Source organism: Miniopterus schreibersii, assembly GCF_964146895.1.
Source record: "Miniopterus schreibersii genome assembly, chromosome: 22".
NCBI lineage: Eukaryota > Metazoa > Chordata > Mammalia > Chiroptera > Miniopteridae > Miniopterus > Miniopterus schreibersii.
The window spans coordinates 8659470-8803648 of NC_138124.1; positions in this window are offsets into that span (position 1 = coordinate 8659470).

The following is a 144179-nucleotide window of genomic DNA, read 5'->3' on the forward strand; positions in this document are numbered from 1 at the left end:
CTGCTACAAGGTGTGTGTAGCATGGCGAATGAAGGCTTGTCATTTCAAAGAAGGAAGAGGAAACTGAAATCCAGGTAGTGAAACGAGCACACCAGTATGGGAGATGTGCATGTGTACAGTTTCAAGCAGCAGCTCTTTGTGGACACTTGGAAACAGCGCTGTGAAAAAATTTCGTACGAAGCGGGATTTGGCCAAAGTTGAAAGACCTTCCAAAACCAACCCTAAAGAACTTAGCCAAACAATGAATGTTGCAATGAGCTCCTGCAGGAAAGGTGCTTCTATGACACAACCCCCGAGCAGGTAGCTACATTCTGCACAGTACAAAACGCATATGAATTCCAGGCTGAAAACTCACTCCAGAAGGATGAAATGCATGTGTTTCTCTCTGAAAGAACACTCAGCCACCAGGCTTTTGCTTGCTCCTTCAAGGTCTTTGTAGAAACGTGTGTTTTCACTGCTGGAATACGTTTTGGGATTCATTGTTTCAATCTCTTGCAAGCTTCATGTTGTTTCTTACACAATGTGGAAATACAAGGAGTATGTTTCCCAAATCACTTGAAAATCAGGAAAACGCACACTGCATCACTCTTGCTCAAACACGCTCTTTCACCTAATGCGTTGAGAACATTCAAGAAAGTAGAAAAGAAGGGCATTTTGCAGTGAATTTCAAACTGGCATGTACAAAAAGTCATTTCTATCGGTTGCAGAGTGCAAAAGCATGATTGACTTCATGTTCTCGAAGAAACCCTTACATTTCCAAGTGACCTGAATTAGGACTTTCCCAAAAAGATGTGTTTCCGTGTCTGTGGCGAATGGAGCTCTAAGTTGTGTATTTAGTATTGTAGAGTGATTCACTCTTCACAGGATACACAGCGTTTTGAGAGCACCAACATGCTTAACACTGATACTGCTACAAGGTGTGTGTAGCATGGCGAATGAAGGCTTGTCATTTCAAAGAAAGAAGAGGAAACCAAAATCCAGGTAGTGAAACGAGCACACCAGTATGGGAGATGTGCATGTGTACAGTTTCAAGCAGCAGCTCTTTGTGGACACTTGGAAACAGCGCTGTGAAAAAATTTCGTACGAAGCGGGATTTGGCCAAAGTTGAAAGACCTTCCAAAACCAACCCTAAAGAACTTAGCCAAACAATGAATGTTGCAATGAGCTCCTGCAGGAAAGGTGCTTCTATGACACAACCCCCGAGCAGGTAGCTACATTCTGCACAGTACAAAACGCATATGAATTCCAGGCTGAAAACTCACTCCAGAAGGATGAAATGCATGTGTTTCTCTCTGAAAGAACACTCAGCCACCAGGCTTTTGCTTGCTCCTTCAAGGTCTTTGTAGAAACGTGTGTTTTCACTGCTGGAATACGTTTTGGGATTCATTGTTTCAATCTCTTGCAAGCTTCATGTTGTTTCTTACACAATGTGGAAATACAAAGAATATGTTTCCCAAATCACTTGAAAATCAGGAAAACGCACACTGCATCACTCTTGCTCAAACACGCTCTTTCACTTAATGCATTGAAAACATATAAGAAAGTAGAAAAGAAGGGCATTTTGCAGTGAATTTCAAACGGGCATGTACAAAAAGTCATTTCTATCGGTTGCAGAGTGCAAAAGCATGATTGACTTCATGTTCTCGAAGAAACCCTTACATTTCCAAGTGACCTGAATTAGGACTTTCCCAAAAAGATGTATTTCCGTGTCTGTGGCGAATGGAGCTCTAAGTTGTGTATTTAGTATTGTCGAGTGATTCACTCTTCACAGGATACACAGCGTTTTGAGAGCACCAACATGCTTAACACTGATACTGCTACAAGGTGTGTGTAGCATGGCGAATGAAGGCTTGTCATTTCAAAGAAAGAAGAGGAAACCAAAATCCAGGTAGTGAAACGAGCACACCAGTATGGGAGATGTGCATGTGTACAGTTTCAAGCAGCAGCTCTTTGTGGACACTTGGAAACAGCGCTGTGAAAAAATTTCGTACGAAGCGGGATTTGGCCAAAGTTGAAAGACCTTCCAAAACCAACCCTAAAGAACTTAGCCAAACAATGAATGTTGCAATGAGCTCCTGCAGGAAAGGTGCTTCTATGACACAACCCCCGAGCAGGTAGCTACATTCTGCACAGTACAAAACGCAGATGAATTCCAGGCTGAAAACTCACTCCAGAAGGATGAAATGCATGTGTTTCTCTCTGAAAGAACACTCAGCCACCAGGCTTTTGCTTGCTCCCTCAAGGTCTTTGTAGAAACGTGTGTTTTCACTGCTGGAATACGTTTTGGGATTCATTGTTTCAATCTCTTGCAAGCTTCATGTTGTTTCTTACACAATGTGGAAATACAAGGAGTATGTTTCCCAAATCACTTGAAAATCAGGAAAACGCACACTGCATCACTCTTGCTCAAACACGCTCTTTCACCTAATGCGTTGAGAACATTCAAGAAAGTAGAAAAGAAGGGCATTTTGCAGTGAATTTCAAACGGGCATGTACAAAAAGTCATTTCTATCGGTTGCAGAGTGCAAAAGCATGATTGACTTCATGTTCTCGAAGAAACCCTTACATTTCCAAGTGACCTGAATTAGGACTTTCCCAAAAAGATGTGTTTCCGTGTCTGTGGGGAATGGAGCTCTAAGTTGTGTATTTAGTATTGTAGAGTGATTCACTCTTCACAGGATACACAGCGTTTTGAGAGCACCAACATGCTTAACACTGATACTGCTACAAGGTGTGTGTAGCATGGCGAATGAAGGCTTGTCATTTCAAAGAAAGAAGAGGAAACCAAAATCCAGGTAGTGAAACGAGCACACCAGTATGGGAGATGTGCATGTGTACAGTTTCAAGCAGCAGCTCTTTGTGGACACTTGGAAACAGCGCTGTGAAAAAATTTCGTACGAAGCGGGATTTGGCCAAAGTTGAAAGACCTTCCAAAACCAACCCTAAAGAACTTAGCCAAACAATGAATGTTGCAATGAGCTCCTGCAGGAAAGGTGCTTCTATGACACAACCCCCGAGCAGGTAGCTACATTCTGCACAGTACAACACGCAGATGAATTCCAGGCTGAAAACTCACTCCAGAAGGATGAAATGCATGTGTTTCTCTCTGAAAGAACACTCAGCCACCAGGCTTTTGCTTGCTCCTTCAAGGTCTTTGTAGAAACGTGTGTTTTCACTGCTGGAATACGTTTTGGGATTCATTGTTTCAATCTCTTGCAAGCTTCATGTTGTTTCTTACACAATGTGGAAATACAAGGAGTATGTTTCCCAAATCACTTGAAAATCAGGAAAACGCACACTGCATCACTCTTGCTCAAACACGCTCTTTCACCTAATGCGTTGAGAACATTCAAGAAAGTAGAAAAGAATGGCATTTTGCAGTGAATTTCAAACGGGCATGTACAAAAAGTCATTTCTATCGGTTGCAGAGTGCAAAAGCATGATTGACTTCATGTTCTCGAAGAAACCCTTACATTTCCAAGTGACCTGAATTAGGACTTTCCCAAAAAGATGTGTTTGCGTGTCTGTGGCGAATGGAGCTCTAAGTTGTGTATTTAGTATTGTCGAGTGATTCACTCTTCACAGGATACACAGCGTATTGAGAGCACCAACGTGCTTAACACTGATACTGCTACAAGGTGTGTGTAGCATGGCGAATGAAGGCTTGTCATTTCAAAGAAAGAAGAGGAAACCGAAATCCAGGTAGTGAAACGAGCACACCAGTATGGGAGATGTGCATGTGTACAGTTTCAAGCAGCAGCTCTTTGTGGACACTTGGAAACAGCGCTGTGAAAAAATTTCGTACGAAGCGGGATTTGGCCAAAGTTGAAAGACCTTCCAAAACCAACCCTAAAGAACTTAGCCAAACAATGAATGTTGCAATGAGCTCCTGCAGGAAAGGTGCTTCTATGACACAACCCCCGAGCAGGTAGCTACATTCTGCACAGTACAAAACGCAGATGAATTCCAGGCTGAAAACTCACTCCAGAAGGATGAAATGCATGTGTTTCTCTCTGAAAGAACACTCAGCCACCAGGCTTTTGCTTGCTCCTTCAAGGTCTTTGTAGAAACGTGTGTTTTCACTGCTGGAATACGTTTTGGGATTCATTGTTTCAATCTCTTGCAAGCTTCATGTTGTTTCTTACACAATGTGGAAATACAAGGAGTATGTTTCCCAAATCACTTGAAAATCAGGAAAACGCACACTGCATCACTCTTGCTCAAACACGCTCTTTCACCTAATGCGTTGAGAACATTCAAGAAAGTAGAAAAGAAGGGCATTTTGCAGTGAATTTCAAACGGGCATGTACAAAAAGTCATTTCTATCGGTTGCAGAGTGCAAAAGCATGATTGACTTCATGTTCTCTAAGAAACCCTTACATTTCCAAGTGACCTGAATTAGGACTTTCCCAAAAAGATGTGTTTCCGTGTCTGTGGCGAATGGAGCTCTAAGTTGTGTATTTAGTATTGTCGAGTGATTCACTCTTCACAGGATACACAGCGTATTGAGAGCACCAACATGCTTAACACTGATACTGCTACAAGGTGTGTGTAGCATGGCGAATGAAGGCTTGTCATTTCAAAGAAAGAAGAGGAAACCAAAATCCAGGTAGTGAAACGAGCACACCAGTATGGGAGATGTGCATGTGTACAGTTTCAAGCAGCAGCTCTTTGTGGACACTTGGAAACAGCGCTGTGAAAAAATTTCGTACGAAGCGGGATTTGGCCAAAGTTGAAAGACCTTCCAAAACCAACCCTAAAGAACTTAGCCAAACAATGAATGTTGCAATGAGCTCCTGCAGGAAAGGTGCTTCTATGACACAACCCCCGAGCAGGTAGCTACATTCTGCACAGTACAACACGCAGATGAATTCCAGGCTGAAAACTCACTCCAGAAGGATGAAATGCATGTGTTTCTCTCTGAAAGAACACTCAGCCACCAGGCTTTTGCTTGCTCCTTCAAGGTCTTTGTAGAAACGTGTGTTTTCACTGCTGGAATACGTTTTGGGATTCATTGTTTCAATCTCTTGCAAGCTTCATGTTGTTTCTTACACAATGTGGAAATACAAGGAATATGTTTCCCAAAATCACTTGAAAATCAGGAAAACGCACACTGCATCACTCTTGCTCAAACACGCTCTTTCACTTAATGCGTTGAGAACATATAAGAAAGTAAAAAAGAAGGGCATTTTGCAGTGAATTTCAAACTGGCATGTACAAAAAGTCATTTCTATCGGTTGCAGAGTGCAAAAGCATGATTGACTTCATGTTCTCGAAGAAACCCTTACATTTCCAAGTGACCTGAATTAGGACTTTCCCAAAAAGATGTGTTTGCGTGTCTGTGGCGAATGGAGCTCTAAGTTGTGTATTCAGTGCTGGAGAGTGATACACTCTACACAGAATACACAGCGATTTGAGAGCACCAACATGCTTAACACTGATACTGCTACAAGGTGTGTGTAGCATGGCGAATGAAGGCTTGTCATTTCAAAGAAAGAAGAGGAAACCAAAATCCAGGTAGTGAAACGAGCACACCAGTATGGGAGATGTGCATGTGTACAGTTTCAAGCAGCAGCTCTTTGTGGACACTTGGAAACAGCGCTGTGAAAAAATTTCGTACGAAGCGGGATTAGCCAAAGTTGAAAGACCTTCCAAAACCAACCCTAAAGAACTTAGCCAAACAATGAATGTTGCAATGAGCTCCTGCAGGAAAGGTGCTTCTATGACACAACCCCCGAGCAGGTAGCTACATTCTGCACAGTACAAAACGCAGATGAATTCCAGGCTGAAAACTCACTCCAGAAGGATGAAATGCATGTGTTTCTCTCTGAAAGAACACTCAGCCACCAGGCTTTTGCTTGCTCCTTCAAGGTCTTTGTAGAAACGTGTGTTTTCACTGCTGGAATACGTTTTGGGATTCATTGTTTCAATCTCTTGCAAGCTTCATGTTGTTTCTTACACAATGTGGAAATACAAGGAGTATGTTTCCCAAATCACTTGAAAATCAGGAAAACGCACACTGCATCACTCTTGCTCAAACACGCTCTTTCACCTAATGCGTTGAGAACATTCAAGAAAGTAGAAAAGAATGGCATTTTGCAGTGAATTTCAAACGGGCATGTACAAAAAGTCATTTCTATCGGTTGCAGAGTGCAAAAGCATGATTGACTTCATGTTCTCTAAGAAACCCTTACATTTCCAAGTGACCTGAATTAGGACTTTCCCAAAAAGATGTGTTTGCGTGTCTGTGGCGAATGGAGCTCTAAGTTGTGTATTTAGTATTGTCGAGTGATTCACTCTTCACAGGATACACAGCGTATTGAGAGCACCAACATGCTTAACACTGATACTGCTACAAGGTGTGTGTAGCATGGCGAATGAAGGCTTGTCATTTCAAAGAAAGAAGAGGAAACCAAAATCCAGGTAGTGAAACGAGCACACCAGTATGGGAGATGTGCATGTGTACAGTTTCAAGCAGCAGCTCTTTGTGGACACTTGGAAACAGCGCTGTGAAAAAATTTCGTACGAAGCGGGATTTGGCCAAAGTTGAAAGACCTTCCAAAACCAACCCTAAAGAACTTAGCCAAACAATGAATGTTGCAATGAGCTCCTGCAGGAAAGGTGCTTCTATGACACAACCCCCGAGCAGGTAGCTACATTCTGCACAGTACAAAACGCAGATGAATTCCAGGCTGAAAACTCACTCCAGAAGGATGAAATGCATGTGTTTCTCTCTGAAAGAACACTCAGCCACCAGGCTTTTGCTTGCTCCTTCAAGGTCTTTGTAGAAACGTGTGTTTTCACTGCTGGAATACGTTTTGGGATTCATTGTTTCAATCTCTTGCAAGCTTCATGTTGTTTCTTACACAATGTGGAAATACAAGGAGTATGTTTCCCAAATCACTTGAAAATCAGGAAAACGCACACTGCATCACTCTTGCTCAAACACGCTCTTTCACCTAATGCGTTGAGAACATTCAAGAAAGTAGAAAAGAATGGCATTTTGCAGTGAATTTCAAACGGGCATGTACAAAAAGTCATTTCTATCGGTTGCAGAGTGCAAAAGCATGATTGACTTCATGTTCTCTAAGAAACCCTTACATTTCCAAGTGACCTGAATTAGGACTTTCCCAAAAAGATGTGTTTGCGTGTCTGTGGCGAATGGAGCTCTAAGTTGTGTATTTAGTATTGTCGAGTGATTCACTCTTCACAGGATACACAGCGTATTGAGAGCACCAACATGCTTAACACTGATACTGCTACAAGGTGTGTGTAGCATGGCGAATGAAGGCTTGTCATTTCAAAGAAAGAAGAGGAAACCAAAATCCAGGTAGTGAAACGAGCACACCAGTATGGGAGATGTGCATGTGTACAGTTTCAAGCAGCAGCTCTTTGTGGACACTTGGAAACAGCGCTGTGAAAAAATTTCGTACGAAGCGGGATTTGGCCAAAGTTGAAAGACCTTCCAAAACCAACCCTAAAGAACTTAGCCAAACAATGAATGTTGCAATGAGCTCCTGCAGGAAAGGTGCTTCTATGACACAACCCCCGAGCAGGTAGCTACATTCTGCACAGTACAAAACGCATATGAATTCCAGGCTGAAAACTCACTCCAGAAGGATGAAATGCATGTGTTTCTCTCTGAAAGAACACTCAGCCACCAGGCTTTTGCTTGCTCCTTCAAGGTCTTTGTAGAAACGTGTGTTTTCACTGCTGGAATACGTTTTGGGATTCATTGTTTCAATCTCTTGCAAGCTTCATGTTGTTTCTTACACAATGTGGAAATACAAGGAGTATGTTTCCCAAATCACTTGAAAATCAGGAAAACGCACACTGCATCACTCTTGCTCAAACACGCTCTTTCACCTAATGCGTTGAGAACATTCAAGAAAGTAGAAAAGAAGGGCATTTTGCAGTGAATTTCAAACGGGCATGTACAAAAAGTCATTTCTATCGGTTGCAGAGTGCAAAAGCATGATTGACTTCATGTTCTCTAAGAAACCCTTACATTTCCAAGTGACCTGAATTAGGACTTTCCCAAAAAGATGTGTTTGCGTGTCTGTGGCGAATGGAGCTCTAAGTTGTGTATTTAGTATTGTCGAGTGATTCACTCTTCACAGGATACACAGCGTATTGAGAGCACCAACATGCTTAACACTGATACTGCTACAAGGTGTGTGTAGCATGGCGAATGAAGGCTTGTCATTTCAAAGAAAGAAGAGGAAACCAAAATCCAGGTAGTGAAACGAGCACACCAGTATGGGAGATGTGCATGTGTACAGTTTCAAGCAGCAGCTCTTTGTGGACACTTGGAAACAGCGCTGTGAAAAAATTTCGTACGAAGCGGGATTTGGCCAAAGTTGAAAGACCTTCCAACACCAACCCTAAAGAACTTAGCCAAACAATGAATGTTGCAATGAGCTCCTGCAGGAAAGGTGCTTCTATGACACAACCCCCGAGCAGGTAGCTACATTCTGCACAGTACAAAACGCATATGAATTCCAGGCTGAAAACTCACTCCAGAAGGATGAAATGCATGTGTTTCTCTCTGAAAGAACACTCAGCCACCAGGCTTTTGCTTGCTCCTTCAAGGTCTTTGTAGAAACGTGTGTTTTCACTGCTGGAATACGTTTTGGGATTCATTGTTTCAATCTCTTGCAAGCTTCATGTTGTTTCTTACACAATGTGGAAATACAAGGAATATGTTTCCCAAATCACTTGAAAATCAGGAAAACGCACACTGCATCACTCTTGCTCAAACACGCTCTTTCACCTAATGCGTTGAGAACTTACAAGAAAGTAGAAAAGAAGGGCATTTTGCAGTGAATTTCAAACGGGCATGTACAAAAAGTCATTTCTAGCGGTTGCAGAGTGCAAAAGCATGATTGACTTCATGTTCTCGAAGAAACCCTTACATTTCCAAGTGACCTGAATTAGGACTTTCCCAAAAAGATGTGTTTGCGTGTCTGTGGCGAATGGAGCTCTAAGTTGTGTATTTAGTATTGTCGAGTGATTCACTCTTCACAGGATACACAGCGTATTGAGAGCACCAACGTGCTTAACACTGATACTGCTACAAGGTGTGTGTAGCATGGCGAATGAAGGCTTGTCATTTCAAAGAAAGAAGAGGAAACCGAAATCCAGGTAGTGAAACGAGCACACCAGTATGGGAGATGTGCATGTGTACAGTTTCAAGCAGCAGCTCTTTGTGGACACTTGGAAACAGCGCTGTGAAAAAATTTCGTACGAAGCGGGATTTGGCCAAAGTTGAAAGACCTTCCAAAACCAACCCTAAAGAACTTAGCCAAACAATGAATGTTGCAATGAGCTCCTGCAGGAAAGGTGCTTCTATGACACAACCCCCGAGCAGGTAGCTACATTCTGCACAGTACAAAACGCAGATGAATTCCAGGCTGAAAACTCACTCCAGAAGGATGAAATGCATGTGTTTCTCTCTGAAAGAACACTCAGCCACCAGGCTTTTGCTTGCTCCTTCAAGGTCTTTGTAGAAACGTGTGTTTTCACTGCTGGAATACGTTTTGGGATTCATTGTTTCAATCTCTTGCAAGCTTCATGTTGTTTCTTACACAATGTGGAAATACAAGGAGTATGTTTCCCAAATCACTTGAAAATCAGGAAAACGCACACTGCATCACTCTTGCTCAAACACGCTCTTTCACCTAATGCGTTGAGAACATTCAAGAAAGTAGAAAAGAAGGGCATTTTGCAGTGAATTTCAAACGGGCATGTACAAAAAGTCATTTCTATCGGTTGCAGAGTGCAAAAGCATGATTGACTTCATGTTCTCTAAGAAACCCTTACATTTCCAAGTGACCTGAATTAGGACTTTCCCAAAAAGATGTGTTTGCGTGTCTGTGGCGAATGGAGCTCTAAGTTGTGTATTTAGTATTGTCGAGTGATTCACTCTTCACAGGATACACAGCGTATTGAGAGCACCAACATGCTTAACACTGATACTGCTACAAGGTGTGTGTAGCATGGCGAATGAAGGCTTGTCATTTCAAAGAAAGAAGAGGAAACCAAAATCCAGGTAGTGAAACGAGCACACCAGTATGGGAGATGTGCATGTGTACAGTTTCAAGCAGCAGCTCTTTGTGGACACTTGGAAACAGCGCTGTGAAAAAATTTCGTACGAAGCGGGATTTGGCCAAAGTTGAAAGACCTTCCAACACCAACCCTAAAGAACTTAGCCAAACAATGAATGTTGCAATGAGCTCCTGCAGGAAAGGTGCTTCTATGACACAACCCCCGAGCAGGTAGCTACATTCTGCACAGTACAAAACGCATATGAATTCCAGGCTGAAAACTCACTCCAGAAGGATGAAATGCAGGTGTTTCTCTCTGAAAGAACACTCAGCCACCAGGCTTTTGCTTGCTCCTTCAAGGTCTTTGTAGAAACGTGTGTTTTCACTGCTGGAATACGTTTTGGGATTCATTGTTTCAATCTCTTGCAAGCTTCATGTTGTTTCTTACACAATGTGGAAATACAAGGAATATGTTTCCCAAATCACTTGAAAATCAGGAAAACGCACACTGCATCAATCTTGCTCAAACACGCTCTTTCACCTAATGCGTTGAGAACTTACAAGAAAGTAGAAAAGAAGGGCATTTTGCAGTGAATTTCAAACGGGCATGTACAAAAAGTCATTTCTAGCGGTTGCAGAGTGCAAAAGCATGATTGACTTCATGTTCTCGAAGAAACCCTTACATTTCCAAGTGACCTGAATTAGGACTTTCCCAAAAAGATGTGTTTGCGTGTCTGTGGCGAATGGAGCTCTAAGTTGTGTATTTAGTATTGTCGAGTGATTCACTCTTCACAGGATACACAGCGTATTGAGAGCACCAACGTGCTTAACACTGATACTGCTACAAGGTGTGTGTAGCATGGCGAATGAAGGCTTGTCATTTCAAAGAAAGAAGAGGAAACCGAAATCCAGGTAGTGAAACGAGCACACCAGTATGGGAGATGTGCATGTGTACAGTTTCAAGCAGCAGCTCTTTGTGGACACTTGGAAACAGCGCTGTGAAAAAATTTCGTACGAAGCGGGATTTGGCCAAAGTTGAAAGACCTTCCAAAACCAACCCTAAAGAACTTAGCCAAACAATGAATGTTGCAATGAGCTCCTGCAGGAAAGGTGCTTCTATGACACAACCCCCGAGCAGGTAGCTACATTCTGCACAGTACAAAACGCAGATGAATTCCAGGCTGAAAACTCACTCCAGAAGGATGAAATGCATGTGTTTCTCTCTGAAAGAACACTCAGCCACCAGGCTTTTGCTTGCTCCTTCAAGGTCTTTGTAGAAACGTGTGTTTTCACTGCTGGAATACGTTTTGGGATTCATTGTTTCAATCTCTTGCAAGCTTCATGTTGTTTCTTACACAATGTGGAAATACAAGGAGTATGTTTCCCAAATCACTTGAAAATCAGGAAAACGCACACTGCATCACTCTTGCTCAAACACGCTCTTTCACCTAATGCGTTGAGAACATTCAAGAAAGTAGAAAAGAAGGGCATTTTGCAGTGAATTTCAAACGGGCATGTACAAAAAGTCATTTCTATCGGTTGCAGAGTGCAAAAGCATGATTGACTTCATGTTCTCTAAGAAACCCTTACATTTCCAAGTGACCTGAATTAGGACTTTCCCAAAAAGATGTGTTTCCGTGTCTGTGGCGAATGGAGCTCTAAGTTGTGTATTTAGTATTGTCGAGTGATTCACTCTTCACAGGATACACAGCGTATTGAGAGCACCAACATGCTTAACACTGATACTGCTACAAGGTGTGTGTAGCATGGCGAATGAAGGCTTGTCATTTCAAAGAAAGAAGAGGAAACCAAAATCCAGGTAGTGAAACGAGCACACCAGTATGGGAGATGTGCATGTGTACAGTTTCAAGCAGCAGCTCTTTGTGGACACTTGGAAACAGCGCTGTGAAAAAATTTCGTACGAAGCGGGATTTGGCCAAAGTTGAAAGACCTTCCAAAACCAACCCTAAAGAACTTAGCCAAACAATGAATGTTGCAATGAGCTCCTGCAGGAAAGGTGCTTCTATGACACAACCCCCGAGCAGGTAGCTACATTCTGCACAGTACAAAACGCATATGAATTCCAGGCTGAAAACTCACTCCAGAAGGATGAAATGCATGTGTTTCTCTCTGAAAGAACACTCAGCCACCAGGCTTTTGCTTGCTCCTTCAAGGTCTTTGTAGAAACGTGTGTTTTCACTGCTGGAATACGTTTTGGGATTCATTGTTTCAATCTCTTGCAAGCTTCATGTTGTTTCTTACACAATGTGGAAATACAAGGAGTATGTTTCCCAAATCACTTGAAAATCAGGAAAACGCACACTGCATCACTCTTGCTCAAACACGCTCTTTCACCTAATACGTTGAGAACATTCAAGAAAGTAGAAAAGAAGGGCATTTTGCAGTGAATTTCAAACGGGCATGTACAAAAAGTCATTTCTATCGGTTGCAGAGTGCAAAAGCATGATTGACTTCATGTTCTCGAAGAAACCCTTACATTTCCAAGTGACCTGAATTAGGACTTTCCCAAAAAGATGTATTTCCGTGTCTGTGGGGAATGGAGCTCTAAGTTGTGTATTTAGTATTGTAGAGTGATTCACTCTTCACAGGATACACAGCGTTTTGAGAGCACCAACATGCTTAACACTGATACTGCTACAAGGTGTGTGTAGCATGGCGAATGAAGGCTTGTCATTTCAAAGAAAGAAGAGGAAACCGAAATCCAGGTAGTGAAACGAGCACACCAGTATGGGAGATGTGCATGTGTACAGTTTCAAGCAGCAGCTCTTTGTGGACACTTGGAAACAGCGCTGTGAAAAAATTTCGTACGAAGCGGGATTTGGCCAAAGTTGAAAGACCTTCCAAAACCAACCCTAAAGAACTTAGCCAAACAATGAATGTTGCAATGAGCTCCTGCAGGAAAGGTGCTTCTATGACACAACCCCCGAGCAGGTAGCTACATTCTGCACAGTACAAAACGCATATGAATTCCAGGCTGAAAACTCACTCCAGAAGGATGAAATGCATGTGTTTCTCTCTGAAAGAACACTCAGCCACCAGGCTTTTGCTTGCTCCTTCAAGGTCTTTGTAGAAACGTGTGTTTTCACTGCTGGAATACGTTTTGGGATTCATTGTTTCAATCTCTTGCAAGCTTCATGTTGTTTCTTACACAATGTGGAAATACAAGGAGTATGTTTCCCAAATCACTTGAAAATCAGGAAAACGCACACTGCATCACACTTGCTCAAACACGCTCTTTCACCTAATGCGTTGAGAACATTCAAGAAAGTAGAAAAGAAGGGCATTTTGCAGTGAATTTCAAACGGGCATGTACAAAAAGTCATTTCTAGCGGTTGCAGAGTGCAAAAGCATGATTGACTTCATGTTCTCGAAGAAACCCTTACATTTCCAAGTGACCTGAATTAGGACTTTCCCAAAAAGATGTGTTTGCGTGTCTGTGGCGAATGGAGCTCTAAGTTGTGTATTTAGTATTGTCGAGTGATTCACTCTTCACAGGATACACAGCGTATTGAGAGCACCAACATGCTTAACACTGATACTGCTACAAGGTGTGTGTAGCATGGCGAATGAAGGCTTGTCATTTCAAAGAAAGAAGAGGAAACCAAAATCCAGGTAGTGAAACGAGCACACCAGTATGGGAGATGTGCATGTGTACAGTTTCAAGCAGCAGCTCTTTGTGGACACTTGGAAACAGCGCTGTGAAAAAATTTCGTACGAAGCGGGATTTGGCCAAAGTTGAAAGACCTTCCAACACCAACCCTAAAGAACTTAGCCAAACAATGAATGTTGCAATGAGCTCCTGCAGGAAAGGTGCTTCTATGACACAACCCCCGAGCAGGTAGCTACATTCTGCACAGTACAAAACGCATATGAATTCCAGGCTGAAAACTCACTCCAGAAGGATGAAATGCAGGTGTTTCTCTCTGAAAGAACACTCAGCCACCAGGCTTTTGCTTGCTCCTTCAAGGTCTTTGTAGAAACGTGTGTTTTCACTGCTGGAATACGTTTTGGGATTCATTGTTTCAATCTCTTGCAAGCTTCATGTTGTTTCTTACACAATGTGGAAATACAAGGAATATGTTTCCCAAATCACTTGAAAATCAGGAAAACGCACACTGCATCAATCTTGCTCAAACACGCTCTTTCACCTAATGCGTTGAGAACTTACAAGAAAGTAGAAAAGAAGGGCATTTTGCAGTGAATTTCAAACGGGCATGTACAAAAAGTCATTTCTAGCGGTTGCAGAGTGCAAAAGCATGATTGACTTCATGTTCTCGAAGAAACCCTTACATTTCCAAGTGACCTGAATTAGGACTTTCCCAAAAAGATGTGTTTGCGTGTCTGTGGCGAATGGAGCTCTAAGTTGTGTATTTAGTATTGTCGAGTGATTCACTCTTCACAGGATACACAGCGTATTGAGAGCACCAACGTGCTTAACACTGATACTGCTACAAGGTGTGTGTAGCATGGCGAATGAAGGCTTGTCATTTCAAAGAAAGAAGAGGAAACCGAAATCCAGGTAGTGAAACGAGCACACCAGTATGGGAGATGTGCATGTGTACAGTTTCAAGCAGCAGCTCTTTGTGGACACTTGGAAACAGCGCTGTGAAAAAATTTCGTACGAAGCGGGATTTGGCCAAAGTTGAAAGACCTTCCAAAACCAACCCTAAAGAACTTAGCCAAACAATGAATGTTGCAATGAGCTCCTGCAGGAAAGGTGCTTCTATGACACAACCCCCGAGCAGGTAGCTACATTCTGCACAGTACAAAACGCAGATGAATTCCAGGCTGAAAACTCACTCCAGAAGGATGAAATGCATGTGTTTCTCTCTGAAAGAACACTCAGCCACCAGGCTTTTGCTTGCTCCTTCAAGGTCTTTGTAGAAACGTGTGTTTTCACTGCTGGAATACGTTTTGGGATTCATTGTTTCAATCTCTTGCAAGCTTCATGTTGTTTCTTACACAATGTGGAAATACAAGGAGTATGTTTCCCAAATCACTTGAAAATCAGGAAAACGCACACTGCATCACTCTTGCTCAAACACGCTCTTTCACCTAATGCGTTGAGAACATTCAAGAAAGTAGAAAAGAAGGGCATTTTGCAGTGAATTTCAAACGGGCATGTACAAAAAGTCATTTCTATCGGTTGCAGAGTGCAAAAGCATGATTGACTTCATGTTCTCTAAGAAACCCTTACATTTCCAAGTGACCTGAATTAGGACTTTCCCAAAAAGATGTGTTTCCGTGTCTGTGGCGAATGGAGCTCTAAGTTGTGTATTTAGTATTGTCGAGTGATTCACTCTTCACAGGATACACAGCGTATTGAGAGCACCAACATGCTTAACACTGATACTGCTACAAGGTGTGTGTAGCATGGCGAATGAAGGCTTGTCATTTCAAAGAAAGAAGAGGAAACCAAAATCCAGGTAGTGAAACGAGCACACCAGTATGGGAGATGTGCATGTGTACAGTTTCAAGCAGCAGCTCTTTGTGGACACTTGGAAACAGCGCTGTGAAAAAATTTCGTACGAAGCGGGATTTGGCCAAAGTTGAAAGACCTTCCAAAACCAACCCTAAAGAACTTAGCCAAACAATGAATGTTGCAATGAGCTCCTGCAGGAAAGGTGCTTCTATGACACAACCCCCGAGCAGGTAGCTACATTCTGCACAGTACAAAACGCATATGAATTCCAGGCTGAAAACTCACTCCAGAAGGATGAAATGCATGTGTTTCTCTCTGAAAGAACACTCAGCCACCAGGCTTTTGCTTGCTCCTTCAAGGTCTTTGTAGAAACGTGTGTTTTCACTGCTGGAATACGTTTTGGGATTCATTGTTTCAATCTCTTGCAAGCTTCATGTTGTTTCTTACACAATGTGGAAATACAAGGAGTATGTTTCCCAAATCACTTGAAAATCAGGAAAACGCACACTGCATCACTCTTGCTCAAACACGCTCTTTCACCTAATACGTTGAGAACATTCAAGAAAGTAGAAAAGAAGGGCATTTTGCAGTGAATTTCAAACGGGCATGTACAAAAAGTCATTTCTATCGGTTGCAGAGTGCAAAAGCATGATTGACTTCATGTTCTCGAAGAAACCCTTACATTTCCAAGTGACCTGAATTAGGACTTTCCCAAAAAGATGTATTTCCGTGTCTGTGGGGAATGGAGCTCTAAGTTGTGTATTTAGTATTGTAGAGTGATTCACTCTTCACAGGATACACAGCGTTTTGAGAGCACCAACATGCTTAACACTGATACTGCTACAAGGTGTGTGTAGCATGGCGAATGAAGGCTTGTCATTTCAAAGAAAGAAGAGGAAACCGAAATCCAGGTAGTGAAACGAGCACACCAGTATGGGAGATGTGCATGTGTACAGTTTCAAGCAGCAGCTCTTTGTGGACACTTGGAAACAGCGCTGTGAAAAAATTTCGTACGAAGCGGGATTTGGCCAAAGTTGAAAGACCTTCCAAAACCAACCCTAAAGAACTTAGCCAAACAATGAATGTTGCAATGAGCTCCTGCAGGAAAGGTGCTTCTATGACACAACCCCCGAGCAGGTAGCTACATTCTGCACAGTACAAAACGCATATGAATTCCAGGCTGAAAACTCACTCCAGAAGGATGAAATGCATGTGTTTCTCTCTGAAAGAACACTCAGCCACCAGGCTTTTGCTTGCTCCTTCAAGGTCTTTGTAGAAACGTGTGTTTTCACTGCTGGAATACGTTTTGGGATTCATTGTTTCAATCTCTTGCAAGCTTCATGTTGTTTCTTACACAATGTGGAAATACAAGGAGTATGTTTCCCAAATCACTTGAAAATCAGGAAAACGCACACTGCATCACACTTGCTCAAACACGCTCTTTCACCTAATGCGTTGAGAACATTCAAGAAAGTAGAAAAGAAGGGCATTTTGCAGTGAATTTCAAACGGGCATGTACAAAAAGTCATTTCTAGCGGTTGCAGAGTGCAAAAGCATGATTGACTTCATGTTCTCGAAGAAACCCTTACATTTCCAAGTGACCTGAATTAGGACTTTCCCAAAAAGATGTGTTTGCGTGTCTGTGGCGAATGGAGCTCTAAGTTGTGTATTCAGTGCTGGAGAGTGATACACTCTACACAGAATACACAGCGATTTGAGAGCACCAACATGCTTAACACTGATACTGCTACAAGGTGTGTGTAGCATGGCGAATGAAGGCTTGTCATTTCAAAGAAAGAAGAGGAAACCAAAATCCAGGTAGTGAAACGAGCACACCAGTATGGGAGATGTGCATGTGTACAGTTTCAAGCAGCAGCTCTTTGTGGACACTTGGAAACAGCGCTGTGAAAAAATTTCGTACGAAGCGGGATTTGGCCAAAGTTGAAAGACCTTCCAAAACCAACCCTAAAGAACTTAGCCAAACAATGAATGTTGCAATGAGCTCCTGCAGGAAAGGTGCTTCTATGACACAACCCCCGAGCAGGTAGCTACATTCTGCACAGTACAAAACGCAGATGAATTCCAGGCTGAAAACTCACTCCAGAAGGATGAAATGCATGTGTTTCTCTCTGAAAGAACACTCAGCCACCAGGCTTTTGCTTGCTCCTTCAAGGTCTTTGTAGAAACGTGTGTTTTCACTGCTGGAATACGTTTTGGGATTCATTGTTTCAATCTCTTGCAAGCTTCATGTTGTTTCTTACACAATGTGGAAATACAAGGAGTATGTTTCCCAAATCACTTGAAAATCAGGAAAACGCACACTGCATCACTCTTGCTCAAACACGCTCTTTCACCTAATGCGTTGAGAACATTCAAGAAAGTAGAAAAGAAGGGCATTTTGCAGTGAATTTCAAACGGGCATGTACAAAAAGTCATTTCTATCGGTTGCAGAGTGCAAAAGCATGATTGACTTCATGTTCTCTAAGAAACCCTTACATTTCCAAGTGACCTGAATTAGGACTTTCCCAAAAAGATGTGTTTGCGTGTCTGTGGCGAATGGAGCTCTAAGTTGTGTATTTAGTATTGTCGAGTGATTCACTCTTCACAGGATACACAGCGTATTGAGAGCACCAACATGCTTAACACTGATACTGCTACAAGGTGTGTGTAGCATGGCGAATGAAGGCTTGTCATTTCAAAGAAAGAAGAGGAAACCAAAATCCAGGTAGTGAAACGAGCACACCAGTATGGGAGATGTGCATGTGTACCGTTTCAAGCAGCAGCTCTTTGTGGACACTTGGAAACAGCGCTGTGAAAAAATTTCGTACGAAGCGGGATTTGGCCAAAGTTGAAAGACCTTCCAAAACCAACCCTAAAGAACTTAGCCAAACAATGAATATTGCAATGAGCTCCTGCAGGAAAGGTGCTTCTATGACACAACCCCCGAGCAGGTAGCTACATTCTGCACAGTACAAAACGCATATGAATTCCAGGCTGAAAACTCACTCCAGAAGGATGAAATGCATGTGTTTCTCTCTGAAAGAACACTCAGCCACCAGGCTTTTGCTTGCTCCTTCAAGGTCTTTGTAGAAACGTGTGTTTTCACTGCTGGAATACGTTTTGGGATTCATTGTTTCAATCTCTTGCAAGCTTCATGTTGTTTCTTACACAATGTGGAAATACAAGGAATATGTTTCCCAAATCACTTGAAAATCAGGAAAACGCACACTGCATCACTCTTGCTCAAACACGCTCTTTCACCTAATGCGTTGAGAACATACAAGAAAGTAGAAAAGAAGGGCATTTTGCAGTGAATTTCAAACGGGCATGTACAAAAAGTCATTTCTATCGGTTGCAGAGTGCAAAAGCATGATTGACTTCATGTTCTCGAAGAAACCCTTACATTTCCAAGTGACCTGAATTAGGACTTTCCCAAAAAGATGTGTTTGCGTGTCTGTGGCGAATGGAGCTCTAAGTTGTGTATTTAGTATTGTCGAGTGATTCACTCTTCACAGGATACACAGCGTATTGAGAGCACCAACGTGCTTAACACTGATACTGCTACAAGGTGTGTGTAGCATGGCGAATGAAGGCTTGTCATTTCAAAGAAAGAAGAGGAAACCGAAATCCAGGTAGTGAAACGAGCACACCAGTATGGGAGATGTGCATGTGTACAGTTTCAAGCAGCAGCTCTTTGTGGACACTTGGAAACAGCGCTGTGAAAAAATTTCGTACGAAGCGGGATTTGGCCAAAGTTGAAAGACCTTCCAAAACCAACCCTAAAGAACTTAGCCAAACAATGAATGTTGCAATGAGCTCCTGCAGGAAAGGTGCTTCTATGACACAACCCCCGAGCAGGTAGCTACATTCTGCACAGTACAAAACGCATATGAATTCCAGGCTGAAAACTCACTCCAGAAGGATGAAATGCATGTGTTTCTCTCTGAAAGAACACTCAGCCACCAGGCTTTTGCTTGCTCCTTCAAGGTCTTTGTAGAAACGTGTGTTTTCACTGCTGGAATACGTTTTGGGATTCATTGTTTCAATCTCTTGCAAGCTTCATGTTGTTTCTTACACAATGTGGAAATACAAGGAGTATGTTTCCCAAATCACTTGAAAATCAGGAAAACGCACACTGCATCACTCTTGCTCAAACACGCTCTTTCACCTAATGCGTTGAGAACATACAAGAAAGTAGAAAAGAAGGGCATTTTGCAGTGAATTTCAAACGGGCATGTACAAAAAGTCATTTCTAGCGGTTGCAGAGTGCAAAAGCATGATTGACTTCATGTTCTCGAAGAAACCCTTACATTTCCAAGTGACCTGAATTAGGACTTTCCCAAAAAGATGTGTTTGCGTGTCTGTGGCGAATGGAGCTCTAAGTTGTGTATTTAGTATTGTCGAGTGATTCACTCTTCACAGGATACACAGCGTATTGAGAGCACCAACGTGCTTAACACTGATACTGCTACAAGGTGTGTGTAGCATGGCGAATGAAGGCTTGTCATTTCAAAGAAAGAAGAGGAAACCGAAATCCAGGTAGTGAAACGAGCACACCAGTATGGGAGATGTGCATGTGTACAGTTTCAAGCAGCAGCTCTTTGTGGACACTTGGAAACAGCGCTGTGAAAAAATTTCGTACGAAGCGGGATTTGGCCAAAGTTGAAAGACCTTCCAAAACCAACCCTAAAGAACTTAGCCAAACAATGAATGTTGCAATGAGCTCCTGCAGGAAAGGTGCTTCTATGACACAACCCCCGAGCAGGTAGCTACATTCTGCACAGTACAAAACGCAGATGAATTCCAGGCTGAAAACTCACTCCAGAAGGATGAAATGCATGTGTTTCTCTCTGAAAGAACACTCAGCCACCAGGCTTTTGCTTGCTCCTTCAAGGTCTTTGTAGAAACGTGTGTTTTCACTGCTGGAATACGTTTTGGGATTCATTGTTTCAATCTCTTGCAAGCTTCATGTTGTTTCTTACACAATGTGGAAATACAAGGAGTATGTTTCCCAAATCACTTGAAAATCAGGAAAACGCACACTGCATCACTCTTGCTCAAACACGCTCTTTCACCTAATGCGTTGACAACATTCAAGAAAGTAGAAAAGAAGGGCATTTTGCAGTGAATTTCAAACGGGCATGTACAAAAAGTCATTTCTAGCGGTTGCAGAGTGCAAAAGCATGATTGACTTCATGTTCTCGAAGAAACCCTTACATTTCCAAGTGACCTGAATTAGGACTTTCCCAAAAAGATGTGTTTGCGTGACTGTGGCGAATGGAGCTCTAAGTTGTGTATTCAGTGCTGGAGAGTGATACACTCTACACAGAATACACAGCGATTTGAGAGCACCAACATGGTTAACACTGATACTGCTACAAGGTGTGTGTAGCATGGCGAATGAAGGCTTGTCATTTCAAAGAAAGAAGAGGAAACCAAAATCCAGGTAGTGAAACGAGCACACCAGTATGGGAGATGTGCATGTGTACAGTTTCAAGCAGCAGCTCTTTGTGGACACTTGGAAACAGCGCTGTGAAAAAATTTCGTACGAAGCGGGATTTGGCCAAAGTTGAAAGACCTTCCAAAACCAACCCTAAAGAACTTAGCCAAACAATGAATGTTGCAATGAGCTCCTGCAGGAAAGGTGCTTCTATGACACAACCCCCGAGCAGGTAGCTACATTCTGCACAGTACAAAACGCAGATGAATTCCAGGCTGAAAACTCACTCCAGAAGGATGAAATGCATGTGTTTCTGTCTGAAAGAACACTCAGCCACCAGGCTTTTGCTTGCTCCTTCAAGGTCTTTGTAGAAACGTGTGTTTTCACTGCTGGAATACGTTTTGGGATTCATTGTTTCAATCTCTTGCAAGCTTCATGTTGTTTCTTACACAATGTGGAAATACAAGGAGTATGTTTCCCAAATCACTTGAAAATCAGGAAAACGCACACTGCATCACTCTTGCTCAAACACGCTCTTTCACCTAATGCGTTGAGAACATTCAAGAAAGTAGAAAAGAAGGGCATTTTGCAGTGAATTTCAAACGGGCATGTACAAAAAGTCATTTCTATCGGTTGCAGAGTGCAAAAGCATGATTGACTTCATGTTCTCGAAGAAACCCTTACATTTCCAAGTGACCTGAATTAGGACTTTCCCAAAAAGATGTGTTTGCGTGTCTGTGGCGAATGGAGCTCTAAGTTGTGTATTTAGTATTGTCGAGTGATTCACTCTTCACAGGATACACAGCGTATTGAGAGCACCAACATGCTTAACACTGATACTGCTACAAGGTGTGTGTAGCATGGCGAATGAAGGCTTGTCATTTCAAAGAAAGAAGAGGAAACCAAAATCCAGGTAGTGAAACGAGCACACCAGTATGGGAGATGTGCATGTGTACAGTTTCAAGCAGCAGCTCTTTGTGGACACTTGGAAACAGCGCTGTGAAAAAATTTCGTACGAAGCGGGATTTGGCCAAAGTTGAAAGACCTTCCAAAACCAACCCTAAAGAACTTAGCCAAACAATGAATGTTGCAATGAGCTCCTGCAGGAAAGGTGCTTCTATGACACAACCCCCGAGCAGGTAGCTACATTCTGCACAGTACAAAACGCAGATGAATTCCAGGCTGAAAACTCACTCCAGAAGGATGAAATGCATGTGTTTCTCTCTGAAAGAACACTCAGCCACCAGGCTTTTGCTTGCTCCTTCAAGGTCTTTGTAGAAACGTGTGTTTTCACTGCTGGAATACGTTTTGGGATTCATTGTTTCAATCTCTTGCAAGCTTCATGTTGTTTCTTACACAATGTGGAAATACAAGGAGTATGTTTCCCAAATCACTTGAAAATCAGGAAAACGCACACTGCATCACTCTTGCTCAAACACGCTCTTTCACCTAATGCGTTGAGAACATTCAAGAAAGTAGAAAAGAAGGGCATTTTGCAGTGAATTTCAAACGGGCATGTACAAAAAGTCATTTCTAGCGGTTGCAGAGTGCAAAAGCATGATTGACTTCATGTTCTCGAAGAAACCCTTATTTTTCCAAGTGACCTGAATTAGGACTTTCCCAAAAAGATGTGTTTGCGTGTCTGTGGCGAATGGAGCTCTAAGTTGTGTATTCAGTGCTGGAGAGTGATACACTCTACACAGAATACACAGCGATTTGAGAGCACCAACATGCTTAACACTGATACTGCTACAAGGTGTGTGTAGCATGGCGAATGAAGGCTTGTCATTTCAAAGAAAGAAGAGGAAACCAAAATCCAGGTAGTGAAACGAGCACACCAGTATGGGAGATGTGCATGTGTACAGTTTCAAGCAGCAGCTCTTTGTGGACACTTGGAAACAGCGCTGTGAAAAAATTTCGTACGAAGCGGGATTTGGCCAAAGTTGAAAGACCTTCCAAAACCAACCCTAAAGAACTTAGCCAAACAATGAATGTTGCAATGAGCTCCTGCAGGAAAGGTGCTTCTATGACACAACCCCCGAGCAGGTAGCTACATTCTGCACAGTACAAAACGCAGATGAATTCCAGGCTGAAAACTCACTCCAGAAGGATGAAATGCATGTGTTTCTCTCTGAAAGAACACTCAGCCACCAGGCTTTTGCTTGCTCCTTCAAGGTCTTTGTAGAAACGTGTGTTTTCACTGCTGGAATACGTTTTGGGATTCATTGTTTCAATCTCTTGCAAGCTTCATGTTGTTTCTTACACAATGTGGAAATACAAGGAGTATGTTTCCCAAATCACTTGAAAATCAGGAAAACGCACACTGCATCACTCTTGCTCAAACACGCTCTTTCACCTAATGCGTTGAGAACATTCAAGAAAGTAGAAAAGAAGGGCATTTTGCAGTGAATTTCAAACGGGCATGTACAAAATGTCATTTCTATCGGTTGCAGAGTGCAAAAGCATGATTGACTTCATGTTCTCTAAGAAACCCTTACATTTCCAAGTGACCTGAATTAGGACTTTCCCAAAAAGATGTGTTTGCGTGTCTGTGGCGAATGGAGCTCTAAGTTGTGTATTTAGTATTGTCGAGTGATTCACTCTTCACAGGATACACAGCGTATTGAGAGCACCAACATGCTTAACACTGATACTGCTACAAGGTGTGTGTAGCATGGCGAATGAAGGCTTGTCATTTCAAAGAAAGAAGAGGAAACCAAAATCCAGGTAGTGAAACGAGCACACCAGTATGGGAGATGTGCATGTGTACAGTTTCAAGCAGCAGCTCTTTGTGGACACTTGGAAACAGCGCTGTGAAAAAATTTCGTACGAAGCGGGATTTGGCCAAAGTTGAAAGACCTTCCAAAACCAACCCTAAAGAACTTAGCCAAACAATGAATGTTGCAATGAGCTCCTGCAGGAAAGGTGCTTCTATGACACAACCCCCGAGCAGGTAGCTACATTCTGCACAGTACAAAACGCATATGAATTCCAGGCTGAAAACTCACTCCAGAAGGATGAAATGCATGTGTTTCTCTCTGAAAGAACACTCAGCCACCAGGCTTTTGCTTGCTCCTTCAAGGTCTTTGTAGAAACGTGTGTTTTCACTGCTGGAATACGTTTTGGGATTCATTGTTTCAATCTCTTGCAAGCTTCATGTTGTTTCTTACACAATGTGGAAATACAAGGAGTATGTTTCCCAAATCACTTGAAAATCAGGAAAACGCACACTGCATCACTCTTGCTCAAACACGCTCTTTCACCTAAGGCGTTGAGAACATACAAGAAAGTAGAAAAGAAGGGCATTTTGCAGTGAATTTCAAACGGGCATGTACAAAAAGTCATTTCTAGCGGTTGCAGAGTGCAAAAGCATGATTGACTTCATGTTCTCGAAGAAACCCTTACATTTCCAAGTGACCTGAATTAGGACTTTCCCAAAAAGATGTGTTTGCGTGTCTGTGGCGAATGGAGCTCTAAGTTGTGTATTTAGTATTGTCGAGTGATTCACTCTTCACAGGATACACAGCGTATTGAGAGCACCAACGTGCTTAACACTGATACTGCTACAAGGTGTGTGTAGCATGGCGAATGAAGGCTTGTCATTTCAAAGAAAGAAGAGGAAACCGAAATCCAGGTAGTGAAACGAGCACACCAGTATGGGAGATGTGCATGTGTACAGTTTCAAGCAGCAGCTCTTTGTGGACACTTGGAAACAGCGCTGTGAAAAAATTTCGTACGAAGCGGGATTTGGCCAAAGTTGAAAGACCTTCCAAAACCAACCCTAAAGAACTTAGCCAAACAATGAATGTTGCAATGAGCTCCTGCAGGAAAGGTGCTTCTATGACACAACCCCCGAGCAGGTAGCTACATTCTGCACAGTACAAAACGCAGATGAATTCCAGGCTGAAAACTCACTCCAGAAGGATGAAATGCATGTGTTTCTCTCTGAAAGAACACTCAGCCACCAGGCTTTTGCTTGCTCCTTCAAGGTCTTTGTAGAAACGTGTGTTTTCACTGCTGGAATACGTTTTGGGATTCATTGTTTCAATCTCTTGCAAGCTTCATGTTGTTTCTTACACAATGTGGAAATACAAGGAGTATGTTTCCCAAATCACTTGAAAATCAGGAAAACGCACACTGCATCACTCTTGCTCAAACACGCTCTTTCACCTAATGCGTTGACAACATTCAAGAAAGTAGAAAAGAAGGGCATTTTGCAGTGAATTTCAAACGGGCATGTACAAAAAGTCATTTCTAGCGGTTGCAGAGTGCAAAAGCATGATTGACTTCATGTTCTCGAAGAAACCCTTACATTTCCAAGTGACCTGAATTAGGACTTTCCCAAAAAGATGTGTTTGCGTGACTGTGGCGAATGGAGCTCTAAGTTGTGTATTCAGTGCTGGAGAGTGATACACTCTACACAGAATACACAGCGATTTGAGAGCACCAACATGGTTAACACTGATACTGCTACAAGGTGTGTGTAGCATGGCGAATGAAGGCTTGTCATTTCAAAGAAAGAAGAGGAAACCAAAATCCAGGTAGTGAAACGAGCACACCAGTATGGGAGATGTGCATGTGTACAGTTTCAAGCAGCAGCTCTTTGTGGACACTTGGAAACAGCGCTGTGAAAAAATTTCGTACGAAGCGGGATTTGGCCAAAGTTGAAAGACCTTCCAAAACCAACCCTAAAGAACTTAGCCAAACAATGAATGTTGCAATGAGCTCCTGCAGGAAAGGTGCTTCTATGACACAACCCCCGAGCAGGTAGCTACATTCTGCACAGTACAAAACGCAGATGAATTCCAGGCTGAAAACTCACTCCAGAAGGATGAAATGCATGTGTTTCTGTCTGAAAGAACACTCAGCCACCAGGCTTTTGCTTGCTCCTTCAAGGTCTTTGTAGAAACGTGTGTTTTCACTGCTGGAATACGTTTTGGGATTCATTGTTTCAATCTCTTGCAAGCTTCATGTTGTTTCTTACACAATGTGGAAATACAAGGAGTATGTTTCCCAAATCACTTGAAAATCAGGAAAACGCACACTGCATCACTCTTGCTCAAACACGCTCTTTCACCTAATGCGTTGAGAACATTCAAGAAAGTAGAAAAGAAGGGCATTTTGCAGTGAATTTCAAACGGGCATGTACAAAAAGTCATTTCTATCGGTTGCAGAGTGCAAAGGCATGATTGACTTCATGTTCTCGAAGAAACCCTTACATTTCCAAGTGACCTGAATTAGGACTTTCCCAAAAAGATGTGTTTGCGTGTCTGTGGCGAATGGAGCTCTAAGTTGTGTATTTAGTATTGTCGAGTGATTCACTCTTCACAGGATACACAGCGTATTGAGAGCACCAACATGCTTAACACTGATACTGCTACAAGGTGTGTGTAGCATGGCGAATGAAGGCTTGTCATTTCAAAGAAAGAAGAGGAAACCAAAATCCAGGTAGTGAAACGAGCACACCAGTATGGGAGATGTGCATGTGTACAGTTTCAAGCAGCAGCTCTTTGTGGACACTTGGAAACAGCGCTGTGAAAAAATTTCGTACGAAGCGGGATTTGGCCAAAGTTGAAAGACCTTCCAAAACCAACCCTAAAGAACTTAGCCAAACAATGAATGTTGCAATGAGCTCCTGCAGGAAAGGTGCTTCTATGACACAACCCCCGAGCAGGTAGCTACATTCTGCACAGTACAAAACGCAGATGAATTCCAGGCTGAAAACTCACTCCAGAAGGATGAAATGCATGTGTTTCTCTCTGAAAGAACACTCAGCCACCAGGCTTTTGCTTGCTCCTTCAAGGTCTTTGTAGAAACGTGTGTTTTCACTGCTGGAATACGTTTTGGGATTCATTGTTTCAATCTCTTGCAAGCTTCATGTTGTTTCTTACACAATGTGGAAATACAAGGAGTATGTTTCCCAAATCACTTGAAAATCAGGAAAACGCACACTGCATCACTCTTGCTCAAACACGCTCTTTCACCTAATGCGTTGAGAACATTCAAGAAAGTAGAAAAGAAGGGCATTTTGCAGTGAATTTCAAACGGGCATGTACAAAAAGTCATTTCTAGCGGTTGCAGAGTGCAAAAGCATGATTGACTTCATGTTCTCGAAGAAACCCTTATTTTTCCAAGTGACCTGAATTAGGACTTTCCCAAAAAGATGTGTTTGCGTGTCTGTGGCGAATGGAGCTCTAAGTTGTGTATTCAGTGCTGGAGAGTGATACACTCTACACAGAATACACAGCGATTTGAGAGCACCAACATGCTTAACACTGATACTGCTACAAGGTGTGTGTAGCATGGCGAATGAAGGCTTGTCATTTCAAAGAAAGAAGAGGAAACCAAAATCCAGGTAGTGAAACGAGCACACCAGTATGGGAGATGTGCATGTGTACAGTTTCAAGCAGCAGCTCTTTGTGGACACTTGGAAACAGCGCTGTGAAAAAATTTCGTACGAAGCGGGATTTGGCCAAAGTTGAAAGACCTTCCAAAACCAACCCTAAAGAACTTAGCCAAACAATGAATGTTGCAATGAGCTCCTGCAGGAAAGGTGCTTCTATGACACAACCCCCGAGCAGGTAGCTACATTCTGCACAGTACAAAACGCAGATGAATTCCAGGCTGAAAACTCACTCCAGAAGGATGAAATGCATGTGTTTCTCTCTGAAAGAACACTCAGCCACCAGGCTTTTGCTTGCTCCTTCAAGGTCTTTGTAGAAACGTGTGTTTTCACTGCTGGAATACGTTTTGGGATTCATTGTTTCAATCTCTTGCAAGCTTCATGTTGTTTCTTACACAATGTGGAAATACAAGGAGTATGTTTCCCAAATCACTTGAAAATCAGGAAAACGCACACTGCATCACTCTTGCTCAAACACGCTCTTTCACCTAATGCGTTGAGAACATTCAAGAAAGTAGAAAAGAAGGGCATTTTGCAGTGAATTTCAAACGGGCATGTACAAAATGTCATTTCTATCGGTTGCAGAGTGCAAAAGCATGATTGACTTCATGTTCTCTAAGAAACCCTTACATTTCCAAGTGACCTGAATTAGGACTTTCCCAAAAAGATGTGTTTGCGTGTCTGTGGCGAATGGAGCTCTAAGTTGTGTATTTAGTATTGTCGAGTGATTCACTCTTCACAGGATACACAGCGTATTGAGAGCACCAACATGCTTAACACTGATACTGCTACAAGGTGTGTGTAGCATGGCGAATGAAGGCTTGTCATTTCAAAGAAAGAAGAGGAAACCAAAATCCAGGTAGTGAAACGAGCACACCAGTATGGGAGATGTGCATGTGTACAGTTTCAAGCAGCAGCTCTTTGTGGACACTTGGAAACAGCGCTGTGAAAAAATTTCGTACGAAGCGGGATTTGGCCAAAGTTGAAAGACCTTCCAAAACCAACCCTAAAGAACTTAGCCAAACAATGAATGTTGCAATGAGCTCCTGCAGGAAAGGTGCTTCTATGACACAACCCCCGAGCAGGTAGCTACATTCTGCACAGTACAAAACGCATATGAATTCCAGGCTGAAAACTCACTCCAGAAGGATGAAATGCATGTGTTTCTCTCTGAAAGAACACTCAGCCACCAGGCTTTTGCTTGCTCCTTCAAGGTCTTTGTAGAAACGTGTGTTTTCACTGCTGGAATACGTTTTGGGATTCATTGTTTCAATCTCTTGCAAGCTTCATGTTGTTTCTTACACAATGTGGAAATACAAGGAGTATGTTTCCCAAATCACTTGAAAATCAGGAAAACGCACACTGCATCACTCTTGCTCAAACACGCTCTTTCACCTAAGGCGTTGAGAACATACAAGAAAGTAGAAAAGAAGGGCATTTTGCAGTGAATTTCAAACGGGCATGTACAAAAAGTCATTTCTAGCGGTTGCAGAGTGCAAAAGCATGATTGACTTCATGTTCTCGAAGAAACCCTTACATTTCCAAGTGACCTGAATTAGGACTTTCCCAAAAAGATGTGTTTGCGTGTCTGTGGCGAATGGAGCTCTAAGTTGTGTATTTAGTATTGTCGAGTGATTCACTCTTCACAGGATACACAGCGTATTGAGAGCACCAACGTGCTTAACACTGATACTGCTACAAGGTGTGTGTAGCATGGCGAATGAAGGCTTGTCATTTCAAAGAAAGAAGAGGAAACCGAAATCCAGGTAGTGAAACGAGCACACCAGTATGGGAGATGTGCATGTGTACAGTTTCAAGCAGCAGCTCTTTGTGGACACTTGGAAACAGCGCTGTGAAAAAATTTCGTACGAAGCGGGATTTGGCCAAAGTTGAAAGACCTTCCAAAACCAACCCTAAAGAACTTAGCCAAACAATGAATGTTGCAATGAGCTCCTGCAGGAAAGGTGCTTCTATGACACAACCCCCGAGCAGGTAGCTACATTCTGCACAGTACAAAACGCATATGAATTCCAGGCTGAAAACTCACTCCAGAAGGATGAAATGCATGTGTTTCTGTCTGAAAGAACACTCAGCCACCAGGCTTTTGCTTGCTCCTTCAAGGTCTTTGTAGAAACGTGTGTTTTCACTGCTGGAATACGTTTTGGGATTCATTGTTTCAATCTCTTGCAAGCTTCATGTTGTTTCTTACACAATGTGGAAATACAAGGAGTATGTTTCCCAAATCACTTGAAAATCAGGAAAACGCACACTGCATCACTCTTGCTCAAAAACGCTCTTTCACCTAATGCGTTGAGAACATACAAGAAAGTAGAAAAGAAGGGCATTTTGCAGTGAATTTCAAACGGGCATGTACAAAAAGTCATTTCTAGCGGTTGCAGAGTGCAAAAGCATGATTGACTTCATGTTCTCGAAGAAACCCTTACATTTCCAAGTGACCTGAATTAGGACTTTCCCAAAAAGATGTGTTTGCGTGTCTGTGGCGAATGGAGCTCTAAGTTGTGTATTTAGTATTGTCGAGTGATTCACTCTTCACAGGATACACAGCGTATTGAGAGCACCAACGTGCTTAACACTGATACTGCTACAAGGTGTGTGTAGCATGGCGAATGAAGGCTTGTCATTTCAAAGAAAGAAGAGGAAACCGAAATCCAGGTAGTGAAACGAGCACACCAGTATGGGAGATGTGCATGTGTACAGTTTCAAGCAGCAGCTCTTTGTGGACACTTGGAAACAGCGCTGTGAAAAAATTTCGTACGAAGCGGGATTTGGCCAAAGTTGAAAGACCTTCCAAAACCAACCCTAAAGAACTTAGCCAAACAATGAATGTTGCAATGAGCTCCTGCAGGAAAGGTGCTTCTATGACACAACCCCCGAGCAGGTAGCTACATTCTGCACAGTACAAAACGCAGATGAATTCCAGGCTGAAAACTCACTCCAGAAGGATGAAATGCATGTGTTTCTCTCTGAAAGAACACTCAGCCACCAGGCTTTTGCTTGCTCCTTCAAGGTCTTTGTAGAAACGTGTGTTTTCACTGCTGGAATACGTTTTGGGATTCATTGTTTCAATCTCTTGCAAGCTTCATGTTGTTTCTTACACAATGTGGAAATACAAGGAGTATGTTTCCCAAATCACTTGAAAATCAGGAAAACGCACACTGCATCACTCTTGCTCAAACACGCTCTTTCACCTAAGGCGTTGAGAACATACAAGAAAGTAGAAAAGAAGGGCATTTTGCAGTGAATTTCAAACGGGCATGTACAAAAAGTCATTTCTAGCGGTTGCAGAGTGCAAAAGCATGATTGACTTCATGTTCTCGAAGAAACCCTTACATTTCCAAGTGACCTGAATTAGGACTTTCCCAAAAAGATGTGTTTGCGTGTCTGTGGCGAATGGAGCTCTAAGTTGTGTATTTAGTATTGTCGAGTGATTCACTCTTCACAGGATACACAGCGTATTGAGAGCACCAACGTGCTTAACACTGATACTGCTACAAGGTGTGTGTAGCATGGCGAATGAAGGCTTGTCATTTCAAAGAAAGAAGAGGAAACCGAAATCCAGGTAGTGAAACGAGCACACCAGTATGGGAGATGTGCATGTGTACAGTTTCAAGCAGCAGCTCTTTGTGGACACTTGGAAACAGCGCTGTGAAAAAATTTCGTACGAAGCGGGATTTGGCCAAAGTTGAAAGACCTTCCAAAACCAACCCTAAAGAACTTAGCCAAACAATGAATGTTGCAATGAGCTCCTGCAGGAAAGGTGCTTCTATGACACAACCCCCGAGCAGGTAGCTACATTCTGCACAGTACAAAACGCAGATGAATTCCAGGCTGAAAACTCACTCCAGAAGGATGAAATGCATGTGTTTCTGTCTGAAAGAACACTCAGCCACCAGGCTTTTGCTTGCTCCTTCAAGGTCTTTGTAGAAACGTGTGTTTTCACTGCTGGAATACGTTTTGGGATTCATTGTTTCAATCTCTTGCAAGCTTCATGTTGTTTCTTACACAATGTGGAAATACAAGGAGTATGTTTCCCAAATCACTTGAAAATCAGGAAAACGCACACTGCATCACTCTTGCTCAAACACGCTCTTTCACCTAATGCGTTGAGAACATACAAGAAAGTAGAAAAGAAGGGCATTTTGCAGTGAATTTCAAACGGGCATGTACAAAAAGTCATTTCTAGCGGTTGCAGAGTGCAAAAGCATGATTGACTTCATGTTCTCGAAGAAACCCTTACATTTCCAAGTGACCTGAATTAGGACTTTCCCAAAAAGATGTGTTTGCGTGTCTGTGGCGAATGGAGCTCTAAGTTGTGTATTTAGTATTGTCGAGTGATTCACTCTTCACAGGATACACAGCGTATTGAGAGCACCAACGTGCTTAACACTGATACTGCTACAAGGTGTGTGTAGCATGGCGAATGAAGGCTTGTCATTTCAAAGAAAGAAGAGGAAACCGAAATCCAGGTAGTGAAACGAGCACACCAGTATGGGAGATGTGCATGTGTACAGTTTCAAGCAGCAGCTCTTTGTGGACACTTGGAAACAGCGCTGTGAAAAAATTTCGTACGAAGCGGGATTTGGCCAAAGTTGAAAGACCTTCCAAAACCAACCCTAAAGAACTTAGCCAAACAATGAATGTTGCAATGAGCTCCTGCAGGAAAGGTGCTTCTATGACACAACCCCCGAGCAGGTAGCTACATTCTGCACAGTACAAAACGCAGATGAATTCCAGGCTGAAAACTCACTCCAGAAGGATGAAATGCATGTGTTTCTCTCTGAAAGAACACTCAGCCACCAGGCTTTTGCTTGCTCCTTCAAGGTCTTTGTAGAAACGTGTGTTTTCACTGCTGGAATACGTTTTGGGATTCATTGTTTCAATCTCTTGCAAGCTTCATGTTGTTTCTTACACAATGTGGAAATACAAGGAGTATGTTTCCCAAATCACTTGAAAATCAGGAAAACGCACACTGCATCACTCTTGCTCAAACACGCTCTTTCACCTAATGCGTTGAGAACATTCAAGAAAGTAGAAAAGAAGGGCATTTTGCAGTGAATTTCAAACGGGCATGTACAAAAAGTCATTTCTAGCGGTTGCAGAGTGCAAAAGCATGATTGACTTCATGTTCTCGAAGAAACCCTTACATTTCCAAGTGACCTGAATTAGGACTTTCCCAAAAAGATGTGTTTGCGTGTCTGTGGCGAATGGAGCTCTAAGTTGTGTATTTAGTATTGTTGAGTGATTCACTCTTCACAGGATACACAGCGTATTGAGAGCACCAACGTGCTTAACACTGATACTGCTACAAGGTGTGTGTAGCATGGCGAATGAAGGCTTGTCATTTCAAAGAAAGAAGAGGAAACCGAAATCCAGGTAGTGAAACGAGCACACCAGTATGGGAGATGTGCATGTGTACAGTTTCAAGCAGCAGCTCTTTGTGGACACTTGGAAACAGCGCTGTGAAAAAATTTCGTACGAAGCGGGATTTGGCCAAAGTTGAAAGACCTTCCAAAACCAACCCTAAAGAACTTAGCCAAACAATGAATGTTGCAATGAGCTCCTGCAGGAAAGGTGCTTCTATGACACAACCCCCGAGCAGGTAGCTACATTCTGCACAGTACAAAACGTAGATGAATTCCAGGCTGAAAACTCACTCCAGAAGGATGAAATGCATGTGTTTCTCTCTGAAAGAACACTCAGCCACCAGGCTTTTGCTTGCTCCTTCAAGGTCTTTGTAGAAACGTGTGTTTTCACTGCTGGAATACGTTTTGGGATTCATTGTTTCAATCTCTTGCAAGCTTCATGTTGTTTCTTACACAATGTGGAAATACAAGGAGTATGTTTCCCAAATCACTTGAAAATCAGGAAAACGCACACTGCATCACTCTTGCTCAAACACGCTCTTTCACCTAATGCATTGAGAACATTCAAGAAAGTAGAAAAGAAGGGCATTTTGCAGTGAATTTCAAACGGGCATGTACAAAAAGTCATTTCTATCGGTTGCAGAGTGCAAAAGCATGATTGACTTCATGTTCTCGAAGAAACCCTTACATTTCCAAGTGACCTGAATTAGGACTTTCCCAAAAAGATGTGTTTGCGTGTCTGTGGCGAATGGAGCTCTAAGTTGTGTATTTAGTATTGTCGAGTGATTCACTCTTCACAGGATACACAGCGTATTGAGAGCACCAACATGCTTAACACTGATACTGCTACAAGGTGTGTGTAGCATGGCGAATGAAGGCTTGTCATTTCAAAGAAAGAAGAGGAAACCGAAATCCAGGTAGTGAAACGAGCACACCAGTATGGGAGATGTGCATGTGTACAGTTTCAAGCAGCAGCTCTTTGTGGACACTTGGAAACAGCGCTGTGAAAAAATTTCGTACGAAGCGGGATTTGGCCAAAGTTGAAAGACCTTCCAAAACCAACCCTAAAGAACTTAGCCAAACAATGAATGTTGCAATGAGCTCCTGCAGGAAAGGTGCTTCTATGACACAACCCCCGAGCAGGTAGCTACATTCTGCACAGTACAAAACGCAGATGAATTCCAGGCTGAAAACTCACTCCAGAAGGATGAAATGCATGTGTTTCTGTCTGAAAGAACACTCAGCCACCAGGCTTTTGCTTGCTCCTTCAAGGTCTTTGTAGAAACGTGTGTTTTCACTGCTGGAATACGTTTTGGGATTCATTGTTTCAATCTCTTGCAAGCTTCATGTTGTTTCTTACACAATGTGGAAATACAAGGAGTATGTTTCCCAAATCACTTGAAAATCAGGAAAACGCACACTGCATCACTCTTGCTCAAACACGCTCTTTCACCTAATGCGTTGAGAACATTCAAGAAAGTAGAAAAGAAGGGCATTTTGCAGTGAATTTCAAACCGGCATGTACAAAAAGTCATTTCTATCGGTTGCAGAGTGCAAAAGCATGATTGACTTCATGTTCTCGAAGAAACCCTTACATTTCCAAGTGACCTGAATTAGGACTTTCCCAAAAAGATGTGTTTCCGTGTCTGTGGCGAATGGAGCTCTAAGTTGTGTATTTAGTATTGTCGAGTGATTCACTCTTCACAGGATACACAGCTTTATGAGAGCACCAACATGCTTAACACTGATACTGCTACAAGGTGTGTGTAGCATGGCGAATGAAGGCTTGTCATTTCAAAGAAAGAAGAGGAAACCAAAATCCAGGCAGTGAAACGAGCACACCAGTATGGGAGATGTGCATGTGTACAGTTTCAAGCAGCAGCTCTTTGTGGACACGTGGAAACAGCGCTGTGAAAAAATTTCGTACGAAGCGGGATTTGGCCAAAGTTGAAAGACCTTCCAAAACCAACCCTAAAGAACTTAGCCAAACAATGAATGTTGCAATGAGCTCCTGCAGGAAAGGTGCTTCTATGACACAACCCCCGAGCAGGTAGCTACATTCTGCACAGTACAAAACGCATATGAATTCCAGGCTGAAAACTCACTCCAGAAGGATGAAATGCATGTGTTTCTCTCTGAAAGAACACTCAGCCACCAGGCTTTTGCTTGCTCCTTCAAGGTCTTTGTAGAAACGTGTGTTTTCACTGCTGGAATACGTTTTGGGATTCATTGTTTCAATCTCTTGCAAGCTTCATGTTGTTTCTTACACAATGTGGAAATACAAGGAATATGTTTCCCAAATCACTTGAAAATCAGGAAAACGCACACTGCATCACTCTTGCTCAAACACGCTCTTTCACCTAATGCGTTGAGAACATACAAGAAAGTAGAAAAGAAGGGCATTTTGCAGTGAATTTCAAACGGGCATGTACAAAAAGTCATTTCTAGCGGTTGCAGAGTGCAAAAGCATGATTGACTTCATGTTCTCGAAGAAACCCTTACATTTCCAAGTGACCTGAATTAGGACTTTCCCAAAAAGATGTGTTTGCGTGTCTGTGGCGAATGGAGCTCTAAGTTGTGTATTTAGTATTGTCGAGTGATTCACTCTTCACAGGATACAGAGCGTATTGAGAGCACCAACGTGCTTAACACTGATACTGCTACAAGGTGTGTGTAGCATGGCGAATGAAGGCTTGTCATTTCAAAGAAAGAAGAGGAAACCGAAATCCAGGTAGTGAAACGAGCACACCAGTATGGGAGATGTGCATGTGTACAGTTTCAAGCAGCAGCTCTTTGTGGACACTTGGAAACAGCGCTGTGAAAAAATTTCGTACGAAGCGGGATTTGGCCAAAGTTGAAAGACCTTCCAAAACCAACCCTAAAGAACTTAGCCAAACAATGAATGTTGCAATGAGCTCCTGCAGGAAAGGTGCTTCTATGACACAACCCCCGAGCAGGTAGCTACATTCTGCACAGTACAAAACGCAGATGAATTCCAGGCTGAAAACTCACTCCAGAAGGATGAAATGCATGTGTTTCTCTCTGAAAGAACACTCAGCCACCAGGCTTTTGCTTGCTCCTTCAAGGTCTTTGTAGAAACGTGTGTTTTCACTGCTGGAATACGTTTTGGGATTCATTGTTTCAATCTCTTGCAAGCTTCATGTTGTTTCTTACACAATGTGGAAATACAAGGAGTATGTTTCCCAAATCACTTGAAAATCAGGAAAACGCACACTGCATCACTCTTGCTCAAACACGCTCTTTCACCTAATGCGTTGAGAACATTCAAGAAAGTAGAAAAGAAGGGCATTTTGCAGTGAATTTCAAACGGGCATGTACAAAAAGTCATTTCTATCGGTTGCAGAGTGCAAAAGCATGATTGACTTCATGTTCTCGAAGAAACCCTTACATTTCCAAGTGACCTGAATTAGGACTTTCCCAAAAAGATGTGTTTCCGTGTCTGTGGCGAATGGAGCTCTAAGTTGTGTATTTAGTATTGTCGAGTGATTCACTCTTCACAGGATACACAGCGTATTGAGAGCACCAACATGCTTAACACTGATACTGCTACAAGGTGTGTGTAGCATGGCGAATGAAGGCTTGTCATTTCAAAGAAAGAAGAGGAAACCAAAATCCAGGTAGTGAAACGAGCACACCAGTATGGGAGATGTGCATGTGTACAGTTTCAAGCAGCAGCTCTTTGTGGACACTTGGAAACGGCGCTGTGAAAAAATTTCGTACGAAGCGGGATTTGGCCAAAGTTGAAAGACCTTCCAAAACCAACCCTAAAGAACTTAGCCAAACAATGAATGTTGCAATGAGCTCCTGCAGGAAAGGTGCTTCTATGACACAACCCCCGAGCAGGTAGCTACATTCTGCACAGTACAAAACGCAGATGAATTCCAGGCTGAAAACTCACTCCAGAAGGATGAAATGCATGTGTTTCTCTCTGAAAGAACACTCAGCCACCAGGCTTTTGCTTGCTCCTTCAAGGTCTTTGTAGAAACGTGTGTTTTCACTGCTGGAATACGTTTTGGGATTCATTGTTTCAATCTCTTGCAAGCTTCATGTTGTTTCTTACACAATGTGGAAATACAAGGAATATGTTTCCCAAATCACTTGAAAATCAGGAAAACGCACACTGCATCACTCTTGCTCAAACACGCTCTTTCACCTAATGCGTTGAGAACATACAAGAAAGTAGAAAAGAAGGGCATTTTGCAGTGAATTTCAAACGGGCATGTACAAAAAGTCATTTCTAGCGGTTGCAGAGTGCAAAAGCATGATTGACTTCATGTTCTCGAAGAAACCCTTACATTTCCAAGTGACCTGAATTAGGACTTTCCCAAAAAGATGTGTTTGCGTGTCTGTGGCGAATGGAGCTCTAAGTTGTGTATTTAGTATTGTCGAGTGATTCACTCTTCACAGGATACACAGCGTATTGAGAGCACCAACGTGCTTAACACTGATACTGCTACAAGGTGTGTGTAGCATGGCGAATGAAGGCTTGTCATTTCAAAGAAAGAAGAGGAAACCGAAATCCAGGTAGTGAAACGAGCACACCAGTATGGGAGATGTGCATGTGTACAGTTTCAAGCAGCAGCTCTTTGTGGACACTTGGAAACAGCGCTGTGAAAAAATTTCGTACGAAGCGGGATTTGGCCAAAGTTGAAAGACCTTCCAAAACCAACCCTAAAGAACTTAGCCAAACAATGAATGTTGCAATGAGCTCCTGCAGGAAAGGTGCTTCTATGACACAACCCCCGAGCAGGTAGCTACATTCTGCACAGTACAAAACGCAGATGAATTCCAGGCTGAAAACTCACTCCAGAAGGATGAAATGCATGTGTTTCTCTCTGAAAGAACACTCAGCCACCAGGCTTTTGCTTGCTCCTTCAAGGTCTTTGTAGAAACGTGTGTTTTCACTGCTGGAATACGTTTTGGGATTCATTGTTTCAATCTCTTGCAAGCTTCATGTTGTTTCTTACACAATGTGGAAATACAAGGAGTATGTTTCCCAAATCACTTGAAAATCAGGAAAACGCACACTGCATCACTCTTGCTCAAACACGCTCTTTCACCTAATGCGTTGAGAACATTCAAGAAAGTAGAAAAGAAGGGCATTTTGCAGTGAATTTCAAACGGGAATGTACAAAAAGTCATTTCTATCGGTTGCAGAGTGCAAAAGCATGATTGACTTCATGTTCTCGAAGAAACCCTTACATTTCCAAGTGACCTGAATTAGGACTTTCCCAAAAAGATGTGTTTCCGTGTCTGTGGCGAATGGAGCTCTAAGTTGTGTATTTAGTATTGTCGAGTGATTCACTCTTCACAGGATACACAGCGTATTGAGAGCACCAACATGCTTAACACTGATACTGCTACAAGGTGTGTGTAGCATGGCGAATGAAGGCTTGTCATTTCAAAGAAAGAAGAGGAAACCAAAATCCAGGTAGTGAAACGAGCACACCAGTATGGGAGATGTGCATGTGTACAGTTTCAAGCAGCAGCTCTTTGTGGACACTTGGAAACGGCGCTGTGAAAAAATTTCGTACGAAGCGGGATTTGGCCAAAGTTGAAAGACCTTCCAAAACCAACCCTAAAGAACTTAGCCAAACAATGAATGTTGCAATGAGCTCCTGCAGGAAAGGTGCTTCTATGACACAACCCCCGAGCAGGTAGCTACATTCTGCACAGTACAAAACGCAGATGAATTCCAGGCTGAAAACTCACTCCAGAAGGATGAAATGCATGTGTTTCTCTCTGAAAGAACACTCAGCCACCAGGCTTTTGCTTGCTCCTTCAAGGTCTTTGTAGAAACGTGTGTTTTCACTGCTGGAATACGTTTTGGGATTCATTGTTTCAATCTCTTGCAAGCTTCATGTTGTTTCTTACACAATGTGGAAATACAAGGAATATGTTTCCCAAATCACTTGAAAATCAGGAAAACGCACACTGCATCACTCTTGCTCAAACACGCTCTTTCACCTAATGCGTTGAGAACATACAAGAAAGTAGAAAAGAAGGGCATTTTGCAGTGAATTTCAAACGGGCATGTACAAAAAGTCATTTCTAGCGGTTGCAGAGTGCAAAAGCATGATTGACTTCATGTTCTCGAAGAAACCCTTACATTTCCAAGTGACCTGAATTAGGACTTTCCCAAAAAGATGTGTTTGCGTGTCTGTGGCGAATGGAGCTCTAAGTTGTGTATTTAGTATTGTCGAGTGATTCACTCTTCACAGGATACACAGCGTATTGAGAGCACCAACGTGCTTAACACTGATACTGCTACAAGGTGTGTGTAGCATGGCGAATGAAGGCTTGTCATTTCAAAGAAAGAAGAGGAAACCGAAATCCAGGTAGTGAAACGAGCACACCAGTATGGGAGATGTGCATGTGTACAGTTTCAAGCAGCAGCTCTTTGTGGACACTTGGAAACAGCGCTGTGAAAAAATTTCGTACGAAGCGGGATTTGGCCAAAGTTGAAAGACCTTCCAAAACCAACCCTAAAGAACTTAGCCAAACAATGAATGTTGCAATGAGCTCCTGCAGGAAAGGTGCTTCTATGACACAACCCCCGAGCAGGTAGCTACATTCTGCACAGTACAAAACGCATATGAATTCCAGGCTGAAAACTCACTCCAGAAGGATGAAATGCATGTGTTTCTCTCTGAAAGAACACTCAGCCACCAGGCTTTTGCTTGCTCCTTCAAGGTCTTTGTAGAAACGTGTGTTTTCACTGCTGGAATACGTTTTGGGATTCATTGTTTCAATCTCTTGCAAGCTTCATGTTGTTTCTTACACAATGTGGAAATACAAGGAGTATGTTTCCCAAATCACTTGAAAATCAGGAAAACGCACACTGCATCACTCTTGCTCAAACACGCTCTTTCACCTAATGCGTTGAGAACATTCAAGAAAGTAGAAAAGAAGGGCATTATGCAGTGAATTTCAAACCGGCATGTACAAAAAGTCATTTCTATCGGTTGCAGAGTGCAAAAGCATGATTGACTTCATGTTCTCGAAGAAACCCTTACATTTCCAAGTGACCTGAATTAGGACTTTCCCAAAAAGATGTGTTTCCGTGTCTGTGGCGAATGGAGCTCTAAGTTGTGTATTTAGTATTGTAGAGTGATTCACTCTTCACAGGAGACACAGCGTTTTGAGAGCACCAACATGCTTAACACTGATACGGCTACAAGGTGTGTGTAGCATGGCGAATGAAGGCTTGTCATTTCAAAGAAAGAAGAGGAAACCAAAATCCAGGTAGTGAAACGAGCACACCAGTATGGGAGATGTGCATGTGTACAGTTTCAAGCAGCAGCTCTTTGTGGACACTTGGAAACAGCGCTGTGAACAAATTTCGTACGAAGCGGGATTTGGCGAAAGATGAAAGACCTTCCAAAACCAACCCTAAAGAACTTAGCCAAACAATGAATGTTGCAATGAGCTCCTGCAGGAAAGGTGCTTCTATGACACAACCCCCGAGCAGGTAGCTACATTCTGCACAGTACAAAACGCATATGAATTCCAGGCTGAAAACTCACTCCAGAAGGATGAAATGCATGTGTTTCTCTCTGAAAGAACACTCAGCCACCAGGCTTTTGCTTGCTCCTTCAAGGTCTTTGTAGAAACGTGTGTTTTCACTGCTGGAATACGTTTTGGGATTCATTGTTTCAATCTCTTGCAAGCTTCATGTTGTTTCTTACACAATGTGGAAATACAAGGAGTATGTTTCCCAAATCACTTGAAAATCAGGAAAACGCACACTGCATCACTCTTGCTCAAACACGCTCTTTCACCTAATGCGTTGAGAACATTCAAGAAAGTAGAAAAGAAGGGCATTTTGCAGTGAATTTCAAACGGGCATGTACAAAAAGTCATTTCTATCGGTTGCAGAGTGCAAAAGCATGATTGACTTCATGTTCTCGAAGAAACCCTTACATTTCCAAGTGACCTGAATTAGGACTTTCCCAAAAAGATGTGTTTCCGTGTCTGTGGGGAATGGAGCTCTAAGTTGTGTATTTAGTATTGTAGAGTGATTCACTCTTCACAGGATACACAGCGTTTTGAGAGCACCAACATGCTTAACACTGATACGGCTAGAAGGTGTGTGTAGCATGGCAAATGAAGGCTTGTCATTTCAAAGAAAGAAGAGGAAACCGAAATCCAGGTAGTGAAACGAGCACACCAGTATGGGAGATGTGCATGTGTACAGTTTCAAGCAGCAGCTCTTTGTGGACACTTGGAAACAGCGCTGTGAAAAAATTTCGTACGAAGCGGGATTTGGCGAAAGTTGAAAGACCTTCCAAAACCAACCCTAAAGAACTTAGCCAAACAATGAATGTTGCAATGAGCTCCTGCAGGAAAGGTGCTTCTATGACACAACCCCCGAGCAGGTAGCTACATTCTGCACAGTACAAAACGCATATGAATTCCAGGCTGAAAACTCACTCCAGAAGGATGAAATGCATGTGTTTCTCTCTGAAAGAACACTCAGCCACCAGGCTTTTGCTTGCTCCTTCAAGGTCTTTGTAGAAACGTGTGTTTTCACTGCTGGAATACGTTTTGGGATTCATTGTTTCAATCTCTTGCAAGCTTCATGTTGTTTCTTACACAATGTGGAAATACAAGGAGTATGTTTCCCAAATCACTTGAAAATCAGGAAAACGCACACTGCATCACTCTTGCTCAAACACGCTCTTTCACCTAATGCGTTGAGAACATTCAAGAAAGTAGAAAAGAAGGGCATTTTGCAGTGAATTTCAAACGGGCATGTACAAAAAGTCATTTCTATCGGTTGCAGAGTGCAAAAGCATGATTGACTTCATGTTCTCGAAGAAACCCTTACATTTCCAAGTGACCTGAATTAGGACTTTCCCAAAAAGATGTGTTTCCGTGTCTGTGGCTAATGGAGCTCTAAGTTGTGTATTTAGTATTGTAGAGTGATTCACTATTCACTGGAGACACAGCGTTTTGAGAGCACCAACATGCTTAACACTGATACGGCTACAAGGTGTGTGTAGCATGGCGAATGAAGGCTTGTCATTTCAAAGAAAGAAGAGGAAACCAAAATCCAGGTAGTGAAACGAGCACACCAGTATGGGAGATGTGCATGTGTACAGTTTCAAGCAGCAGCTCTTTGTGGACACTTGGAAACAGCGCTGTGAAAAAATTTCGTACGAAGCGGGATTTGGCGAAAGATGAAAGACCTTCCAAAACCAACCCTAAAGAACTTAGCCAAACAATGAATGTTGCAATGAGCTCCTGCAGGAAAGGTGCTTCTATGACACAACCCCCGAGCAGGTAGCTACATTCTGCACAGTACAAAACGCATATGAATTCCAGGCTGAAAACTCACTCCAGAAGGATGAAATGCATGTGTTTCTCTCTGAAAGAACACTCAGCCACCAGGCTTTTGCTTGCTCCTTCAAGGTCTTTGTAGAAACGTGTGTTTTCACTGCTGGAATACGTTTTGGGATTCATTGTTTCAATCTCTTGCAAGCTTCATGTTGTTTCTTACACAATGTGGAAATACAAGGAGTATGTTTCCCAAATCACTTGAAAATCAGGAAAACGCACACTGCATCACTCTTGCTCAAACACGCTCTTTCACCTAATGCGTTGAGAACATTCAAGAAAGTAGAAAAGAAGGGCATTTTGCAGTGAATTTCAAACGGGCATGTACAAAAAGTCATTTCTATCGGTTGCAGAGTGCAAAAGCATGATTGACTTCATGTTCTCGAAGAAACCCTTACATTTCCAAGTGACCTGAATTAGGACTTTCCCAAAAAGATGTGTTTCCGTGTCTGTGGGGAATGGAGCTCTAAGTTGTGTATTTAGTATTGTAGAGTGATTCACTCTTCACAGGATACACAGCGTTTTGAGAGCACCAACATGCTTAACACTGATACGGCTAGAAGGTGTGTGTAGCATGGCAAATGAAGGCTTGTCATTTCAAAGAAAGAAGAGGAAACCGAAATCCAGGTAGTGAAACGAGCACACCAGTATGGGAGATGTGCATGTGTACAGTTTCAAGCAGCAGCTCTTTGTGGACACTTGGAAACAGCGCTGTGAAAAAATTTCGTACGAAGCGGGATTTGGCGAAAGTTGAAAGACCTTCCAAAACCAACCCTAAAGAACTTAGCCAAACAATGAATGTTGCAATGAGCTCCTGCAGGAAAGGTGCTTCTATGACACAACCCCCGAGCAGGTAGCTACATTCTGCACAGTACAAAACGCATATGAATTCCAGGCTGAAAACTCACTCCAGAAGGATGAAATGCATGTGTTTCTCTCTGAAAGAACACTCAGCCACCAGGCTTTTGCTTGCTCCTTCAAGGTCTTTGTAGAAACGTGTGTTTTCACTGCTGGAATACGTTTTGGGATTCATTGTTTCAATCTCTTGCAAGCTTCATGTTGTTTCTTACACAATGTGGAAATACAAGGAGTATGTTTCCCAAATCACTTGAAAATCAGGAAAACGCACACTGCATCACTCTTGCTCAAACACGCTCTTTCACCTAATGCGTTGAGAACATTCAAGAAAGTAGAAAAGAAGGGCATTTTGCAGTGAATTTCAAACGGGCATGTACAAAAAGTCATTTCTATCGGTTGCAGAGTGCAAAAGCATGATTGACTTCATGTTCTCGAAGAAACCCTTACATTTCCAAGTGACCTGAATTAGGACTTTCCCAAAAAGATGTGTTTCCGTGTCTGTGGGGAATGGAGCTCTAAGTTGTGTATTTAGTATTGTAGAGTGATTCACTCTTCACAGGATACACAGCGTTTTGAGAGCACCAACATGATTAACACTGATACGGCTACAAGGTGTGTGTAGCATGGCGAATGAAGGCTTGTCATTTCAAAGAAAGAAGAGGAAACCAAAATCCAGGTAGTGAAACGAGCACACCAGTATGGGAGATGTGCATGTGTACAGTTTCAAGCAGCAGCTCTTTGTGGACACTTGGAAACAGCGCTGTGAAAAAATTTCGTACGAAGCGGGATTTGGCCAAAGTTGAAAGACCTTCCAAAACCAACCCTAAAGAACTTAGCCAAAGAATGAATGTTGCAATGAGCTCCTGCAGGAAAGGTGCTTCTATGACACAACCCCCGAGCAGGTAGCTACATTCTGCACAGTACAAAACGCAGATGAATTCCAGGCTGAAAACTCACTCCAGAAGGATGAAATGCATGTGTTTCTCTCTGAAAGAACACTCAGCCACCAGGCTTTTGCTTGCTCCTTCAAGGTCTTTGTAGAAACGTGTGTTTTCACTGCTGGAATACGTTTTGGGATTCATTGTTTCAATCTCTTGCAAGCTTCATGTTGTTTCTTACACAATGTGGAAATACAAGGAGTATGTTTCCCAAATCACTTGAAAATCAGGAAAACGCACACTGCATCACTCTTGCTCAAACACGCTCTTTCACCTAATGCGTTGAGAACATTCAAGAAAGTAGAAAAGAAGGGCATTTTGCAGTGAATTTCAAACGGGCATGTACAAAAAGTCATTTCTAGCGGTTGCAGAGTGCAAAAGCATGATTGACTTCATGTTCTCGAAGAAACCCTTACATTTCCAAGTGACCTGAATTAGGACTTTCCCAAAAAGATGTGTTTGCGTGTCTGTGGCGAATGGAGCTCTAAGTTGTGTATTTAGTATTGTCGAGTGATTCACTCTTCACAGGATACACAGCGTATTGAGAGCACCAACGTGCTTAACACTGATACTGCTACAAGGTGTGTGTAGCATGGCGAATGAAGGCTTGTCATTTCAAAGAAAGAAGAGGAAACCGAAATCCAGGTAGTGAAACGAGCACACCAGTATGGGAGATGTGCATGTGTACAGTTTCAAGCAGCAGCTCTTTGTGGACACTTGGAAATAGCGCTGTGAAAAAATTTCATACGAAGCGGGATTTGGCCAAAATTGAAAGACCTTCCAAAACCAACCCTAAAGAACTTAGCCAAACAATGAATGTTGCAATGAGCTCCTGCAGGAAAGGTGCTTCTATGACACAACCCCCGAGCAGGTAGCTACATTCTGCACAGTACAAAACGCAGATGAATTCCAGGCTGAAAACTCACTCCAGAAGGATGAAATGCATGTGTTTCTCTCTGAAAGAACACTCAGCCACCAGGCTTTTGCTTGCTCCTTCAAGGTCTTTGTAGAAACGTGTGTTTTCACTGCTGGAATACGTTTTGGGATTCATTGTTTCAATCTCTTGCAAGCTTCATGTTGTTTCTTACACAATGTGGAAATACAAGGAGTATGTTTCCCAAATCACTTGAAAATCAGGAAAACGCACACTGCATCACTCTTGCTCAAACACGCTCTTTCACCTAATGCGTTGAGAACATTCAAGAAAGTAGAAAAGAAGGGCATTTTGCAGTGAATTTCAAACGGGCATGTACAAAAAGTCATTTCTATCGGTTGCAGAGTGCAAAAGCATGATTGACTTCATGTTCTCGAAGAAACCCTTACATTTCCAAGTGACCTGAATTAGGACTTTCCCAAAAAGATGTGTTTCCGTGTCTGTGGCGAATGGAGCTCTAAGTTGTGTATTTAGTATTGTCGAGTGATTCACTCTTCACAGGATACACAGCGTTTTGAGAGCACCAACATGCTTAACACTGATACTGCTACAAGGTGTGTGTAGCATGGCGAATGAAGGCTTGTCATTTCAAAGAAAGAAGAGGAAACCAAAATCCAGGTAGTGAAACGAGCACACCAGTATGGGAGATGTGCATGTGTACAGTTTCAAGCAGCAGCTCTTTGTGGACACTTGGAAACAGCGCTGTGAAAAAATTTCGTACGAAGCGGGATTTGGCCAAAGTTGAAAGACCTTCCAAAACCAACCCTAAAGAACTTAGCCAAACAATGAATGTTGCAATGAGCTCCTGCAGGAAAGGTGCTTCTATGACACAACCCCCGAGCAGGTAGCTACATTCTGCACAGTACAAAACGCAGATGAATTCCAGGCTGAAAACTCACTCCAGAAGGATGAAATGCATGTGTTTCTCTCTGAAAGAACACTCAGCCACCAGGCTTTTGCTTGCTCCTTCAAGGTCTTTGTAGAAACGTGTGTTTTCACTGCTGGAATACGTTTTGGGATTCATTGTTTCAATCTCTTGCAAGCTTCATGTTGTTTCTTACACAATGTGGAAATACAAGGAGTATGTTTCCCAAATCACTTGAAAATCAGGAAAACGCACACTGCATCACTCTTGCTCAAACACGCTCTTTCACCTAATGCGTTGAGAACATTCAAGAAAGTAGAAAAGAAGGGCATTTTGCAGTGAATTTCAAACCGGCATGTACAAAAAGTCATTTCTAGCGGTTGCAGAGTGCAAAAGCATGATTGACTTCATGTTCTCGAAGAAACCCTTACATTTCCAAGTGACCTGAATTAGGACTTTCCCAAAAAGGTGTGTTTGCGTGTCTGTGGCGAATGGAGCTCTAAGTTGTGTATTTAGTATTGTCGAGTGATTCACTCTTCACAGGATACACAGCGTATTGAGAGCACCAACGTGCTTAACACTGATACTGCTACAAGGTGTGTGTAGCATGGCGAATGAAGGCTTGTCATTTCAAAGAAAGAAGAGGAAACCGAAATCCAGGTAGTGAAACGAGCACACCAGTATGGGAGATGTGCATGTGTACAGTTTCAAGCAGCAGCTCTTTGTGGACACTTGGAAACAGCGCTGTGAAAAAATTTCGTACGAAGCGGGATTTGGCCAAAGTTGAAAGACCTTCCAAAACCAACCCTAAAGAACTTAGCCAAACAATGAATGTTGCAATGAGCTCCTGCAGGAAAGGTGCTTCTATGACACAACCCCCGAGCAGGTAGCTACATTCTGCACAGTACAAAAGGCAGATGAATTCCAGGCTGAAAACTCACTCCAGAAGGATGAAATGCATGTGTTTCTCTCTGAAAGAACACTCAGCCACCAGGCTTTTGCTTGCTCCTTCAAGGTCTTTGTAGAAACGTGTGTTTTCACTGCTGGAATACGTTTTGGGATTCATTGTTTCAATCTCTTGCAAGCTTCATGTTGTTTCTTACACAATGTGGAAATACAAGGAGTATGTTTCCCAAATCACTTGAAAATCAGGAAAACGCACACTGCATCACTCTTGCTCAAACACGCTCTTTCACCTAATGCGTTGAGAACATTCAAGAAAGTAGAAAAGAAGGGCATTTTGCAGTGAATTTCAAACGGGCATGTACAAAAAGTCATTTCTATCGGTTGCAGAGTGCAAAAGCATGATTGACTTCATGTTCTCGAAGAAACCCTTACATTTCCAAGTGACCTGAATTAGGACTTTCCCAAAAAGATGTGTTTCCGTGTCTGTGGGGAATGGAGCTCTAAGTTGTGTATTTAGTATTGTAGAGTGATTCACTCTTCACAGGATACACAGCTTTATGAGAGCACCAACATGCTTAACACTGATACTGCTACAAGGTGTGTGTAGCATGGCGAATGAAGGCTTGTCATTTCAAAGAAAGAAGAGGAAACCAAAATCCAGGTAGTGAAACGAGCACACCAGTATGGGAGATGTGCATGTGTACAGTTTCAAGCAGCAGCTCTTTGTGGACACTTGGAAACAGCGCTGTGAAAAAATTTCGTACGAAGCGGGATTTGGCCAAAGTTGAAAGACCTTCCAAAACCAACCCTAAAGAACTTAGCCAAACAATGAATGTTGCAATGAGCTCCTGCAGGAAAGGTGCTTCTATGACACAACCCCCGAGCAGGTAGCTACATTCTGCACAGTACAAAACTCATATGAATTCCAGGCTGAAAACTCACTCCAGAAGGATGAAATGCATGTGTTTCTCTCTGAAAGAACACTCAGCCCCCAGGCTTTTGCTTGCCCCTTCAAGGTCTTTGTAGAAACGTGTGTTTTCACTGCTGGAATACGTTTTGGGATTCATTGTTTCAATCTCTTGCAAGCTTCATGTTGTTTCTTACACAATGTGGAAATACAAGGAGTATGTTTCCCAAATCACTTGAAAATCAGGAAAACGCACACTGCATCACTCTTGCTCAAACACGCTCTTTCACCTAATGCGTTGAGAACATTCAAGAAAGTAGAAAAGAAGGGCATTTTGCAGTGAATTTCAAACGGGCATGTACAAAAAGTCATTTCTATCGGTTGCAGAGTGCAAAAGCATGATTGACTTCATGTTCTCGAAGAAACCCTTACATTTCCAAGTGACCTGAATTAGGACTTTCCCAGAAAGATGTGTTTCCGTGTCTGTGGCGAATGGAGCTCTAAGTTGTGTATTTAGTATTGCAGAGTGATTCACTCTTCACAGGATACACAGCTTTATGAGAGCACCAACATGCTTAACACTGATACTGCTACAAGGTGTGTGTAGCATGGCGAATGAAGGCTTGTCATTTCAAAGAAAGAAGAGGAAACCGAAATCCAGGTAGTGAAAGGAGCACACCAGTATGGGAGATGTGCATGTGTACAGTTTCAAGCAGCAGCTCTTTGTGGACACTTGGAAACAGCGCTGTGAAAAAATTTCGTACGAAGCGGGATTTGGCCAAAGCTGAAAGACCTTCCAAAACCAACCCTAAAGAACTTAGCCTAACAATGAATGTTGCAATGAGCTCCTGCAGGAAAGGTGCTTCTATGACACAACCCCCGAGCAGGTAGCTACATTCTGCACAGTACAAAACGCATATGAATTCCAGGCTGAAAACTCACTCCAGAAGGATGAAATGCATGTGTTTCTCTCTGAAAGAACACTCAGCCACCAGGCTTTTGCTTGCTCCTTCAAGGTCTTTGTAGAAACGTGTGTTTTCACTGCTGGAATACGTTTTGGGATTCATTGTTTCAATCTCTTGCAAGCTTCATGTTGTTTCTTACACAATGTGGAAATACAAGGAATATGTTTCCCAAATCACTTGAAAATCAGGAAAACGCACACTGCATCACTCTTGCTCAAACACGCTCTTTCTCCTAATGCGTTGAGAACATTCAAGAAAGTAGAAAAGAAGGGCATTTTGCAGTGAATTTCAAACGGGCATGTACAAAAAGTCATTTCTATCGGTTGCAGAGTGCAAAAGCATGATTGACTTCATGTTCTCGAAGAAACCCTTACATTTCCAAGTGACCTGAATTAGGACTTTCCCAAAAAGATGTGTTTCCGTGTCTGTGGGGAATGGAGCTCTAAGTTGTGTATTTAGTATTGTAGAGTGATTCACTCTTCACAGGATACACAGCTTTATGAGAGCACCAACATGCTTAACACTGATACTGCTACAAGGTGTGTGTAGCATGGCGAATGAAGGCTTGTCATTTCAAAGAAAGAAGAGGAAACCAAAATCCAGGTAGTGAAACGAGCACACCAGTATGGGAGATGTGCATGTGTACAGTTTCAAGCAGCAGCTCTTTGTGGACACTTGGAAACAGCGCTGTGAAAAAATTTCGTACGAAGCGGGATTTGGCCAAAGTTGAAAGACCTTCCAAAACCAACCCTAAAGAACTTAGCCAAACAATGAATGTTGCAATGAGCTCCTGCAGGAAAGGTGCTTCTATGACACAACCCCCGAGCAGGTAGCTACATTCTGCACAGTACAAAACGCAGATGAATTCCAGGCTGAAAACTCACTCCAGAAGGATGAAATGCATGTGTTTCTCTCTGAAAGAACACTCAGCCACCAGGCTTTTGCTTGCTCCTTCAAGGTCTTTGTAGAAACGTGTGTTTTCACTGCTGGAATACGTTTTGGGATTCATTGTTTCAATCTCTTGCAAGCTTCATGTTGTTTCTTACACAATGTGGAAATACAAGGAGTATGTTTCCCAAATCACTTGAAAATCAGGAAAACGCACACTGCATCACTCTTGCTCAAACACGCTCTTTCACCTAATGCGTTGAGAACATTCAAGAAAGTAGAAAAGAAGGGCATTTTGCAGTGAATTTCAAACCGGCATGTACAAAAAGTCATTTCTAGCGGTTGCAGAGTGCAAAAGCATGATTGACTTCATGTTCTCGAAGAAACCCTTACATTTCCAAGTGACCTGAATTAGGACTTTCCCAAAAAGATGTGTTTCCGTGTCTGTGGCGAATGGAGCTCTAAGTTGTGTATTCAGTGCTGGAGAGTGATACACTCTACACAGGATACACAGCGATTTGAGAGCACCAACATGCTTAACACTGATACTGCTACAAGGTGTGTGTAGCATGGCGAATGAAGGCTTGTCATTTCAAAGAAAGAAGAGGAAACCAAAATCCAGGTAGTGAAACGAGCACACCAGTATGGGAGATGTGCATGTGTACAGTTTCAACCAGCAGCTCTTTGTGGACACTTGGAAACAGCGCTGTGAAAAAATTTCGTACGAAGCGGGATTTGGCCAAAGTTGAAAGACCTTCCAAAACCAACCCTAAAGAACTTAGCCAAACAATGAATGTTGCAATGAGCTCCTGCAGGAAAGGTGCTTCTATGACACAACCCCCGAGCAGGTAGCTACATTCTGCACAGTACAAAACGCATATGAATTCCAGGCTGAAAACTCACTCCAGAAGGATGAAATGCATGTGTTTCTCTCTGAAAGAACACTCAGCCACCAGGCTTTTGCTTGCCCCTTCAAGGTCTTTGTAGAAACGTGTGTTTTCACTGCTGGAATACGTTTTGGGATTCATTGTTTCAATCTCTTGCAAGCTTCATGTTGTTTCTTACACAATGTGGAAATACAAGGAGTATGTTTCCCAAATCACTTGAAAATCAGGAAAACGCACACTGCATCACTCTTGCTCAAACACGCTCTTTCACCTAATGCGTTGAGAACATTCAAGAAAGTAGAAAAGAAGGGCATTTTGCAGTGAATTTCAAACGGGCATGTACAAAAAGTCATTTCTATCGGTTGCAGAGTGCAAAAGCATGATTGACTTCATGTTCTCGAAGAAACCCTTACATTTCCAAGTGACCTGAATTAGGACTTTCCCAGAAAGATGTGTTTCCGTGTCTGTGGCGAATGGAGCTCTAAGTTGTGTATTTAGTATTGCAGAGTGATTCACTCTTCACAGGATACACAGCGTATTGAGAGCACCAACGTGCTTAACACTGATACTGCTACAAGGTGTGTGTAGCATGGCGAATGAAGGCTTGTCATTTCAAAGAAAGAAGAGGAAACCAAAATCCAGGTAGTGAAACGAGCACACCAGTATGGGAGATGTGCATGTGTACAGTTTCAAGCAGCAGCTCTTTGTGGACACTTGGAAACAGCGCTGTGAAAAAATTTCGTACGAAGCGGGATTTGGCCAAAGTTGAAAGACCTTCCAAAACCAACCCTAAAGAACTTAGCCAAACAATGAATGTTGCAATGAGCTCCTGCAGGAAAGGTGCTTCTATGACACAACCCCCGAGCAGGTAGCTACATTCTGCACAGTACAAAACGCATATGAATTCCAGGCTGAAAACTCACTCCAGAAGGATGAAATGCATGTGTTTCTCTCTGAAAGAACACTCAGCCACCAGGCTTTTGCTTGCCCCTTCAAGGTCTTTGTAGAAACGTGTGTTTTCACTGCTGGAATACGTTTTGGGATTCATTGTTTCAATCTCTTGCAAGCTTCATGTTGTTTCTTACACAATGTGGAAATACAAGGAGTATGTTTCCCAAATCACTTGAAAATCAGGAAAACGCACACTGCATCACTCTTGCTCAAACACGCTCTTTCACCTAATGCGTTGAGAACATTCAAGAAAGTAGAAAAGAAGGGCATTTTGCAGTGAATTTCAAACGGGCATGTACAAAAAGTCATTTCTAGCGGTTGCAGAGTGCAAAAGCATGATTGACTTCATGTTCTCGAAGAAACCCTTACATTTCCAAGTGACCTGAATTAGGACTTTCCCAAAAAGATGTGTTTGCGTGTCTGTGGCGAATGGAGCTCTAAGTTGTGTATTTAGTATTGTTGAGTGATTCACTCTTCACAGGATACACAGCGTATTGAGAGCACCAACGTGCTTAACACTGATACTGCTACAAGGTGTGTGTAGCATGGCGAATGAAGGCTTGTCATTTCAAAGAAAGAAGAGGAAACCGAAATCCAGGTAGTGAAACGAGCACACCAGTATGGGAGATGTGCATGTGTACAGTTTCAAGCAGCAGCTCTTTGTGGACACTTGGAAACAGCGCTGTGAAAAAATTTCGTACGAAGCGGGATTTGGCCAAAGTTGAAAGACCTTCCAAAACCAACCCTAAAGAACTTAGCGAAAAAATGAATGTTGCAATGAGCTCCTGCAGGAAAGGTGCTTCTATGACACAACCCCCGAGCAGGTAGCTACATTCTGCACAGTACAAAACGCATATGAATTCCAGGCTGAAAACTCACTCCAGAAGGATGAAATGCATGTGTTTCTCTCTGAAAGAACACTCAGCCACCAGGCTTTTGCTTGCTCCTTCAAGGTCTTTGTAGAAACGTGTGTTTTCACTGCTGGAATACGTTTTGGGATTCATTGTTTCAATCTCTTGCAAGCTTCATGTTGTTTCTTACACAATGTGGAAATACAAGGAGTATGTTTCCCAAATCACTTGAAAATCAGGAAAACGCACACTGCATCACTCTTGCTCAAACACGCTCTTTCACCTAATGCGTTGAGAACATTCAAGAAAGTAGAAAAGAAGGGCATTTTGCAGTGAATTTCAAACGGGCATGTACAAAAAGTCATTTCTATCGGTTGCAGAGTGCAAAAGCATGATTGACTTCATGTTCTCGAAGAAACCCTTACATTTCCAAGTGACCTGAATTAGGACTTTCCCAAAAAGATGTGTTTCCGTGTCTGTGGCGAATGGAGCTCTAAGTTGTGTATTCAGTGCTGGAGAGTGATACACTCTACACAGGATACACAGCGATTTGAGAGCACCAACATGCTTAACACTGATACTGCTACAAGGTGTGTGTAGCATGGCGAATGAAGGCTTGTCATTTCAAAGAAAGAAGAGGAAACCAAAATCCAGGTAGTGAAACGAGCACACCAGTATGGGAGATGTGCATGTGTACAGTTTCAACCAGCAGCTCTTTGTGGACACTTGGAAACAGCGCTGTGAAAAAATTTCGTACGAAGCGGGATTTGGCCAAAGTTGAAAGACCTTCCAAAACCAACCCTAAAGAACTTAGCCAAACAATGAATGTTGCAATGAGCTCCTGCAGGAAAGGTGCTTCTATGACACAACCCCCGAGCAGGTAGCTACATTCTGCACAGTACAAAACGCATATGAATTCCAGGCTGAAAACTCACTCCAGAAGGATGAAATGCATGTGTTTCTCTCTGAAAGAACACTCAGCCACCAGGCTTTTGCTTACCCTTCAAGGTCTTTGTAGAAACGTGTGTTTTCACTGCTGGAATACGTTTTGGGATTCATTGTTTCAATCTCTTGCAAGCTTCATGTTGTTTCTTACACAATGTGGAAATACAAGGAGTATGTTTCCCAAATCACTTGAAAATCAGGAAAACGCACACTGCATCACTCTTGCTCAAACACGCTCTTTCACCTAATGCGTTGAGAACATTCAAGAAAGTAGAAAAGAAGGGCATTTTGCAGTGAATTTCAAACGGGCATGTACAAAAAGTCATTTCTATCGGTTGCAGAGTGCAAAAGCATGATTGACTTCATGTTCTCGAAGAAACCCTTACATTTCCAAGTGACCTGAATTAGGACTTTCCCAGAAAGATGTGTTTCCGTGTCTGTGGCGAATGGAGCTCTAAGTTGTGTATTTAGTATTGCAGAGTGATTCACTCTTCACAGGATACACAGCGTATTGAGAGCACCAACGTGCTTAACACTGATACTGCTACAAGGTGTGTGTAGCATGGCGAATGAAGGCTTGTCATTTCAAAGAAAGAAGAGGAAACCAAAATCCAGGTAGTGAAACGAGCACACCAGTATGGGAGATGTGCATGTGTACAGTTTCAAGCAGCAGCTCTTTGTGGACACTTGGAAACAGCGCTGTGAAAAAATTTCGTACGAAGCGGGATTTGGCCAAAGTTGAAAGACCTTCCAAAACCAACCCTAAAGAACTTAGCCAAACAATGAATGTTGCAATGAGCTCCTGCAGGAAAGGTGCTTCTATGACACAACCCCCGAGCAGGTAGCTACATTCTGCACAGTACAAAACGCATATGAATTCCAGGCTGAAAACTCACTCCAGAAGGATGAAATGCATGTGTTTCTCTCTGAAAGAACACTCAGCCACCAGGCTTTTGCTTGCCCCTTCAAGGTCTTTGTAGAAACGTGTGTTTTCACTGCTGGAATACGTTTTGGGATTCATTGTTTCAATCTCTTGCAAGCTTCATGTTGTTTCTTACACAATGTGGAAATACAAGGAGTATGTTTCCCAAATCACTTGAAAATCAGGAAAACGCACACTGCATCACTCTTGCTCAAACACGCTCTTTCACCTAATGCGTTGAGAACATTCAAGAAAGTAGAAAAGAAGGGCATTTTGCAGTGAATTTCAAACGGGCATGTACAAAAAGTCATTTCTATCGGTTGCAGAGTGCAAAAGCATGATTGACTTCATGTTCTCGAAGAAACCCTTACATTTCCAAGTGACCTGAATTAGGACTTTCCCAGAAAGATGTGTTTCCGTGTCTGTGGCGAATGGAGCTCTAAGTTGTGTATTTAGTATTGCAGAGTGATTCACTCTTCACAGGATACACAGCGTATTGAGAGCACCAACGTGCTTAACACTGATACTGCTACAAGGTGTGTGTAGCATGGCGAATGAAGGCTTGTCATTTCAAAGAAAGAAGAGGAAACCAAAATCCAGGTAGTGAAACGAGCACACCAGTATGGGAGATGTGCATGTGTACAGTTTCAAGCAGCAGCTCTTTGTGGACACTTGGAAACAGCGCTGTGAAAAAATTTCGTACGAAGCGGGATTTGGCCAAAGTTGAAAGACCTTCCAAAACCAACCCTAAAGAACTTAGCCAAACAATGAATGTTGCAATGAGCTCCTGCAGGAAAGGTGCTTCTATGACACAACCCCCGAGCAGGTAGCTACATTCTGCACAGTACAAAACGCATATGAATTCCAGGCTGAAAACTCACTCCAGAAGGATGAAATGCATGTGTTTCTCTCTGAAAGAACACTCAGCCACCAGGCTTTTGCTTGCCCCTTCAAGGTCTTTGTAGAAACGTGTGTTTTCACTGCTGGAATACGTTTTGGGATTCATTGTTTCAATCTCTTGCAAGCTTCATGTTGTTTCTTACACAATGTGGAAATACAAGGAGTATGTTTCCCAAATCACTTGAAAATCAGGAAAACGCACACTGCATCACTCTTGCTCAAACACGCTCTTTCACCTAATGCGTTGAGAACATTCAAGAAAGTAGAAAAGAAGGGCATTTTGCAGTGAATTTCAAACGGGCATGTACAAAAAGTCATTTCTATCGGTTGCAGAGTGCAAAAGCATGATTGACTTCATGTTCTCGAAGAAACCCTTACATTTCCAAGTGACCTGAATTAGGACTTTCCCAGAAAGATGTGTTTCCGTGTCTGTGGCGAATGGAGCTCTAAGTTGTGTATTTAGTATTGCAGAGTGATTCACTCTTCACAGGATACACAGCGTATTGAGAGCACCAACGTGCTTAACACTGATACTGCTACAAGGTGTGTGTAGCATGGCGAATGAAGGCTTGTCATTTCAAAGAAAGAAGAGGAAACCAAAATCCAGGTAGTGAAACGAGCACACCAGTATGGGAGATGTGCATGTGTACAGTTTCAAGCAGCAGCTCTTTGTGGACACTTGGAAACAGCGCTGTGAAAAAATTTCGTACGAAGCGGGATTTGGCCAAAGTTGAAAGACCTTCCAAAACCAACCCTAAAGAACTTAGCCAAACAATGAATGTTGCAATGAGCTCCTGCAGGAAAGGTGCTTCTATGACACAACCCCCGAGCAGGTAGCTACATTCTGCACAGTACAAAACGCATATGAATTCCAGGCTGAAAACTCACTCCAGAAGGATGAAATGCATGTGTTTCTCTCTGAAAGAACACTCAGCCACCAGGCTTTTGCTTGCCCCTTCAAGGTCTTTGTAGAAACGTGTGTTTTCACTGCTGGAATACGTTTTGGGATTCATTGTTTCAATCTCTTGCAAGCTTCATGTTGTTTCTTACACAATGTGGAAATACAAGGAGTATGTTTCCCAAATCACTTGAAAATCAGGAAAACGCACACTGCATCACTCTTGCTCAAACACGCTCTTTCACCTAATGCGTTGAGAACATTCAAGAAAGTAGAAAAGAAGGGCATTTTGCAGTGAATTTCAAACGGGCATGTACAAAAATTCATTTCTATCGGTTGCAGAGTGCAAAAGCATGATTGACTTCATGTTCTCGAAGAAACCCTTACATTTCCAAGTGACCTGAATTAGGACTTTCCCAGAAAGATGTGTTTCCGTGTCTGTGGCGAATGGAGCTCTAAGTTGTGTATTTAGTATTGCAGAGTGATTCACTCTTCACAGGATACACAGCTTTATGAGAGCACCAACATGCTTAACACTGATACTGCTACAAGGTGTGTGTAGCATGGCGAATGAAGGCTTGTCATTTCAAAGAAAGAAGAGGAAACCGAAATCCAGGTAGTGAAACGAGCACACCAGTATGGGAGATGTGCATGTGTACAGTTTCAAGCAGCAGCTCTTTGTGGACACTTGGAAACAGCGCTGTGAAAAAATTTCGTACGAAGCGGGATTTGGCCAAAGTTGAAAGACCTTCCAAAACCAACCCTAAAGAACTTAGCCTAACAATGAATGTTGCAATGAGCTCCTGCAGGAAAGGTGCTTCTATGACACAACCCCCGAGCAGGTAGCTACATTCTGCACAGTACAAAACGCATATGAATTCCAGGCTGAAAACTCACTCCAGAAGGATGAAATGCATGTGTTTCTCTCTGAAAGAACACTCAGCCACCAGGCTTTTGCTTGCTCCTTCAAGGTCTTTGTAGAAACGTGTGTTTTCACTGCTGGAATACGTTTTGGGATTCATTGTTTCAATCTCTTGCAAGCTTCATGTTGTTTCTTACACAATGTGGAAATACAAGGAATATGTTTCCCAAATCACTTGAAAATCAGGAAAACGCACACTGCATCACTCTTGCTCAAACACGCTCTTTCTCCTAATGCGTTGAGAACATTCAAGAAAGTAGAAAAGAAGGGAATTTTGCAGTGAATTTCAAACGGGCATGTACAAAAAGTCATTTCTATCGGTTGCAGAGTGCAAAAGCATGATTGACTTCATGTTCTCGAAGAAACCCTTACATTTCCAAGTGACCTGAATTAGGACTTTCCCAGAAAGATGTGTTTCCGTGTCTGTGGCGAATGGAGCTCTAAGTTGTGTATTTAGTATTGCAGAGTGATTCACTCTTCACAGGATACACAGCGTATTGAGAGCACCAACGTGCTTAACACTGATACTGCTACAAGGTGTGTGTAGCATGGCGAATGAAGGCTTGTCATTTCAAAGAAAGAAGAGGAAACCAAAATCCAGGTAGTGAAACGAGCACACCAGCATGGGAGATGTGCATGTGTACAGTTTCAAGCAGCAGCTCTTTGTGGACACTTGGAAACAGCGCTGTGAAAAAATTTCGTACGAAGCGGGATTTGGCCAAAGTTGAAAGACCTTCCAAAACCAACCCTAAAGAACTTAGCCAAACAATGAATGTTGCAATGAGCTCCTGCAGGAAAGGTGCTTCTATGACACAACCCCCGAGCAGGTAGCTACATTCTGCACAGTACAAAACGCATATGAATTCCAGGCTGAAAACTCACTCCAGAATAATGAAATGCATGTGTTTCTCTCTGAAAGAACACTCAGCCACCAGGCTTTTGCTTGCCCCTTCAAGGTCTTTGTAGAAACGTGTGTTTTCACTGCTGGAATACGTTTTGGGATTCATTGTTTCAATCTCTTGCAAGCTTCATGTTGTTTCTTACACAATGTGGAAATACAAGGAGTATGTTTCCCAAATCACTTGAAAATCAGGAAAACGCACACTGCATCACTCTTGCTCAAACACGCTCTTTCACCTAATGCGTTGAGAACATTCAAGAAAGTAGAAAAGAAGGGCATTTTGCAGTGAATTTCAAACGGGCATGTACAAAAATTCATTTCTATCGGTTGCAGAGTGCAAAAGCATGATTGACTTCATGTTCTCGAAGAAACCCTTACATTTCCAAGTGACCTGAATTAGGACTTTCCCAGAAAGATGTGTTTCCGTGTCTGTGGCGAATGGAGCTCTAAGTTGTGTATTTAGTATTGCAGAGTGATTCACTCTTCACAGGATACACAGCTTTATGAGAGCACCAACATGCTTAACACTGATACTGCTACAAGGTGTGTGTAGCATGGCAAATGAAGGCTTGTCATTTCAAAGAAAGAAGAGGAAACCGAAATCCAGGTAGTGAAACGAGCACACCAGTATGGGAGATGTGCATGTGTACAGTTTCAAGCAGCAGCTCTTTGTGGACACTTGGAAACAGCGCTGTGAAAAAATTTCGTACGAAGCGGGATTTGGCCAAAGTTGAAAGACCTTCCAAAACCAACCCTAAAGAACTTAGCCTAACAATGAATGTTGCAATGAGCTCCTGCAGGAAAGGTGCTTCTATGACACAACCCCCGAGCAGGTAGCTACATTCTGCACAGTACAAAACGCATATGAATTCCAGGCTGAAAACTCACTCCAGAAGGATGAAATGCATGTGTTTCTCTCTGAAAGAACACTCAGCCACCAGGCTTTTGCTTGCTCCTTCAAGGTCTTTGTAGAAACGTGTGTTTTCACTGCTGGAATACGTTTTGGGATTCATTGTTTCAATCTCTTGCAAGCTTCATGTTGTTTCTTACACAATGTGGAAATACAAGGAATATGTTTCCCAAATCACTTGAAAATCAGGAAAACGCACACTGCATCACTCTTGCTCAAACACGCTCTTTCTCCTAATGCGTTGAGAACATTCAAGAAAGTAGAAAAGAAGGGAATTTTGCAGTGAATTTCAAACGGGCATGTACAAAAAGTCATTTCTATCGGTTGCAGAGTGCAAAAGCATGATTGACTTCATGTTCTCGAAGAAACCCTTACATTTCCAAGTGACCTGAATTAGGACTTTCCCAAAAACATGTGTTTCCGTGTCTGTGGGGAATGGAGCTCTAAGTTGTGTATTTAGTATTGTAGAGTGATTCACTCTTCACAGGATACACAGCTTTATGAGAGCACCAACATGCTTAACACTGATACTGCTACAAGGTGTGTGTAGCATGGCGAATGAAGGCTTGTCATTTCAAAGAAAGAAGAGGAAACCAAAATCCAGGTAGTGAAACGAGCACACCAGTATGGGAGATGTGCATGTGTAAAGTTTCAAGCAGCAGCTCTTTGTGGACACTTGGAAACAGCGCTGTGAAAAAATTTCGTACGAAGCGGGATTTGGCCAAAGTTGAAAGACCTTCCAAAACCAACCCTAAAGAACTTAGCCAAACAATGAATGTTGCAATGAGCTCCTGCAGGAAAGGTGCTTCTATGACACAACCCCCGAGCAGGTAGCTACATTCTTCACAGTACAAAACGCATATGAATTCCAGGCTGAAAACTCACTCCAGAAGGATGTAATGCATGTGTTTCTCTCTGAAAGAACACTCAGCCACCAGGCTTTTGCTTGCTCCTTCAAGGTCTTTGTAGAAACGTGTGTTTTCACTGCTGGAATACGTTTTGGGATTCATTGTTTCAATCTCTTGCAAGCTTCATGTTGTTTCTTACACAATGTGGAAATACAAGGAGTATGTTTCCCAAATCACTTGAAAATCAGGAAAACGCACACTGCATCACTCTTGCTCAAACACGCTCTTTCACCTAATGCGTTGAGAACATTCAAGAAAGTAGAAAAGAAGGGCATTTTGCAGTGAATTTCAAACGGGCATGTACAAAAAATCATTTCTATCGGTTGCAGAGTGCAAAAGCATGATTGACTTCATGTTCTCGAAGAAACCCTTACATTTCCAAGTGACCTGAATTAGGACTTTCCCAAAAAGATGTGTTTCCGTGTCTGTGTGGAATGGAGCTCTAAGTTGTGTATTCAGTGCTGGAGAGTGATACACTCTACACAGAATACACAGCGATTTGAGAGCACCAACATGCTTAACACTGATACTGCTACAAGGTGTGTGTAGCATGGCGAATGAAGGCTTGTCATTTCAAAGAAAGAAGAGGAAACCAAAATCCAGGTAGTGAAACGAGCACACCAGTATGGGAGATGTGCATGTGTACAGTTTCAAGCAGCAGCTCTTTGTGGACACTTGGAAACAGCGCTGTGAAAAAATTTCGTACGAAGCGGGATTTGGCCAAAGTTGAAAGACCTTCCAAAACCAACCCTAAAGAACTTAGCGAAAAAATGAATGTTGCAATGAGCTCCTGCAGGAAAGGTGCTTCTATGACACAACCCCCGAGCAGGTAGCTACATTCTGCACAGTAGAAAACGCATATGAATTCCAGGCTGAAAACTCACTCCAGAAGGATGAAATGCATGTGTTTCTCTCTGAAAGAACACTCAGCCACCAGGCTTTTGCTTGCTCCTTCAAGGTCTTTGTAGAAACGTGTGTTTTCACTGCTGGAATACGTTTTGGGATTCATTGTTTCAATCTCTTGCAAGCTTCATGTTGTTTCTTACACAATGTGGAAATACAAGAAATATGTTTCCCAAATCACTTGAAAATCAGGAAAACGCACACTGCATCACTCTTGCTCAAACACGCTCTTTCACCTAATGCGTTGAGAACATTCAAGAAAGTAGAAAAGAAGGGCATTTTGCAGTGAATTTCAAACGGGCATGTACAAAAAGTCATTTCTATCGGTTGCAGAGTGCAAAAGCATGATTGACTTCATGTTCTCGAAGAAACCCTTACATTTCCAAGTGACCTGAATTAGGACTTTCCCAAAAAGATGTGTTTCCGTGTCTGTGGCGAATGGAGCTCTAAGTTGTGTATTCAGTGCTGGAGAGTGATACACTCTACACAGGATACACAGCGATTTGAGAGCACCAACATGCTTAACACTGATACTGCTACAAGGTGTGTGTAGCATGGCGAATGAAGGCTTGTCATTTCAAAGAAAGAAGAGGAAACCAAAATCCAGGTAGTGAAACGAGCACACCAGTATGGGAGATGTGCATGTGTACAGTTTCAAGCAGCAGCTCTTTGTGGACACTTGGAAACAGCGCTGTGAAAAAATTTCGTACGAAGCGGGATTTGGCCAAAGTTGAAAGACCTTCCAAAACCAACCCTAAAGAACTTAGCCAAACAATGAATGTTGCAATGAGCTCCTGCAGGAAAGGTGCTTCTATGACACAACCCCCGAGCAGGTAGCTACATTCTGCACAGTACAAAACGCATATGAATTCCAGGCTGATAACTCACTCCAGAAGGATGAAATGCATGTGTTTCTCTCTGAAAGAACACTCAGCCACCAGGCTTTTGCTTGCCCCTTCAAGGTCTTTGTAGAAACGTGTGTTTTCACTGCTGGAATACGTTTTGGGATTCATTGTTTCAATCTCTTGCAAGCTTCATGTTGTTTCTTACACAATGTGGAAATACAAGGAGTATGTTTCCCAAATCACTTGAAAATCAGGAAAACGCACACTGCATCACTCTTGCTCAAACACGCTCTTTCACCTAATGCGTTGAGAACATTCAAGAAAGTAGAAAAGAAGGGCATTTTGCAGTGAATTTCAAACGGGCATGTACAAAAAGTCATTTCTATCGGTTGCAGAGTGCAAAAGCATGATTGACTTCATGTTCTCGAAGAAACCCTTACATTTCCAAGTGACCTGAATTAGGACTTTCCCAGAAAGATGTGTTTCCGTGTCTGTGGCGAATGGAGCTCTAAGTTGTGTATTTAGTATTGCAGAGTGATTCACTCTTCACAGGATACACAGCTTTATGAGAGCACCAACATGCTTAACACTGATACTGCTACAAGGTGTGTGTAGCATGGCGAATGAAGGCTTGTCATTTCAAAGAAAGAAGAGGAAACCAAAATCCAGGTAGTGAAACGAGCACACCAGTATGGGAGATGTGCATGTGTACAGTTTCAAGCAGCAGCTCTTTGTGGACACTTGGAAACAGCGCTGTGAAAAAATTTCGTACGAAGCGGGATTTGGCCAAAGTTGAAAGACCTTCCAAAACCAACCCTAAAGAACTTAGCCAAACAATGAATGTTGCAATGAGCTCCTGCAGGAAAGGTGCTTCTATGACACAACCCCCGAGCAGGTAGCTACATTCTGCACAGTACAAAACGCAGATGAATTCCAGGCTGAAAACTCACTCCAGAAGGATGAAATGCATGTGTTTCTCTCTGAAAGAACACTCAGCCACCAGGCTTTTGCTTGCTCCTTCAAGGTCTTTGTAGAAACGTGTGTTTTCACTGCTGGAATACGTTTTGGGATTCATTGTTTCAATCTCTTGCAAGCTTCATGTTGTTTCTTACACAATGTGGAAATACAAGGAATATGTTTCCCAAATCACTTGAAAATCAGGAAAACGCACACTGCATCACTCTTGCTCAAACACGCTCTTTCACTTAATGCGTTGAGAACATATAAGAAAGTAAAAAAGAAGGGCATTTTGCAGTGAATTTCAAACGGGCATGTACAAAAAGTCATTTCTAGCGGTTGCAGAGTGCAAAAGCATGATTGACTTCATGTTCTCGAAGAAACCCTTACATTTCCAAGTGACCTGAATTAGGACTTTCCCAAAAAGATGTGTTTCCGTGTCTGTGGGGAATGGAGCTCTAAGTTGTGTATTTAGTATTGTAGAGTGATTCACTCTTCACAGGATACACAGCTTTATGAGAGCACCAACATGCTTAACACTGATACTGCTACAAGGTGTGTGTAGCATGGAGAATGAAGGCTTGTCATTTCAAAGAAAGAAGAGGAAACCAAAATCCAGGTAGTGAAACGAGCACACCAGTATGGGAGATGTGCATGTGTACAGTTTCAAGCAGCAGCTCTTTGTGGACACTTGGAAACAGCGCTGTGAAAAAATTTCGTACGAAGCGGGATTTGGCCAAAGTTGAAAGACCTTCCAAAACCAACCCTAAAGAACTTAGCCAAAAAATGAATGTTGCAATGAGCTCCTGCAGGAAAGGTGCTTCTATGACACAACCCCCGAGCAGGTAGCTACATTCTGCACAGTACAAAACGCATATGAATTCCAGGCTGAAAACTCACTCCAGAAGGATGTAATGCATGTGTTTCTCTCTGAAAGAACACTCAGCCACCAGGCTTTTGCTTGCTCCTTCAAGGTCTTTGTAGAAACGTGTGTTTTCACTGCTGGAATACGTTTTGGGATTCATTGTTTCAATCTCTTGCAAGCTTCATGTTGTTTCTTACACAATGTGGAAATACAAGGAGTATGTTTCCCAAATCACTTGAAAATCAGGAAAACGCACACTGCATCACTCTTGCTCAAACACGCTCTTTCACCTAATGCGTTGAGAACATTCAAGAAAGTAGAAAAGAAGGGCATTTTGCAGTGAATTTCAAACGGGCATGTACAAAAAATCATTTCTATCGGTTGCAGAGTGCAAAAGCATGATTGACTTCATGTTCTCGAAGAAACCCTTACATTTCCAAGTGACCTGAATTAGGACTTTCCCAAAAAGATGTGTTTCCGTGTCTGTGGGGAATGGAGCTCTAAGTTGTGTATTCAGTGCTGGAGAGTGATACACTCTACACAGAATACACAGCGATTTGAGAGCACCAACATGCTTAACACTGATACTGCTACAAGGTGTGTGTAGCATGGCGAATGAAGGCTTGTCATTTCAAAGAAAGAAGAGGAAACCAAAATCCAGGTAGTGAAACGAGCACACCAGTATGGGAGATGTGCATGTGTACAGTTTCAAGCAGCAGCTCTTTGTGGACACTTGGAAACAGCGCTGTGAAAAAATTTCGTACGAAGCGGGATTTGGCCAAAGTTGAAAGACCTTCCAAAACCAACCCTAAAGAACTTAGCGAAAAAATGAATGTTGCAATGAGCTCCTGCAGGAAAGGTGCTTCTATGACACAACCCCCGAGCAGGTAGCTACATTCTGCACAGTACAAAACGCATATGAATTCCAGGCTGAAAACTCACTCCAGAAGGATGAAATGCATGTGTTTCTCTCTGAAAGAACACTCAGCCACCAGGCTTTTGCTTGCTCCTTCAAGGTCTTTGTAGAAACGTGTGTTTTCACTGCTGGAATACGTTTTGGGATTCATTGTTTCAATCTCTTGCAAGCTTCATGTTGTTTCTTACACAATGTGGAAATACAAGGAATATGTTTCCCAAATCACTTCAAAATCAGGAAAACGCACACTGCATCACTCTTGCTCAAACACGCTCTTTCACCTAATGCATTGAGAACATTCAAGAAAGTAGAAAAGAAGGGCATTTTGCAGTGAATTTCAAACGGGCATGTACAAAAAGTCATTTCTAGCGGTTGCAGAGTGCAAAAGCATGATTGACTTCATGTTCTCGAAGAAACCCTTACATTTCCAAGTGACCTGAATTAGGACTTTCCCAAAAAGATGTGTTTCCGTGTCTGTGGCGAATGGAGCTCTAAGTTGTGTATTCAGTGCTGGAGAGTGATACACTCTACACAGGATACACAGCGATTTGAGAGCACCAACATGCTTAACACTGATACTGCTACAAGGTGTGTGTAGCATGGCGAATGAAGGCTTGTCATTTCAAAGAAAGAAGAGGAAACCAAAATCCAGGTAGTGAAACGAGCACACCAGTATGGGAGATGTGCATGTGTACAGTTTCAAGCAGCAGCTCTTTGTGGACACTTGGAAACAGCGCTGTGAAAAAATTTCGTACGAAGCGGGATTTGGCCAAAGTTGAAAGACCTTCCAAAACCAACCCTAAAGAACTTAGCGAAAAAATGAATGTTGCAATGAGCTCCTGCAGGAAAGGTGCTTCTATGACACAACCCCCGAGCAGGTAGCTACATTCTGCACAGTACAAAACGCATATGAATTCCAGGCTGAAAACTCACTCCAGAAGGATGAAATGCATGTGTTTCTCTCTGAAAGAACACTCAGCCACCAGGCTTTTGCTTGCTCCTTCAAGGTCTTTGTAGAAACGTTTGTTTTCACTGCTGGAATACGTTTTGGGATTCATTGTTTCAATCTCTTGCAAGCTTCATGTTGTTTCTTACACAATGTGGAAATACAAGGAATATGTTTCCCAAATCACTTCAAAATCAGGAAAACGCACACTGCATCACTCTTGCTCAAACACGCTCTTTCACCTAATGCGTTGAGAACATTCAAGAAAGTAGAAAAGAAGGGCATTTTGCAGTGAATTTCAAACGGGCATGTACAAAAAGTCATTTCTAGCGGTTGCAGAGTGCAAAAGCATGATTGACTTCATGTTCTCGAAGAAACCCTTACATTTCCAAGTGACCTGAATTAGGACTTTCCCAAAAAGATGTGTTTCCGTGTCTGTGGCGAATGGAGCTCTAAGTTGTGTATTCAGTGCTGGAGAGTGATACACTCTACACAGGATACACAGCGATTTGAGAGCACCAACATGCTTAACACTGATACTGCTACAAGGTGTGTGTAGCATGGCGAATGAAGGCTTGTCATTTCAAAGAAAGAAGAGGAAACCAAAATCCAGGTAGTGAAACGAGCACACCAGTATGGGAGATGTGCATGTGTACAGTTTCAAGCAGCAGCTCTTTGTGGACACTTGGAAACAGCGCTGTGAAAAAATTTCGTACGAAGCGGGATTTGGCCAAAGTTGAAAGACCTTCCAAAACCAACCCTAAAGAACTTAGCGAAAAAATGAATGTTGCAATGAGCTCCTGCAGGAAAGGTGCTTCTATGACACAACCCCCGAGCAGGTAGCTACATTCTGCACAGTACAAAACGCATATGAATTCCAGGCTGAAAACTCACTCCAGAAGGATGAAATGCATGTGTTTCTCTCTGAAAGAACACTCAGCCACCAGGCTTTTGCTTGCTCCTTCAAGGTCTTTGTAGAAACGTGTGTTTTCACTGCTGGAATACGTTTTGGGATTCATTGTTTCAATCTCTTGCAAGCTTCATGTTGTTTCTTACACAATGTGGAAATACAAGAAGTATGTTTCCCAAATCACTTGAAAATCAGGAAAACGCACACTGCATCACTCTTGCTCAAACACGCTCTTTCACGTAATGCGTTGAGAACATTCAAGAAAGTAGAAAAGAAGGGCATTTTGCAGTGAATTTCAAACGGGCATGTCCAAAAAGTCATTTCTATCGGTTGCAGAGTGCAAAAGCATGATTGACTTCATGTTCTCGAAGAAACCCTTACATTTCCAAGTGACCTGAATTAGGACTTTCCCAAAAAGATGTGTTTCCGTGTCTGTGGCAAATGGAGCTCTAAGTTGTGTATTTAGTATTGTAGAGTGATTCACTCTTCACAGGATACACAGCGTTTTGAGAGCACCAACATGCTTAACACTGATACTGCTACAAGGTGTGTGTAGCATGGCGAATGAAGGCTTGTCATTTCAAAGAAAGAAGAGGAAACCAAAATCCAGGTAGTGAAACGAGCACACCAGTATGGGAGATGTGCATGTGTACAGTTTCAAGCAGCAGCTCTTTGTGGACACTTGGAAACAGCGCTGTGAAAAAATTTCGTACGAAGCGGGATTTGGCCAAAGTTGAAAGACCTTCCAAAACCAACCCTAAAGAACTTAGCCAAACAATGAATGTTGCAATGAGCTCCTGCAGGAAAGGTGCTTCTATGACACAACCCCCGAGCAGGTACTACATTCTGCACAGTACAAAACGCAGATGAATTCCAGGCTGAAAACTCACTCCAGAAGGATGAAATGCATGTGTTTCTCTCTGAAAGAACACTCAGCCACCAGGCTTTTGCTTGCTCCTTCAAGGTCTTTGTAGAAACGTGTGTTTTCACTGCTGGAATACGTTTTGGGATTCATTGTTTCAATCTCTTGCAAGCTTCATGTTGTTTCTTACACAATGTGGAAATACAAGGAATATGTTTCCCAAATCACTTGAAAATCAGGAAAACGCACACTGCATCACTCTTGCTCAAACACGCTCTTTCACTTAATGCGTTGAGAACATATAAGAAAGTAAAAAAGAAGGGCATTTTGCAGTGAATTTCAAACGGGCATGTACAAAAAGTCATTTCTATCGGTTGCAGAGTGCAAAAGCATGATTGACTTCATGTTCTCGAAGAAACCCTTACATTTCCAAGTGACCTGAATTAGGACTTTCCCAAAAAGATGTGTTTGCGTGTCTGTGGCGAATGGAGCTCTAAGTTGTGTATTCAGTGCTGGAGAGTGATACACTCTACACAGAATACACAGCGATTTGGGAGCACCAACATGCTTAACACTGATACTGCTACAAGGTGTGTGTAGCATGGCGAATGAAGGCTTGTCATTTCAAAGAAAGAAGAGGAAACCAAAATCCAGGTAGTGAAACGAGCACACCAGTATGGGAGATGTGCATGTGTACAGTTTCAAGCAGCAGCTCTTTGTGGACACTTGGAAACAGCGCTGTGAAAAAATTTCGTACGAAGCGGGATTTGGCCAAAGTTGAAAGACCTTCCAAAACCAACCCTAAAGAACTTAGCCAAAGAATGAATGTTGCAATGAGCTCCTGCAGGAAAGGTGCTTCTATGACACAACCCCCGAGCAGGTAGCTACATTCTGCACAGTACAAAACGCAGATGAATTCCAGGCTGAAAACTCACTCCAGAAGGATGAAATGCATGTGTTTCTCTCTGAAAGAACACTCAGCCACCAGGCTTTTGCTTGCTCCTTCAAGGTCTTTGTAGAAACGTGTGTTTTCACTGCTGGAATACGTTTTGGGATTCATTGTTTCAATCTCTTGCAAGCTTCATGTTGTTTCTTACACAATGTGGAAATACAAGGAGTATGTTTCCCAAATCACTTGAAAATCAGGAAAACGCACACTGCATCACTCTTGCTCAAACACGCTCTTTCACTTAATGCGTTGAGAACATATAAGAAAGTAAAAAAGAAGGGCATTTTGCAGTGAATTTCAAACGGGCATGTACAAAAAGTCATTTCTAGCGGTTGCAGAGTGCAAAAGCATGATTGACTTCATGTTCTCGAAGAAACCCTTACATTTCCAAGTGACCTGAATTAGGACTTTCCCAAAAAGATGTGTTTGCGTGTCTGTGGCGAATGGAGCTCTAAGTTGTGTATTCAGTGCTGGAGAGTGATACACTCTTCACAGGATACACAGCGTATTGAGAGCACCAACATGCTTAACACTGATACTGCTACAAGGTGTGTGTAGCATGGCGAATGAAGGCTTGTCATTTCAAAGAAAGAAGAGGAAACGAAAATCCAGGTAGTGAAACGAGCACACCAGTATGGGAGATGTGCATGTATACAGTTTCAAGCAGCAGCTCTTTGTGGACACTTGGAAACAGCGCTGTGAAAAAATTTCGTACGAAGCGGGATTTGGCCAAAGTTGAAAGACCTTCCAAAACCAACCCTAAAGAACTTAGCCAAACAATGAATGTTGCAATGAGCTCCTGCAGGAAAGGTGCTTCTATGACACAACCCCCGAGCAGGTAGCTACATTCTGCACAGTACAAAACGCATATGAATTCCAGGCTGAAAACTCACTCCAGAGGGATGAAATGCATGTGTTTCTCTCTGAAAGAACACTCAGCCACCAGGCTTTTGCTTGCTCCTTCAAGGTCTTTGTAGAAACGTGTGTTTTCACTGCTGGAATACGTTTTGGGATTCATTGTTTCAATCTCTTGCAAGCTTCATGTTGTTTCTTACACAATGTGGAAATACAAGGAGTATGTTTCCCAAATCACTTGAAAATCAGGAAAACGCACACTGCATCACTCTTGCTCAAACACGCTCTTTCACCTAATGCGTTGAGAACATACAAGAAAGTAGAAAAGAAGGGCATTGTGCAGTGAATTTCAAACGGGCATGTACAAAAAGTCATTTCTAGCGGTTGCAGAGTGCAAAAGCATGATTGACTTCATGTTCTCGAAGAAACCCTTACATTTCCAAGTGACCTGAATTAGGACTTTCCCAAAAAGATGTGTTTGCGTGTCTGTGGCGAATGGAGCTCTAAGTTGTGTATTTAGTATTGTCGAGTGATTCACTCTTCACAGGATACACAGCGTATTGAGAGCACCAACGCGCTTAACACTGATACTGCTACAAGGTGTGTGTAGCATGGCGAATGAAGGCTTGTCATTTCAAAGAAAGAAGAGGAAACCGAAATCCAGGTAGTGAAACGAGCACACCAGTATGGGAGATGTGCATGTGTACAGTTTCAAGCAGCAGCTCTTTGTGGACACTTGGAAACAGCGCTGTGAAAAAATTTCGTACGAAGCGGGATTTGGCCAAAGTTGAAAGACCTTCCAAAACCAACCCTAAAGAACTTAGCCAAACAATGAATGTTGCAATGAGCTCCTGCAGGAAAGGTGCTTCTATGACACAACCCCCGAGCAGGTAGCTACATTCTGCACAGTACAAAACGCATATGAATTCCAGGCTGAAAACTCACTCCAGAAGGATGAAATGCATGTGTTTCTCTCTGAAAGAACACTCAGCCACCAGGCTTTTGCTTGCTCCTTCAAGGTCTTTGTAGAAACGTGTGTTTTCACTGCTGGAATACGTTTTGGGATTCATTGTTTCAATCTCTTGCAAGCTTCATGTTGTTTCTTACACAATGTGGAAATACAAGGAATATGTTTCCCAAATCACTTGAAAATCAGGAAAACGCACACTGCATCACTCTTGCTCAAACACGCTCTTTCACCTAATGCGTTGAGAACATTCAAGAAAGTAGAAAAGAAGGACATTTTGCAGTGAATTTCAAACGGGCATGTACAAAAAGTCATTTCTATCGGTTGCAGAGTGCAAAAGCATGATTGACTTCATGTTCTCGAAGAAACCCTTACATTTCCAAGTGACCTGAATTAGGACTTTCCCAAAAAGATGTGTTTGCGTGTCTGTGGCTAATGGAGCTCTAAGTTGTGTATTTAGTATTGTCGAGTGATTCACTCTTCACAGGATACACAGCGTTTTGAGAGCACCAACATGTTTAACACAGATACTGCTACGAGGTGTGTGTAGCATGGCGAATGAAGGCTTGTCATTTCAAAGAAAGAAGAGGAAACCAAAATCCAGGTAGTGAAACGAGCACACCAGTATGGGAGATGTGCATGTGTACAGTTTCAAGCAGCAGCTCTTTGTGGACACTTGGAAACAGCGCTGTGAAAAAATTTCGTACGACGCGGGATTTGGCCAAAGTTGAAAGACCTTCCAAAACCAACCCTAAAGAACTTAGCCAAACAATGAATGTTGCAATGAGCTCCTGCAGGAAAGGTGCTTCTATGACACAACCCCCGAGCAGGTAGCTACATTCTGCACAGTACAAAACGCATATGAATTCCAGGCTGAAAACTCACTCCAGAAGGATGTAATGCATGTGTTTCTCTCTGAAAGAACACTCAGCCACCAGGCTTTTGCTTGCTCCTTCAAGGTCTTTGTAGAAACGTGTGTTTTCACTGCTGGAATACGTTTTGGGATTCATTGTTTCAATCTCTTGCAAGCTTCATGTTGTTTCTTACACAATGTGGAAATACAAGGAGTATGTTTCCCAAATCACTTGAAAATCAGGAAAACGCACACTGCATCACTCTTGCTCAAACACGCTCTTTCACCTAATGCGTTGAGAACATTCAAGAAAGTAGAAAAGAAGGGCATTTTGCAGTGAATTTCAAACGGGCATGTACAAAAAATCATTTCTATCGGTTGCAGAGTGCAAAAGCATGATTGACTTCATGTTCTCGAAGAAACCCTTACATTTCCAAGTGACCTGAATTAGGACTTTCCCAAAAAGATGTGTTTCCGTGTCTGTGGGGAATGGAGCTCTAAGTTGTGTATTCAGTGCTGGAGAGTGATACACTCTACACAGAATACACAGCGATTTGAGAGCACCAACATGCTTAACACTGATACTGCTACAAGGTGTGTGTAGCATGGCGAATGAAGGCTTGTCATTTCAAAGAAAGAAGAGGAAACCAAAATCCAGGTAGTGAAACGAGCACACCAGTATGGGAGATGTGCATGTGTACAGTTTCAAGCAGCAGCTCTTTGTGGACACTTGGAAACAGCGCTGTGAAAAAATTTCGTACGAAGCGGGATTTGGCCAAAGTTGAAAGACCTTCCAAAACCAACCCTAAAGAACTTAGCGAAAAAATGAATGTTGCAATGAGCTCCTGCAGGAAAGGTGCTTCTATGACACAACCCCCGAGCAGGTAGCTACATTCTGCACAGTACAAAACGCATATGAATTCCAGGCTGAAAACTCACTCCAGAAGGATGAAATGCATGTGATTCTCTCTGAAAGAACACTCAGCCACCAGGCTTTTGCTTGCTCCTTCAAGGTCTTTGTAGAAACGTGTGTTTTCACTGCTGGAATACGTTTTGGGATTCATTGTTTCAATCTCTTGCAAGCTTCATGTTGTTTCTTACACAATGTGGAAATACAAGGAATATGTTTCCCAAATCACTTGAAAATCAGGAAAACGCACACTGCATCACTCTTGCTCAAACACGCTCTTTCACCTAATGCGTTGAGAACATTCAAGAAAGTAGAAAAGAAGGGCATTTTGCAGTGAATTTCAAACGGGCATGTACAAAAAGTCATTTCTAGCGGTTGCAGAGTGCAAAAGCATGATTGACTTCATGTTCTCGAAGAAACCCTTACATTTCCAAGTGACCTGAATTAGGACTTTCCCAAAAAGATGTGTTTCCGTGTCTGTGGCGAATGGAGCTCTAAGTTGTGTATTCAGTGCTGGAGAGTGATACACTCTACACAGGATACACAGCGATTTGAGAGCACCAACATGCTTAACACTGATACTGCTACAAGGTGTGTGTAGCATGGCGAATGAAGGCTTGTCATTTCAAAGAAAGAAGAGGAAACCAAAATCCAGGTAGTGAAACGAGCACACCAGTATGGGAGATGTGCATGTGTACAGTTTCAAGCAGCAGCTCTTTGTGGACACTTGGAAACAGCGCTGTGAAAAAATTTCGTACGAAGCGGGATTTGGCCAAAGTTGAAAGACCTTCCAAAACCAACCCTAAAGAACTTAGCCAAACAATGAATGTTGCAATGAGCTCCTGCAGGAAAGGTGCTTCTATGACACAACCCCCGAGCAGGTAGCTACATTCTGCACAGTACAAAACGCATATGAATTCCAGGCTGAAAACTCACTCCAGAAGGATGAAATGCATGTGTTTCTCTCTGAAAGAACACTCAGCCACCAGGCTTTTGCTTGCCCCTTCAAGGTCTTTGTAGAAACGTGTGTTTTCACTGCTGGAATACGTTTTGGGATTCATTGTTTCAATCTCTTGCAAGCTTCATGTTGTTTCTTACACAATGTGGAAATACAAGGAGTATGTTTCCCAAATCACTTGAAAATCAGGAAAACGCACACTGCATCACTCTTGCTCAAACACGCTCTTTCACCTAATGCGTTGAGAACATTCAAGAAAGTAGAAAAGAAGGGCATTTTGCAGTGAATTTCAAACGGGCATGTACAAAAAGTCATTTCTATCGGTTGCAGAGTGCAAAAGCATGATTGACTTCATGTTCTCGAAGAAACCCTTACATTTCCAAGTGACCTGAATTAGGACTTTCCCAGAAAGATGTGTTTCCGTGTCTGTGGCGAATGGAGCTCTAAGTTGTGTATTTAGTATTGTAGAGTGATTCACTCTTCACAGGATACACAGCTTTATGAGAGCACCAACATGCTTAACACTGATACTGCTACAAGGTGTGTGTAGCATGGCGAATGAAGGCTTGTCATTTCAAAGAAAGAAGAGGAAACCGAAATCCAGGTAGTGAAACGAGCACACCAGTATGGGAGATGTGCATGTGTACAGTTTCAAGCAGCAGCTCTTTGTGGACACTTGGAAACAGCGCTGTGAAAAAATTTCGTACGAAGCGGGATTTGGCCAAAGTTGAAAGACCTTCCAAAACCAACCCTAAAGAACTTAGCCAAACAATGAATGTTGCAATGAGCTCCTGCAGGAAAGGTGCTTCTATGACACAACCCCCGAGCAGGTAGCTACATTCTGCACAGTACAAAACGCAGATGAATTCCAGGCTGAAAACTCACTCCAGAAGGATGAAATGCATGTGTTTCTCTCTGAAAGAACACTCAGCCACCAGGCTTTTGCTTGCTCCTTCAAGGTCTTTGTAGAAACGTGTGTTTTCACTGCTGGAATACGTTTTGGGATTCATTGTTTCAATCTCTTGCAAGCTTCATGTTGTTTCTTACACAATGTGGAAATACAAGGAATATGTTTCCCAAATCACTTGAAAATCAGGAAAACGCACACTGCATCACTCTTGCTCAAACACGCTCTTTCTCCTAATGCGTTGAGAACATTCAAGAAAGTAGAAAAGAAGGGCATTTTGCAGTGAATTTCAAACGGGCATGTACAAAAAGTCATTTCTATCGGTTGCAGAGTGCAAAAGCATGATTGACTTCATGTTCTCGAAGAAACCCTTACATTTCCAAGTGACCTGAATTAGGACTTTCCCAAAAAGATGTGTTTCCGTGTCTGTGGGGAATGGAGCTCTAAGTTGTGTATTTAGTATTGTAGAGTGATTCACTCTTCACAGGATACACAGCTTTATGAGAGCACCAACATGCTTAACACTGATACTGCTACAAGGTGTGTGTAGCATGGCGAATGAAGGCTTGTCATTTCAAAGAAAGAAGAGGAAACCAAAATCCAGGTAGTGAAACGAGCACACCAGTATGGGAGATGTGCATGTGTACAGTTTCAAGCAGCAGCTCTTTGTGGACACTTGGAAACAGCGCTGTGAAAAAATTTCGTACGAAGCGGGATTTGGCCAAAGTTGAAAGACCTTCCAAAACCAACCCTAAAGAACTTAGCCAAACAATGAATGTTGCAATGAGCTCCTGCAGGAAAGGTGCTTCTATGACACAACCCCCGAGCAGGTAGCTACATTCTGCACAGTACAAAACGCATATGAATTCCAGGCTGAAAACTCACTCCAGAAGGATGTAATGCATGTGTTTCTCTCTGAAAGAACACTCAGCCACCAGGCTTTTGCTTGCTCCTTCAAGGTCTTTGTAGAAACGTGTGTTTTCACTGCTGGAATACGTTTTGGGATTCATTGTTTCAATCTCTTGCAAGCTTCATGTTGTTTCTTACACAATGTGGAAATACAAGGAGTATGTTTCCCAAATCACTTGAAAATCAGGAAAACGCACACTGCATCACTCTTGCTCAAACACGCTCTTTCACCTAATGCGTTGAGAACATTCAAGAAAGTAGAAAAGAAGGGCATTTTGCAGTGAATTTCAAACGGGCATGTACAAAAAATCATTTCTATCGGTTGCAGAGTGCAAAAGCATGATTGACTTCATGTTCTCGAAGAAACCCTTACATTTCCAAGTGACCTGAATTAGGACTTTCCCAAAAAGATGTGTTTCCGTGTCTGTGGGGAATGGAGCTCTAAGTTGTGTATTCAGTGCTGGAGAGTGATACACTCTACACAGAATACACAGCGATTTGAGAGCACCAACATGCTTAACACTGATACTGCTACAAGGTGTGTGTAGCATGGCGAATGAAGGCTTGTCATTTCAAAGAAAGAAGAGGAAACCAAAATCCAGGTAGTGAAACGAGCACACCAGTATGGGAGATGTGCATGTGTACAGTTTCAAGCAGCAGCTCTTTGTGGACACTTGGAAACAGCGCTGTGAAAAAATTTCGTACGAAGCGGGATTTGGCCAAAGTTGAAAGACCTTCCAAAACCAACCCTAAAGAACTTAGCGAAAAAATGAATGTTGCAATGAGCTCCTGCAGGAAAGGTGCTTCTATGACACAACCCCCGAGCAGGTAGCTACATTCTGCACAGTACAAAACGCATATGAATTCCAGGCTGAAAACTCACTCCAGAAGGATGAAATGCATGTGTTTCTCTGTGAAAGAACACTCAGCCACCAGGCTTTTGCTTGCTCCTTCAAGGTCTTTGTAGAAACGTGTGTTTTCACTGCTGGAATACGTTTTGGGATTCATTGTTTCAATCTCTTGCAAGCTTCATGTTGTTTCTTACACAATGTGGAAATACAAGGAATATGTTTCCCAAATCACTTGAAAATCAGGAAAACGCACACTGCATCACTCTTGCTCAAACACGCTCTTTCACCTAATGCGTTGAGAACATTCAAGAAAGTAGAAAAGAAGGGCATTTTGCAGTGAATTTCAAACGGGCATGTACAAAAAGTCATTTCTAGCGGTTGCAGAGTGCAAAAGCATGATTGACTTCATGTTCTCGAAGAAACCCTTACATTTCCAAGTGACCTGAATTAGGACTTTCCCAAAAAGATGTGTTTCCGTGTCTGTGGCGAATGGAGCTCTAAGTTGTGTATTCAGTGCTGGAGAGTGATACACTCTACACAGGATACACAGCGATTTGAGAGCACCAACATGCTTAACACTGATACTGCTACAAGGTGTGTGTAGCATGGCGAATGAAGGCTTGTCATTTCAAAGAAAGAAGAGGAAACCGAAATCCAGGTAGTGAAACGAGCACACCAGTATGGGAGATGTGCATGTGTACAGTTTCAAGCAGCAGCTCTTTGTGGACACTTGGAAACAGCGCTGTGAAAAAATTTCGTACGAAGCGGGATTTGGCCAAAGTTGAAAGACCTTCCAAAACCAACCCTAAAGAACTTAGCCAAACAATGAATGTTGCAATGAGCTCCTGCAGGAAAGGTGCTTCTATGACACAACCCCCGAGCAGGTAGCTACATTCTGCACAGTACAAAACGCATATGAATTCCAGGCTGAAAACTCACTCCAGAAGGATGAAATGCATGTGTTTCTCTCTGAAAGAACACTCAGCCACCAGGCTTTTGCTTGCTCCTTCAAGGTCTTTGTAGAAACGTGTGTTTTCACTGCTGGAATACGTTTTGGGATTCATTGTTTCAATCTCTTGCAAGCTTCATGTTGTTTCTTACACAATGTGGAAATACAAGGAATATGTTTCCCAAATCACTTGAAAATCAGGAAAACGCACACTGCATCACTCTTGCTCAAACACGCTCTTTCTCCTAATGCGTTGAGAACATTCAAGAAAGTAGAAAAGAAGGGCATTTTGCAGTGAATTTCAAACGGGCATGTACAAAAAGTCATTTCTATCGGTTGCAGAGTGCAAAAGCATGATTGACTTCATGTTCTCGAAGAAACCCTTACATTTCCAAGTGACCTGAATTAGGACTTTCCCAAAAAGATGTGTTTCCGTGTCTGTGGGGAATGGAGCTCTAAGTTGTGTATTTAGTATTGTAGAGTGATTCACTCTTCACAGGATACACAGCTTTATGAGAGCACCAACATGCTTAACACTGATACTGCTACAAGGTGTGTGTAGCATGGCGAATGAAGGCTTGTCATTTCAAAGAAAGAAGAGGAAACCAAAATCCAGGTAGTGAAACGAGCACACCAGTATGGGAGATGTGCATGTGTACAGTTTCAAGCAGCAGCTCTTTGTGGACACTTGGAAACAGCGCTGTGAAAAAATTTCGTACGAAGCGGGATTTGGCCAAAGTTGAAAGACCTTCCAAAACCAACCCTAAAGAACTTAGCCAAACAATGAATGTTGCAATGAGCTCCTGCAGGAAAGGTGCTTCTATGACACAACCCCCGAGCAGGTAGCTACATTCTGCACAGTACAAAACGCATATGAATTCCAGGCTGAAAACTCACTCCAGAAGGATGTAATGCATGTGTTTCTCTCTGAAAGAACACTCAGCCACCAGGCTTTTGCTTGCTCCTTCAAGGTCTTTGTAGAAACGTGTGTTTTCACTGCTGGAATACGTTTTGGGATTCATTGTTTCAATCTCTTGCAAGCTTCATGTTGTTTCTTACACAATGTGGAAATACAAGGAGTATGTTTCCCAAATCACTTGAAAATCAGGAAAACGCACACTGCATCACTCTTGCTCAAACACGCTCTTTCACCTAATGCGTTGAGAACATTCAAGAAAGTAGAAAAGAAGGGCATTTTGCAGTGAATTTCAAACGGGCATGTACAAAAAATCATTTCTATCGGTTGCAGAGTGCAAAAGCATGATTGACTTCATGTTCTCGAAGAAACCCTTACATTTCCAAGTGACCTGAATTAGGACTTTCCCAAAAAGATGTGTTTCCGTGTCTGTGGGGAATGGAGCTCTAAGTTGTGTATTCAGTGCTGGAGAGTGATACACTCTACACAGAATACACAGCGATTTGAGAGCACCAACATGCTTAACACTGATACTGCTACAAGGTGTGTGTAGCATGGCGAATGAAGACTTGTCATTTCAAAGAAAGAAGAGGAAACCAAAATCCAGGTAGTGAAACGAGCACACCAGTATGGGAGATGTGCATGTGTACAGTTTAAAGCAGCAGCTCTTTGTGGACACTTGGAAACAGCGCTGTGAAAAAATTTCGTACGAAGCGGGATTTGGCCAAAGTTGAAAGACCTTCCAAAACCAACCCTAAAGAACTTAGCGAAAAAATGAATGTTGCAATGAGCTCCTGCAGGAAAGGTGCTTCTATGACACAACCCCCGAGCAGGTAGCTACATTCTGCACAGTACAAAACGCATATGAATTCCAGGCTGAAAACTCACTCCAGAAGGATGAAATGCATGTGTTTCTCTCTGAAAGAACACTCAGCCACCAGGCTTTTGCTTGCTCCTTCAAGGTCTTTGTAGAAACGTGTGTTTTCACTGCTGGAATACGTTTTGGGATTCATTGTTTCAATCTCTTGCAAGCTACATGTTGTTTCTTACACAATGTGGAAATACAAGGAATATGTTTCCCAAATCACTTGAAAATCAGGAAAACGCACACTGCATCACTCTTGCTCAAACACGCTCTTTCACCTAATGCGTTGAGAACATTCAAGAAAGTAGAAAAGAAGGGCATTTTGCAGTGAATTTCAAACGGGCATGTACAAAAAGTCATTTCTATCGGTTGCAGAGTGCAAAAGCATGATTGACTTCATGTTCTCGAAGAAACCCTTACATTTCCAAGTGACCTGAATTAGGACTTTCCCAAAAAGATGTGTTTCCGTGTCTGTGGCGAATGGAGCTCTAAGTTGTGTATTCAGTGCTGGAGAGTGATACACTCTACACAGGATACACAGCGATTTGAGAGCACCAACATGCTTAACACTGATACTGCTACAAGGTGTGTGTAGCATGGCGAATGAAGGCTTGTCATTTCAAAGAAAGAAGAGGAAACCAAAATCCAGGTAGTGAAACGAGCACACCAGTATGGGAGATGTGCATGTGTACAGTTTCAAGCAGCAGCTCTTTGTGGACACTTGGAAACAGCGCTGTGAAAAAATTTCGTACGAAGCGGGATTTGGCCAAAGTTGAAAGACCTTCCAAAACCAACCCTAAAGAACTTAGCCAAACAATTAATGTTGCAATGAGCTCCTGCAGGAAAGGTGCTTCTATGACACAACCCCCGAGCAGGTAGCTACATTCTGCACAGTACAAAACGCAGATGAATTCCAGGCTGAAAACTCACTCCAGAAGGATGAAATGCATGTGTTTCTCTCTGAAAGAACACTCAGCCACCAGGCTTTTGCTTGCTCCTTCAAGGTCTTTGTAGAAACGTGTGTTTTCACTGCTGGAATACGTTTTGGGATTCATTGTTTCAACCTCTTGCACGCTTCATGTTGTTTCTTACACAATGTGGAAATACAAGGAGTATGTTTCCCAAATCACTTGAAAATCAGGAAAACGCACACTGCATCACTCTTGCTCAAACACGCTCTTTCACCTAATGCGTTGAGAACATTCAAGAAAGTAGAAAAGAAGGGCATTTTGCAGTGAATTTCAGACGGGCATGTACAAAAAATCATTTCTATCGGTTGCAGAGTGCAAAAGCATGATTGACTTCATGTTCTCGAAGAAACCCTTACATTTCCAAGTGACCTGAATTAGGACTTTCCCAAAAAGATGTGTTTGCGTGTCTGTGGCGAATGGAGCTCTAAGTTGTGTATTCAGTGCTGGAGAGTGATACACTCTACACAGAATACACAGTGATTTGAGAGCACCAACATGCTTAACACTGATACTGCTACAAGGTGTGTGTAGCATGGCGAATGAAGGCTTGTCATTTCAAAGAAAGAAGAGGAAACCAAAATCCAGGTAGTGAAACGAGCACACCAGTATGGGAGATGTGCATGTGTACAGTTTCAAGCAGCAGCTCTTTGTGGACACTTGGAAACAGCGCTGTGAAAAAATTTCGTACGAAGCGGGATTTGGCCAAAGTTGAAAGACCTTCCAAAACCAACCCTAAAGAACTTAGCCAAAGAATGAATGTTGCAATGAGCTCCTGCAGGAAAGGTGCTTCTATGACACAACCCCCGAGCAGGTAGCTACATTCTGCACAGTACAAAACGCATATGAATTCCAGGCTGAAAACTCACTCCAGAAGGATGAAATGCATGTGTTTCTCTCTGAAAGAACACTCAGCCACCAGGCTTTTGCTTGCTCCTTCAAGGTCTTTGTAGAAACGTGTGTTTTCACTGCTGGAATACGTTTTGGGATTCATTGTTTCAATCTCTTGCAAGCTTCATGTTGTTTCTTACACAATGTGGAAATACAAGGAGTATGTTTCCCAAATCACTTGAAAATCAGGAAAACGCACACTGCATCACTCTTGCTCAAACACGCTCTTTCACCTAATGCGTTGAGAACATTCAAGAAAGTAGAAAAGAAGGGCATTTTGCAGTGAATTTCAAACGGGCATGTACAAAAAGTCATTTCTATCGGTTGCAGAGTGCAAAAGCATGATTGACTTCATGTTCTCGAAGAAACCCTTACATTTCCAAGTGACCTGAATTAGGACTTTCCCAAAAAGATGTGTTTCCGTGTCTGTGGGGAATGGAGCTCTAAGTTGTGTATTTAGTATTGTAGAGTGATTCACTCTTCACAGGATACACAGCTTTATGAGAGCACCAACATGCTTAACACTGATACTGCTACAAGGTGTGTGTAGCATGGCGAATGAAGGCTTGTCATTTCAAAGAAAGAAGAGGAAACCAAAATCCAGGTAGTGAAACGAGCACACCAGTATGGGAGATGTGCATGTGTACAGTTTCAAGCAGCAGCTCTTTGTGGACACTTGGAAACAGCGCTGTGAAAAAATTTCGTACGAAGCGGGATTTGGCCAAAGTTGAAAGACCTTCCAAAACCAACCCTAAAGAACTTAGCCAAACAATGAATGTTGCAATGAGCTCCTGCAGGAAAGGTGCTTCTATGACACAACCCCCGAGCAGGTAGCTACATTCTGCACAGTACAAAACGCATATGAATTCCAGGCTGAAAACTCACTCCAGAAGGATGTAATGCATGTGTTTCTCTCTGAAAGAACACTCAGCCACCAGGCTTTTGCTTGCTCCTTCAAGGTCTTTGTAGAAACGTGTGTTTTCACTGCTGGAATACGTTTTGGGATTCATTGTTTCAATCTCTTGCAAGCTTCATGTTGTTTCTTACACAATGTGGAAATACAAGGAGTATGTTTCCCAAATCACTTGAAAATCAGGAAAACGCACACTGCATCACTCTTGCTCAAACACGCTCTTTCACCTAATGCGTTGAGAACATTCAAGAAAGTAGAAAAGAAGGGCATTTTGCAGTGAATTTCAAACGGGCATGTACAAAAAATCATTTCTATCGGTTGCAGAGTGCAAAAGCATGATTGACTTCATGTTCTCGAAGAAACCCTTACATTTCCAAGTGACCTGAATTAGGACTTTCCCAAAAAGATGTGTTTCCGTGTCTGTGGGGAATGGAGCTCTAAGTTGTGTATTCAGTGCTGGAGAGTGATACACTCTACACAGAATACACAGCGATTTGAGAGCACCAACATGCTTAACACTGATACTGCTACAAGGTGTGTGTAGCATGGCGAATGAAGGCTTGTCATTTCAAAGAAAGAAGAGGAAACCAAAATCCAGGTAGTGAAACGAGCACACCAGTATGGGAGATGTGCATGTGTACAGTTTAAAGCAGCAGCTCTTTGTGGACACTTGGAAACAGCGCTGTGAAAAAATTTCGTACGAAGCGGGATTTGGCCAAAGTTGAAAGACCTTCCAAAACCAACCCTAAAGAACTTAGCGAAAAAATGAATGTTGCAATGAGCTCCTGCAGGAAAGGTGCTTCTATGACACAACCCCCGAGCAGGTAGCTACATTCTGCACAGTACAAAACGCATATGAATTCCAGGCTGAAAACTCACTCCAGAAGGATGAAATGCATGTGTTTCTCTCTGAAAGAACACTCAGCCACCAGGCTTTTGCTTGCTCCTTCAAGGTCTTTGTAGAAACGTGTGTTTTCACTGCTGGAATACGTTTTGGGATTCATTGTTTCAATCTCTTGCAAGCTTCATGTTGTTTCTTACACAATGTGGAAATACAAGGAGTATGTTTCCCAAATCACTTGAAAATCAGGAAAACGCACACTGCATCACTCTTGCTCAAACACGCTCTTTCACCTAATGCGTTGAGAACATTCAAGAAAGTAGAAAAGAAGGGCATTTTGCAGTGAATTTCAAACGGGCATGTACAAAAAGTCATTTCTATCGGTTGCAGAGTGCAAAAGCATGATTGACTTCATGTTCTCGAAGAAACCCTTACATTTCCAAGTGACCTGAATTAGGACTTTCCCAAAAAGATGTGTTTCCGTGTCTGTGGGGAATGGAGCTCTAAGTTGTGTATTTCGTATTGTAGAGTGATTCACTCTTCACAGGATACACAGGTTTATGAGAGCACCAACATGCTTAACACTGATACTGCTACAAGGTGTGTGTAGCATGGCGAATGAAGGCTTGTCATTTCAAAGAAAGAAGAGGAAACCAAAATCCAGGTAGTGAAACGAGCACACCAGTATGGGAGATGTGCATGTGTACAGTTTCAAGCAGCAGCTCTTTGTGGACACTTGGAAACAGCGCTGTGAAAAAATTTCGTACGAAGCGGGATTTGGCCAAAGTTGAAAGACCTTCCAAAACCAACCCTAAAGAACTTAGCCAAACAATGAATGTTGCAATGAGCTCCTGCAGGAAAGGTGCTTCTATGACACAACCCCCGAGCAGGTAGCTACATTCTGCACAGTACAAAACGCATATGAATTCCAGGCTGAAAACTCACTCCAGAAGGATGAAATGCATGTGTTTCTCTCTGAAAGAACACTCAGCCACCAGGCTTTTGCTTGCTCCTTCAAGGTCTTTGTAGAAACGTGTGTTTTCACTGCTGGAATACGTTTTGGGATTCATTGTTTCAATCTCTTGCAAGCTTCATGTTGTTTCTTACACAATGTGGAAATACAAGGAATATGTTTCCCAAATCACTTGAAAATCAGGAAAACGCACACTGCATCACTCTTGCTCAAACACGCTCTTTCACCTAATGCGTTGAGAACATTCAAGAAAGTAGAAAAGAAGGGCATTTTGCAGTGAATTTCAAACGGGCATGTACAAAAAGTCATTTCTATCGGTTGCAGAGTGCAAAAGCATGATTGACTTCATGTTCTCGAAGAAACCCTTACATTTCCAAGTGACCTGAATTAGGACTTTCCCAAAAAGATGTGTTTCCGTGTCTGTGGGGAATGGAGCTCTAAGTTGTGTATTTAGTATTGTAGAGTGATTCACTCTTCACAGGATACACAGCTTTATGAGAGCACCAACATGCTTAACACTGATACTGCTACAAGGTGTGTGTAGCATGGCGAATGAAGGCTTGTCATTTCAAAGAAAGAAGAGGAAACCAAAATCCAGGTAGTGAAACGAGCACACCAGTATGGGAGATGTGCATGTGTACAGTTTCAAGCAGCAGCTCTTTGTGGACACTTGGAAACAGCGCTGTGAAAAAATTTCGTACGAAGCGGGATTTGGCCAAAGTTGAAAGACCTTCCAAAACCAACCCTAAAGAACTTAGCCAAAGAATGAATGTTGCAATGAGCTCCTGCAGGAAAGGTGCTTCTATGACACAACCCCCGAGCGGGTAGCTACATTCTGCACAGTACAAAACGCATATGAATTCCAGGCTGAAAACTCACTCCAGAAGGATGAAATGCATGTGTTTCTCTCTGAAAGAACACTCAGCCACCAGGCTTTTGCTTGCTCCTTCAAGGTCTTTGTAGAAACGTGTGTTTTCACTGCTGGAATACGTTTTGGGATTCATTGTTTCAATCTCTTGCAAACTTCATGTTGTTTCTTACACAATGTGGAAATACAAGGAGTATGTTTCCCAAATCACTTGAAAATCAGGAAAACGCACACTGCATCACTCTTGCTCAAACACGCTCTTTCACCTAATGCGTTGAGAACATTCAAGAAAGTAGAAAAGAAGGGCATTTTGTAGTGAATTTCAAACGGGCATGTACAAAAAGTCATTTCTATCGGTTGCAGAGTGCAAAAGCATGATTGACTTCATGTTCTCGAAGAAACCCTTACATTTCCAAGTGACCTGAATTAGGACTTTCCCAGAAAGATGTGTTTCCGTGTCTGTGGCGAATGGAGCTCTAAGTTGTGTATTTAGTATTGTCGAGTGATTCACTCTTCACAGGATACACAGCGTTTTGAGAGCACCAACATGCTTAACACTGATACTGCTACAAGGTGTGTGTAGCATGGCGAATGAAGGCTTGTCATTTCAAAGAAAGAAGAGGAAACCAAAATCCAGGTAGTGAAACGAGCACACCAGTATGGGAGATGTGCATGTGTACAGTTTCAAGCAGCAGCTCTTTGTGGACACTTGGAAACAGCGCTGTGAAAAAATTTCGTACGAAGCGGGATTTGGCCAAAGTTGAAAGACCTTCCAAAACCAACCCTAAAGAACTTAGCCAAACAATGAATGTTGCAATGAGCTCCTGCAGGAAAGGTGCTTCTATGACACAACCCCCGAGCAGGTAGCTACATTCTGCACAGTACAAAACGCAGATGAATTCCAGGCTGAAAACTCACTCCAGAAGGATGAAATGCATGTGTTTCTCTCTGAAAGAACACTCAGCCACCAGGCTTTTGCTTGCTCCTTCAAGGTCTTTGTAGAAACGTGTGTTTTCACTGCTGGAATACGTTTTGGGATTCATTGTTTCAATCTCTTGCAAGCTTCATGTTGTTTCTTACACAATGTGGAAATACAAGGAGTATGTTTCCCAAATCACTTGAAAATCAGGAAAACGCACACTGCATCACTCTTGCTCAAACACGCTCTTTCACCTAATGCGTTGAGAACATTCAAGAAAGTAGAAAAGAAGGGCATTTTGCAGTGAATTTCAAACGGGCATGTACAAAAAGTCATTTCTATCGGTTGCAGAGTGCAAAAGCATGATTGACTTCATGTTCTCGAAGAAACCCTTACATTTCCAAGTGACCTGAATTAGGACTTTCCCAAAAAGATGTATTTCCGTGTCTGTGGGGAATGGAGCTCTAAGTTGTGTATTTAGTATTGTAGAGTGATTCACTCTTCACAGGATACACAGCGTTTTGAGAGCACCAACGTGCTTAACACTGATACTGCTACAAGGTGTGTGTAGCATGGCGAATGAAGGCTTGTCATTTCAAAGAAAGAAGAGGAAACCGAAATCCAGGTAGTGAAACGAGCACACCAGTATGGGAGATGTGCATGTGTACAGTTTCAAGCAGCAGCTCTTTGTGGACACTTGGAAACAGCGCTGTGAAAAAATTTCGTACGAAGCGGGATTTGGCCAAAGTTGAAAGACCTTCCAAAACCAACCCTAAAGAACTTAGCCAAACAATGAATGTTGCAATGAGCTCCTGCAGGAAAGGTGCTTCTATGACACAACCCCCGAGCAGGTAGCTACATTCTCCACAGTACAAAACGCAGATGAATTCCAGGCTGAAAACTCACTCCAGAAGGATGAAATGCATGTGTTTCTCTCTGAAAGAACACTCAGCCACCAGGCTTTTGCTTGCTCCTTCAAGGTCTTTGTAGAAACGTGTGTTTTCACTGCTGGAATACGTTTTGGGATTCATTGTTTCAATCTCTTGCAAGCTTCATGTTGTTTCTTACACAATGTGGAAATACAAGGAATATGTTTCCCAAATCACTTGAAAATCAGGAAAACGCACACTGCATCACTCTTGCTCAAACACGCTCTTTCACTTAATGCGTTGAGAACATATAAGAAAGTAGAAAAGAAGGGCATTTTGCAGTGAATTTCAAACGGGCATGTACAAAAAGTCATTTCTATCGGTTGCAGAGTGCAAAAGCATGATTGACTTCATGTTCTCGAAGAAACCCTTACATTTCCAAGTGACCTGAATTAGGACTTTCCCAAAAAGATGTGTTTCCGTGTCTGTGGCGAATGGAGCTCTAAGTTGTGTATTTAGTATTGTCGAGTGATTCACTCTTCACAGGATACACAGCGTTTTGAGAGCACCAACATGCTTAACACTGATACTGCTACAAGGTGTGTGTAGCATGGCGAATGAAGGCTTGTCATTTCAAAGAAAGAAGAGGAAACCAAAATCCAGGTAGTGAAACGAGCACACCAGTATGGGAGATGTGCATGTGTACAGTTTCAAGCAGCAGATCTTTGTGGACACTTGGAAACAGCGCTGTGAAAAAATTTCGTACGAAGCGGGATTTGGCCAAAGTTGAAAGACCTTCCAAAACCAACCCTAAAGAACTTAGCCAAACAATGAATGTTGCAATGAGCTCCTGCAGGAAAGGTGCTTCTATGACACAACCCCCGAGCAGGTAGCTACATTCTGCACAGTACAAAACGCATATGAATTCCAGGCTGAAAACTCACTCCAGAAGGATGAAATGCATGTGTTTCTCTCTGAAAGAACACTCAGCCAGCAGGCTTTTGCTTGCTCCTTCAAGGTCTTTGTAGAAACGTGTGTTTTCACTGCTGGAATACGTTTTGGGATTCATTGTTTCAATCTCTTGCAAGCTTCATGTTGTTTCTTACACAATGTGGAAATACAAGGAGTATGTTTCCCAAATCACTTGAAAATCAGGAAAACGCACACTGCATCACTCTTGCTCAAACGCTCTTTCACCTAATGCGTTGAGAACATTCAAGAAAGTAGAAAAGAAGGGCATTTTGCAGTGAATTTCAAACGGGCATGTACAAAAAGTCATTTCTATCGGTTGCAGAGTGCAAAAGCATGATTGACTTCATGTTCTCGAAGAAACCCTTACATTTCCAAGTGACCTGAATAGGACTTTCCCAAAAAGATGTATTTCCGTGTCTGTGGGGAATGGAGCTCTAAGTTGTGTATTTAGTATTGTAGAGTGATTCACTCTTCACAGGATACACAGCGTTTTGAGAGCACCAACATGCTTAACACTGATACTGCTACAAGGTGTGTGTAGCATGGCGAATGAAGGCTTGTCATTTCAAAGAAAGAGGAGGAAACCAAAATCCAGGTAGTGAAACGAGCACACCAGTATGGGAGATGTGCATGTGTACAGTTTCAAGCAGCAGCTCTTTGTGGACACTTGGAAACAGCGCTGTGAAAAAATTTCGTACGAAGCGGGATTTGGCCAAAGTTGAAAGACCTTCCAAAACCAACCCTAAAGAACTTAGCCAAACAATGAATGTTGCAATGAGCTCCTACAGGAAAGGTGCTTCTATGACACAACCCCCGAGCAGGTAGCTACATTCTGCACAATACAAAACGCATATGAATTCCAGGCTGAAAACTCACTCCAGAAGGATGAAATGCATGTGTTTCTCTCTGAAAGAACACTCAGCCACCAGGCTTTTGCTTGCTCCTTCAAGGTCTTTGTAGAAACGTGTGTTTTCACTGCTGGAATACGTTTTGGGATTCATTGTTTCAATCTCTTGCAAGCTTCATGTTGTTTCTTACACAATGTGGAAATACAAGGAATATGTTTCCCAAATCACTTGAAAATCAGGAAAACGCACACTGCATCACTCTTGCTCAAACACGCTCTTTCAACTAATGCGTTGAGAACATACAAGAAAGTAGAAAAGAAGGGCATTTTGCAGTGAATTTCAAACGGGCATGTACAAAAAGTCATTTCTATCGGTTGCAGAGTGCAAAAGCATGATTGACTTCATGTTCTCGAAGAAACCCTTACATTTCCAAGTGACCTGAATTAGGACTTTCCCAAAAAGATGTGTTTGCGTGTCTGTGGCGAATGGAGCTCTAAGTTGTGTATTCAGTGCTGGAGAGTGATACACTCTACACAGAATACACAGCGATTTGGGAGCACCAACATGCTTAACACTGATACTGCTACAAGGTGTGTGTAGCATGGCGAATGGAGGCTTGTCATTTCAAAGAAAGAAGAGGAAACCAAAATCCAGGTAGTGAAACGAGCACACCAGTATGGGAGATGTGCATGTGTACAGTTTCAAGCAGCAGCTCTTTGTGGACACTTGGAAACAGCGCTGTGAAAAAATTTCGTACGAAGCGGGATTTGGCCAAAGTTGAAAGACCTTCCAAAACCAACCCTAAAGAACTTAGCCAAAGAATGAATGTTGCAATGAGCTCCTGCAGGAAAGGTGCTTCTATGACACAACCCCCGAGCAGGTAGCTACATTCTGCACAGTACAAAACGCAGATGAATTCCAGGCTGAAAACTCACTCCAGAAGGATGAAATGCATGTGTTTCTCTCTGAAAGAACACTCAGCCACCAGGCTTTTGCTTGCTCCTTCAAGGTCTTTGTAGAAACGTGTGTTTTCACTGCTGGAATACGTTTTGGGATTCATTGTTTCAATCTCTTGCAAGCTTCATGTTGTTTCTTACACAATGTGGAAATACAAGGAGTATGTTTCCCAAATCACTTGAAAATCAGGAAAACGCACACTGCATCACTCTTGCTCAAACACGCTCTTTCACCTAATGCGTTGAGAACATTCAAGAAAGTAGAAAAGAAGGGCATTTTGCAGTGAATTTCAAACGGGCATGTACAAAAAGTCATTTCTATCGGTTGCAGAGTGCAAAAGCATGATTGACTTCATGTTCTCGAAGAAACCCTTACATTTCCAAGTGACCTGAATTAGGACTTTCCCAAAAAGATGTATTTCCGTGTCTGTGGGGAATGGAGCTCTAAGTTGTGTATTTAGTATTGTAGAGTGATTCACTCTTCACAGGATACACAGCGTTTTGAGAGCACCAACATGCTTCACACTGATACTGCTACAAGGTGTGTGTAGCATGGCGAATGAAGGCTTGTCATTTCAAAGAAAGAAGAGGAAACCAAAATCCAGGTAGTGAAACGAGCACACCAGTATGGGAGATGTGCATGTGTACAGTTTCAAGCAGCAGCTCTTTGTGGACACTTGGAAACAGCGCTGTGAAAAAATTTCGTACGAAGCGGGATTTGGCCAAAGTTGAAAGACCTTCCAAAACCAACCCTAAAGAACTTAGCCAAACAATGAATGTTGCAATGAGCTCCTGCAGGAAAGGTGCTTCTATGACACAACCCCCGAGCAGGTAGCTACATTCTGCACAGTACAAAACGCAGATGAATTCCAGGCTGAAAACTCACTCCAGAAGGATGAAATGCATGTGTTTCTCTCTGAAAGAACACTCAGCCACCAGGCTTTTGCTTGCTCCTTCAAGGTCTTTGTAGAAACGTGTGTTTTCACTGCTGGAATACGTTTTGGGATTCATTGTTTCAATCTCTTGCAAGCTTCATGTTGTTTCTTACACAATGTGGAAATACAAGGAGTATGTTTCCCAAATCACTTGAAAATCAGGAAAACGCACACTGCATCACTCTTGCTCAAACACGCTCTTTCACCTAATGCGTTGAGAACATTCAAGAAAGTAGAAAAGAAGGGCATTTTGCAGTGAATTTCAAACGGGCATGTACAAAAAGTCATTTCTATCGGTTGCAGAGTGCAAAAGCATGATTGACTTCATGTTCTCGAAGAAACCCTTACATTTCCAAGTGACCTGAATTAGGACTTTCCCAAAAAGATGTATTTCCGTGTCTGTGGGGAATGGAGCTCTAAGTTGTGTATTTAGTATTGTAGAGTGATTCACTCTTCACAGGATACACAGCGTTTTGAGAGCACCAACGTGCTTAACACTGATACTGCTACAAGGTGTGTGTAGCATGGCGAATGAAGGCTTGTCATTTCAAAGAAAGAAGAGGAAACCGAAATCCAGGTAGTGAAACGAGCACACCAGTATGGGAGATGTGCATGTGTACAGTTTCAAGCAGCAGCTCTTTGTGGACACTTGGAAACAGCGCTGTGAAAAAATTTCGTACGAAGCGGGATTTGGCCAAAGTTGAAAGACCTTCCAAAACCAACCCTAAAGAACTTAGCCAAACAATGAATGTTGCAATGAGCTCCTGCAGGAAAGGTGCTTCTATGACACAACCCCCGAGCAGGTAGCTACATTCTCCACAGTACAAAACGCAGATGAATTCCAGGCTGAAAACTCACTCCAGAAGGATGAAATGCATGTGTTTCTCTCTGAAAGAACACTCAGCCACCAGGCTTTTGCTTGCTCCTTCAAGGTCTTTGTAGAAACGTGTGTTTTCACTGCTGGAATACGTTTTGGGATTCATTGTTTCAATCTCTTGCAAGCTTCATGTTGTTTCTTACACAATGTGGAAATACAAGGAATATGTTTCCCAAATCACTTGAAAATCAGGAAAACGCACACTGCATCACTCTTGCTCAAACACGCTCTTTCACTTAATGCGTTGAGAACATATAAGAAAGTAGAAAAGAAGGGCATTTTGCAGTGAATTTCAAACGGGCATGTACAAAAAGTCATTTCTATCGGTTGCAGAGTGCAAAAGCATGATTGACTTCATGTTCTCGAAGAAACCCTTACATTTCCAAGTGACCTGAATTAGGACTTTCCCAAAAAGATGTGTTTCCGTGTCTATGGCGAATGGAGCTCTAAGTTGTGTATTTAGTATTGTCGAGTGATTCACTCTTCACAGGATACACAGCGTTTTGAGAGCACCAACATGCTTAACACTGATACTGCTACAAGGTGTGTGTAGCATGGCGAATGAAGGCTTGTCATTTCAAAGAAAGAAGAGGAAACCAAAATCCAGGTAGTGAAACGAGCACACCAGTATGGGAGATGTGCATGTGTACAGTTTCAAGCAGCAGATCTTTGTGGACACTTGGAAACAGCGCTGTGAAAAAATTTCGTACGAAGCGGGATTTGGCCAAAGTTGAAAGACCTTCCAAAACCAACCCTAAAGAACTTAGCCAAACAATGAATGTTGCAATGAGCTCCTGCAGGAAAGGTGCTTCTATGACACAACCCCCGAGCAGGTAGCTACATTCTGCACAGTACAAAACGCATATGAATTCCAGGCTGAAAACTCACTCCAGAAGGATGAAATGCATGTGTTTCTCTCTGAAAGAACACTCAGCCAGCAGGCTTTTGCTTGCTCCTTCAAGGTCTTTGTAGAAACGTGTGTTTTCACTGCTGGAATACGTTTTGGGATTCATTGTTTCAATCTCTTGCAAGCTTCATGTTGTTTCTTACACAATGTGGAAATACAAGGAGTATGTTTCCCAAATCACTTGAAAATCAGGAAAACGCACACTGCATCACTCTTGCTCAAACGCTCTTTCACCTAATGCGTTGAGAACATTCAAGAAAGTAGAAAAGAAGGGCATTTTGCAGTGAATTTCAAACGGGCATGTACAAAAAGTCATTTCTATCGGTTGCAGAGTGCAAAAGCATGATTGACTTCATGTTCTCGAAGAAACCCTTACATTTCCAAGTGACCTGAATAGGACTTTCCCAAAAAGATGTATTTCCGTGTCTGTGGGGAATGGAGCTCTAAGTTGTGTATTTAGTATTGTAGAGTGATTCACTCTTCACAGGATACACAGCGTTTTGAGAGCACCAACATGCTTAACACTGATACTGCTACAAGGTGTGTGTAGCATGGCGAATGAAGGCTTGTCATTTCAAAGAAAGAGGAGGAAACCAAAATCCAGGTAGTGAAACGAGCACACCAGTATGGGAGATGTGCATGTGTACAGTTTCAAGCAGCAGCTCTTTGTGGACACTTGGAAACAGCGCTGTGAAAAAATTTCGTACGAAGCGGGATTTGGCCAAAGTTGAAAGACCTTCCAAAACCAACCCTAAAGAACTTAGCCAAACAATGAATGTTGCAATGAGCTCCTACAGGAAAGGTGCTTCTATGACACAACCCCCGAGCAGGTAGCTACATTCTGCACAATACAAAACGCATATGAATTCCAGGCTGAAAACTCACTCCAGAAGGATGAAATGCATGTGTTTCTCTCTGAAAGAACACTCAGCCACCAGGCTTTTGCTTGCTCCTTCAAGGTCTTTGTAGAAACGTGTGTTTTCACTGCTGGAATACGTTTTGGGATTCATTGTTTCAATCTCTTGCAAGCTTCATGTTGTTTCTTACACAATGTGGAAATACAAGGAATATGTTTCCCAAATCACTTGAAAATCAGGAAAACGCACACTGCATCACTCTTGCTCAAACACGCTCTTTCAACTAATGCGTTGAGAACATACAAGAAAGTAGAAAAGAAGGGCATTTTGCAGTGAATTTCAAACGGGCATGTACAAAAAGTCATTTCTATCGGTTGCAGAGTGCAAAAGCATGATTGACTTCATGTTCTCGAAGAAACCCTTACATTTCCAAGTGACCTGAATTAGGACTTTCCCAAAAAGATGTGTTTGCGTGTCTGTGGCGAATGGAGCTCTAAGTTGTGTATTCAGTGCTGGAGAGTGATACACTCTACACAGAATACACAGCGATTTGGGAGCACCAACATGCTTAACACTGATACTGCTACAAGGTGTGTGTAGCATGGCGAATGGAGGCTTGTCATTTCAAAGAAAGAAGAGGAAACCAAAATCCAGGTAGTGAAACGAGCACACCAGTATGGGAGATGTGCATGTGTACAGTTTCAAGCAGCAGCTCTTTGTGGACACTTGGAAACAGCGCTGTGAAAAAATTTCGTACGAAGCGGGATTTGGCCAAAGTTGAAAGACCTTCCAAAACCAACCCTAAAGAACTTAGCCAAAGAATGAATGTTGCAATGAGCTCCTGCAGGAAAGGTGCTTCTATGACACAACCCCCGAGCAGGTAGCTACATTCTGCACAGTACAAAACGCAGATGAATTCCAGGCTGAAAACTCACTCCAGAAGGATGAAATGCATGTGTTTCTCTCTGAAAGAACACTCAGCCACCAGGCTTTTGCTTGCTCCTTCAAGGTCTTTGTAGAAACGTGTGTTTTCACTGCTGGAATACGTTTTGGGATTCATTGTTTCAATCTCTTGCAAGCTTCATGTTGTTTCTTACACAATGTGGAAATACAAGGAATATGTTTCCCAAATCACTTGAAAATCAGGAAAACGCACACTGCATCACTCTTGCTCAAACACGCTCTTTCAACTAATGCGTTGAGAACATACAAGAAAGTAGAAAAGAAGGGCATTTTGCAGTGAATTTCAAACGGGCATGTACAAAAAGTCATTTCTATCGGTTGCAGAGTGCAAAAGCATGATTGACTTCATGTTCTCGAAGAAACCCTTACATTTCCAAGTGACCTGAATTAGGACTTTCCCAAAAAGATGTGTTTGCGTGTCTGTGGCGAATGGAGCTCTAAGTTGTGTATTTAGTATTGTCGAGTGATTCACTCTTCACAGGATACACAGCGTATTGAGAGCACCAACGTGCTTAACACTGATACTGCTACAAGGTGTGTGTAGCATGGCGAATGAAGGCTTGTCATTTCAAAGAAAGAAGAGGAAACCGAAATCCAGGTAGTGAAACGAGCACACCAGTATGGGAGATGTGCATGTGTACAGTTTCAAGCAGCAGCTCTTTGTGGACACTTGGAAACAGCGCTGTGAAAAAATTTCGTACGAAGCGGGATTTGGCCAAAGTTGAAAGACCTTCCAAAACCAACCCTAAAGAACTTAGCCAAACAATGAATGTTGCAATGAGCTCCTGCAGGAAAGGTGCTTCTATGACACAACCCCCGAGCAGGTAGCTACATTCTGCACAGTACAAAACGCATATGAATTCCAGGCTGAAAACTCACTCCAGAAGGATGAAATGCATGTGTTTCTCTCTGAAAGAACACTCAGCCACCAGGCTTTTGCTTGCTCCTTCAAGGTCTTTGTAGAAACGTGTGTTTTCACTGCTGGAATACGTTTTGGGATTCATTGTTTCAATCTCTTGCAAGCTTCATGTTGTTTCTTACACAATGTGGAAATACAAGAAGTATGTTTCCCAAATCACTTGAAAATCAGGAAAACGCACACTGCATCACTCTTGCTCAAACACGCTCTTTCACGTAATGCGTTGAGAACATTCAAGAAAGTAGAAAAGAAGGGCATTTTGCAGTGAATTTCAAACTGGCATGTACAAAAAGTCATTTCTATCGGTTGCAGAGTGCAAAAGCATGATTGACTTCATGTTCTCGAAGAAACCCTTACATTTCCAAGTGACCTGAATTAGGACTTTCCCAAAAAGATGTGTTTCCGTGTCTGTGGCAAATGGAGCTCTAAGTTGTGTATTTAGTATTGTAGAGTGATTCACTCTTCACAGGATACACAGCGTTTTGAGAGCACCAACATGCTTAACACTGATACTGCTACAAGGTGTGTGTAGCATGGCGAATGAAGGCTTGTCATTTCAAAGAAAGAAGAGGAAACCAAAATCCAGGTAGTGAAACGAGCACACCAGTATGGGAGATGTGCATGTGTACAGTTTAAAGCAGCAGCTCTTTGTGGACACTTGGAAACAGCGCTGTGAAAAAATTTCGTACGAAGCGGGATTTGGCCAAAGTTGAAAGACCTTCCAAAACCAACCCTAAAGAACTTAGCGAAAAAATGAATGTTGCAATGAGCTCCTGCAGGAAAGGTGCTTCTATGACACAACCCCCGAGCAGGTAGCTACATTCTGCACAGTACAAAACGCATATGAATTCCAGGCTGAAAACTCACTCCAGAAGGATGAAATGCATGTGTTTCTCTCTGAAAGAACACTCAGCCACCAGGCTTTTGCTTGCTCCTTCAAGGTCTTTGTAGAAACGTGTGTTTTCACTGCTGGAATACGTTTTGGGATTCATTGTTTCAATCTCTTGCAAGCTTCATGTTGTTTCTTACACAATGTGGAAATACAAGGAGTATGTTTCCCAAATCACTTGAAAATCAGGAAAACGCACACTGCATCACTCTTGCTCAAACACGCTCTTTCACCTAATGCGTTGAGAACATTCAAGAAAGTAGAAAAGAAGGGCATTTTGCAGTGAATTTCAAACGGGCATGTACAAAAAGTCATTTCTATCGGTTGCAGAGTGCAAAAGCATGATTGACTTCATGTTCTCGAAGAAACCCTTACATTTCCAAGTGACCTGAATTAGGACTTTCCCAAAAAGATGTGTTTCCGTGTCTGTGGGGAATGGAGCTCTAAGTTGTGTATTTCGTATTGTAGAGTGATTCACTCTTCACAGGATACACAGGTTTATGAGAGCACCAACATGCTTAACACTGATACTGCTACAAGGTGTGTGTAGCATGGCGAATGAAGGCTTGTCATTTCAAAGAAAGAAGAGGAAACCAAAATCCAGGTAGTGAAACGAGCACACCAGTATGGGAGATGTGCATGTGTACAGTTTCAAGCAGCAGCTCTTTGTGGACACTTGGAAACAGCGCTGTGAAAAAATTTCGTACGAAGCGGGATTTGGCCAAAGTTGAAAGACCTTCCAAAACCAACCCTAAAGAACTTAGCCAAACAATGAATGTTGCAATGAGCTCCTGCAGGAAAGGTGCTTCTATGACACAACCCCCGAGCAGGTAGCTACATTCTGCACAGTACAAAACGCATATGAATTCCAGGCTGAAAACTCACTCCAGAAGGATGAAATGCATGTGTTTCTCTCTGAAAGAACACTCAGCCACCAGGCTTTTGCTTGCTCCTTCAAGGTCTTTGTAGAAACGTGTGTTTTCACTGCTGGAATACGTTTTGGGATTCATTGTTTCAATCTCTTGCAAGCTTCATGTTGTTTCTTACACAATGTGGAAATACAAGGAATATGTTTCCCAAATCACTTGAAAATCAGGAAAACGCACACTGCATCACTCTTGCTCAAACACGCTCTTTCACCTAATGCGTTGAGAACATTCAAGAAAGTAGAAAAGAAGGGCATTTTGCAGTGAATTTCAAACGGGCATGTACAAAAAGTCATTTCTATCGGTTGCAGAGTGCAAAAGCATGATTGACTTCATGTTCTCGAAGAAACCCTTACATTTCCAAGTGACCTGAATTAGGACTTTCCCAAAAAGATGTGTTTCCGTGTCTGTGGGGAATGGAGCTCTAAGTTGTGTATTTAGTATTGTAGAGTGATTCACTCTTCACAGGATACACAGCTTTATGAGAGCACCAACATGCTTAACACTGATACTGCTACAAGGTGTGTGTAGCATGGCGAATGAAGGCTTGTCATTTCAAAGAAAGAAGAGGAAACCAAAATCCAGGTAGTGAAACGAGCACACCAGTATGGGAGATGTGCATGTGTACAGTTTCAAGCAGCAGCTCTTTGTGGACACTTGGAAACAGCGCTGTGAAAAAATTTCGTACGAAGCGGGATTTGGCCAAAGTTGAAAGACCTTCCAAAACCAACCCTAAAGAACTTAGCCAAAGAATGAATGTTGCAATGAGCTCCTGCAGGAAAGGTGCTTCTATGACACAACCCCCGAGCGGGTAGCTACATTCTGCACAGTACAAAACGCATATGAATTCCAGGCTGAAAACTCACTCCAGAAGGATGAAATGCATGTGTTTCTCTCTGAAAGAACACTCAGCCACCAGGCTTTTGCTTGCTCCTTCAAGGTCTTTGTAGAAACGTGTGTTTTCACTGCTGGAATACGTTTTGGGATTCATTGTTTCAATCTCTTGCAAACTTCATGTTGTTTCTTACACAATGTGGAAATACAAGGAGTATGTTTCCCAAATCACTTGAAAATCAGGAAAACGCACACTGCATCACTCTTGCTCAAACACGCTCTTTCACCTAATGCGTTGAGAACATTCAAGAAAGTAGAAAAGAAGGGCATTTTGTAGTGAATTTCAAACGGGCATGTACAAAAAGTCATTTCTATCGGTTGCAGAGTGCAAAAGCATGATTGACTTCATGTTCTCGAAGAAACCCTTACATTTCCAAGTGACCTGAATTAGGACTTTCCCAGAAAGATGTGTTTCCGTGTCTGTGGCGAATGGAGCTCTAAGTTGTGTATTTAGTATTTCGAGTGATTCACTCTTCACAGGATACACAGCGTTTTGAGAGCACCAACATGCTTAACACTGATACTGCTACAAGGTGTGTGTAGCATGGCGAATGAAGGCTTGTCATTTCAAAGAAAGAAGAGGAAACCAAAATCCAGGTAGTGAAACGAGCACACCAGTATGGGAGATGTGCATGTGTACAGTTTCAAGCAGCAGCTCTTTGTGGACACTTGGAAACAGCGCTGTGAAAAAATTTCGTACGAAGCGGGATTTGGCCAAAGTTGAAAGACCTTCCAAAACCAACCCTAAAGAACTTAGCCAAACAATGAATGTTGCAATGAGCTCCTGCAGGAAAGGTGCTTCTATGACACAACCCCCGAGCAGGTAGCTACATTCTGCACAGTACAAAACGCAGATGAATTCCAGGCTGAAAACTCACTCCAGAAGGATGAAATGCATGTGTTTCTCTCTGAAAGAACACTCAGCCACCAGGCTTTTGCTTGCTCCTTCAAGGTCTTTGTAGAAACGTGTGTTTTCACTGCTGGAATACGTTTTGGGATTCATTGTTTCAATCTCTTGCAAGCTTCATGTTGTTTCTTACACAATGTGGAAATACAAGGAGTATGTTTCCCAAATCACTTGAAAATCAGGAAAACGCACACTGCATCACTCTTGCTCAAACACGCTCTTTCACCTAATGCGTTGAGAACATTCAAGAAAGTAGAAAAGAAGGGCATTTTGCAGTGAATTTCAAACGGGCATGTACAAAAAGTCATTTCTATCGGTTGCAGAGTGCAAAAGCATGATTGACTTCATGTTCTCGAAGAAACCCTTACATTTCCAAGTGACCTGAATTAGGACTTTCCCAAAAAGATGTATTTCCGTGTCTGTGGGGAATGGAGCTCTAAGTTGTGTATTTAGTATTGTAGAGTGATTCACTCTTCACAGGATACACAGCGTTTTGAGAGCACCAACGTGCTTAACACTGATACTGCTACAAGGTGTGTGTAGCATGGCGAATGAAGGCTTGTCATTTCAAAGAAAGAAGAGGAAACCGAAATCCAGGTAGTGAAACGAGCACACCAGTATGGGAGATGTGCATGTGTATAGTTTCAAGCAGCAGCTCTTTGTGGACACTTGGAAACAGCGCTGTGAAAAATTTCGTACGAAGCGGGATTTGGCCAAAGTTGAAAGACCTTCCAAAACCAACCCTAAAGAACTTAGCCAAACAATGAATGTTGCAATGAGCTCCTGCAGGAAAGGTGCTTCTATGACACAACCCCCGAGCAGGTAGCTACATTCTGCACAGTACAAAACGCATATGAATTCCAGGCTGAAAACTCACTCCAGAAGGATGAAATGCATGTGTTTCTCTCTGAAAGAACACTCAGCCACCAGGCTTTTGCTTGCTCCTTCAAGGTCTTTGTAGAAACGTGTGTTTTCACTGCTGGAATACGTTTTGGGATTCATTGTTTCAATCTCTTGCAAGCTTCATGTTGTTTCTTACACAATGTGGAAATACAAGGAGTATGTTTCCCAAATCACTTGAAAATCAGGAAAACGCACACTGCATCACTCTTGCTCAAACACGCTCTTTCACTTAATGCGTTGAGAACATTCAAGAAAGTAGAAAAGAAGGGCATTTTGCAGTGAATTTCAAACGGGCATGTACAAAAAGTCATTTCTATCGGTTGCAGAGTGCAAAAGCATGATTGACTTCATGTTCTCGAAGAAACCCTTACATTTCCAAGTGACCTGAATTAGGACTTTCCCAAAAAGATGTGTTTCCGTGTCTGTGGCGAATGGAGCTCTAAGTTGTGTATTTAGTATTGTCGAGTGATTCACTCTTCACAGGATACACAGCGTTTTGAGAGCACCAACATGCTTAACACTGATACTGCTACAAGGTGTGTGTAGCATGGCGAATGAAGGCTTGTCATTTCAAAGAAAGAAGAGGAAACCAAAATCCAGGTAGTGAAACGAGCACACCAGTATGGGAGATGTGCATGTGTACAGTTTCAAGCAGCAGCTCTTTGTGGACACTTGGAAACAGCGCTGTGAAAAAATTTCGTACGAAGCGGGATTTGGCCAAAGTTGAAAGACCTTCCAAAACCAACCCTAAAGAACTTAGCCAAACAATGAATGTTGCAATGAGCTCCTGCAGGAAAGGTGCTTCTATGACACAACCCCCGAGCAGGTAGCTACATTCTGCACAGTACAAAACGCAGATGAATTCCAGGCTGAAAACTCACTCCAGAAGGATGAAATGCATGTGTTTCTCTCTGAAAGAACACTCAGCCACCAGGCTTTTGCTTGCTCCTTCAAGGTCTTTGTAGAAACGTGTGTTTTCACTGCTGGAATACGTTTTGGGATTCATTGTTTCAATCTCTTGCAAGCTTCATGTTGTTTCTTACACAATGTGGAAATACAAGGAGTATGTTTCCCAAATCACTTGAAAATCAGGAAAACGCACACTGCATCACTCTTGCTCAAACACGCTCTTTCACTTAATGCGTTGAGAACATTCAAGAAAGTAGAAAAGAAGGGCATTTTGCAGTGAATTTCAAACTGGCATGTACAAAAAGTCATTTCTATCGGTTGCAGAGTGCAAAAGCATGATTGACTTCATGTTCTCGAAGAAACCCTTACATTTCCAAGTGACCTGAATTAGGACTTTCCCAAAAAGATGTGTTTCCGTGTCTGTGGCGAATGGAGCTCTAAGTTGTGTATTTAGTATTGTCGAGTGATTCACTCTTCACAGGATACACAGCGTTTTGAGAGCACCAACATGCTTAACACTGATACTGCTACAAGGTGTGTGTAGCATGGCGAATGAAGGCTTGTCATTTCAAAGAAAGAAGAGGAAACCAAAATCCAGGTAGTGAAACGAGCACACCAGTATGGGAGATGTGCATGTGTACAGTTTCAAGCAGCAGCTCTTTGTGGACACTTGGAAACAGCGCTGTGAAAAAATTTCGTACGAAGCGGGATTTGGCCAAAGTTGAAAGACCTTCCAAAACCAACCCTAAAGAACTTAGCCAAACAATGAATGTTGCAATGAGCTCCTGCAGGAAAGGTGCTTCTATGACACAACCCCCGAGCAGGTAGCTACATTCTGCACAGTACAAAACGCAGATGAATTCCAGGCTGAAAACTCACTCCAGAAGGATGAAATGCATGTGTTTCTCTCTGAAAGAACACTCAGCCACCAGGCTTTTGCTTGCTCCTTCAAGGTCTTTGTAGAAACGTGTGTTTTCACTGCTGGAATACGTTTTGGGATTCATTGTTTCAATCTCTTGCAAGCTTCATGTTGTTTATTACACAATGTGGAAATACAAGGAGTATGTTTCCCAAATCACTTGAAAATCAGGAAAACGCACACTGCATCACTCTTGCTCAAACACGCTCTTTCACCTAATGCGTTGAGAACATTCAAGAAAGTAGAAAAGAAGGGCATTTTGCAGTGAATTTCAAACGGGCATGTACAAAAAGTCATTTCTATCGGTTGCAGAGTGCAAAAGCATGATTGACTTCATGTTCTCGAAGAAACCCTTACATTTCCAAGTGACCTGAATTAGGACTTTCCCAAAAAGATGTATTTCCGTGTCTGTGGGGAATGGAGCTCTAAGTTGTGTATTTAGTATTGTAGAGTGATTCACTCTTCACAGGATACACAGCGTTTTGAGAGCACCAACATGCTTCACACTGATACTGCTACAAGGTGTGTGTAGCATGGCGAATGAAGGCTTGTCATTTCAAAGAAAGAAGAGGAAACCAAAATCCAGGTAGTGAAACGAGCACACCAGTATGGGAGATGTGCATGTGTACAGTTTCAAGCAGCAGCTCTTTGTGGACACTTGGAAACAGCGCTGTGAAAAAATTTCGTACGAAGCGGGATTTGGCCAAAGTTGAAAGACCTTCCAAAACCAACCCTAAAGAACTTAGCCAAACAATGAATGTTGCAATGAGCTCCTGCAGGAAAGGTGCTTCTATGACACAACCCCCGAGCAGGTAGCTACATTCTGCACAGTACAAAACGCAGATGAATTCCAGGCTGAAAACTCACTCCAGAAGGATGAAATGCATGTGTTTCTCTCTGAAAGAACACTCAGCCACCAGGCTTTTGCTTGCTCCTTCAAGGTCTTTGTAGAAACGTGTGTTTTCACTGCTGGAATACGTTTTGGGATTCATTGTTTCAATCTCTTGCAAGCTTCATGTTGTTTCTTACACAATGTGGAAATACAAGGAGTATGTTTCCCAAATCACTTGAAAATCAGGAAAACGCACACTGCATCACTCTTGCTCAAACACGCTCTTTCACCTAATGCGTTGAGAACATTCAAGAAAGTAGAAAAGAAGGGCATTTTGCAGTGAATTTCAAACGGGCATGTACAAAAAGTCATTTCTATCGGTTGCAGAGTGCAAAAGCATGATTGACTTCATGTTCTCGAAGAAACCCTTACATTTCCAAGTGACCTGAATTAGGACTTTCCCAAAAAGATGTATTTCCGTGTCTGTGGGGAATGGAGCTCTAAGTTGTGTATTTAGTATTGTAGAGTGATTCACTCTTCACAGGATACACAGCGTTTTGAGAGCACCAACGTGCTTAACACTGATACTGCTACAAGGTGTGTGTAGCATGGCGAATGAAGGCTTGTCATTTCAAAGAAAGAAGAGGAAACCGAAATCCAGGTAGTGAAACGAGCACACCAGTATGGGAGATGTGCATGTGTACAGTTTCAAGCAGCAGCTCTTTGTGGACACTTGGAAACAGCGCTGTGAAAAAATTTCGTACGAAGCGGGATTTGGCCAAAGTTGAAAGACCTTCCAAAACCAACCCTAAAGAACTTAGCCAAACAATGAATGTTGCAATGAGCTCCTGCAGGAAAGGTGCTTCTATGACACAACCCCCGAGCAGGTAGCTACATTCTCCACAGTACAAAACGCAGATGAATTCCAGGCTGAAAACTCACTCCAGAAGGATGAAATGCATGTGTTTCTCTCTGAAAGAACACTCAGCCACCAGGCTTTTGCTTGCTCCTTCAAGGTCTTTGTAGAAACGTGTGTTTTCACTGCTGGAATACGTTTTGGGATTCATTGTTTCAATCTCTTGCAAGCTTCATGTTGTTTCTTACACAATGTGGAAATACAAGGAATATGTTTCCCAAATCACTTGAAAATCAGGAAAACGCACACTGCATCACTCTTGCTCAAACACGCTCTTTCACTTAATGCGTTGAGAACATATAAGAAAGTAGAAAAGAAGGGCATTTTGCAGTGAATTTCAAACGGGCATGTACAAAAAGTCATTTCTATCGGTTGCAGAGTGCAAAAGCATGATTGACTTCATGTTCTCGAAGAAACCCTTACATTTCCAAGTGACCTGAATTAGGACTTTCCCAAAAAGATGTGTTTCCGTGTCTGTGGCGAATGGAGCTCTAAGTTGTGTATTTAGTATTGTCGAGTGATTCACTCTTCACAGGATACACAGCGTTTTGAGAGCACCAACATGCTTAACACTGATACTGCTACAAGGTGTGTGTAGCATGGCGAATGAAGGCTTGTCATTTCAAAGAAAGAAGAGGAAACCAAAATCCAGGTAGTGAAACGAGCACACCAGTATGGGAGATGTGCATGTGTACAGTTTCAAGCAGCAGATCTTTGTGGACACTTGGAAACAGCGCTGTGAAAAAATTTCGTACGAAGCGGGATTTGGCCAAAGTTGAAAGACCTTCCAAAACCAACCCTAAAGAACTTAGCCAAACAATGAATGTTGCAATGAGCTCCTGCAGGAAAGGTGCTTCTATGACACAACCCCCGAGCAGGTAGCTACATTCTGCACAGTACAAAACGCATATGAATTCCAGGCTGAAAACTCACTCCAGAAGGATGAAATGCATGTGTTTCTCTCTGAAAGAACACTCAGCCAGCAGGCTTTTGCTTGCTCCTTCAAGGTCTTTGTAGAAACGTGTGTTTTCACTGCTGGAATACGTTTTGGGATTCATTGTTTCAATCTCTTGCAAGCTTCATGTTGTTTCTTACACAATGTGGAAATACAAGGAGTATGTTTCCCAAATCACTTGAAAATCAGGAAAACGCACACTGCATCACTCTTGCTCAAACGCTCTTTCACCTAATGCGTTGAGAACATTCAAGAAAGTAGAAAAGAAGGGCATTTTGCAGTGAATTTCAAACGGGCATGTACAAAAAGTCATTTCTATCGGTTGCAGAGTGCAAAAGCATGATTGACTTCATGTTCTCGAAGAAACCCTTACATTTCCAAGTGACCTGAATAGGACTTTCCCAAAAAGATGTATTTCCGTGTCTGTGGGGAATGGAGCTCTAAGTTGTGTATTTAGTATTGTAGAGTGATTCACTCTTCACAGGATACACAGCGTTTTGAGAGCACCAACATGCTTAACACTGATACTGCTACAAGGTGTGTGTAGCATGGCGAATGAAGGCTTGTCATTTCAAAGAAAGAGGAGGAAACCAAAATCCAGGTAGTGAAACGAGCACACCAGTATGGGAGATGTGCATGTGTACAGTTTCAAGCAGCAGCTCTTTGTGGACACTTGGAAACAGCGCTGTGAAAAAATTTCGTACGAAGCGGGATTTGGCCAAAGTTGAAAGACCTTCCAAAACCAACCCTAAAGAACTTAGCCAAACAATGAATGTTGCAATGAGCTCCTACAGGAAAGGTGCTTCTATGACACAACCCCCGAGCAGGTAGCTACATTCTGCACAATACAAAACGCATATGAATTCCAGGCTGAAAACTCACTCCAGAAGGATGAAATGCATGTGTTTCTCTCTGAAAGAACACTCAGCCACCAGGCTTTTGCTTGCTCCTTCAAGGTCTTTGTAGAAACGTGTGTTTTCACTGCTGGAATACGTTTTGGGATTCATTGTTTCAATCTCTTGCAAGCTTCATGTTGTTTCTTACACAATGTGGAAATACAAGGAATATGTTTCCCAAATCACTTGAAAATCAGGAAAACGCACACTGCATCACTCTTGCTCAAACACGCTCTTTCAACTAATGCGTTGAGAACATACAAGAAAGTAGAAAAGAAGGGCATTTTGCAGTGAATTTCAAACGGGCATGTACAAAAAGTCATTTCTATCGGTTGCAGAGTGCAAAAGCATGATTGACTTCATGTTCTCGAAGAAACCCTTACATTTCCAAGTGACCTGAATTAGGACTTTCCCAAAAAGATGTGTTTGCGTGTCTGTGGCGAATGGAGCTCTAAGTTGTGTATTTAGTATTGTCGAGTGATTCACTCTTCACAGGATACACAGTGTATTGAGAGCACCAACGTGCTTAACACTGATACTGCTACAAGGTGTGTGTAGCATGGCGAATGAAGGCTTGTCATTTCAAAGAAAGAAGAGGAAACCGAAATCCAGGTAGTGAAACGAGCACACCAGTATGGGAGATGTGCATGTGTACAGTTTCAAGCAGCAGCTCTTTGTGGACACTTGGAAACAGCGCTGTGAAAAAATTTCGTACGAAGCGGGATTTGGCCAAAGTTGAAAGACCTTCCAAAACCAACCCTAAAGAACTTAGCCAAACAATGAATGTTGCAATGAGCTCCTGCAGGAAAGGTGCTTCTATGACACAACCCCCGAGCAGGTAGCTACATTCTGCACAGTACAAAACGCAGATGAATTCCAGGCTGAAAACTCACTCCAGAAGGATGAAATGCATGTGTTTCTCTCTGAAAGAACACTCAGCCACCAGGCTTTTGCTTGCTCCTTCAAGGTCTTTGTAGAAACGTGTGTTTTCACTGCTGGAATACGTTTTGGGATTCATTGTTTCAATCTCTTGCAAGCTTCATGTTGTTTCTTACACAATGTGGAAATACAAGAAGTATGTTTCCCAAATCACTTGAAAATCAGGAAAACGCACACTGCATCACTCTTGCTCAAACACGCTCTTTCACGTAATGCGTTGAGAACATTCAAGAAAGTAGAAAAGAAGGGCATTTTGCAGTGAATTTCAAACTGGCATGTACAAAAAGTCATTTCTATCGGTTGCAGAGTGCAAAAGCATGATTGACTTCATGTTCTCGAAGAAACCCTTACATTTCCAAGTGACCTGAATTAGGACTTTCCCAAAAAGATGTGTTTCCGTGTCTGTGGCAAATGGAGCTCTAAGTTGTGTATTTAGTATTGTAGAGTGATTCACTCTTCACAGGATACACAGCGTTTTGAGAGCACCAACATGCTTAACACTGATACTGCTACAAGGTGTGTGTAGCATGGCGAATGAAGGCTTGTCATTTCAAAGAAAGAAGAGGAAACCAAAATCCAGGTAGTGAAACGAGCACACCAGTATGGGAGATGTGCATGTGTACAGTTTCAAGCAGCAGCTCTTTGTGGACACTTGGAAACAGCGCTGTGAAAAAATTTCGTACGAAGCGGGATTTGGCCAAAGTTGAAAGACCTTCCAAAACCAACCCTAAAGAACTTAGCCAAACAATGAATGTTGCAATGAGCTCCTGCAGGAAAGGTGCTTCTATGACACAACCCCCGAGCAGGTAGCTACATTCTGCACAGTACAAAACGCAGATGAATTCCAGGCTGAAAACTCACTCCAGAAGGATGAAATGCATGTGTTTCTCTCTGAAAGAACACTCAGCCACCAGGCTTTTGCTTGCTCCTTCAAGGTCTTTGTAGAAACGTGTGTTTTCACTGCTGGAATACGTTTTGGGATTCATTGTTTCAATCTCTTGCAAGCTTCATGTTGTTTCTTACACAATGTGGAAATACAAGGAATATGTTTCCCAAATCACTTGAAAATCAGGAAAACGCACACTGCATCACTCTTGCTCAAACACGCTCTTTCACTTAATGCGTTGAGAACATATAAGAAAGTAAAAAAGAAGGGCATTTTGCAGTGAATTTCAAACGGGCATGTACAAAAAGTCATTTCTATCGGTTGCAGAGTGCAAAAGCATGATTGACTTCATGTTCTCGAAGAAACCCTTACATTTCCAAGTGACCTGAATTAGGACTTTCCCAAAAAGATGTGTTTGCGTGTCTGTGGCGAATGGAGCTCTAAGTTGTGTATTCAGTGCTGGAGAGTGATACACTCTACACAGAATACACAGCGATTTGGGAGCACCAACATGCTTAACACTGATACTGCTACAAGGTGTGTGTAGCATGGCGAATGAAGGCTTGTCATTTCAAAGAAAGAAGAGGAAACCAAAATCCAGGTAGTGAAACGAGCACACCAGTATGGGAGATGTGCATGTGTACAGTTTCAAGCAGCAGCTCTTTGTGGACACTTGGAAACAGCGCTGTGAAAAAATTTCGTACGAAGCGGGATTTGGCCAAAGTTGAAAGACCTTCCAAAACCAACCCTAAAGAACTTAGCCAAAGAATGAATGTTGCAATGAGCTCCTGCAGGAAAGGTGCTTCTATGACACAACCCCCGAGCAGGTAGCTACATTCTGCACAGTACAAAACGCAGATGAATTCCAGGCTGAAAACTCACTCCAGAAGGATGAAATGCATGTGTTTCTCTCTGAAAGAACACTCAGCCACCAGGCTTTTGCTTGCTCCTTCAAGGTCTTTGTAGAAACGTGTGTTTTCACTGCTGGAATACGTTTTGGGATTCATTGTTTCAATCTCTTGCAAGCTTCATGTTGTTTCTTACACAATGTGGAAATACAAGGAATATGTTTCCCAAATCACTTGAAAATCAGGAAAACGCACACTGCATCACTCTTGCTCAAACACGCTCTTTCAACTAATGCGTTGAGAACATACAAGAAAGTAGAAAAGAAGGGCATTTTGCAGTGAATTTCAAACGGGCATGTACAAAAAGTCATTTCTATCGGTTGCAGAGTGCAAAAGCATGATTGACTTCATGTTCTCGAAGAAACCCTTACATTTCCAAGTGACCTGAATTAGGACTTTCCCAAAAAGATGTGTTTGCGTGTCTGTGGCGAATGGAGCTCTAAGTTGTGTATTTAGTATTGTCGAGTGATTCACTCTTCACAGGATACACAGCGTATTGAGAGCACCAACGTGCTTAACACTGATACTGCTACAAGGTGTGTGTAGCATGGCGAATGAAGGCTTGTCATTTCAAAGAAAGAAGAGGAAACCGAAATCCAGGTAGTGAAACGAGCACACCAGTATGGGAGATGTGCATGTGTACAGTTTCAAGCAGCAGCTCTTTGTGGACACTTGGAAACAGCGCTGTGAAAAAATTTCGTACGAAGCGGGATTTGGCCAAAGTTGAAAGACCTTCCAAAACCAACCCTAAAGAACTTAGCCAAACAATGAATGTTGCAATGAGCTCCTGCAGGAAAGGTGCTTCTATGACACAACCCCCGAGCAGGTAGCTACATTCTGCACAGTACAAAACGCATATGAATTCCAGGCTGAAAACTCACTCCAGAAGGATGAAATGCATGTGTTTCTCTCTGAAAGAACACTCAGCCACCAGGCTTTTGCTTGCTCCTTCAAGGTCTTTGTAGAAACGTGTGTTTTCACTGCTGGAATACGTTTTGGGATTCATTGTTTCAATCTCTTGCAAGCTTCATGTTGTTTCTTACACAATGTGGAAATACAAGAAGTATGTTTCCCAAATCACTTGAAAATCAGGAAAACGCACACTGCATCACTCTTGCTCAAACACGCTCTTTCACGTAATGCGTTGAGAACATTCAAGAAAGTAGAAAAGAAGGGCATTTTGCAGTGAATTTCAAACTGGCATGTACAAAAAGTCATTTCTATCGGTTGCAGAGTGCAAAAGCATGATTGACTTCATGTTCTCGAAGAAACCCTTACATTTCCAAGTGACCTGAATTAGGACTTTCCCAAAAAGATGTGTTTCCGTGTCTGTGGCAAATGGAGCTCTAAGTTGTGTATTTAGTATTGTAGAGTGATTCACTCTTCACAGGATACACAGCGTTTTGAGAGCACCAACATGCTTAACACTGATACTGCTACAAGGTGTGTGTAGCATGGCGAATGAAGGCTTGTCATTTCAAAGAAAGAAGAGGAAACCAAAATCCAGGTAGTGAAACGAGCACACCAGTATGGGAGATGTGCATGTGTACAGTTTCAAGCAGCAGCTCTTTGTGGACACTTGGAAACAGCGCTGTGAAAAAATTTCGTACGAAGCGGGATTTGGCCAAAGTTGAAAGACCTTCCAAAACCAACCCTAAAGAACTTAGCCAAACAATGAATGTTGCAATGAGCTCCTGCAGGAAAGGTGCTTCTATGACACAACCCCCGAGCAGGTAGCTACATTCTGCACAGTACAAAACGCATATGAATTCCAGGCTGAAAACTCACTCCAGAAGGATGAAATGCATGTGTTTCTCTCTGAAAGAACACTCAGCCACCAGGCTTTTGCTTGCTCCTTCAAGGTCTTTGTAGAAACGTGTGTTTTCACTGCTGGAATACGTTTTGGGATTCATTGTTTCAATCTCTTGCAAGCTTCATGTTGTTTCTTACACAATGTGGAAATACAAGGAATATGTTTCCCAAATCACTTGAAAATCAGGAAAACGCACACTGCATCACTCTTGCTCAAACACGCTCTTTCACTTAATGCGTTGAGAACATATAAGAAAGTAAAAAAGAAGGGCATTTTGCAGTGAATTTCAAACGGGCATGTACAAAAAGTCATTTCTATCGGTTGCAGAGTGCAAAAGCATGATTGACTTCATGTTCTCGAAGAAACCCTTACATTTCCAAGTGACCTGAATTAGGACTTTCCCAAAAAGATGTGTTTGCGTGTCTGTGGCGAATGGAGCTCTAAGTTGTGTATTCAGTGCTGGAGAGTGATACACTCTACACAGAATACACAGCGATTTGGGAGCACCAACATGCTTAACACTGATACTGCTACAAGGTGTGTGTAGCATGGCGAATGAAGGCTTGTCATTTCAAAGAAAGAAGAGGAAACCAAAATCCAGGTAGTGAAACGAGCACACCAGTATGGGAGATGTGCATGTGTACAGTTTCAAGCAGCAGCTCTTTGTGGACACTTGGAAACAGCGCTGTGAAAAAATTTCGTACGAAGCGGGATTTGGCCAAAGTTGAAAGACCTTCCAAAACCAACCCTAAAGAACTTAGCCAAAGAATGAATGTTGCAATGAGCTCCTGCAGGAAAGGTGCTTCTATGACACAACCCCCGAGCAGGTAGCTACATTCTGCACAGTACAAAACGCAGATGAATTCCAGGCTGAAAACTCACTCCAGAAGGATGAAATGCATGTGTTTCTCTCTGAAAGAACACTCAGCCACCAGGCTTTTGCTTCCTCCTTCAAGGTCTTTGTAGAAACGTGTGTTTTCACTGCTGGAATACGTTTTGGGATTCATTGTTTCAATCTCTTGCAAGCTTCATGTTGTTTCTTACACAATGTGGAAATACAAGGAGTATGTTTCCCAAATCACTTGAAAATCAGGAAAACGCACACTGCATCACTCTTGCTCAAACACGCTCTTTCACCTAATGCGTTGAGAACATTCAAGAAAGTAGAAAAGAAGGGCATTTTGCAGTGAATTTCAAACGGGCATGTACAAAAAGTCATTTCTATCGGTTGCAGAGTGCAAAAGCATGATTGACTTCATGTTCTCGAAGAAACCCTTACATTTCCAAGTGACCTGAATTAGGACTTTCCCAAAAAGATGTGTTTCCGTGTCTGTGGCGAATGGAGCTCTAAGTTGTGTATTTAGTATTGTCGAGTGATTCACTCTTCACAGGATACACAGCGTATTGAGAGCACCAACATGCTTAACACTGATACTGCTACAAGGTGTGTGTAGCATGGCGAATGAAGGCTTGTCATTTCAAAGAAAGAAGAGGAAACCAAAATCCAGGTAGTGAAACGAGCACACCAGTATGGGAGATGTGCATGTGTACAGTTTCAAGCAGCAGCTCTTTGTGGACACTTGGAAACAGCGCTGTGAAAAAATTTCGTACGAAGCGGGATTTGGCCAAAGTTGAAAGACCTTCCAAAACCAACCCTAAAGAACTTAGCCAAACAATGAATGTTGCAATGAGCTCCTGCAGGAAAGGTGCTTCTATGACACAACCCCCGAGCAGGTAGCTACATTCTGCACAGTACAAAACGCATATGAATTCCAGGCTGAAAACTCACTCCAGAAGGATGAAATGCATGTGTTTCTCTCTGAAAGAACACTCAGCCACCAGGCTTTTGCTTGCTCCTTCAAGGTCTTTGTAGAAACGTGTGTTTTCACTGCTGGAATACGTTTTGGGATTCATTGTTTCAATCTCTTGCAAGCTTCATGTTGTTTCTTACACAATGTGGAAATACAAGGAATATGTTTCCCAAATCACTTGAAAATCAGGAAAACGCACACTGCATCACTCTTGCTCAAACACGCTCTTTCACCTAATGCGTTGAGAACATACAAGAAAGTAGAAAAGAAGGGCATTTTGCAGTGAATTTCAAACGGGCATGTACAAAAAGTCATTTCTAGCTGTTGCAGAGTGCAAAAGCATGATTGACTTCATGTTCTCAAAGAAACCCTTACATTTCCAAGTGACCTGAATTAGGACTTTCCCAAAAAGATGTGTTTGCGTGTCTGTGGCGAATGGAGCTCTAAGTTGTGTATTTAGTATTGTCGAGTGATTCACTCTTCACAGGATACACAGCGTATTGAGAGCACCAACGTGCTTAACACTGATACTGCTACAAGGTGTGTGTAGCATGGCGAATGAAGGCTTGTCATTTCAAAGAAAGAAGAGGAAACCGAAATCCAGGTAGTGAAACGAGCACACCAGTATGGGAGATGTGCATGTGTACAGTTTCAAGCAGCAGCTCTTTGTGGACACTTGGAAACAGCGCTGTGAAAAAATTTCGTACGAAGCGGGATTTGGCCAAAGTTGAAAGACCTTCCAAAACCAACCCTAAAGAACTTAGCCAAACAATGAATGTTGCAATGAGCTCCTGCAGGAAAGGTGCTTCTATGACACAACCCCCGAGCAGGTAGCTACATTCTGCACAGTACAAAACGCAGATGAATTCCAGGCTGAAAACTCACTCCAGAAGGATGAAATGCATGTGTTTCTCTCTGAAAGAACACTCAGCCACCAGGCTTTTGCTTGCTCCTTCAAGGTCTTTGTAGAAACGTGTGTTTTCACTGCTGGAATACGTTTTGGGATTCATTGTTTCAATCTCTTGCAAGCTTCATGTTGTTTCTTACACAATGTGGAAATACAAGGAGTATGTTTCCCAAATCACTTGAAAATCAGGAAAACGCACACTGCATCACTCTTGCTCAAACACGCTCTTTCACTTAATGCGTTGAGAACATATAAGAAAGTAAAAAAGAAGGGCATTTTGCAGTGAATTTCAAACGGGCATGTACAAAAAGTCATTTCTAGCGGTTGCAGAGTGCAAAAGCATGATTGACTTCATGTTCTCGAAGAAACCCTTACATTTCCAAGTGACCTGAATTAGGACTTTCCCAAAAAGATGTGTTTGCGTGTCTGTGGCGAATGGAGCTCTAAGTTGTGTATTCAGTGCTGGAGAGTGATACACTCTACACAGAATACACAGCGATTTGAGAGCACCAACATGCTTAACACTGATACTGCTACAAGGTGTGTGTAGCATGTCGAATGAAGGCTTGTCATTTCAAAGAAAGAAGAGGAAACCAAAATCCAGGTAGTGAAACGAGCACACCAGTATGGGAGATGTGCATGTGTACAGTTTCAAGCAGCAGCTCTTTGTGGACACTTGGAAACAGCGCTGTGAAAAAATTTCGTACGAAGCGGGATTTGGCCAAAGTTGAAAGACCTTCCAAAACCAACCCTAAAGAACTTAGCCAAACAATGAATGTTGCAATGAGCTCCTGCAGGAAAGGTGCTTCTATGACACAACCCCCGAGCAGGTAGCTACATTCTGCACAGTACAAAACGCAGATGAATTCCAGGCTGAAAACTCACTCCAGAAGGATGAAATGCATGTGTTTCTCTCTGAAAGAACACTCAGCCACCAGGCTTTTGCTTGCTCCTTCAAGGTCTTTGTAGAAACGTGTGTTTTCACTGCTGGAATACGTTTTGGGATTCATTGTTTCAATCTCTTGCAAGCTTCATGTTGTTTCTTACACAATGTGGAAATACAAGGAGTATGTTTCCCAAATCACTTGAAAATCAGGAAAACGCACACTGCATCACTCTTGCTCAAACACGCTCTTTCACCTAATGCGTTGAGAACATTCAAGAAAGTAGAAAAGAAGGGCATTTTGCAGTGAATTTCAAACGGGCATGTACAAAAAGTCATTTCTATCGGTTGCAGAGTGCAAAAGCATGATTGACTTCATGTTCTCTAAGAAACCCTTACATTTCCAAGTGACCTGAATTAGGACTTTCCCAAAAAGATGTGTTTGCGTGTCTGTGGCGAATGGAGCTCTAAGTTGTGTATTTAGTATTGTCGAGTGATTCACTCTTCACAGGATACACAGCGTATTGAGAGCACCAACATGCTTAACACTGATACTGCTACAAGGTGTGTGTAGCATGGCGAATGAAGGCTTGTCATTTCAAAGAAAGAAGAGGAAACCAAAATCCAGGTAGTGAAACGAGCACACCAGTATGGGAGATGTGCATGTGTACAGTTTCAAGCAGCAGCTCTTTGTGGACACTTGGAAACAGCGCTGTGAAAAAATTTCGTACGAAGCGGGATTTGGCCAAAGTTGAAAGACCTTCCAAAACCAACCCTAAAGAACTTAGCCAAACAATGAATGTTGCAATGAGCTCCTGCAGGAAAGGTGCTTCTATGACACAACCCCCGAGCAGGTAGCTACCTTCTGCACAGTACAAAACGCATATGAATTCCAGGCTGAAAACTCACTCCAGAAGGATGAAATGCATGTGTTTCTCTCTGAAAGAACACTCAGCCACCAGGCTTTTGCTTGCTCCTTCAAGGTCTTTGTAGAAACGTGTGTTTTCACTGCTGGAATACGTTTTGGGATTCATTGTTTCAATCTCTTGCAAGCTTCATGTTGTTTCTTACACAATGTGGAAATACAAGGAATATGTTTCCCAAATCACTTGAAAATCAGGAAAACGCACACTGCATCACTCTTGCTCAAACACGCTCTTTCACCTAATGCGTTGAGAACATACAAGAAAGTAGAAAAGAAGGGCATTTTGCAGTGAATTTCAAACGGGCATGTACAAAAAGTCATTTCTAGCTGTTGCAGAGTGCAAAAGCATGATTGACTTCATGTTCTCGAAGAAACCCTTACATTTCCAAGTGACCTGAATTAGGACTTTCCCAAAAAGATGTGTTTGCGTGTCTGTGGCGAATGGAGCTCTAAGTTGTGTATTTAGTATTGTCGAGTGATTCACTCTTCACAGGATACACAGCGTATTGAGAGCACCAACGTGCTTAACACTGATACTGCTACAAGGTGTGTGTAGCATGGCGAATGAAGGCTTGTCATTTCAAAGAAAGAAGAGGAAACCGAAATCCAGGTAGTGAAACGAGCACACCAGTATGGGAGATGTGCATGTGTACAGTTTCAAGCAGCAGCTCTTTGTGGACACTTGGAAACAGCGCTGTGAAAAAATTTCGTACGAAGCGGGATTTGGCCAAAGTTGAAAGACCTTCCAAAACCAACCCTAAAGAACTTAGCCAAACAATGAATGTTGCAATGAGCTCCTGCAGGAAAGGTGCTTCTATGACACAACCCCCGAGCAGGTAGCTACATTCTGCACAGTACAAAACGCAGATGAATTCCAGGCTGAAAACTCACTCCAGAAGGATGAAATGCATGTGTTTCTCTCTGAAAGAACACTCAGCCACCAGGCTTTTGCTTGCTCCTTCAAGGTCTTTGTAGAAACGTGTGTTTTCACTGCTGGAATACGTTTTGGGATTCATTGTTTCAATCTCTTGCAAGCTTCATGTTGTTTCTTACACAATGTGGAAATACAAGGAGTATGTTTCCCAAATCACTTGAAAATCAGGAAAACGCACACTGCATCACTCTTGCTCAAACACGCTCTTTCACTTAATGCGTTGAGAACATATAAGAAAGTAAAAAAGAAGGGCATTTTGCAGTGAATTTCAAACGGGCATGTACAAAAAGTCATTTCTAGCGGTTGCAGAGTGCAAAAGCATGATTGACTTCATGTTCTCGAAGAAACCCTTACATTTCCAAGTGACCTGAATTAGGACTTTCCCAAAAAGATGTGTTTGCGTGTCTGTGGCGAATGGAGCTCTAAGTTGTGTATTCAGTGCTGGAGAGTGATACACTCTACACAGAATACACAGCGATTTGAGAGCACCAACATGCTTAACACTGATACTGCTACAAGGTGTGTGTAGCATGTCGAATGAAGGCTTGTCATTTCAAAGAAAGAAGAGGAAACCAAAATCCAGGTAGTGAAACGAGCACACCAGTATGGGAGATGTGCATGTGTACAGTTTCAAGCAGCAGCTCTTTGTGGACACTTGGAAACAGCGCTGTGAAAAAATTTCGTACGAAGCGGGATTTGGCCAAAGTTGAAAGACCTTCCAAAACCAACCCTAAAGAACTTAGCCAAACAATGAATGTTGCAATGAGCTCCTGCAGGAAAGGTGCTTCTATGACACAACCCCTGAGCAGGTAGCTACATTCTGCACAGTACAAAACGCAGATGAATTCCAGGCTGAAAACTCACTCCAGAAGGATGAAATGCATGTGTTTCTCTCTGAAAGAACACTCAGCCACCAGGCTTTTGCTTGCTCCTTCAAGGTCTTTGTAGAAACGTGTGTTTTCACTGCTGGAATACGTTTTGGGATTCATTGTTTCAATCTCTTGCAAGCTTCATGTTGTTTCTTACACAATGTGGAAATACAAGGAGTATGTTTCCCAAATCACTTGAAAATCAGGAAAACGCACACTGCATCACTCTTGCTCAAACACGCTCTTTCACCTAATGCGTTGAGAACATTCAAGAAAGTAGAAAAGAAGGGCATTTTGCAGTGAATTTCAAACGGGCATGTACAAAAAGTCATTTCTATCGGTTGCAGAGTGCAAAAGCATGATTGACTTCATGTTCTCGAAGAAACCCTTACATTTCCAAGTGACCTGAATTAGGACTTTCCCAAAAAGATGTGTTTGCGTGTCTGTGGCGAATGGAGCTCTAAGTTGTGTATTTAGTATTGTCGAGTGATTCACTCTTCACAGGATACACAGCGTATTGAGTGCACCAACATGCTTAACACTGATACTGCTACAAGGTGTGTGTAGCATGGCGAATGAAGGCTTGTCATTTCAAAGAAAGAAGAGGAAACCAAAATCCAGGTAGTGAAACGAGCACACCAGTATGGGAGATGTGCATGTGTACAGTTTCAAGCAGCAGCTCTTTGTGGACACTTGGAAACAGCGCTGTGAAAAAATTTCGTACGAAGCGGGATTTGGCCAAAGTTGAAAGACCTTCCAAAACCAACCCTAAAGAACTTAGCCAAACAATGAATGTTGCAATGAGCTCCTGCAGGAAAGGTGCTTCTATGACACAACCCCCGAGCAGGTAGCTACATTCTGCACAGTACAAAACGCAGATGAATTCCAGGCTGAAAACTCACTCCAGAAGGATGAAATGCATGTGTTTCTCTCTGAAAGAACACTCAGCCACCAGGCTTTTGCTTGCTCCTTCAAGGTCTTTGTAGAAACGTGTGTTTTCACTGCTGGAATACGTTTTGGGATTCATTGTTTCAATCTCTTGCAAGCTTCATGTTGTTTCTTACACAATGTGGAAATACAAGGAGTATGTTTCCCAAATCACTTGAAAATCAGGAAAACGCACACTGCATCACTCTTGCTCAAACACGCTCTTTCACCTAATGCGTTGAGAACATACAAGAAAGTAGAAAAGAAGGGCATTTTGCAGTGAATTTCAAACGGGCATGTACAAAAAGTCATTTCTAGCGGTTGCAGAGTGCAAAAGCATGATTGACTTCATGTTCTCGAAGAAACCCTTACATTTCCAAGTGACCTGAATTAGGACTTTCCCAAAAAGATGTGTTTGCGTGTCTGTGGCGAATGGAGCTCTAAGTTGTGTATTTAGTATTGTCGAGTGATTCACTCTTCACAGGATACACAGCTTATTGAGAGCACCAACGTGCTTAACACTGATACTGCTACAAGGTGTGTGTAGCATGGCGAATGAAGGCTTGTCATTTCAAAGAAAGAAGAGGAAACCGAAATCCAGGTAGTGAAACGAGCACACCAGTATGGGAGATGTGCATGTGTACAGTTTCAAGCAGCAGCTCTTTGTGGACACTTGGAAACAGCGCTGTGAAAAAATTTCGTACGAAGCGGGATTTGGCCAAAGTTGAAAGACCTTCCAAAACCAACCCTAAAGAACTTAGCCAAACAATGAATGTTGCAATGAGCTCCTGCAGGAAAGGTGCTTCTATGACACAACCCCCGAGCAGGTAGCTACATTCTGCACAGTACAAAACGCAGATGAATTCCAGGCTGAAAACTCACTCCAGAAGGATGAAATGCATGTGTTTCTCTCTGAAAGAACACTCAGCCACCAGGCTTTTGCTTGCTCCTTCAAGGTCTTTGTAGAAACGTGTGTTTTCACTGCTGGAATACGTTTTGGGATTCATTGTTTCAATCTCTTGCAAGCTTCATGTTGTTTCTTACACAATGTGGAAATACAAGGAGTATGTTTCCCAAATCACTTGAAAATCAGGAAAACGCACACTGCATCACTCTTGCTCAAACACGCTCTTTAACCTAATGCGTTGAGAACATACAAGAAAGTAGAAAAGAAGGGCATTTTGCAGTGAATTTCAAACGGGCATGTACAAAAAGTCATTTCTAGCGGTTGCAGAGTGCAAAAGCATGATTGACTTCATGTTCTCGAAGAAACCCTTACATTTCCAAGTGACCTGAATTAGGACTTTCCCAAAAAGATGTGTTTGCGTGTCTGTGGCGAATGGAGCTCTAAGTTGTGTATTTAGTATTGTCGAGTGATTCACTCTTCACAGGATACACAGCGTATTGAGAGCACCAACGTGCTTAACACTGATACTGCTACAAGGTGTGTGTAGCATGGCGAATGAAGGCTTGTCATTTCAAAGAAAGAAGAGGAAACCGAAATCCAGGTAGTGAAACGAGCACACCAGTATGGGAGATGTGCATGTGTACAGTTTCAAGCAGCAGCTCTTTGTGGACACTTGGAAACAGCGCTGTGAAAAAATTTCGTACGAAGCGGGATTTGGCCAAAGTTGAAAGACCTTCCAAAACCAACCCTAAAGAACTTAGCCAAACAATGAATGTTGCAATGAGCTCCTGCAGGAAAGGTGCTTCTATGACACAACCCCCGAGCAGGTAGCTACATTCTGCACAGTACAAAACGCAGATGAATTCCAGGCTGAAAACTCACTCCAGAAGGATGAAATGCATGTGTTTCTCTCTGAAAGAACACTCAGCCACCAGGCTTTTGCTTGCTCCTTCAAGGTCTTTGTAGAAACGTGTGTTTTCACTGCTGGAATACGTTTTGGGATTCATTGTTTCAATCTCTTGCAAGCTTCATGTTGTTTCTTACACAATGTGGAAATACAAGGAGTATGTTTCCCAAATCACTTGAAAATCAGGAAAACGCACACTGCATCACTCTTGCTCAAACACGCTCTTTCACCTAATGCGTTGAGAACATTCAAGAAAGTAGAAAAGAAGGGCATTTTGCAGTGAATTTCAAACGGGCATGTACAAAAAGTCATTTCTATCGGTTGCAGAGTGCAAAAGCATGATTGACTTCATGTTCTCGAAGAAACCCTTACATTTCCAAGTGACCTGAATTAGGACTTTCCCAAAAAGATGTGTTTCCGTGTCTGTGGCGAATGGAGCTCTAAGTTGTGTATTTAGTATTGTCGAGTGATTCACTCTTCACAGGATACACAGCGTATTGAGAGCACCAACATGCTTAACACTGATACTGCTACAAGGTGTGTGTAGCATGGCGAATGAAGGCTTGTCATTTCAAAGAAAGAAGAGGAAACCAAAATCCAGGTAGTGAAACGAGCACACCAGTATGGGAGATGTGCATGTGTACAGTTTCAAGCAGCAGCTCTTTGTGGACACTTGGAAACAGCGCTGTGAAAAAATTTCGTACGAAGCGGGATTTGGCCAAAGTTGAAAGACCTTCCAAAACCAACCCTAAAGAACTTAGCCAAACAATGAATGTTGCAATGAGCTCCTGCAGGAAAGGTGCTTCTATGACACAACCCCCGAGCAGGTAGCTACATTCTGCACAGTACAAAACGCATATGAATTCCAGGCTGAAAACTCACTCCAGAAGGATGAAATGCATGTGTTTCTCTCTGAAAGAACACTCAGCCACCAGGCTTTTGCTTGCTCCTTCAAGGTCTTTGTAGAAACGTGTGTTTTCACTGCTGGAATACGTTTTGGGATTCATTGTTTCAATCTCTTGCAAGCTTCATGTTGTTTCTTACACAATGTGGAAATACAAGGAATATGTTTCCCAAATCACTTGAAAATCAGGAAAACGCACACTGCATCACTCTTGCTCAAACACGCTCTTTCACCTAATGCGTTGAGAACATACAAGAAAGTAGAAAAGAAGGGCATTTTGCAGTGAATTTCAAACGGGCATGTACAAAAAGTCATTTCTAGCGGTTGCAGAGTGCAAAAGCATGATTGACTTCATGTTCTCGAAGAAACCCTTACATTTCCAAGTGACCTGAATTAGGACTTTCCCAAAAAGATGTGTTTGCGTGTCTGTGGCGAATGGAGCTCTAAGTTGTGTATTTAGTATTGTCGAGTGATTCACTCTTCACAGGATACACAGCGTATTGAGAGCACCAACGTGCTTAACACTGATACTGCTACAAGGTGTGTGTAGCATGGCGAATGAAGGCTTGTCATTTCAAAGAAAGAAGAGGAAACCGAAATCCAGGTAGTGAAACGAGCACACCAGTATGGGAGATGTGCATGTGTACAGTTTCAAGCAGCAGCTCTTTGTGGACACTTGGAAACAGCGCTGTGAAAAAATTTCGTACGAAGCGGGATTTGGCCAAAGTTGAAAGACCTTCCAAAACCAACCCTAAAGAACTTAGCCAAAGAATGAATGTTGCAATGAGCTCCTGCAGGAAAGGTGCTTCTATGACACAACCCCCGAGCAGGTAGCTACATTCTGCACAGTACAAAACGCAGATGAATTCCAGGCTGAAAACTCACTCCAGAAGGATGAAATGCATGTGTTTCTCTCTGAAAGAACACTCAGCCACCAGGCTTTTGCTTGCTCCTTCAAGGTCTTTGTAGAAACGTGTGTTTTCACTGCTGGAATACGTTTTGGGATTCATTGTTTCAATCTCTTGCAAGCTTCATGTTGTTTCTTACACAATGTGGAAATACAAGGAGTATGTTTCCCAAATCACTTGAAAATCAGGAAAACGCACACTGCATCACTCTTGCTCAAACACGCTCTTTCACCTAATGCGTTGAGAACATTCAAGAAAGTAGAAAAGAAGGGCATTTTGCAGTGAATTTCAAACCGGCATGTACAAAAAGTCATTTCTATCGGTTGCAGAGTGCAAAAGCATGATTGACTTCATGTTCTCGAAGAAACCCTTACATTTCCAAGTGACCTGAATTAGGACTTTCCCAAAAAGATGTGTTTCCGTGTCTGTGGGGAATGGAGCTCTAAGTTGTGTATTTAGTATTGTCGAGTGATTCACTCTTCACAGGATACACAGCGTTTTGAGAGCACCAACATGCTTAACACTGATACGGCTACAAGGTGTGTGTAGCATGGCGAATGAAGGCTTGTCATTTCAAAGAAAGAAGAGGAAACCAAAATCCAGGTAGTGAAACGAGCACACCAGTATGGGAGATGTGCATGTGTACACTTTCAAGCAGCAGCTCTTTGTGGACACTTGGAAACAGCGCTGTGAAAAAATTTCGTACGAAGCGGGATTTGGCGAAAGTTGAAAGACCTTCCAAAACCAACCCTAAAGAACTTAGCCAAACAATGAATGTTGCAATGAGCTCCTGCAGGAAAGGTGCTTCTATGACACAACCCCCGAGCAGGTAGCTACATTCTGCACAGTACAAAACGCATATGAATTCCAGGCTGAAAACTCACTCCAGAAGGATGAAATGCATGTGTTTCTCTCTGAAAGAACACTCAGCCACCAGGCTTTTGCTTGCTCCTTCAAGGTCTTTGTAGAAACGTGTGTTTTCACTGCTGGAATACGTTTTGGGATTCATTGTTTCAATCTCTTGCAAGCTTCATGTTGTTTCTTACACAATGTGGAAATACAAGGAGTATGTTTCCCAAATCACTTGAAAATCAGGAAAACGCACACTGCATCACTCTTGCTCAAACACGCTCTTTCACCTAATGCGTTGAGAACATACAAGAAAGTAGAAAAGAAGGGCATTTTGCAGTGAATTTCAAACGGGCATGTACAAAAAGTCATTTCTAGCGGTTGCAGAGTGCAAAAGCATGATTGACTTCATGTTCTCGAAGAAACCCTTACATTTCCAAGTGACCTGAATTAGGACTTTCCCAAAAAGATGTGTTTGCGTGTCTGTGGCGAATGGAGCTCTAAGTTGTGTATTTAGTATTGTCGAGTGATTCACTCTTCACAGGATACACAGCGTATTGAGAGCACCAACGTGCTTAACACTGATACTGCTACAAGGTGTGTGTAGCATGGCGAATGAAGGCTTGTCATTTCAAAGAAAGAAGAGGAAACCGAAATCCAGGTAGTGAAACGAGCACACCAGTATGGGAGATGTGCATGTGTACAGTTTCAAGCAGCAGCTCTTTGTGGACACTTGGAAACAGCGCTGTGAAAAAATTTCGTACGAAGCGGGATTTGGCCAAAGTTGAAAGACCTTCCAAAACCAACCCTAAAGAACTTAGCCAAACAATGAATGTTGCAATGAGCTCCTGCAGGAAAGGTGCTTCTATGACACAACCCCCGAGCAGGTAGCTACATTCTGCACAGTACAAAACGCAGATGAATTCCAGGCTGAAAACTCACTCCAGAAGGATGAAATGCATGTGTTTCTCTCTGAAAGAACACTCAGCCACCAGGCTTTTGCTTGCTCCTTCAAGGTCTTTGTAGAAACGTGTGTTTTCACTGCTGGAATACGTTTTGGGATTCATTGTTTCAATCTCTTGCAAGCTTCATGTTGTTTCTTACACAATGTGGAAATACAAGGAGTATGTTTCCCAAATCACTTGAAAATCAGGAAAACGCACACTGCATCACTCTTGCTCAAACACGCTCTTTAACCTAATGCGTTGAGAACATACAAGAAAGTAGAAAAGAAGGGCATTTTGCAGTGAATTTCAAACGGGCATGTACAAAAAGTCATTTCTAGCGGTTGCAGAGTGCAAAAGCATGATTGACTTCATGTTCTCGAAGAAACCCTTACATTTCCAAGTGACCTGAATTAGGACTTTCCCAAAAAGATGTGTTTGCGTGTCTGTGGCGAATGGAGCTCTAAGTTGTGTATTTAGTATTGTCGAGTGATTCACTCTTCACAGGATACACAGCGTATTGAGAGCACCAACGTGCTTAACACTGATACTGCTACAAGGTGTGTGTAGCATGGCGAATGAAGGCTTGTCATTTCAAAGAAAGAAGAGGAAACCGAAATCCAGGTAGTGAAACGAGCACACCAGTATGGGAGATGTGCATGTGTACAGTTTCAAGCAGCAGCTCTTTGTGGACACTTGGAAACAGCGCTGTGAAAAAATTTCGTACGAAGCGGGATTTGGCCAAAGTTGAAAGACCTTCCAAAACCAACCCTAAAGAACTTAGCCAAACAATGAATGTTGCAATGAGCTCCTGCAGGAAAGGTGCTTCTATGACACAACCCCCGAGCAGGTAGCTACATTCTGCACAGTACAAAACGCAGATGAATTCCAGGCTGAAAACTCACTCCAGAAGGATGAAATGCATGTGTTTCTCTCTGAAAGAACACTCAGCCACCAGGCTTTTGCTTGCTCCTTCAAGGTCTTTGTAGAAACGTGTGTTTTCACTGCTGGAATACGTTTTGGGATTCATTGTTTCAATCTCTTGCAAGCTTCATGTTGTTTCTTACACAATGTGGAAATACAAGGAGTATGTTTCCCAAATCACTTGAAAATCAGGAAAACGCACACTGCATCACTCTTGCTCAAACACGCTCTTTCACCTAATGCGTTGAGAACATTCAAGAAAGTAGAAAAGAAGGGCATTTTGCAGTGAATTTCAAACGGGCATGTACAAAAAGTCATTTCTATCGGTTGCAGAGTGCAAAAGCATGATTGACTTCATGTTCTCGAAGAAACCCTTACATTTCCAAGTGACCTGAATTAGGACTTTCCCAAAAAGATGTGTTTGCGTGTCTGTGGCGAATGGAGCTCTAAGTTGTGTATTCAGTGCTGGAGAGTGATACACTCTACACAGAATACACAGCGATTTGAGAGCACCAACATGCTTAACACTGATACTGCTACAAGGTGTGTGTAGCATGTCGAATGAAGGCTTGTCATTTCAAAGAAAGAAGAGGAAACCAAAATCCAGGTAGTGAAACGAGCACACCAGTATGGGAGATGTGCATGTGTACAGTTTCAAGCAGCAGCTCTTTGTGGACACTTGGAAACAGCGCTGTGAAAAAATTTCGTACGAAGCGGGATTTGGCCAAAGTTGAAAGACCTTCCAAAACCAACCCTAAAGAACTTAGCCAAACAATGAATGTTGCAATGAGCTCCTGCAGGAAAGGTGCTTCTATGACACAACCCCCGAGCAGGTAGCTACATTCTGCACAGTACAAAACGCAGATGAATTCCAGGCTGAAAACTCACTCCAGAAGGATGAAATGCATGTGTTTCTCTCTGAAAGAACACTCAGCCACCAGGCTTTTGCTTGCTCCTTCAAGGTCTTTGTAGAAACGTGTGTTTTCACTGCTGGAATACGTTTTGGGATTCATTGTTTCAATCTCTTGCAAGCTTCATGTTGTTTCTTACACAATGTGGAAATACAAGGAGTATGTTTCCCAAATCACTTGAAAATCAGGAAAACGCACACTGCATCACTCTTGCTCAAACACGCTCTTTCACCTAATGCGTTGAGAACATTCAAGAAAGTAGAAAAGAAGGGCATTTTGCAGTGAATTTCAAACGGGCATGTACAAAAAGTCATTTCTATCGGTTGCAGAGTGCAAAAGCATGATTGACTTCATGTTCTCTAAGAAACCCTTACATTTCCAAGTGACCTGAATTAGGACTTTCCCAAAAAGATGTGTTTGCGTGTCTGTGGCGAATGGAGCTCTAAGTTGTGTATTTAGTATTGTCGAGTGATTCACTCTTCACAGGATACACAGCGTATTGAGAGCACCAACATGCTTAACACTGATACTGCTACAAGGTGTGTGTAGCATGGCGAATGAAGGCTTGTCATTTCAAAGAAAGAAGAGGAAACCAAAATCCAGGTAGTGAAACGAGCACACCAGTATGGGAGATGTGCATGTGTACAGTTTCAAGCAGCAGCTCTTTGTGGACACTTGGAAACAGCGCTGTGAAAAAATTTCGTACGAAGCGGGATTTGGCCAAAGTTGAAAGACCTTCCAAAACCAACCCTAAAGAACTTAGCCAAACAATGAATGTTGCAATGAGCTCCTGCAGGAAAGGTGCTTCTATGACACAACCCCCGAGCAGGTAGCTACCTTCTGCACAGTACAAAACGCATATGAATTCCAGGCTGAAAACTCACTCCAGAAGGATGAAATGCATGTGTTTCTCTCTGAAAGAACACTCAGCCACCAGGCTTTTGCTTGCTCCTTCAAGGTCTTTGTAGAAACGTGTGTTTTCACTGCTGGAATACGTTTTGGGATTCATTGTTTCAATCTCTTGCAAGCTTCATGTTGTTTCTTACACAATGTGGAAATACAAGGAATATGTTTCCCAAATCACTTGAAAATCAGGAAAACGCACACTGCATCACTCTTGCTCAAACACGCTCTTTCACCTAATGCGTTGAGAACATACAAGAAAGTAGAAAAGAAGGGCATTTTGCAGTGAATTTCAAACGGGCATGTACAAAAAGTCATTTCTAGCTGTTGCAGAGTGCAAAAGCATGATTGACTTCATGTTCTCGAAGAAACCCTTACATTTCCAAGTGACCTGAATTAGGACTTTCCCAAAAAGATGTGTTTGCGTGTCTGTGGCGAATGGAGCTCTAAGTTGTGTATTTAGTATTGTCGAGTGATTCACTCTTCACAGGATACACAGCGTATTGAGAGCACCAACGTGCTTAACACTGATACTGCTACAAGGTGTGTGTAGCATGGCGAATGAAGGCTTGTCATTTCAAAGAAAGAAGAGGAAACCGAAATCCAGGTAGTGAAACGAGCACACCAGTATGGGAGATGTGCATGTGTACAGTTTCAAGCAGCAGCTCTTTGTGGACACTTGGAAACAGCGCTGTGAAAAAATTTCGTACGAAGCGGGATTTGGCCAAAGTTGAAAGACCTTCCAAAACCAACCCTAAAGAACTTAGCCAAACAATGAATGTTGCAATGAGCTCCTGCAGGAAAGGTGCTTCTATGACACAACCCCCGAGCAGGTAGCTACATTCTGCACAGTACAAAACGCAGATGAATTCCAGGCTGAAAACTCACTCCAGAAGGATGAAATGCATGTGTTTCTCTCTGAAAGAACACTCAGCCACCAGGCTTTTGCTTGCTCCTTCAAGGTCTTTGTAGAAACGTGTGTTTTCACTGCTGGAATACGTTTTGGGATTCATTGTTTCAATCTCTTGCAAGCTTCATGTTGTTTCTTACACAATGTGGAAATACAAGGAGTATGTTTCCCAAATCACTTGAAAATCAGGAAAACGCACACTGCATCACTCTTGCTCAAACACGCTCTTTCACTTAATGCGTTGAGAACATATAAGAAAGTAAAAAAGAAGGGCATTTTGCAGTGAATTTCAAACGGGCATGTACAAAAAGTCATTTCTAGCGGTTGCAGAGTGCAAAAGCATGATTGACTTCATGTTCTCGAAGAAACCCTTACATTTCCAAGTGACCTGAATTAGGACTTTCCCAAAAAGATGTGTTTGCGTGTCTGTGGCGAATGGAGCTCTAAGTTGTGTATTCAGTGCTGGAGAGTGATACACTCTACACAGAATACACAGCGATTTGAGAGCACCAACATGCTTAACACTGATACTGCTACAAGGTGTGTGTAGCATGTCGAATGAAGGCTTGTCATTTCAAAGAAAGAAGAGGAAACCAAAATCCAGGTAGTGAAACGAGCACACCAGTATGGGAGATGTGCATGTGTACAGTTTCAAGCAGCAGCTCTTTGTGGACACTTGGAAACAGCGCTGTGAAAAAATTTCGTACGAAGCGGGATTTGGCCAAAGTTGAAAGACCTTCCAAAACCAACCCTAAAGAACTTAGCCAAACAATGAATGTTGCAATGAGCTCCTGCAGGAAAGGTGCTTCTATGACACAACCCCTGAGCAGGTAGCTACATTCTGCACAGTACAAAACGCAGATGAATTCCAGGCTGAAAACTCACTCCAGAAGGATGAAATGCATGTGTTTCTCTCTGAAAGAACACTCAGCCACCAGGCTTTTGCTTGCTCCTTCAAGGTCTTTGTAGAAACGTGTGTTTTCACTGCTGGAATACGTTTTGGGATTCATTGTTTCAATCTCTTGCAAGCTTCATGTTGTTTCTTACACAATGTGGAAATACAAGGAGTATGTTTCCCAAATCACTTGAAAATCAGGAAAACGCACACTGCATCACTCTTGCTCAAACACGCTCTTTCACCTAATGCGTTGAGAACATTCAAGAAAGTAGAAAAGAAGGGCATTTTGCAGTGAATTTCAAACGGGCATGTACAAAAAGTCATTTCTATCGGTTGCAGAGTGCAAAAGCATGATTGACTTCATGTTCTCGAAGAAACCCTTACATTTCCAAGTGACCTGAATTAGGACTTTCCCAAAAAGATGTGTTTGCGTGTCTGTGGCGAATGGAGCTCTAAGTTGTGTATTTAGTATTGTCGAGTGATTCACTCTTCACAGGATACACAGCGTATTGAGTGCACCAACATGCTTAACACTGATACTGCTACAAGGTGTGTGTAGCATGGCGAATGAAGGCTTGTCATTTCAAAGAAAGAAGAGGAAACCAAAATCCAGGTAGTGAAACGAGCACACCAGTATGGGAGATGTGCATGTGTACAGTTTCAAGCAGCAGCTCTTTGTGGACACTTGGAAACAGCGCTGTGAAAAAATTTCGTACGAAGCGGGATTTGGCCAAAGTTGAAAGACCTTCCAAAACCAACCCTAAAGAACTTAGCCAAACAATGAATGTTGCAATGAGCTCCTGCAGGAAAGGTGCTTCTATGACACAACCCCCGAGCAGGTAGCTACATTCTGCACAGTACAAAACGCAGATGAATTCCAGGCTGAAAACTCACTCCAGAAGGATGAAATGCATGTGTTTCTCTCTGAAAGAACACTCAGCCACCAGGCTTTTGCTTGCTCCTTCAAGGTCTTTGTAGAAACGTGTGTTTTCACTGCTGGAATACGTTTTGGGATTCATTGTTTCAATCTCTTGCAAGCTTCATGTTGTTTCTTACACAATGTGGAAATACAAGGAGTATGTTTCCCAAATCACTTGAAAATCAGGAAAACGCACACTGCATCACTCTTGCTCAAACACGCTCTTTCACCTAATGCGTTGAGAACATACAAGAAAGTAGAAAAGAAGGGCATTTTGCAGTGAATTTCAAACGGGCATGTACAAAAAGTCATTTCTAGCGGTTGCAGAGTGCAAAAGCATGATTGACTTCATGTTCTCGAAGAAACCCTTACATTTCCAAGTGACCTGAATTAGGACTTTCCCAAAAAGATGTGTTTGCGTGTCTGTGGCGAATGGAGCTCTAAGTTGTGTATTTAGTATTGTCGAGTGATTCACTCTTCACAGGATACACAGCTTATTGAGAGCACCAACGTGCTTAACACTGATACTGCTACAAGGTGTGTGTAGCATGGCGAATGAAGGCTTGTCATTTCAAAGAAAGAAGAGGAAACCGAAATCCAGGTAGTGAAACGAGCACACCAGTATGGGAGATGTGCATGTGTACAGTTTCAAGCAGCAGCTCTTTGTGGACACTTGGAAACAGCGCTGTGAAAAAATTTCGTACGAAGCGGGATTTGGCCAAAGTTGAAAGACCTTCCAAAACCAACCCTAAAGAACTTAGCCAAACAATGAATGTTGCAATGAGCTCCTGCAGGAAAGGTGCTTCTATGACACAACCCCCGAGCAGGTAGCTACATTCTGCACAGTACAAAACGCAGATGAATTCCAGGCTGAAAACTCACTCCAGAAGGATGAAATGCATGTGTTTCTCTCTGAAAGAACACTCAGCCACCAGGCTTTTGCTTGCTCCTTCAAGGTCTTTGTAGAAACGTGTGTTTTCACTGCTGGAATACGTTTTGGGATTCATTGTTTCAATCTCTTGCAAGCTTCATGTTGTTTCTTACACAATGTGGAAATACAAGGAGTATGTTTCCCAAATCACTTGAAAATCAGGAAAACGCACACTGCATCACTCTTGCTCAAACACGCTCTTTAACCTAATGCGTTGAGAACATACAAGAAAGTAGAAAAGAAGGGCATTTTGCAGTGAATTTCAAACGGGCATGTACAAAAAGTCATTTCTAGCGGTTGCAGAGTGCAAAAGCATGATTGACTTCATGTTCTCGAAGAAACCCTTACATTTCCAAGTGACCTGAATTAGGACTTTCCCAAAAAGATGTGTTTGCGTGTCTGTGGCGAATGGAGCTCTAAGTTGTGTATTTAGTATTGTCGAGTGATTCACTCTTCACAGGATACACAGCGTATTGAGAGCACCAACGTGCTTAACACTGATACTGCTACAAGGTGTGTGTAGCATGGCGAATGAAGGCTTGTCATTTCAAAGAAAGAAGAGGAAACCGAAATCCAGGTAGTGAAACGAGCACACCAGTATGGGAGATGTGCATGTGTACAGTTTCAAGCAGCAGCTCTTTGTGGACACTTGGAAACAGCGCTGTGAAAAAATTTCGTACGAAGCGGGATTTGGCCAAAGTTGAAAGACCTTCCAAAACCAACCCTAAAGAACTTAGCCAAACAATGAATGTTGCAATGAGCTCCTGCAGGAAAGGTGCTTCTATGACACAACCCCCGAGCAGGTAGCTACATTCTGCACAGTACAAAACGCAGATGAATTCCAGGCTGAAAACTCACTCCAGAAGGATGAAATGCATGTGTTTCTCTCTGAAAGAACACTCAGCCACCAGGCTTTTGCTTGCTCCTTCAAGGTCTTTGTAGAAACGTGTGTTTTCACTGCTGGAATACGTTTTGGGATTCATTGTTTCAATCTCTTGCAAGCTTCATGTTGTTTCTTACACAATGTGGAAATACAAGGAGTATGTTTCCCAAATCACTTGAAAATCAGGAAAACGCACACTGCATCACTCTTGCTCAAACACGCTCTTTCACCTAATGCGTTGAGAACATTCAAGAAAGTAGAAAAGAAGGGCATTTTGCAGTGAATTTCAAACGGGCATGTACAAAAAGTCATTTCTATCGGTTGCAGAGTGCAAAAGCATGATTGACTTCATGTTCTCGAAGAAACCCTTACATTTCCAAGTGACCTGAATTAGGACTTTCCCAAAAAGATGTGTTTCCGTGTCTGTGGCGAATGGAGCTCTAAGTTGTGTATTTAGTATTGTCGAGTGATTCACTCTTCACAGGATACACAGCGTATTGAGAGCACCAACATGCTTAACACTGATACTGCTACAAGGTGTGTGTAGCATGGCGAATGAAGGCTTGTCATTTCAAAGAAAGAAGAGGAAACCAAAATCCAGGTAGTGAAACGAGCACACCAGTATGGGAGATGTGCATGTGTACAGTTTCAAGCAGCAGCTCTTTGTGGACACTTGGAAACAGCGCTGTGAAAAAATTTCGTACGAAGCGGGATTTGGCCAAAGTTGAAAGACCTTCCAAAACCAACCCTAAAGAACTTAGCCAAACAATGAATGTTGCAATGAGCTCCTGCAGGAAAGGTGCTTCTATGACACAACCCCCGAGCAGGTAGCTACATTCTGCACAGTACAAAACGCATATGAATTCCAGGCTGAAAACTCACTCCAGAAGGATGAAATGCATGTGTTTCTCTCTGAAAGAACACTCAGCCACCAGGCTTTTGCTTGCTCCTTCAAGGTCTTTGTAGAAACGTGTGTTTTCACTGCTGGAATACGTTTTGGGATTCATTGTTTCAATCTCTTGCAAGCTTCATGTTGTTTCTTACACAATGTGGAAATACAAGGAATATGTTTCCCAAATCACTTGAAAATCAGGAAAACGCACACTGCATCACTCTTGCTCAAACACGCTCTTTCACCTAATGCGTTGAGAACATACAAGAAAGTAGAAAAGAAGGGCATTTTGCAGTGAATTTCAAACGGGCATGTACAAAAAGTCATTTCTAGCGGTTGCAGAGTGCAAAAGCATGATTGACTTCATGTTCTCGAAGAAACCCTTACATTTCCAAGTGACCTGAATTAGGACTTTCCCAAAAAGATGTGTTTGCGTGTCTGTGGCGAATGGAGCTCTAAGTTGTGTATTTAGTATTGTCGAGTGATTCACTCTTCACAGGATACACAGCGTATTGAGAGCACCAACGTGCTTAACACTGATACTGCTACAAGGTGTGTGTAGCATGGCGAATGAAGGCTTGTCATTTCAAAGAAAGAAGAGGAAACCGAAATCCAGGTAGTGAAACGAGCACACCAGTATGGGAGATGTGCATGTGTACAGTTTCAAGCAGCAGCTCTTTGTGGACACTTGGAAACAGCGCTGTGAAAAAATTTCGTACGAAGCGGGATTTGGCCAAAGTTGAAAGACCTTCCAAAACCAACCCTAAAGAACTTAGCCAAAGAATGAATGTTGCAATGAGCTCCTGCAGGAAAGGTGCTTCTATGACACAACCCCCGAGCAGGTAGCTACATTCTGCACAGTACAAAACGCAGATGAATTCCAGGCTGAAAACTCACTCCAGAAGGATGAAATGCATGTGTTTCTCTCTGAAAGAACACTCAGCCACCAGGCTTTTGCTTGCTCCTTCAAGGTCTTTGTAGAAACGTGTGTTTTCACTGCTGGAATACGTTTTGGGATTCATTGTTTCAATCTCTTGCAAGCTTCATGTTGTTTCTTACACAATGTGGAAATACAAGGAGTATGTTTCCCAAATCACTTGAAAATCAGGAAAACGCACACTGCATCACTCTTGCTCAAACACGCTCTTTCACCTAATGCGTTGAGAACATTCAAGAAAGTAGAAAAGAAGGGCATTTTGCAGTGAATTTCAAACCGGCATGTACAAAAAGTCATTTCTATCGGTTGCAGAGTGCAAAAGCATGATTGACTTCATGTTCTCGAAGAAACCCTTACATTTCCAAGTGACCTGAATTAGGACTTTCCCAAAAAGATGTGTTTCCGTGTCTGTGGGGAATGGAGCTCTAAGTTGTGTATTTAGTATTGTCGAGTGATTCACTCTTCACAGGATACACAGCGTTTTGAGAGCACCAACATGCTTAACACTGATACGGCTACAAGGTGTGTGTAGCATGGCGAATGAAGGCTTGTCATTTCAAAGAAAGAAGAGGAAACCAAAATCCAGGTAGTGAAACGAGCACACCAGTATGGGAGATGTGCATGTGTACACTTTCAAGCAGCAGCTCTTTGTGGACACTTGGAAACAGCGCTGTGAAAAAATTTCGTACGAAGCGGGATTTGGCGAAAGTTGAAAGACCTTCCAAAACCAACCCTAAAGAACTTAGCCAAACAATGAATGTTGCAATGAGCTCCTGCAGGAAAGGTGCTTCTATGACACAACCCCCGAGCAGGTAGCTACATTCTGCACAGTACAAAACGCATATGAATTCCAGGCTGAAAACTCACTCCAGAAGGATGAAATGCATGTGTTTCTCTCTGAAAGAACACTCAGCCACCAGGCTTTTGCTTGCTCCTTCAAGGTCTTTGTAGAAACGTGTGTTTTCACTGCTGGAATACGTTTTGGGATTCATTGTTTCAATCTCTTGCAAGCTTCATGTTGTTTCTTACACAATGTGGAAATACAAGGAGTATGTTTCCCAAATCACTTGAAAATCAGGAAAACGCACACTGCATCACTCTTGCTCAAACACGCTCTTTCACCTAATGCGTTGAGAACATACAAGAAAGTAGAAAAGAAGGGCATTTTGCAGTGAATTTCAAACGGGCATGTACAAAAAGTCATTTCTAGCGGTTGCAGAGTGCAAAAGCATGATTGACTTCATGTTCTCGAAGAAACCCTTACATTTCCAAGTGACCTGAATTAGGACTTTCCCAAAAAGATGTGTTTGCGTGTCTGTGGCGAATGGAGCTCTAAGTTGTGTATTTAGTATTGTCGAGTGATTCACTCTTCACAGGATACACAGCGTATTGAGAGCACCAACGTGCTTAACACTGATACTGCTACAAGGTGTGTGTAGCATGGCGAATGAAGGCTTGTCATTTCAAAGAAAGAAGAGGAAACCGAAATCCAGGTAGTGAAACGAGCACACCAGTATGGGAGATGTGCATGTGTACAGTTTCAAGCAGCAGCTCTTTGTGGACACTTGGAAACAGCGCTGTGAAAAAATTTCGTACGAAGCGGGATTTGGCCAAAGTTGAAAGACCTTCCAAAACCAACCCTAAAGAACTTAGCCAAACAATGAATGTTGCAATGAGCTCCTGCAGGAAAGGTGCTTCTATGACACAACCCCCGAGCAGGTAGCTACATTCTGCACAGTACAAAACGCAGATGAATTCCAGGCTGAAAACTCACTCCAGAAGGATGAAATGCATGTGTTTCTCTCTGAAAGAACACTCAGCCACCAGGCTTTTGCTTGCTCCTTCAAGGTCTTTGTAGAAACGTGTGTTTTCACTGCTGGAATACGTTTTGGGATTCATTGTTTCAATCTCTTGCAAGCTTCATGTTGTTTCTTACACAATGTGGAAATACAAGGAGTATGTTTCCCAAATCACTTGAAAATCAGGAAAACGCACACTGCATCACTCTTGCTCAAACACGCTCTTTAACCTAATGCGTTGAGAACATACAAGAAAGTAGAAAAGAAGGGCATTTTGCAGTGAATTTCAAACGGGCATGTACAAAAAGTCATTTCTAGCGGTTGCAGAGTGCAAAAGCATGATTGACTTCATGTTCTCGAAGAAACCCTTACATTTCCAAGTGACCTGAATTAGGACTTTCCCAAAAAGATGTGTTTGCGTGTCTGTGGCGAATGGAGCTCTAAGTTGTGTATTTAGTATTGTCGAGTGATTCACTCTTCACAGGATACACAGCGTATTGAGAGCACCAACGTGCTTAACACTGATACTGCTACAAGGTGTGTGTAGCATGGCGAATGAAGGCTTGTCATTTCAAAGAAAGAAGAGGAAACCGAAATCCAGGTAGTGAAACGAGCACACCAGTATGGGAGATGTGCATGTGTACAGTTTCAAGCAGCAGCTCTTTGTGGACACTTGGAAACAGCGCTGTGAAAAAATTTCGTACGAAGCGGGATTTGGCCAAAGTTGAAAGACCTTCCAAAACCAACCCTAAAGAACTTAGCCAAACAATGAATGTTGCAATGAGCTCCTGCAGGAAAGGTGCTTCTATGACACAACCCCCGAGCAGGTAGCTACATTCTGCACAGTACAAAACGCAGATGAATTCCAGGCTGAAAACTCACTCCAGAAGGATGAAATGCATGTGTTTCTCTCTGAAAGAACACTCAGCCACCAGGCTTTTGCTTGCTCCTTCAAGGTCTTTGTAGAAACGTGTGTTTTCACTGCTGGAATACGTTTTGGGATTCATTGTTTCAATCTCTTGCAAGCTTCATGTTGTTTCTTACACAATGTGGAAATACAAGGAGTATGTTTCCCAAATCACTTGAAAATCAGGAAAACGCACACTGCATCACTCTTGCTCAAACACGCTCTTTCACCTAATGCGTTGAGAACATTCAAGAAAGTAGAAAAGAAGGGCATTTTGCAGTGAATTTCAAACGGGCATGTACAAAAAGTCATTTCTATCGGTTGCAGAGTGCAAAAGCATGATTGACTTCATGTTCTCGAAGAAACCCTTACATTTCCAAGTGACCTGAATTAGGACTTTCCCAAAAAGATGTGTTTCCGTGTCTGTGGCGAATGGAGCTCTAAGTTGTGTATTTAGTATTGTCGAGTGATTCACTCTTCACAGGATACACAGCGTATTGAGAGCACCAACATGCTTAACACTGATACTGCTACAAGGTGTGTGTAGCATGGCGAATGAAGGCTTGTCATTTCAAAGAAAGAAGAGGAAACCAAAATCCAGGTAGTGAAACGAGCACACCAGTATGGGAGATGTGCATGTGTACAGTTTCAAGCAGCAGCTCTTTGTGGACACTTGGAAACAGCGCTGTGAAAAAATTTCGTACGAAGCGGGATTTGGCCAAAGTTGAAAGACCTTCCAAAACCAACCCTAAAGAACTTAGCCAAACAATGAATGTTGCAATGAGCTCCTGCAGGAAAGGTGCTTCTATGACACAACCCCCGAGCAGGTAGCTACATTCTGCACAGTACAAAACGCATATGAATTCCAGGCTGAAAACTCACTCCAGAAGGATGAAATGCATGTGTTTCTCTCTAAAAGAACACTCAGCCACCAGGCTTTTGCTTGCTCCTTCAAGGTCTTTGTAGAAACGTGTGTTTTCACTGCTGGAATACGTTTTGGGATTCATTGTTTCAATCTCTTGCAAGCTTCATGTTGTTTCTTACACAATGTGGAAATACAAGGAATATGTTTCCCAAATCACTTGAAAATCAGGAAAACGCACACTGCATCACTCTTGCTCAAACACGCTCTTTCACCTAATGCGTTGAGAACATACAAGAAAGTAGAAAAGAAGGGCATTTTGCAGTGAATTTCAAACGGGCATGTACAAAAAGTCATTTCTAGCGGTTGCAGAGTGCAAAAGCATGATTGACTTCATGTTCTCGAAGAAACCCTTACATTTCCAAGTGACCTGAATTAGGACTTTCCCAAAAAGATGTGTTTGCGTGTCTGTGGCGAATGGAGCTCTAAGTTGTGTATTTAGTATTGTCGAGTGATTCACTCTTCACAGGGCACACAGCGTATTGAGAGCACCAACGTGCTTAACACTGATACTGCTACAAGGTGTGTGTAGCATGGCGAATGAAGGCTTGTCATTTCAAAGAAAGAAGAGGAAACCGAAATCCAGGTAGTGAAACGAGCACACCAGTATGGGAGATGTGCATGTGTACAGTTTCAAGCAGCAGCTCTTTGTGGACACTTGGAAACAGCGCTGTGAAAAAATTTCGTACGAAGCGGGATTTGGCCAAAGTTGAAAGACCTTCCAAAACCAACCCTAAAGAACTTAGCCAAACAATGAATGTTGCAATGAGCTCCTGCAGGAAAGGTGCTTCTATGACACAACCCCCGAGCAGGTAGCTACATTCTGCACAGTACAAAACGCAGATGAATTCCAGGCTGAAAACTCACTCCAGAAGGATGAAATGCATGTGTTTCTCTCTGAAAGAACACTCAGCCACCAGGCTTTTGCTTGCTCCTTCAAGGTCTTTGTAGAAACGTGTGTTTTCACTGCTGGAATACGTTTTGGGATTCATTGTTTCAATCTCTTGCAAGCTTCATGTTGTTTCTTACACAATGTGGAAAGACAAGGAGTATGTTTCCCAAATCACTTGAAAATCAGGAAAACGCACACTGCATCACTCTTGCTCAAACACGCTCTTTCACCTAATGCGTTGAGAACATTCAAGAAAGTAGAAAAGAAGGGCATTTTGCAGTGAATTTCAAACCGGCATGTACAAAAAGTCATTTCTATCGGTTGCAGAGTGCAAAAGCATGATTGACTTCATGTTCTCGAAGAAACCCTTACATTTCCAAGTGACCTGAATTAGGACTTTCCCAAAAAGATGTGTTTCCGTGTCTGTGGGGAATGGAGCTCTAAGTTGTGTATTTAGTATTGTAGAGTGATTCACTCTTCACAGGATACACAGCGTTTTGAGAGCACCAACATGCTTAACACTGATACGGCTACAAGGTGTGTGTAGCATGGCGAATGAAGGCTTGTCATTTCAAAGAAAGAAGAGGAAACCAAAATCCAGGTAGTGAAACGAGCACACCAGTATGGGAGATGTGTATGTGTACACTTTCAAGCAACAGCTCTTTGTGGACACTTGGAAACAGCGCTGTGAAAAAATTTCGTACGAAGCGGGATTTGGCGAAAGTTGAAAGACCTTCCAAAACCAACCCTAAAGAACTTAGCCAAACAATGAATGTTGCAATGAGCTCCTGCAGGAAAGGTGCTTCTATGACACAACCCCCGAGCAGGTAGCTACATTCTGCACAGTACAAAACGCATATGAATTCCAGGCTGAAAACTCACTCCAGAAGGATGAAATGCATGTGTTTCTCTCTGAAAGAACACTCAGCCACCAGGCTTTTGCTTGCTCCTTCAAGGTCTTTGTAGAAACGTGTGTTTTCACTGCTGGAATACGTTTTGGGATTCATTGTTTCAATCTCTTGCAAGCTTCATGTTGTTTCTTACACAATGTGGAAATACAAGGAGTATGTTTCCCAAATCACTTGAAAATCAGGAAAACGCACACTGCATCACTCTTGCTCAAACACGCTCTTTCACCTAATGCGTTGAGAACATTCAAGAAAGTAGAAAAGAAGGGCATTTTGCAGTGAATTTCAAACGGGCATGTACAAAAAGTCATTTCTATCGGTTGCAGAGTGCAAAAGCATGATTGACTTCATGTTCTCGAAGAAACCCTTACATTTCCAAGTGACCTGAATTAGGACTTTCCCAAAAAGATGTGTTTCCGTGTCTGTGGGGAATGGAGCTCTAAGTTGTGTATTTAGTATTGTAGAGTGATTCACTCTTCACAGGATACACAGCGTTTTGAGAGCACCAACATGCTTAACACTGATACGGCTACAAGGTGTGTGTAGCATGGCGAATGAAGGCTTGTCATTTCAAAGAAAGAAGAGGAAACCAAAATCCAGGTAGTGAAACGAGCACACCAGTATGGGAGATGTGCATGTGTACAGTTTCAAGCAGCAGCTCTTTGTGGACACTTGGAAACAGCGCTGTGAAAAAATTTCGTACGAAGCGGGATTTGGCGAAAGTTGAAAGACCTTCCAAAACCAACCCTAAAGAACTTAGCCAAACAATGAATGTTGCAATGAGCTCCTGCAGGAAAGGTGCTTCTATGACACAACCCCCGAGCAGGTAGCTACATTCTGCACAGTACAAAACGCATATGAATTCCAGGCTGAAAACTCACTCCAGAAGGATGAAATGCATGTGTTTCTCTCTGAAAGAACACTCAGCCACCAGGCTTTTGCTTGCTCCTTCAAGGTCTTTGTAGAAACGTGTGTTTTCACTGCTGGAATACGTTTTGGGATTCATTGTTTCAATCTCTTGCAAGCTTCATGTTGTTTCTTACACAATGTGGAAATACAAGGAGTATGTTTCCCAAATCACTTGAAAATCAGGAAAACGCACACTGCATCACTCTTGCTCAAACACGCTCTTTCACCTAATGCGTTGAGAACATTCAAGAAAGTAGAAAACAAGGGCATTTTGCAGTGAATTTCAAACGGGCATGTACAAAAAGTCATTTCTATCGGTTGCAGAGTGCAAAAGCATGATTGACTTCATGTTCTCGAAGAAACCCTTACATTTCCAAGTGACCTGAATTAGGACTTTCCCAAAAAGATGTGTTTCCGTGTCTGTGGGGAATGGAGCTCTAAGTTGTGTATTTAGTATTGTAGAGTGATTCACTCTTCACAGGATACACAGCGTTTTGAGAGCACCAACATGCTTAACACTGATACGGCTACAAGGTGTGTGTAGCATGGCGAATGAAGGCTTGTCATTTCAAAGAAAGAAGAGGAAACCAAAATCCAGGTAGTGAAACGAGCACACCAGTATGGGAGATGTGCATGTGTACAGTTTCAAGCAGCAGCTCTTTGTGGACACTTGGAAACAGCGCTGTGAAAAAATTTCGTACGAAGCGGGATTTGGCCAAAGTTGAAAGACCTTCCAAAACCAACCCTAAAGAACTTAGCCAAACAATGAATGTTGCAATGAGCTCCTGCAGGAAAGGTGCTTCTATGACACAACCCCCGAGCAGGTAGCTACATTCTGCACAGTACAAAACGCATATGAATTCCAGGCTGAAAACTCACTCCAGAAGGATGAAATGCATGTGTTTCTCTCTGAAAGAACACTCAGCCACCAGGCTTTTGCTTGCTCCTTCAAGGTCTTTGTAGAAACGTGTGTTTTCACTGCTGGAATACGTTTTGGGATTCATTGTTTCAATCTCTTGCAAGCTTCATGTTGTTTCTTACACAATGTGGAAATACAAGGAGTATGTTTCCCAAATCACTTGAAAATCAGGAAAACGCACACTGCATCACTCTTGCTCAAACACGCTCTTTCACCTAATGCGTTGAGAACATTCAAGAAAGTAGAAAAGAAGGGCATTTTGCAGTGAATTTCAAACGGGCATGTACAAAAAGTCATTTCTAGCGGTTGCAGAGTGCAAAAGCATGATTGACTTCATGTTCTCGAAGAAACCCTTACATTTCCAAGTGACCTGAATTAGGACTTTCCCAAAAAGATGTGTTTGCGTGTCTGTGGCGAATGGAGCTCTAAGTTGTGTATTTAGTATTGTCGAGTGATTCACTCTTCACAGGATACACAGCGTATTGAGAGCACCAACGTGCTTAACACTGATACTGCTACAAGGTGTGTGTAGCATGGCGAATGAAGGCTTGTCATTTCAAAGAAAGAAGAGGAAACCGAAATCCAGGTAGTGAAACGAGCACACCAGTATGGGAGATGTGCATGTGTACAGTTTCAAGCAGCAGCTCTTTGTGGACACTTGGAAACAGCGCTGTGAAAAAATTTCGTACGAAGCGGGATTTGGCCAAAGTTGAAAGACCTTCCAAAACCAACCCTAAAGAACTTAGCCAAACAATGAATGTTGCAATGAGCTCCTGCAGGAAAGGTGCTTCTATGACACAACCCCCGAGCAGGTAGCTACATTCTGCACAGTACAAAACGCAGATGAATTCCAGGCTGAAAACTCACTCCAGAAGGATGAAATGCATGTGTTTCTCTCTGAAAGAACACTCAGCCACCAGGCTTTTGCTTGCTCCTTCAAGGTCTTTGTAGAAACGTGTGTTTTCACTGCTGGAATACGTTTTGGGATTCATTGTTTCAATCTCTTGCAAGCTTCATGTTGTTTCTTACACAATGTGGAAATACAAGGAGTATGTTTCCCAAATCACTTGAAAATCAGGAAAACGCACACTGCATCACTCTTGCTCAAACACGCTCTTTCACCTAATGCGTTGAGAACATTCAAGAAAGTAGAAAAGAAGGGCATTTTGCAGTGAAATTCAAACGGGCATGTACAAAAAGTCATTTCTATCGGTTGCAGAGTGCAAAAGCATGATTGACTTCATGTTCTCGAAGAAACCCTTACATTTCCAAGTGACCTGAATTAGGACTTTCCCAAAAAGATGTGTTTCCGTGTCTGTGGCGAATGGAGCTCTAAGTTGTGTATTTAGTATTGTCGAGTGATTCACTCTTCACAGGATACACAGCGTTTTGAGAGCACCAACATGCTTAACACTGATACTGCTACAAGGTGTGTGTAGCATGGCGAATGAAGGCTTGTCATTTCAAAGAAAGAAGAGGAAACCAAAATCCAGGTAGTTAAACGAGCACACCAGTATGGGAGATGTGCATGTGTACAGTTTCAAGCAGCAGCTCTTTGTGGACACTTGGAAACAGCGCTGTGAAAAAATTTCGTACGAAGCGGGATTTGGCGAAAGTTGAAAGACCTTCCAAAACCAACCCTAAAGAACTTAGCCAAACAATGAATGTTGCAATGAGCTCCTGCAGGAAAGGTGCTTCTATGACACAACCCCCGAGCAGGTAGCTACATTCTGCACAGTACAAAACGCAGATGAATTCCAGGCTGAAAACTCACTCCAGAAGGATGAAATGCATGTGTTTCTCTCTGAAAGAACACTCAGCCACCAGGCTTTTGCTTGCTCCTTCAAGGTCTTTGTAGAAACGTGTGTTTTCACTGCTGGAATACGTTTTGGGATTCATTGTTTCAATCTCTTGCAAGCTTCATGTTGTTTCTTACACAATGTGGAAATACAAGGAGTATGTTTCCCAAATCACTTGAAAATCAGGAAAACGCACACTGCATCACTCTTGCTCAAACACGCTCTTTCACCTAATGCGTTGAGAACATTCAAGAAAGTAGAAAAGAAGGGCATTTTGCAGTGAATTTCAAACGGGCATGTACAAAAAGTCATTTCTATCGGTTGCAGAGTGCAAAAGCATGATTGACTTCATGTTCTCGAAGAAACCCTTACATTTCCAAGTGACCTGAATTAGGACTTTCCCAAAAAGATGTGTTTTCGTGTCTGTGGGGAATGGAGCTCTAAGTTGTGTATTTAGTATTGTAGAGTGATTCACTCTTCACAGGATACACAGCGTTTTGAGAGCACCAACATGCTTAACACTGATACGGCTACAAGGTGTGTGTAGCATGGCGAATGAAGGCTTGTCATTTCAAAGAAAGAAGAGGAAACCAAAATCCAGGTAGTGAAACGAGCACACCAGTATGGGAGATGTGCATGTGTACACTTTCAAGCAGCAGCTCTTTGTGGACAATTGGAAACAGCGCTGTGAAAAAATTTCGTACGAAGCGGGATTTGGCGAAAGTTGAAAGACATTCCAAAACCAACCCTAAAGAACTTAGCCAAACAATGAATGTTGCAATGAGCTCCTGCAGGAAAGGTGCTTCTATGACACAACCCCCGAGCAGGTAGCTACATTCTGCACAGTACAAAACGCATATGAATTCCAGGCTGAAAACTCACTCCAGAAGGATGAAATGCATGTGTTTCTCTCTGAAAGAACACTCAGCCACCAGGCTTTTGCTTGCTCCTTCAAGGTCTTTGTAGAAACGTGTGTTTTCACTGCTGGAATACGTTTTGGGATTCATTGTTTCAATCTCTTGCAAGCTTCATGTTGTTTCTTACACAATGTGGAAATACAAGGAGTATGTTTCCCAAATCACTTGAAAATCAGGAAAACGCACACTGCATCACTCTTGCTCAAACACGCTCTTTCACCTAATGCGTTGAGAACATTCAAGAAAGTAGAAAAGAAGGGCATTTTGCAGTGAATTTCAAACGGGCATGTACAAAAAGTCATTTCTATCGGTTGCAGAGTGCAAAAGCATGATTGACTTCATGTTCTCGAAGAAACCCTTACATTTCCAAGTGACCTGAATTAGGACTTTCCCAAAAAGATGTGTTTCCGTGTCTGTGGGGAATGGAGCTCTAAGTTGTGTATTTAGTATTGTCGAGTGATTCACTCTTCACAGGATACACAGCTTTATGAGAGCACCAACATGCTTAACACTGATACTGCTACAAGGTGTGTGTAGCATGTCGAATGAAGGCTTGTCATTTCAAAGAAAGAAGAGGAAACCAAAATCCAGGTAGTGAAACGAGCACACCAGTATGGGAGATGTGCATGTGTACAGTTTCAAGCAGCAGCTCTTTGTGGACACTTGGAAACAGCGCTGTGAAAAAATTTCGTACGAAGCGGGATTTGGCCAAAGTTGAAAGACCTTCCAAAATCAACCCTAAAGAACTTAGCCAAACAATGAATGTTGCAATGAGCTCCTGCAGGAAAGGTGCTTCTATGACACAACCCCCGAGCAGGTAGCTACATTCTGCACAGTACAAAACGCATATGAATTCCAGGCTGAAAACTCACTCCAGAAGGATGAAATGCATGTGTTTCTCTCTGAAAGAACACTCAGCCACCAGGCTTTTGCTTGCTCCTTCAAGGTCTTTGTAGAAACGTGTGTTTTCACTGCTGGAATACGTTTTGGGATTCATTGTTTCAATCTCTTGCAAGCTTCATGTTGTTTCTTACACAATGTGGAAATACAAGGAATATGTTTCCCAAATCACTTGAAAATCAGGAAAACGCACACTGCATCACTCTTGCTCAAACACGCTCTTTCACCTAATGCGTTGAGAACATTCAAGAAAGTAGAAAAGAAGGGCATTTTGCAGTGAATTTCAAACGGGCATGTACAAAAAGTCATTTCTATCGGTTGCAGAGTGCAAAAGCATGATTGACTTCATGTTCTCGAATAAACCCTTACATTTCCAAGTGACCTGAATTAGGACTTTCCCAAAAAGATGTGTTTCCGTGTCTGTGGGGAATGGAGCTCTAAGTTGTGTATTTAGTATTGTAGAGTGATTCACTCTTCACAGGATACACAGCTTTATGAGAGCACCAACATGCTTAACACTGATACTGCTACAAGGTGTGTGTAGCATGGCGAATGAAGGCTTGTCATTTCAAAGAAAGAAGAGGAAACCAAAATCCAGGTAGTGAAACGAGCACACCAGTATGGGAGATGTGCATGTGTACAGTTTCAAGCAGCAGCTCTTTGTGGACACTTGGAAACAGCGCTGTGAAAAAATTTCGTACGAAGCGGGATTTGGCCAAAGTTGAAAGACCTTCCAAAACCAACCCTAAAGAACTTAGCCAAAGAATGAATGTTGCAATGAGCTCCTGCAGGAAAGGTGCTTCTAAGACACAACCCCCGAGCAGGTAGCTACATTCTGCACAGTACAAAACGCATATGAATTCCAGGCTGAAAACTCACTCCAGAAGGATGAAATGCATGTGTTTCTCTCTGAAAGAACACTCAGCCACCAGGCTTTTGCTTGCTCCTTCAAGGTCTTTGTAGAAACGTGTGTTTTCACTGCTGGAATACGTTTTGGGATTCATTGTTTCAATCTCTTGCAAGCTTCATGTTGTTTCTTACACAATGTGGAAATACAAGGAGTATGTTTCCCAAATCACTTGAAAATCAGGAAAACGCACACTGCATCACTCTTGCTCAAACACGCTCTTTCACCTAATGCGTTGAGAACATTCAAGAAAGTAGAAAAGAAGGGCATTTTGCAGTGAATTTCAAACGGGCATGTACAAAAAGTCATTTCTATCGGTTGCAGAGTGCAAAAGCATGATTGACTTCATGTTCTCGAAGAAACCCTTACATTTCCAAGTGACCTGAATTAGGACTTTCCCAGAAAGGTGTGTTTCCGTGTCTGTGGCGAATGGAGCTCTAAGTTGTGTATTTAGTATTGTCGAGTGATTCACTCTTCACAGGATACACAGCGTTTTGAGAGCACCAACATGCTTAACACTGATACTGCTACAAGGTGTGTGTAGCATGGCGAATGAAGGCTTGTCATTTCAAAGAAAGAAGAGGAAACCAAAATCCAGGTAGTGAAACGAGCACACCAGTATGGGAGATGTGCATGTGTACAGTTTCAAGCAGCAGCTCTTTGTGGACACTTGGAAACAGCGCTGTGAAAAAATTTCGTACGAAGCGGGATTTGGCCAAAGTTGAAAGACCTTCCAAAACCAACCCTAAAGAACTTAGCCAAACAATGAATGTTGCAATGAGCTCCTGCAGGAAAGGTGCTTCTATGACACAACCCCCGAGCAGGTAGCTACATTCTGCACAGTACAAAACGCATATGAATTCCAGGCTGAAAACTCACTCCAGAAGGATGAAATGCATGTGTTTCTCTCTGAAAGAACACTCAGCCACCAGGCTTTTGCTTGCTCCTTCAAGGCCTTGGTAGAAACGTGTGTTTTCACTGCTGGAATACGTTTTGGGATTCATTGTTTCAATCTCTTGCAAGCTTCATGTTGTTTCTTACACAATGTGGAAATACAAGGAATATGTTTCCCAAATCACTTGAAAATCAGGAAAACGCACACTGCATCACTCTTGCTCAAACACGCTCTTTCACCTAATGCGTTGAGAACATTCAAGAAAGTAGAAAAGAAGGGCATTTTGCAGTGAATTTCAAACGGGCATGTACAAAAAGTCATTTCTATCGGTTGCAGAGTGCAAAAGCATGATTGACTTCATGTTCTCGAAGAAACCCTTACATTTCCAAGTGACCTGAATTAGGACTTTCCCAAAAGATGTGTTTCCGTGTCTGTGGGGAATGGAGCTCTAAGTTGTGTATTTAGTATTGTAGAGTGATTCACTCTTCACAGGATACACAGCTTTATGAGAGCACCAACATGCTTAACACTGATACTGCTACAAGGTGTGTGTAGCATGGCGAATGAAGGCTTGTCATTTCAAAGAAAGAAGAGGAAACCAAAATCCAGGTAGTGAAACGAGCACACCAGTATGGGAAATGTGCATGTGTACAGTTTCAAGCAGCAGCTCTTTGTAGACACTTGGAAACAGCGCTGTGAAAAAATTTCGTACGAAGCGGGATTTGGCCAAAGTTGAAAGACCTTCCAAAACCAACCCTAAAGAACTTAGCCAAACAATGAATGTTGCAATGAGCTCCTGCAGGAAAGGTGCTTCTATGACACAACCCCCGAGCAGGTAGCTACATTCTGCACAGTACAAAACGCATATGAATTCCAGGCTGAAAACTCACTCCAGAAGGATGAAATGCATGTGTTTCTCTCTGAAAGAACACTCAGCCACCAGGCTTTTGCTTGCTCCTTCAAGGTCTTTGTAGAAACGTGTGTTTTCACTGCTGGAATACGTTTTGGGATTCATTGTTTCAACCTCTTGCAAGCTTCATGTTGTTTCTTACACAATGTGGAAATACAAGGAGTATGTTTCCCAAATCACTTGAAAATCAGGAAAACGCACACTGCATCACTCTTGCTCAAACACGCTCTTTCACCTAATGCGTTGAGAACATTCAAGAAAGTAGAAAAGAAGGGCATTTTGCAGTGAATTTCAGACGGGCATGTACAAAAAATCATTTCTATCGGTTGCAGAGTGCAAAAGCATGATTGACTTCATGTTCTCGAAGAAACCCTTACATTTCCAAGTGACCTGAATTAGGACTTTCCCAAAAAGATGTGTTTGCGTGTCTGTGGCGAATGGAGCTCTAAGTTGTGTATTCAGTGATGGAGAGTGATACACTCTACACAGAATACACAGCGATTTGAGAGCACCAACATGCTTAACACTGATACTGCTACAAGGTGTGTGTAGCATGGCGAATGAAGGCTTGTCATTTCAAAGAAAGAAGAGGAAACCAAAATCCAGGTAGTGAAACGAGCACACCAGTATGGGAGATGTGCATGTGTACAGTTTCAAGCAGCAGCTCTTTGTGGACACTTGGAAACAGCGCTGTGAAAAAATTTCGTACGACCGGGATTTGGCCAAAGTTGAAAGACCTTCCAAAACCAACCCTAAAGAACTTAGCCAAAGAATGAATGTTGCAATGAGCTCCTGCAGGAAAGGTGCTTCTATGACACAACCCCCGAGCAGGTAGCTACATTCTGCACAGTACAAAACGCAGATGAATTCCAGGCTGAAAACTCACTCCAAAAGGATGAAATGCATGTGTTTCTCTCTGAAAGAACACTCAGCCACCAGGCTTTTGCTTGCTCCTTCAAGGTCTTTGTAGAAACGTGTGTTTTCACTGCTGGAATACGTTTTGGGATTCATTGTTTCAATCTCTTGCAAGCTTCATGTTGTTTCTTACACAATGTGGAAATACAAGGAGTATGTTTCCCAAATCACTTGAAAATCAGGAAAACGCACACTGCATCACTCTTGCTCAAACACGCTCTTTCACCTAATGCGTTGAGAACATTCAAGAAAGTAGAAAAGAAGGGCATTTTGCAGTGAATTTCAAACGGGCATGTACAAAAAGTCATTTCTATCGGTTGCAGAGTGCAAAAGCATGATTGATTTCATGTTCTCGAAGAAACCCTTACATTTCCAAGTGACCTGAATTAGGACTTTCCCAAAAAGATGTATTTCCGTGTCTGTGGGGAATGGAGCTCTAAGTTGTGTATTTAGTATTGTCGAGTGATTCACTCTTCACAGGATACACAGCGTTTTGAGAGCACC